Below are 144179 nucleotides of genomic sequence, written 5' to 3'. Positions count from 1 at the left end.
GAGCTGGGCATCCAGGTTCAGGGGTGAATCCAGGAGCACCCCCAAGCTGCAACCCTGTTCTTTCAATGGGATTGTAACCTCAGGCTGGATCTCTATTCCTTGATCTGCCTTTCAACTGACCAGGGGCACCTCTGTCGTCTCTGGATTAAGTTACAGTATATTCACCCTCATCCAGTCCATTACTGATACCACAGAAAGCTTATATACACAAAAGGGATGGAAATGCCCTCCTACTCCATCCTTTCTGTTATGTGGCACATTGGACAAATGATTATATATAAGATTTACAGGCAGTCAGGCAAATTAGTAAAAGGATTAAGCACTAATCACTTCATTTGTGAAGTTACAGCTTCATTCATAAAACCAAGGTAATCCCATACTTTTATATTTCAAGATGTTAGCTAGAAGTAACTTATTTGTATTTCAAGATGTTATTTGTATTTCAAGATGTTAGCTAGAAATGCCTTATTTCTGTAAGTGCACTATGTATGGACATCTGAATATTCTTGCTGGATTAGCACTATAACTCAGCCTTTATATAAGTGCATATTTCTGCATGTTTATATAAGTGTTAAAATTTGATATTTTAAATGTTTTTATGATGTTTGCTTTGCTGATGTTTTATTATGCATATAAGCTGCCCCGAGTAGACTTTGTCTGGGAGGGTGGGGTGGGATAAAAATCTAATAAAAGTAAAAAGTAAAGTTTTGTTTCTCATGGTAGGCAGCAAGACTTTCCTGAATGCTGATGATTTTCAAGCAATGTACACATATTATGACCATCATACATATTTGGATTTGTGTTCTGTATAATCTATAACAGGAATGGGCAAATTGCAGCCCTCCCAAGCTTATTAGACTACAAATCCTAGTGTTCTCACTGTGGAACCAGCATCCCTTGCCATCGTCCCAACTCAGGTTGACCACCTCAGTAAGAACAGCGAAGGCTGTCCAAAGCCATGCATTTATCATAAATATTTCTGTATCGCTTCTTGTAAGTCCCATACACTTCTCATATTTCTGCCCTGCTTGAAATATTCTCTTCCTTCATATCTTGTGGGGTTGTGATTTTGCTGCATTGTTTTGTTCTGTGAGAGTGTTGCAAACTGCTTCAGGATTTGTCCAAATGAGATAGTTGTAATAAATAATTTTGGATGCTGTCTTTATCCTTACAACACCCCTGTGAAGGAGGTTATTTCAAAAAGCAACCTGATCAACTTCATGGTCAATGAGGGGATCTGAAGATCTTCTCATGCCAAGTCCAACTTGTAGATGCCAGAACCACATGGCTGCAAAGAATTCAGGAGTTTAATCTAGTGCATAGCCTAAATTGTGCTCTGTTTTCAGGAGGCATGTTAAAGCTTGAATAAAGGCTAAGAATGGGCTGTTCTTTCCGAATTATGAAACTGCTTCAGACAAGATTCTCCATATACTTTTCCAAGTCAGATAGAAGAACAGGAAGAGCTTGGGTTTGAGTTTCTGCATGTTTTAACCATGAAAGGCACTCTTTGTGACAGTCACCTTGTTTCAAGGGATAATTTTTGAGTGTTCCCGAAAACTAAGATGAGGTGGATCATTTTACCCCAATATGCTATCCACTTAGGAGTGCTGACCAGCAGTTGAGCTTTGAGCAACTGAAGGCTTGAAAATGCACCATAATTTTGGTGCATTAGTTTCAGATTCTGCTGTCCTAGAAAGAGAATTCCATTGGATAAAAGGAGTTCCAATGAACAGATTCACCTTGAGTGAGACTTAGGGATAGAATAGAATAGAATAGAATAGAATAGAATAGAATAGAATAGAATCTGCACATGCAATGACCTCCTTCAGTCAAGATTTTATAATTTTAACAATTTCTGTCTTCCTACATATGAACTGATGGAATATTTTTGTCAGTTTTAGATAGTGTTTCGCAAACTCAGGTCCCCAGATGTTTTTGGATTATAACTCTCAGAAATTCTGGACAGCACAGTTAGTGGTGAAGGCTTCTGGGAGTTTTAGTCCAAAAATGTGTGAGGACCTAAGACTGGGAACCAGTGGAAGGGCTTGGTATAAATTTTCTTGCTTTCTTGCTTGCTAATAACTTAATAAAACTGCAGTATTCCTAGTAATAGATTCTGTTATTTTTTCCTACAGCAGAGATGACATAGCAATATTATGAAAAATGTAACTTTGGAGAGTACACTTCCATGCTGGCTAAGGAAATTCTAGGTACAGTACTGTAGTAAAAAACTAATATCTTTACCAAGCTCAGATAGTATGCATCTTAGCAGGCTTTCTGTCTGTCTGTCTGTCTGTCTGTCTCTCTCTCTTTCTCTCTCTCTCTCTCTCTCTCTCTCTCTAAGATTCTGTTCTTTGGCAAATCAAGGGAACTATTTAATTGGAACATCAGTGGAAATAAAATAGACCAAATGAAACAATTCAAGTAATTAGGAGTTCTATTCCCAACTAGTCTTTCCTGGACTGCACAGCATTGGGCAGTCAAGAATAATGCTAAGATCACAGCCCAAACCATTACATGTTTTTCTTCTACAGCAGAGGTAACCTATATGTCCTGGCAGCTCTTGAAGTTATAGAGATAAAATTATCCCCCTTGTTTTATATGGGGTTCCAATCTGGCTGAATACATGGGACTGTTCCTTGAAAGAGATCCAGGGATCTTTTTTACACCAAATTCTTAGTCTGCCAGGCTGTGTAGCATACATACGTGGTGCTTTATTTATTTGTTTGTTTGTTTGTTTGTTTATTTTGAGACAGGGCTACTCAGTGACTTGGTTAAGATCCTTTAAGTATTGGCTCAGAATTGTCTCTATATCTGACCATGACAGCCTGCTCTGTCTCCTTCTACAAGAAGCAGAGCCCTATAGGGAGATGTGTCTCTTTGAAAGGAAAATTAAAGCCATCAGTCTGGACCCAGATATCTTCAGCTCACTTAAACTGGAGCATGTGTACTATTTTATTAAACACAGACTTTTTGATATTGAACACCAAGGCCTGTTGAATGTTGCCAAGAAGTTCTGTTCACCTCTATACATGCAGCTTCCGGTCAGGTGTGGATATATGGCAGATTATTTTTATTTCTTAAAAACTCCTAATGCCCAGAGAGCCTTTTCCTTAGCCAGAAGTAATGCTGCAGGATCGCTTTGATCCCTGCTTTCCCCTCTGCTTGCTAAGTCCCATGGGACTTAACAAAAGGAGAGGGGAAGAATCAAAGCAATCCCATGGCTGTATAAGGGGGAGAGGGATCAAAATGACTGTACAGTTGTGGGATTGCTTTGATCCCTTTCCTTCTCCTTTTGCTAAGCCCCGCGGGGCTTAGCACGAAGGGAGAAAGCAGGGATCAAAGTGATCCTGCAGCACTTTGATCCCTTTCCCCCTACACTTCCTAAGTCTCACTTAAATTTCTTAATTTTGGGTTAGAAAAGTGGGGGCATCTTATACACGTAAAAAATCGGTCTTATTTTCAGGGAGACAGGGTATGTGAACTAGGCCACTCAGATGTGAAGAACTGAGATATGGCAACCCTAACAGTTATACCACAAAAGGGCAGGATGGGTTCATTTTCAAGTAAATAAGCTACTTGTAACCACCTACTTTCAATTTCTGCTTCGCATGTGTGAAGACTATTTACTAACTTTTAATAGAATTTCTCTTTTCCTCATCATAAAGGAGATGGTTCTTTGCCAAAATATAAGATTAATGTGCTTCAAAGGAGCAGATATGTGCCTCATGCCTTTGATCATCCTCTGTAACTACAGTGCTGTTAACAGAATTGTATTCATATAAATCCTCATGACATAAGGTCTTGTTCTGATGAGTGATAATGAAAGAAATATCTGCTTTGAATCCCATGTGTACAGCTCATGTATAGATAAGTCACCCTCAGTGCCTTATCTGCTGTAATGAGATCTGTTCAAGCATCTAGGCTAATCAGTTGATGGTTCCGACTACTTAAAATGCAGTGGAATCTACTCTACACAGTTTATCTATTTAGATTGAAGTGCTCATTAGTATGAGAGAGTTTTCATTATTAGTGAATTCATGGTTGAACATATCCCTGTGATGTATACAAATATGGCCTCTCTGTGTGTTAATCTGAATAACTTTCACATGTGAGCTGCTTTGAACATTAGGAGCAGTATTTAGACATCTGAAACCAGCAGGCATGGGGAAACATACATTTTTGGACTGCAAGCCCCTGAATATCCCAGCCAGCATGGAAAATGTAGTTAAAAAAAAACCCACCTACCCAGTTCCCATCTGTGGAAATGGAGCTGGAGGGACTGAACTTTCATGCCCACTTATTCCCATAGCAGGCTCTCCAGCACCTTGAAAGTGTTACACTTGCTGAATGGGGTGAGCCATTTGCGGAGCAAGGAGAATGAATCCTCAAAAACTGGATAGAGATTCCATAGTTGGAACCCTTTTATTTGTTTGTTTGTTTGTTTGTTTGTTTGTTTGTTCGTTCGTTCGTTCGTTCGTTCATGCGTTCGTTCGTGCGTTCGTTCGTTCGTTCATTTTATTTTATTTTATTTTATTTATATCCCGTCTATCTGGTCAATTACGACCACCACTCTAGGCGGCTTACAACATAAAATGCATGGATAAATATAAAAAGGATTATTACATAATTGACAAATTCAACAAGATGGAAAGCAAACAATAGGGGAAGAAAAGGAAAACAAAAGGAAGATTGTGCATGTAATCCTTTTCTTTTAAAATGCATCATAGTCTAAAAAGAAGCTTACATTCCCACCCCTTCCTGCAAGAACGGGTATTTTCCTGCCTAAAACAGAAATAAATGGTTCTCCCTCCCAAGGCCGACAGAGTTATTTCAAACTTGAGGCATAAAACCTCACAACACCTTTGTTCTTCTCACTGGTCAGAGAAATATTGGCTATTAATAAAGTAAGGAACAATTGTTATTTCACAACACTGGCTGAAGTCTTGTTACTTAGTGTAACGCATCACAACTAGAACAGGCCCATATGAATCAAAGGAGCTGGATCCTGGAACTTCAGGCTGAACCACGAGGTGAAGGCAGCTCAGGGAACAAGGCTGCCCCTGAAGCCCATGCAAAAAGTTGCAGGTTAAAGACATAAGCCCAGCTAGAATGCTGCAGGCAAAGTGCTAGATGTAAGGAGAGCATCCTCAGGGAAGAGGCTTCCTCATGAGCAGGGAATCTGCTTGAGAGAAAGATTTTACTCACCAAGAGACCAACAAAACAAATCCTGCAACTGAGGTGCCCCATCATTTGAACTAACGCCCGCAGCTGAGCCTAGCAGCTCAGCTATATAAACCTCAGCTTGGGACTCTGAATTTGCTAAAGCTAGTCTCTCTTGGTTTCTGATCTTGGCTGCTGTGTGCACTGACCCTATCAAGAGAAAAAAAAACAATGTGGAATTTTACAGTAAATACAACAATATTCATTTATCTTCTTTTTTAAATTTATGCAAGTTAATTTTAGGAGCTGCTAGGACAAGAGCCAAGAATGTTTAGCTCTCTGTGTGCACTTGTCCTGTGCCATGAGCAACCAAGAGGATTGCATTCTGGTGGGCTTCTTCGGGCAGTGATGTAATTGCAGGGTCTGTAGTGGCCATTGCCTCCTACTGGACAGCAGCCGTAAAAGGCTTCCAGTTTGTGCTGAAACACTGCCTGAGCACAGAAACACAGGAAACTACTTATCCCAAGTTAGACTGTTTGCCCACCTTGCCTGGTATTGACAGCAGCTCTCTGGGGTTACAGGCAGGATTATTTCCTAGCCATAACCAGAGATACCTAGTATTAGCTGGGGGTCTACCACACCCAAGCCTGCTTAGCTTCTGAAATCAGATGAAACAGAATATATGTTCAGGTTAGTACACCAGGAACACTAATTTTCCTGGATTTCTGGGCCACCTTGGCTTGTTCAGTTCATCTCTCTCTAATGCTTCCAATGACTCAACATGGACAGCTGTTTAGTGAGATGCTAGAGGAACTAGATATGGAATTAGATAAGCATGATCTACATTTACCACAAATCAATTAGGCTCAAAGCAGTGGTTCAAGGAATTCAGAATGTGTGAGGCTTTCATTTCACTCTGTTGCTTTAAAAAAAAGGAAGAATTGACCAAAACTCACAGATTTCTTCACATTCAGGGCACAAAGGACATGGTGATATTAACAAAGTTCAAGTGTGGGAGAACAGAAAGTTGACAGATGAATCCATCTAAGGTAGTGATTCCCAACCAGAGATATATACTGTATGGCCTCCGGGGGGGTACACACCAGGACGTTTAAGTGTATGTGGGAAAAAAAATGAATAATGGTGGAGAAAGGCATATACATAAACAATGTAAGACAAGATACAAATGAAAAGTTGTGAAATTACTTGAATGCTGTGATCAGTGACAAAGTAGGTTTTCTTCATTGTTTATTTAACCTTCAAGGAAGCCCAGTTCCCTCAATTTGTTATTTTGGCAAATGGTAGGGAGCCCCTCCCTAAACAATGTGTTGCGAACATGTCACTACAGCATGCATGCTCAGCTGTGTGCCCCTCGCAGGCTTAGCTTTCACTCTCCTCTGCTTTGCGAACATTAAAATGCTGTCATGCTGGTACCAGTGTATATATAAACAGACACCTCAGGCAGTTCGGTGAGCCATGTTCAATGAGTGTGTTCTTCCGGGTCTTCTCTATGTGTTTTACCTTTGTCATCATTTTAAATTTTAAATTCATTTTTCATTTCATGTGTCAGGCTATATATTTAGTTACAACATATAAATATTGAAATAACAGTAACCATATTAATTACATTTTGCTAGTATGAAGAGTACAATTTATGGAAATGGACCACCACAGGGTATGAGAGTGAAAAAGCTTTGGAACCACCCATCAAAGGCCAGGAGTTTGAGTGCTTAGCTTTTTAAAGCCTGATGCTGCACCTCCTGCGTATCCGATCTTGTTAACTACTCCTGTTTCCTAAAAGGTTAGTCTGATTAAAAACATCCTGATACCACATTCTCCCGTTCAATAACTGATTTCTGCATATGCGAAGATTTGCTTCTATAACATCTAACAATACGAAGAAAGAAAGAAAGAAAGAAAGAAAGAAAGAAAGAAAGAAAGAAAGAAAGAAAGAAAGAAAGAAAGAAAGAAAGAAAGAAAGAAAGAATCTACCCCCTCTGTGGCTGAAATCCTGTTGGTGCAGCTGTGTGCATGTAAGGCTGATGACATCATCAACTGTGACTTTTTATCACTAATTAAAAGTTTCAGCTCTCCCCCTCTCCCAAGTTCCAAGGCTCCCTAGGGATCTCTTTCGTCTTGAGGAGGTTTTCAGGGTCCTCAAGGTGGGGAAAATCTTTAGTGTCCAGAAGTTGTCACCGTTAGTCCTGGTCCTTGCCTTTCCTGTGCAGACGTGAGCCAACAGGATTCCAGATAATATAAGTGGTATTGTAAGTATAACTGGCTAAGTGCCCGTCTGCCCTTGTAGACTGACATTCCCAACATTTGTATAAAACCTCAGCTCTTTTTTTCTATTGCATTTCCAACAACGAGATCAAGTCACCAGAAATATTGCATTTGAAACTGCTAGTATGAGGGCTTACAGTGAATTGACTTTCGTGAAGGGCAATTTAGTGAACACAAAATGATCCTTCGCAGAGTTCGATGCCCTGTGCAGAGGGTGGTAAAGCTGCTCTCTGGGCTACCGCGGTCATAAGACATGCTGGGCGGTAGGTTTGGGGAAGCTCTAATCCAAAGAAAAATGTCTGTTCCAAGCTTTGAATTCTTGCTGTTTTGAGACTTGAGAAATGGCTTTGCACAGTTTTGTGGGCAAAACTTTAAATAAAAATAGTTACAGTGATCGTGATTTTTTTAAAATCAAGAACTTTGTAATTAGTTTGTTTAATTTTCCATCATTCCCCACGAGGGGGATAGAGAAAGATCCCTGTTTAATGATGCTTTTCATCAGAAACATGCTAGGCTATTGTTAGTCATAAAAACATCAACTCAAGGGAGCTGAAGTTCCCCTGTGTGCTTTTTTCCCCCTCAAAGTTATGAGCAGTTCTGGTTATGAAATGTTTGTGTTTCTCCCTTCTGTGGCCCCTGAGTATTTCTTTATTTCTGTCTCTTTCCTCTGAAGTATTTTATTTTCTTGAGTATAATCACACTGCAGATCTGACAGCAGAAAAGCACTGTTTCCTTTTGCTGCATTTGATAGGACATTTAAGGGAATCAAATATTGCAACCCAGCAGCCATTTTTTTCACAAATAGTGAAGTTGTTGTCTGTAAAAATAATATTTATAAGCTCTGTTAAGAGTCTCAAGAATTGGGGCCCACTTCCTAAACAGGAAGGTCATTGAAAAGTGAAGTTGGAAGGGGTTTACAAGGCCATCAAGTCCAACCCTCTGCTCAATGCAGGAATACAATCAAAGCATATCTGCCAGGTGATTATCTAAGTTTTTCTTGAATGCCTCCAGTGTTGGAGAACTCACCAACTCCCGAGGTAACTGGTTCCACTGTTGTACTGCTCTAACAGTTAGGAAGTTTTTCCTGATATTCAACCGAAATCTGGCTTCCTTTAACTGGAGCCCATTGTTGCATGCACTACACTCTGGGATGATCAACAATAGATTTTGCCCCTCCTCTGTACAACAGCCTTTCCAATACTTGACAAGTGCTATCATATAACCCCCAGTCTTCTTTTCTCAAGGCTAAACATGCCCAGTACTTTCAGCCTTTCCTCATAAAGCTTGGTTTCCAGCCCCCTGATCATCCTTGTCACCCTCCTCTGAACTTGTTCCAATTTGTTAGCATCCTTCTTGAAGTGTGGTGTCCAGAACTGGACACAGATGAAGTCTAACCAGTGCTGAATAAAGGGGGACTAGCACCTCACAGGATTTGGAAACTATACTTCTGTTAATGCAGCCTAAAATAGCATTAGCCTTTTTTGTAGTCACATCACACTGTTGGCTCATATTTAGCTTGTGACCTACAGCAATTCCAGGATCCTTCTCACTTGTAGTTTTGCTGAGCCAGGTATCCCCCATCTTGTAACTGTGCAATTGGTTTCTTTTTCTGAGGTGCAGTACTTTGCACTTATCCCTGATGAATTTCATTCTGTTGCTTTCGGCCCAGTTCTCCATCCTATCAAGGTCATTTTGAATTTTGTTTCTGTCTTCTACAGTATTAGCTATTCTGCCCAATTTTGTATCATCTGCAAATTTGACAAGCATTCCCTGCACTCCCTCATCCAAGTCATTAATAAAATTTTTGAAGAGCACCGGACCCAAGACTGAGCCTTGGGGTAACCCACTAATTGCCTCCTCCCAGTTAGAGAAGGACCCATTAATCATTACCCTCTGAGTATTATTCTGTAGGAAATTGTGTATCCACCTGACACTTGATCTATCCAGCCCACACCTAGTTAGCTTGCTAATCAGGATATCATGGGGTACTTTGTCAAAAGCTTTGCTGAAGTCAAAATATACTATGTCTACAGCATTCCCTCTATCAGGGAGGTGACCTGATCAAAAAACGAGATCGAATGAGTTTGGCAGGATTTGTTCTTGACAAATCCATGTTGGCTTCTAGTTATTACTGCGTTGTTTTCTAGGTGCTTACACAATGACCGCTTTATGATCTGTTCCAGAATTTTGCCTGGGATTGATGTCAGTCTGCTTGATGTCAGTCTGACTGGCCTTCCCAGGTTCCTCTTTTTTGCCCTTTTTGAAGATAGGGACAACATTGGCCCGCCTCCAGTCCTCTGGCACCTCACCCGTTTCCCATGATTTCAAGAAAAGAATGGATAGTTGTTCTGAGAGTTCTTCAGCCAGTTCCTTCAGTACACTTGGATGCAGTTCATCTGGCCATAGAGATATGAACTCCTTCAAGGTGGTAAGGTATTCCTTGGCTATTTGTTTATCTATCTCCGGCTGGAATTCTGTCCCCCCCCTACTTGCACTTCCAATTTGTTTGGAAGTTCATAGTTTGTCATGGGAAAAGACGGAACTAAAATAGGCATTGAGCACCTCTGCCTTTTCTTTGTCCTGTTATCATTTTTCCATCTCCATTGTGGAGCTGTGCCACTATATCTTTTATCTTTTGCTACTCACATACCTGAAGAATGCTTTTTTAAAAATTGCTTTTAGTGTCTCTAGCTAACCTCAGCTCATTCTCAGCTTTTGCCCTCCTAATGCCATCCTTGCTACATGTCTGTACTCTTCCTTGGTGGCCCGGCCTTCTTTCCATTTCCTGTACATCTCTCTTTTGGTTTTTAGGTCTTCTCTGAGCGTTTTATGAAGCTACACTGGCCTTTTTTCACCTCCCCCCTTTTTTCTTATTGGAATTGTTGTAGTCGTGCCTTTAGAATTTCTTTTTTAAGAAGCTCCCGCCCTTCTTTGACTCCTTTTCGTGTTAGGATCTCCTGCCATGGGACCTTACTTATCCTTGTTCTGAGATTATTAAAAGTGGCTTTTTAAAATCTAGCAGACCTGTGTGGCTACACTCTGCTTTGGTTTCCTATGAAATCAAGAATTCTAAAAGGACATGATCACTCTCACCTAGAGTTCCCCTTACTGCTGCTTTCCCCACCAAGTCATCTCTGTTGGTCAGAATCAAGTCAAGGATATCAAGTCCTCTAGTTTCTTTCTCCACTTTTTGTAGGAGAAAATGATCAGCCACACAAGCCAGGAATTTCTTGGAAGGGCCATACTTGGCAGAATTTGTCTCCCAATGTATATCTAGATAACTGAAATCTCCCATCACTACCACATTGTGTCTCTTTGAAAACCCTGCAATTTGTTTTTCAAGAGTTTCATCCACTTCCTCTCTTTGATTGGGCGGTCGGTAGTAGACTCCAGCTACCAAGTTCCTTTTGTTTTTTTGCCCCAACTAGATTGATCCAGATGCTCTCGGTGGGACAGCCACTCTCCTCCTCCTCTATTTCTGTGCAGGCATGTGTATTTTTTTAACATACCCCGTATTTTTCGCTCCATAAGACACACCTTTCCATAAGACGCACCAATTTTTTAGGAGAAGAAAACAGGAAAATATAATCTGTTTTCTTCACTCCATAAGATGCACAGACTTTCCACCCCCCTATTTTGTGGGGGGAAAGTGTGTCTTATGGTGCGAAAAATACGGTATATTGCAGCTCCACCTCCCTTTTTATTATCTCTGTTCTTTTGGATCAGGTTATATCCTTCAATTACAGTATTCCAGTCACGGGAGTCATCCCACCAAGTTTCAGTTTTTCTATCAAGTCATACTTACCCTCCTGAATTAAAATTTCCTGTTCTTCTTGTTTATTTCCCATACTCATGGCATTCATATACAGACACCAGAGGGTATGTGATTTGTGGCCTGTTTGTCTTTGTACATTTTTATGAATATTATGATTATTATTATGTTTATTATTCTGTTTATTATTGTGATTATTGTTGTTCATGTTATTATTGTTGCCCTTTTGATCAGTTTGGTCCTTTCCTCTTATTGTGTGTAAGGCTTCATCTACCCTTAACCCTGTTAAGGTCCTGTGATCAAAGTAAGAATCATTAGGCCCTCACATGCTAGTGACATAATCCTGTGGGTAGTGTTTGCCAACTACAACCTGCATGCCAGAAACTGCTGCCGGGTCAGCCCTGCAACCTCCCATTCCCTGAGATTTCCAAGCCAAAGTGGAGAGTCTTTGTGATGTCACACAAGGTGGGTCGTTTCTTTGCTGCCTTTTCTGCCTGCCACAGGAGGTAGGCCTTTGAGTAACAATTGCAAAAGTGTGTGGGTGCACATGTGTGCATGAGGAAGTCCAAGTGGATTCCCTGCAGTACTTCTTAAATAAATATTCTGTGTATCAGTCATAAAAATATCATTGTTTGAGCTATTGAGCCATAGCACCAATTTAGACTTGGGAGGAGTTGGATGCCACCACATAGATAGGGTGGCCAGGTCTCAGGGCATCAGCTGAATTCTCAGGAGATGGCTGTCTTTCCTGTTGTCCAGAAGGGGAGAGGAATCTCAGGGCAAGCAACAGTGAAGGAGGAAAACGTTTGCGTGTGAGGTGACTTTAAAGTCTGGGGTGAGAAGGCCACGGATAATAAGAATGACTTAAGTGAGATCCTTCCACCAGGTTCTTATGCTTTGATGTTTGATTCTGTTATCCTTTGCTGTGGTGCTTCCTGGGAGTCATAGTTCTTCATGAGACGCCCTCTATAGTATCTAAAGGACAGGAAGACTGCAGCTCCCAGAAAGCATCATGGTGGCAGCTGCTGCTTCTGCTTCTTTACATTAACAATAGGAAGCAAAGCCAGAGAAGGCCATACACACTTGAAGGTAGGCCTTTCTCCAGGTGAGTGAAATGTAGGTGTCTGTAGGTATGTGTTTGTGGGTTGAAACTCCTGATTTCCTGGAGAATTCGCAGAGCTGGAATCCCAACAACTGAAAGAGCATACTGCTATAAAGTACAAATTTACCATTCCCTACTTCTAGCAGGCACTCTGGGACTGTGCACAATAAGAGGAATGGACCAAACTGATCAAAAGGGCAACAAAGTTATACAGGCTGGCTCTTCCCATGGGAGGCACAGTGCAGAATCCAACATCCCAACCTCTGGCTCCACAGTCAGGTATTTAATTCACTGGGCTATCCAGCCAGTTGCACCTGTCCTTAGGGTGCCAAATAGTGTAGAAAGACCTGACATGCGATCGTTCAAGGAGCAAACAAACTACACAACCATTGCTATTAGTCAGCAGAAGGGGTGTAAGGTTTTTTTTCCCATGTTGCCGTTCTACTGCTTATGCTTTCTGCTTTTTCTGTCTCTTTAGCAAAGTTATGTATCTGTCTTTCATTGTTGTGTTCATTATCTCCAAATCCAAAAGAATCCCTTGTCAGCCTTGACAAGATGACCAGTGAGTCAGTATTTTGCCTTTCCTGCTTTCAGCACCGTAGCGTTTTTTTTCCCTTTAATTTATTGTGCCTTGTTCTGCATCCCCTGGATATACCCTCAAATCTAACCTAAAAAGCGGGGGGAGCTCTAGGGAATATTTGGAAGGATATAGGGAATGCAGGAGGGAGAACAATCTAAGTCCCATAAAGTGATTGGAAGTTCACCCAATAGATTCAGTCTATAATCTGCACACAAGATAAATGTTGATTTAATCTGTTTCCAGTCAGAAATGAATGATAGCCACTTTGTTTGCAAGTCAGGCTCACCCTTCAACCTCAGCGTCTTTTCTTAATAAGCAGTGCTGCTTTACTATAAAAAATGTTATAATCTGATAATGCATCTAATTACAAAGAGCTGGAATTCCTTCCAAAGGCCAGGTGTTGCCCTGACCCAAAAGGATGGCTAGAGGCACTGCTGGTGGCATACAGGTGGCAATGCATACCAATAGCAAAATCTCTGCCTTTCTACAAAGGTGTGGGAGGTGCACATGCAGAGAAAAGGCTGTGTGCGCATTGTGTCTGCGTGAGCAGACTTGCGCAAGGCTGCAAATTCTACTTGAAAGTAACGTAACAGCCAAAATCCTGCTATGTAATGCAGTGGATCCACACCTTGGGGTCCCAGATATTCTTGGACTGCAACTCCCAGAAGCCCTTGCCAGCACAGCTTGTAGTGAAGGATTCTGGGAGAAGAAGAATGTCTGGAGACTCAAGGCACCACAAGTATAACGTGAGCAATACTTACTGGTAAATAAAGAGCCCTCGTTACAATTCAAGGGCTTGTGCACACACACTGGCTGGGGGTCTGTGCCCCAAGGATCATGGTGGGAGCTCTTTATTTGGTGGTGAGGAACAGACAGAAATTTAAATCTTTGCTTATGTTATGCAGCAGGATTTTGGCCAGTGCCTAGCAGCATTGTTATATTTCTCTGCTTAAGGAATGCTATTTACTTGTTGCTTTGATTTTTTATGAGGGATCAAAATTTGGGGGGGACCACTTAAGGTGTTTTTAAATTTAAGTCACTTTCTTACTGTTTCATAAGGATTTTTTAAAAGAAAAGTGAAAAAAGTGAAAAAGCAAAAGGTGAAACAATAGAGTACATGTTATATAAATTGTAGCTAATAATGGCAACAAGTTACTTTCTAAAACTTCAAAGGGTAACTGTGGCAATTTCTTCTAAATAAAGCATACGTGATTTCATAGCTTTTCTGCCGCTGATTCCCATATTTCTTTTGTGAGCCCAGAGATCCCCACACACACACAAGTGATTAGAAAAAGTTGTAAATGTAAGCGTAAATGGAATACATCGCCCCATGGCCTTTCAGAGGTCTTTTCCATATGTCAAGCAACAGTGTAATCCTGTGTTTATTTACTTAGAATTAAATCCCACTGAGTTCAATAGGACATAAACTCAGGTAAGTGTGTATAGGACTGCAGTTTAAGCTTGCAGGTACTTTACTCACTTCCTTGTAGCCCATAGGAATGTAAATCCTTTTTCAATGTAATAATTAGATTGGATTTTTAATGTGCAGTTCCTGTTGAATGGAATTCAGAATGGATCCCATATTACTTTGTGGTTTTTGAATGTATTTTAATGTCACTTCTGAGTGCTTTCATCTCTTTATTTACAGGAAAAGAACATGAAAGAAAAGAGAACAAGAACAAAGAACCAACAGAATTCCATTGTTCAGTGAGCACAGCATACAAGTACTGTATGAGAAGTGAAGGTTGGGGGTTTGTAAGGGCGGATTTTTATTTTACCCAACGTTTTGTTCAGAATGCAAGCATATTTAAATGTGTGCCTTGAACTATAGTCAGATAATCTTTTTACTCAGCAATAACTATTTATTTACTTATGAAATATGTATTTTCATAGTCACAACATTTATTTGAATGATTCATGTAAGTTGACAATTGCCTGGGGCAGCTCGGTGGTTTAGCTATCTGACTGCAAAACCAATGGTTGGGAGTTTGATTCCCCACTGTGCCTCCTGGGAGAAGAGCCAGCCTATCTGGCCTCGGGCAAGTGGCACAGTCCCCAGGACACACATCCCCCCCCCCCCAGAAGAAGGGAAGGGTAAACCACTTCTATTGTCTACCTGGAAAGCCCTGAAAATGGTCAGCAGGAGTCAGAATTGATTTGACAGCACATGGTTATCATTATAGAGATAGGAACTTGTGGTCTAATTCAGTGGTTCTTAACATTTGTTACTCGGATGCTTTTGAACTGCAACTCCCAGAAACCCCAGTCAGCACAGCTGGTGGTGAAGGCTTCTGGGAGTTGCAGTCCAAAACTCCTGAGTAACCCAAGGTTAAGAACCAGTGGTCTAATTTAACCCAACAATCATGAGTGTGGTATTTCCCTGTTAAATCCCAAACCCCTCCATATCCTTGCCCCATGGAAGCAATTGAGCCATGATGTCAGCTGAGTACCTTTGCTGCTCCCTCACTTTCTACACCTATCACTGCTCTGATTGGTCACAGAATAAAACCTGCCCACCTGCTGCCCAGCAATGTTCTGAAACATACCTAGATGTTTCAGAAAGGCTGTGAAAAACAAACCCACTTTCCTTTGTAACTATGGATGTCATCAAGTTTTTATGTAGCATGGAGAACCACCACTTCCTCACTGAATTTCACAGACATTACACTGGGATAAAGTGTGATTCTTAATATGATGGAACATCTAGGGGTACATTCCTGTCTATTTCTCTACCAAGACTGTGATAAAACCTCATCTGGTTTTCCCCCCAAATTCTGGAGCACTGTGAAGCATACAAAATAGTTGCCTCTTACAGTTGTATTCTGCACGTACATACAATCTATATACATACATACACATCAAACCTTAATAAAAAGGAAATATATTTTATTCTCGGAGAAATTGTCCTCCCCCTAACTCAGGTCTTTGCAAAAGATTTCCAGTAAAATGGTTTCTCTTGCTAAATTAGTAAGCATTTTAAAACCACCTTTCAGTTCATGCAGATAAAATCCATCATTATCCCACCCGTATTGCCTGATGCAGGGCTGTGGCTCGGCAGTGAGGTTCATACCAGCCTTGTGAAACAACCCAATGCTGTTTGGTTGTGGGTAGCTGTAAGGTTCTATGGTACTATATCTACCGTATCATCTGTAAGAAATATTGAGATTTCTTGCTGTATTCACCTGAGGCTATGATGATTATTGCAGCACCCTGTTATAGAGCATCCTTCCATGTTTCCCAAATGAAAAGTGCTGCCGCCTCCCATTCCATGCACAGAAGCTAATGACTCTCACCCTTGAATCTCACTTGAATGGTATTAATGGAGCATTATCCCCCACCACATGTGTGATGGCCAGAAGGGAAGGCAAAGAGGAGATTTCCCTGCAGGCAACTTGAGTAACTGCTGAAACTCCCTCTGCTACACAAGTGTTCGAGGTGCAGGAAGGGGCCTGTCCTCTTTTGCGGGGGGGGGGAGTCCCCTAACCACACCTGAGATCAACAGGATAGTTTATAGCACTCTAGGGCAGGCCTTAGCATTTGCAGAGCTCTGCCCTCCACTGCCAGGCGGCTGCTCTCCACTCCACCAGCTACTGATGTCTGAGGTAGCTGCCTCACTCTGCTGACTGGTAGAGCCAGGCCTCTCTGCCTTCGGAATCAGTGTATCATTTGTTGTTTGTTGTTTAGTCGTTTAGTTGTGTCCGACTCCTCGTGACCCCATGGACCAGAGCACGCCAGGCCCTCCTGTCTTCCACTCTGCCTCCCAGAGTTGGGTTAAATTCATGTTGGTCGCTTCGAGGACACTGTATCATAAGCAAGCCTAATTAGAGGCAGCTTTACTCTTTTTAATTGATACTAACAGTAATCTGAAATTTGTCCAACTCTTTCCTTTGGCATACTGAGGTGAAAACCTACGGTCTCCCTCTCTCTCCTCTATGCAGAATTTGTAACATCACCACCGCTGACTGTTTTTCTCTGCAGCTTGTTCCCAATGCCAACAGCCTGGTGTGTTTTACTGGGTCTGTGGGTGGGGAGTGCATATTTCTCCACAAGGGGGCTCTTCAGATGGAACACAGGGACATGTCTCTGTGTGTGTGTGTGTGTGTGTGTGTGTGTGTGTGTGTGTGTGTGTGTTTTTCTCTGTGTGTGATCACCATCTGCTTACATCTGTTTGAAAGGAAATCAGGACAAAAAGAATCCTGTGGTAAAATTTCACAGCCATTAGCAACCCATTAAACTTGTGGTTGAATATGGATTTATTTGATTTTCCTCTGTAAGGGCGCTTCCTAGCATCTTGCTGGTTTCTAAATATATTTTGTCTTCACTGTAGAAAATTAGGCTCTTTGTTATTATCAGTCTTAATATAATGCCAAAGAGACTGCAGAAAAATTCAGAGGCTTCACCATCAAGGAGCCGATCTGCGAAATTAAATGGCTGTTTAGCTACGACGTGTTTGTCATCCTGTGTCCAAAGTCAGAGAGTCCTGGCAATTTATGTGTTAGAGTTGATATAATGCAGCTAGGGGATTCTGGGAACTGTAGTTTTTATCAGTAGTGTTCTCATACTGTAGTGAAACTCATACTGGGAGAAGTCAGCCATTTCCTCATAAATGTAACAGCTTGTCAACACTGGGATGGGTTTTTCATAAGCTTGATATCCAACAAAGTCCAAATTCATCAGGAGGGGGCAGAACTTTTGTAAAACAAGCAAACAAAAACAGTTCTGTTCCTGAACAATTTTAAACTACGGTAGCACAGAGATGGTCCTACACCAGCAAGAGGACATGGGATGTCTCTGAGTCTTAAAGCACAAACCAAGATAGCATGAGTAACCCCTGGATTAGCAATAGCACCCAAGAAAAGAATCTAGATCCAGGGTCCCATCTACAAAGCTCTTCTGTATACCACCAGCTAAACATCAGTCAACAATGGAGGGATGCTAGGCGGCATCAACCAAAAGTCTAATGTCCAAATCAAAGGAAGCTATGAGACCACTCCCTTCAGCTTTGTCATTTGAAATCCTGTGTCCAGTTTCAGGTAACACAGTTTAACAAGGATATTGACAGGCTCAAATTCATCCTCCTTCACTGGAGGTTTTCTAACAGAGTTTGGGTGGCCGCCTGTCAGGGATGTTGTAGCTGTGGATGAGTTTCATTGGCAGATGATTAGACTCAACAGCCCTTGGGGTCCCTTCCAGCTGTATAGTATAGTTCTATGATTCATGCTCAAGAAGCCTCTGAAGGCATAATTTAACTGCCAATAATGTTCCCGATGACAATAACAACATGCCTTCAAGTCAATTCCAACTTATGGTGGCCTTTTGCAGGGTTTTCCCAGGCACAGAGTGCTCAGAAGTAGTCTCTTCCTCTGGGGGTGCTCTGAGACTAAGCAGCTTGTCCAAGGCTACACAGGCTGGCTCTTGTTCTCCTACAAAGCACAACGGGAATTGAACTCCTGGCCTCTGGGCTCTGCAGGGCAGGGTGAACTACCAGCGAGGATGGTGGGTTCACCCCAACATAGGGCCTTCTGGAGTGGTCTGAATCCAGGGTCCCATCTGCTGGACACAAAGCTCTTCTGTATCTTTGACAGAAGTCCACATGGCACGCTATGTAATGGAATGGCTAGAACATTGAAGTAGGGCACGGGAGGTGGCGGTTCAGATCCCCTCTCCTCTCTCCCTCTCCCTTAGCCTGCCTTACCTCACAGGTAAGGTATTGTGATGATAAAATGAGGGGAAGAAAAGCATGTATGTTAAATTGTGGTCATTGGAAGAAAGGTGGGATATGAATGTAACAAATAGATACAAATAATTATTGGCAAGGTGCAGTACCTGCATACCTATATATACTTAACTCTAAAGGATACACCTTTCAGCTCTGCTATGATTTACCTTTGTATCAGTTTTACCTCACCACCAAATATGTAATATGTGGGTACTAACAGTCCTGCTCCACCTTTCCACCAATAATCCTACAGGGATTATCGACATGATATATAAATCCACAAGCACCAGCAAAACTTCAACAAAAAAGAGGAAAGTGTGAAGCTCAACAAAACTTGGCTCCCAGCTCTCAAAAATACAGCATGCAAAAAGTCAACTTCTCCACCCAGCCACAAGGACAGGGGATCACTACACAGAAAAGGCCAGCTAACAACACCCATCAACCACAGTAAAAGCCTATCCCACAGCCATAAATACTGCACTCCCAAGCCAACTACACCAGAGCACAGAGTGCTGTCCTCTGAAGATGCCAGTCACAGAGACTGGTGAAACGTTAGGAAGAACAACCTTCAGAACACGGCCAAAGAGCCCGAAAAACCCACAACAACCATCAGATCCCGGCCGTAAAAGCCTTCGTGAAGACATGATATATATTAGGTTATATGAGCAGTTAGTGCTTTTATATGTGTACATATAAAACAAGTGAGACTTGCTATAAAGTGTTTCAGAGTGGAGGTGTTGCCCTTTATTGCCCTGCTCTGTGATACTCCATTCCATCATGCACACCACAGCCAAATCAGACAGTAGTACATACTGAACAAGCCCAGTTCTTGTAGGACTGTATTGAGACAGTAGTTCAATTTTTATATAAAATGTTGTCTTAGTTTCTGAAAAATTTTGATGCACCCCCAAGCCTGCTTAAGCTCTCCCCCCATCCCATTTTTGTTGAAAGGTTGCATAAGCAATCATACTCATAACAACTGCAGATCAAAAATACCAGAGATAGTACTGATTAGTAAAACGGATGCTGTATATGAAGTCCAAATGAGATGTTTAATGCCAGAATCCAGTTAGATTCGTGCAGTATAACTTGGCCAATGTGTGAATGAGCCTACATGGACTGATGGCTGGCTCTGACATTCCTCCGCATTGCCTGGTCAGGAGAATGGTCAAGCACTTCCCTGCATTTTCAGCAGAACAGAAGGGAAAATCACCATCATTGCTCTTTTTCTTAAAAGGATTTTGACTAGAGATGGGTATGAAATATTTTGTGCCCCTTTGTCCTGGGCTACTGCATGTTCATTTCCCCCACCCCCTCACTGGCACCTCCACTCACCAGCTGGCACACACTGTTCCTTCCTTTCCCATCATGTGATCTTCCAGTCCAGGCAAGAGCCCAGACATCCCTTCTCTGCCTCCTACAGCAACTGGCCACTCAAGGGCAGCACTGCAGGAATCCCTACCCCGCCCCCTCATCAGAGTGGCCAACTGCTGGAGGAGGTGGAGAAGGGACGTCCAGGCTCCTGCCTGGATTGGAAGATTGTGTAATGGGGAGGGACCGAGCACCAGCTGGTGAGTGGAGGTACCAGCAAATGGGGGGGAGGAACACACTGCAGCTGTGCCAACAACTTCAAACGAAGGGGCATGAAGTTCTTCATGCCCATCTCTAATTTTGACATAAGAGGAAAGCATATTTCTTAAGTTCAGCCCATTTTTTCTCCCACAGTGGAATGTCCGCAAAGGTACATCATTCACTGATGAAAACACAGTGACGCAGTTTTAACATGGTGATATATTTTGAGATTTTCTTATCAATTGACGCCTGAATTTTTTTATTTTTCTGCCACTTTGGTGTGTATGCTGGCGTTTTGCTTGGTTTTGCTTTGGTCACAAGAACTAAGACAGGTAATTAGGGCTGTCATAAATAATTGCCCAGATAAGTTATGCACCACTGTCCTTTTGCTTTGATTCTTCCTTTTCTCCATGAGCTGCTAGAGATGTTGGCAGGTTTTCCCCTGACACAGTGTAAGTCCCATACTTTGTGCTGCTTGGAAGGGCATGTGAGGATTTTGCTCGATTTGCTTTTTCAGAGGAATTTATCGAAATCTGCAAATGTGTTTACAAATAGATGGAAAGAACTTGAGATTGGACTTCAAACAAAATGGAAAGGGGAGGGGGAATTGAGACACCTGCCCATCCACATGGAGGAGCTTAGTCTTAAAACTCTTGGTTTAAATACCCACCCACCCACCCCTGGTGTTTGGCCATTTTAGTGACGCTGAATTAAGATTTCTGCCTAATTCAGCACCAACTTTTTTTCTGAGTGGATTGCCATCTTTCATAATGACATGACAGGCAAGCAAAACATGGTCCTTTCCAAGCTGCACAGTTGCACCTGGTTTGATCCACGTGGATGAATAAGAGTATCTTTTTTAAAAAAAAATCTTACAAAATATATTTCAACAAGAAACAGAATCAAAATAAAAGCAAAAAAAAAAAGAGAGAGAAGATGATGATGTTGTGGCACTTTAAGGACTAACTGCTATATTTTAATGCAAACTTTTGTGGAACATTTTCCACTTCTTCAGATATATGAATTAGAATACAGGGGCTACATGGTAAAATACTCATGCCAGGCTCCAAGATATAGTGGTGTTTGGCTGCAATTTGTGTGATTTATGGTCCCTGTTCCCTATTTAGTTCCTCTGTAGTTTGGTTCTGTAAACAGCAGCATGATTAAAGGAAACAACAGAGGAAGAATTATATTGTTCTTCTAAACAAAGACTAATAAAAGTTTCTTTATCAATGGCACCAGTTTGGCTCTCTCTACAGATGTAAGCACAGCAGACATCTTTCGACGCCTTTTCCAAAATATCCCGTGCATGCAATCCTTGCCACTCTGTGAGCAACTTTGCTTCCACTTTGCTAAGCATTTATATCATAAAACCGACTTTAGAGCATAAGTTGTCTAAGAAACCCCCATGACAACTTCTGACAGAAAATGAAAAGGCACTGCCTCTCTCCAACCACCAGATGGCACCCTTTAGCAAACAATCACTGAGGGAGACCTGAAAGAGAAGATATTGTGTTTAGAGGGAAATGGAGTAGTAGTTGCATCTTTGCGTGTTGGTGAACCTGTTGTTGTCAAGCTGACACCCCAGTTTTAAAAAGAAACTCTCACTAGCAATTGTAATACCTCTTTGCCTTTTTGCTACTACCTCCCTTCACTATGTCCTCCCCCACCCTCGATCCATGCAGGCAGGCGTGCGTGCACACGCACACACACAAAATCACCAAAAAGGAAAGGAAAGGCTGTAATATAAAGCAGGAAATATTAACATCATTTGTGAGAGATAAAATCCTGCAGCCTGCTGTAAATAACCCCCACCTCTCCACAATTCTCAGGCTTAGCATTAAGCTCAGCAGGCAAACTCATCTTCATGGCAATCCCCACCCACTTCTGCCTACCATCTCCATGACAACATGTTCGGCTGCATAGAAAGGCAGAGTAGCTGAATTACATGAACGAATCAACGTGGATCAAAACCAACACATTGCAAGTGGCTTATTGTGGCTTATTGTGATGAGTTTAAGATACAGCTTTCAACCAACTGGCGACTATGCCCTTATTTCAACAAAGCAGAGCTGAGCTGACCGAGGGCCATGCTCTTCATACAACCCATATTGCCTTTGTTGTTGTTTTGCCTCCCCCTTAAGAACACAGGTGAAGCACGGGCAAATTCTTTAATTAGGTAATGATATGTGTGTGGAAGGGACGTGGTGGCGCTGCGGGCTAAACCGCAGAAGCCTTTGTGTGCTGCAGGGTCAGAAGACCAGCAGTCGTAAGATTGAATCCACGTGACGGAGTGAGCTCCCGTCGCTTTGTCTCAGCTCCTCGCCAACCTAGCAGTTCAAAAGCATGCAAATGCGAGTAGATAAATAGGTACCACCTCGGTGGGAAGGTAAACCGGCATTCCGTGTATAGCCGTGCTGGCCACGTGACAACGGAAACTGTCTTTGGACAAGCGCTGGCTCTATGGCTTGGAAACGGGGATGAGCACCGCCCCCTAGAGTCGGAGACGACTGACTAAAATGTCAAGGGGAGCCTTTACCTATATGTGTGGAAATATATGTGGTCTGGGAGCCTCTTGTCTCACCTTGGCAGAAATTTTAGCATCTCAGTGCTGAAAGACAGCAAAGAGGTTGGCAGCTTGGTGCCCTCCAGGCCGCAACTCGGAGATGGTTGGAGGCCATAGAGGACTGTAGAGAGGAAGGCACAATAGCCAATGTTGGGCAGAGCCAAGGTAAAATTGGGTGTTCAAGTATTCTCATATACACAGAGATTCCCTCTCTCTCTCTCTCTCTCTCTCTCTCTCTCTCTCTGTGTGTGTGTGTGTGTGTGTGTGTGTCTGTCTGTCTGTCTGTCTGTCTGTCTGTCTGTCTCTCTTCATACATGGCAGCAGCCAGAAATTTACGCAAGCAGAGCTGCTCCCCTTCTGGTAAGGAGGCAGGAAGGAGTGGGATGGCTACAGGTTACCAGAGGCAGAGGTACAGCAGTTCTCCACTTGCCATAATGGATGAACTAGCCCTGTTGCAATTGTTAAACATCCCAGTCAGAAGGGTCAGTGATAGGAACTGTCATCCAGAACATTTGGAAAGCAGCAAGCTACGTATTCTTGCCTTAGATTCCGATTTACATCTTTCTTTGCATCCTCTTGATAATATGCATCAAGGACAAGTGGGTTCCTTAATGGCAAACCCAGAATGCAACCTGAACAACAACCTTGAGGTAGCACGTGCTGATCTTCCAATTTGAGTTTAAATAATATAACATCTGTCACACCACCGCGCTTCATGTTTTTACGTTTTTCATACTTTTAATTGTAATTTATTGTATTTCTGTTTTCACTGCACTTTGTGATATTTGTTTTGCACCCCTTAATGTATTGATGTTGTTTTGTTGCTTTGTTGCTCTGTCTGTTTGTTGTAAACTGCCCAGAGTGGCCTTGGCTGCCAGATGGGTGGTATATCAATCAATCAATCAATCAATCAATCAATCAATCAATCAATCAATCAATCAATCAATCAATCAATCAATCCAATCAATCCAATCAATCCAATCAATCAATCAATCAATCAATCAATCAATCAATCAATCAATCAATCAATCAGAGTAGAACAGGCTTCAACTGGAGGTGTCAGTGTCTGAATTTGAAAGGCAGAATGGTGTCTGAGACAGGCCTAGCAAGGATTATTTTAATATCCTAAACATTTGGTCTACACGTCTCCTTTGAATTGCATGGCCCTGAGCAGCATGGTTTTGGTTATACACTGATTTTTTTTTCAATAAATAAATAAATATTCAATAAATACTATGTCCCCTGGCCGCCCAAAACCAAGAAATGAGTCCAACACCAAAGGCATCAAAGTGGTCCCCCAAACACAGCATCTCTAATTCAGCCTCTAGATTGGGGTCATAAGGATCTTTTAGGCTCCTTACTAGAGATGGGGACCAACCGCTGGTTCAGCAGTTCATGCTGGTTTGTCCTTTGGATGAACAGGTGTTTTGCACTTCCCAGCCCCACCTCCTCTGGCAGGGGCCCACTCGGAGGCAGTACCCAGAGGGGGCAGGGAAGGAAGGCCAGGGCACTGCCTCTGAGTGGGCACCTGCCAGAGGAGGTGAGACACCTCTCTCTCTCTCTCTCTCTCTCTCTCTCTCTCTCTCTGTGTGTGTGTGTGTGTGTGTGTGTGTGTGTGTGTTTGTGTGTGCATGTGTGTGTGTGCGTGTGCGTGTGCCTGTGAGTAAGTGAGTGAGTGAGTGAGAGAGAGAGAGAGAGAGAGCCAACTGTTCATGTTTTATAGTTATGATTTTGAGGGCATAAGGGCTATATACAGATTTTCAAATACACAGAGGTTCAGGCCCCTAACCCCAGCATTGTTGAAGTATATATCACTTTTTCATGTACAGTATACAGTGGGGTCTTGACTTGAAAACTTAATCCGTATTGGAAGGCGGTTCTCAAGTCAAAAAGTTCTCAGGTCAAATCTGCATTTCCCATAGGAATGCATTGAAAACCATTTGATCCGTATCTGCTCTTTTCTGTCCATAGAAACTAATGGGAAGCTGCTATTCTGCCTTCGACCACTAGAGGGGGATATTTTGTTTCTTTTTTTCTTAGGTCAAGAAAGGTTCAGGGAAGGCAGGGAAAAGACAGTCCAGGCTGTACAGTACCAGGCAGTCTGAAGACTGTCTCCCAATCCACTCTCTAAACCAGTGGTGTCGAACTGTGGCCCTCCAGATGTTCTTGGCCAGCAGAGGTGGTGGTGAAGGCTTCTGGGAGTTGAAGTCCAAGAACATCTGGAGGGCCACAGTTCGACACCACTGCTCTAAACACTGGGAGGAGTGAGGAAGCAGACAGGCACCCTTTTCACTGGCCAACAGTTAACTGAAAGTTCACATTTTGCACTTTCCCTGCCTCCCACGTGGTTTTTTTTTCAGTTCTTAACTCAAATCTAAGTATGTAAGTCAAGTCAATATTTTCCTATGAGAGCGGTTCTTAAGTCAAAATGTTCTTAACTCGAGCCGTTCTTAAGTCAAGACCCCACTGTATTATACTTTCTTTCCTAGCCCACTGTATAGGAAGGGCCAAAAAGATAGCAGGGAAATGATATGCACATAAGCCCTACTCTCCTATTCCTTCCCCATCTGGAAGTTCTTGATTCCAAAATATCCTCTCCCCGACACCCCTGCTCATTTCTTGCAAACTCAGGCCTGTGGGTTCCTTTAGGGAGTAAATCCATCTCATATTCAGTCTTTCTCTTTTCCTGCCACCTTCCACCTTTCCCAGCATTATTGTATTTTCCAGAGAAACCTGAGTTCGTATTGTTTAATGAAGAAGTCCCCAACCCCTGGTCCGTGGCCTGGTGCCGTTCCATGGCCTGAGCCAGACCGGACTACGGAGACAGACATCCCCCCCGCCCCTGCATGCATCCCTCTCCCGCACAGCCCCTTTGCACATGGGCTTGTGTCAACACCCTGAGGTGGGGGGGAAGCGCTCCACCACCCCCTCACGCATGTGCACAACTGCCCCCAAGTGCCATGCCGCCTTTTGTGCAAGCGCATGAGCGAGCACCTTCCCACTCCTTTGCACATGCGCATGAACGCGGAAGATCCCCAGCGGTCCTCGGGGTTAAAAAGGTTGAGGACCACTGTTTTAATGCACTCTGCCATGAACTAGAATGGAAAAAAGTAAGTATCTGGGTTACGCATTCCTCAATCACTTGGATACAAATATACAGGCAGGTTGTTTGGGTAGCTAACTACAGAAACAATCATTCAGTTATCCTTAAAGTTTGTTTCTTTTTCAGTTTCCAATTTGATGTCACTTATACAATGCAACTCGTTCTTCCTGTATGTGCCCTGGAATGGATGCGAAATGAACATGCAGCTGTTCAGCTGTGCACAAGCGCATTTGTCAAAGGTGTGTAACATACATCTGTTTCTGTCGGTATTTCCAAAAGCATGTGGCACTCAAACAGATAGAGATGCATAAGCCAATAGATGGTCTGTGAGCCAGGTATCAGTGAGAATGAGCAACAGACTTGGTGGAAGGGAAATCTGTATGAGAAATTGCTATATAATTAAGAGAAACAAACAGAACTAAGAAACTGAAAAATACCTGCTTATGTCTAAGTTACAGTGGTGGTGGTGGGGTTAATCTGGTGACACACACATTGGAACATAGCAAGGGACTGGGAGAACTGCAGTCCAAAAACATGTAGAGGATCACAGTTGCCCAAACCTATCACCAGTGGCTGAAAGCCAGTAACAAGTTGTAACTAGAGTAGGCCCATGGCCTCAATGGAACTTACAGAGGAGATGACTCACCAAACCCCCACTGATGTAGTGGGCCTATTCCAGCTACAACTTACTACTGGATTTCAGACAATGACTGGCAGCAGAGCGCCAGGGATTCAGACAGGGGTTCTTCTAAGCCCTATTGATGGGTGCCTTAAATTGAACCTGAGACCCTTTGCAGGCAAACCTTATGCTTTACCACTTAACCATAAATATTATAATGTTCTTTCACACACATACACCCAAAGAAATAAAAACTGCAGGTAGATAATTTGGAAGCAGATAGGAGTCTTCCCCCCCCCCCAAAACCAGCAAGTCACATTGGCAGATAGGAAAGGGGTAACAAGAAAAACTAATGCACAAACACACACCTTACTTTGTAATTGTCTAGCTAGTTTTGAAGTAATTGCCTAGCTAGCAGATAATCACTGTTTCTTCCCAGATAAGGAGAAACTCTTGTAGCCGCTTGCTGGGCTCTGTTGCCAGTAAACTGCCCTTCAACTTTTTATATTTGGTGATCACTTCTACAGTAATAAGCAGGAGACTTACTCCCCAGAAAATCAAAGACGGCGTGCTGGAATTATAATTGCTTATCATGCAAAAACTTGTAAAAGAAAAGAAAGCTGGAGCAAAGAAGAATGAATAATAATGCATTGTTCTGGAGATTATTGCAAATAGCGAATGACACCATGGGAGTGCTGAAGTGTTCAGAGATTTGTGTCTCTTTAAATTAATAAAGTTGCTTCCCTCCAAATTGTAATTTTAAATTATAGAACAAATTAGAAATAGTGAGTGTTCCAAAATAACAGAGGGCAACATGACAGTATGGAAATGCTGGAGTTCTAAAACATGTGTATTCAATAACCACATATTAATAAATACTGGCATGGAACTATCTGCGTCATAGGTTACTTCCATGTTTACACAGTATTTTTATAGTGGAGAAGAATTTGACTCTAATCTTGGTAAGCAGAGTAAAGAACGTTACTGCTGGAGCTCTGATTGAGAGCAGCCCAAGCATTGGGCAGAGGGAGGCTATTGTTTCAGGCAGGAGAATAATAGGAAGCAGCCTCATGAAATCCAGCCCCCTGAACTCTCCAGCTGTTCTCCTCTGTTAGAGGACAGAGTTGTCCATGCCACATAACCTGGATCTTCTAAACAAACTTGCTCCCTCAGCTGTGGTGGGGGACACTCTCCCACTGCAAATGTTGCAGTGAGCTTCAAGAGTCACTCCAGCCAGCATCTGTACACAGAAAGAGGAGGAGCGCCATCTTGTCTTTTATCTCAGGCAGCAAAAAGTCTTCCATCTGCCCTGTAATGACTCTACAGCTTGTCTCTCCTCCCAATCCCTATAGCTATTAAGGGAGCTGTTTTGGAAGCTTCTTCTCTTGTCCCAGCTTTTGGGAACCTTTCACATCCTTTTCATGCTCACAAAAAGGTCTATTAGAAATCCAGCATGTTGACCAATCAATGGACGGAGCAAAATCTAATTTTTACAAGTGTTAAGTGAATGCTTTCATCTGTCTACTTTTAAAACTGAATAATAAACTTGGTCTTGATCTTATTACTATATGCCCAGGTTTCTTTCCTCCCTTCCCTCCCCACTCCTTTCCATTTTATGTCATGACTTTTAAACTATAGGTCTGAAGACAGATGGCCCAACGACTCTTCTTCGTAAACAGTTGGAACCTTTGAAGGAAGTGGCATCTAAAAAGCACAGTGATTCTTCTTGAGGTAAACAGTAATGTCTATGTGTTGATTTGATGTGTTTTACTAATTTTTCAGGTAGCTTTTAATGTATTTATTTAAAAATAAGACTACTGTGCAGTTTTTAAAATATATAACAAACAAATACACTTAAGAAAGTACCTACACTATGTAGCCACTATAACAAAAATTGTTTTCTGATAACCTTAATGACTGATAAATTTATAGTGTGGCGTAAACTGATGTGGATTAGAGCTGACTTAATGAGATTTATAAAGTGAAAATAGTACCAAGGTCTTTGAAAGTTTATGTCATAATAGTAAGGACCAAGTCTGGTTTGATAATTCAGTGAATTAGCTATCTGAATGGGAGAAAGAGAAAGAGAAAGGCCAGCCTGTGTAGCCTTGAACAAACTGCACACAGTCCCAGGGCATTCCCCAGAAGAAAGGAAGAGTAAACTACTTCATTGTACTCAGTACCTAGAAAATCATAAAAAGGGTAGCTGTATGTTATTTTAAACACTTAGCATGTTACTGATGGTTTTATTTAAAAAACCAACAAACCAAAGTGCTGTGCTACACATCACTTATACATTGCCCATTATTTTATGAGTAATGGAATGTGATTGCAGCATTTAAAAATTATGTCTTTAAAAACTTTGAAAATAAGAAAATGGCTGATTCACACAGTAAACAATAAATATGTAATATTAACCCCGCAATAAGGTGCAAAAGTATTAACAACTGATATTAAAAACATGACCAAGCCATGTTCTTACCTCTAAAAGAAGATAAGATGTGCTAGAATCCTTATTCTGTTAGACAGTTCATATGGTGGACTGTAGTGTGAGAGATTTGACATTTTCACCACCTATATCATGAGGCATCGAGGATCTTGTTGTAGGAACCTCATGACACAGTGGTTAAACTGCAGTACTGCAGCAAAAACTCTGAATATGACTTGGGTTCAATCCCAGGTAGCCAGCTTGAGGGTCACTCAACCTTCCATCCTCTTGAGTTTGGTAAATTGAGTGCCTAGCTTGCTGGGGAGTGTGTGTGCAATGTGTAGCCTGCACAATTAAAAATTGTAAACTTCCCAGGGAGTGCTTTAAGCATGACGGGATGGTATATAGGCAGCTCACTTTGCTTTTCCTTTACAAGCAGAAGTGTCAAGGATAATTTCCACACTGAGGCAGAACAAGGCCTATGATAATCAGCAGCCATATTTGACAGGTGTGCAAAATGCTGAGTCATGCAGTATGTGTATTAAATGAAGTATATTAAATGAAGTAGTGTCTGGGGTGATGCAATGTCCTTACTGATTGGCTATATGTAAATGTGCATATGTATAACTGTGTGGACATGTGGAGAAGATGTAGGATCTCTTCTGATGAATGTCATTTTGCCAGTTTGTACTGCTAAAACTTCTCTATATATTGTAAATATACTTGGTGTTGGAAGAAGCTGTCTTTGTGTGATTCAACTGGACTGCTTGGATTGGGACAAAACTCTGCTAATTTACACCAAAAAGAAGGTATGTTGTTTTAATGACAGTTGCCACTTGCACAAAGGAAACAGCAGTGATCATATGTTATGATGCTGGTGGGGTGGTTTTTCATTCTATTAGCATGGCCTAGTATCTTGGCATAATGATTTTTCACCACACCAGAAGCCATGAGAGTGAAAATAGCAAAGGCTGGCCGTGGTAGACAAACAGCTAAAGGAAAAAGCTGCTGCCATGTTCCACTGGCTTCTGCCCTGGCTGGCCCCAGCCTGGTATGGTTCTGAGTATGGCATTGCTCCTGATCTCCTACCAAAGACCCTCCCCTTTCTGCACCATAGGATTGCTGTGTCAATCTGTTCATTTGTAAAATACAGCAAGTTTCTTTCTTTTCAGAGGTTTTATTCCCCTGCCCCCCTACCTTCAAAGGGCAGAGTTTTCCTTTCCCTTCCTCCATTGTCTATTTTTTTGCTATTCTAACTCTTTTTAAATAAAATCCATTTGCCAACAGCTTGCACTGTATTTTCTGTTCTATTCCACTGTTCTCAAAATGTTGCTAAATTGTGCCCAGCCATCTCTGGGAGAACATTTCCTGTCCTTCATGCTGCCAGTTTGTTGTGACTGAAGATTAAATATTATTCTGAGGGGCAAAAGATGCCTTCTGCTGGAGGTAGAGGACTGCAGGTGTGGTGAGCTTGGGTCCACAGGACGGGTGCACCTCCACATCCCACTGGCCCTCCATGAGTTCTTGGCAGAGATACATGGTGGCCGTGGGATGGATCCCTTCTCCAGGGTATTACCCCAACACATTATCTTCCCTGGCATCAGGAAACAAGATTGACTGTGAGGGCAGAAAGGAGAGAAAGGTGGGAGAAAACCTGGCAAGGAGTAAGGTAAAGGGAAAGATTCCCCTTGACAATTTTTGTCCAGTCGTGTTCGACTCTAGGGGGCGGTGCTCATCCCTGTTTCCAAGCCATAGAGCCAGCGTTTTGTCCGAAGACAATCTTCCGTGGTCACGTGGCCAGTGCGACTTAGACACAGAACGCCGTTACCTTCCCACCGAGGTGGTCGCTATTTATCTACTTGCATTTTGCATGCTTTCGAACCGCTAGGTTGGCGGGAGCTGGGACAAGCGACGGGCGCTCACTCCGTCACGTGGATTCGATCTTACGACTGCTGGTCTTCTGACCCTGCAGCACAGGCTTCTGCGGTTTAGCCCGCAGCGCCACCAGTATTTCCACCTAAAGGGGGTGGTTGCCTAGGCAGAGCAGGAGAGGACCTTGGAGCTGCTGGAGAAGAGGAGGAGAACAAGACAGGGGAGTGGGCTGTCATTCCAGAATGGAGTGGAGAGGAATCTGAGACTACTGTTTCCAGCGGCTTTGCTTCCCCAGAAGGCAGCCTTGCTTTGGGCTACAGTCTCCCGTACTCCTAACTTAAGGGACTAAGAACAGGTTCTAAGTGTGCATCTGGAGGATCACGGAGAAGTCATACCTGAAAGGAGGAGCCTAGACCCTGCAGTTGTGACCGAGCCTACCTCAACCCAAGTGCACCACCAGCACTGCCAGAGACAATTCAAGAGACTGTGGCAGATGGCTAAAGACACTAAGGAGGGAAGCCTAAACATCTGTAAGCCTCGACAGAAGGTTAGATTGCTCAGGTACTGGGCAAGGTGAAGGTGATCTCATAAGTAGCCTGTAAAGCTGGAGCTAATTTCCCCAAAGAAAATATCTTGACTTGAACATGACAGTGGAGATAAGGTACAAATAGTTCTGAATAAATGCTTCCTTGTTGAGTAGACAGCTTTCCAAGTTTCTTTCAAGGTGATGGAGGCCACTGGGAAGTCTTTTGTGGTGGCGCTGCAGGTTAAACCGCAGAAGCCTCTGTGCTGCAAGGTCAGAAGACCTGCAGTCGTAAGATCGAATCCATATGACGGAGTGAGCCCTCATTGCTTTTCCCAGCTCCCGCCAACCTAGCAGTTCAAAAGCATACAAAATGCAAAATGTGAGTGGATAAATAGGTACCACCACAGTGGGAAGGTAACAGCATTCCATGTCTAGTCGCTCTGGCCACGTGACCACAGAAGATTGTCTTCAGACAAAATGCTAGTTCTATGGGTTGGAAACAGAGATGAGCACTGCCCCCTAGAGTCAGACACTATGGACAAATTGTCAAGGGGAATCTTTACCTTTACCTATCCCTTCAGTTGAGGCATAGCCCTTCATGGGTGCATTCCTATACATGTCTATCCAGAAGTAAGTCCCATTTATCTGTTACTCTCAGGGAAATGAGTGTAAGGTTGCAACTGAAATCTCCTGACCTTGTTTAAAAATAGGCAGGAAGGAAAGAAGGAAGGAAGATGGCTGAATTTTCAGCCATATGCAGGATAACTGTGGAAATGCCAGTGCAGTAATGATGTATGCATATTTAGCCTCTTCTCTCTCCTGTGTGTAAATGCATCAGTTTTCCTAGTCAAGATTCCCTTCACTGTAATTTAGTGGAGAATCCAAGGAAGAGAAAGATCAGATTATTACACAGTCTGTAAAAAATTTGAGTTTAGCCGCCTTTAAATCCCAATACAGATGATAGTTCTTGTTATCACATACTGCATGGAAGCATTGTACGTGGGTTTTGAAGCTTGTTCTCTAAGGTTCTAAGAAAGTTTTCTTTACTTTTCTTTTCAGAATATAGGATTTTTCAGAATACAGAATACCAGAAAGTCCTCCCAGGATTGTGGCAGTTGTGGTACAAAAAGAACTTTTCCATGCCCTGGAATAAAATACATGATACACTGATTATGTATTATAATATGACCTTTAAGATTGCCTTCTTTCTCTCATTCTAGTAGGTGCATGCAGCCTTGACTTGGATCAGGCGCTTTACATGGGAAAGGGAGTCTTAAATCTCACCCAGCTGTTTTTCATCCCAAGATCCAAGAAATATCCCCACCCATGTGTCAGTGCTTTATCTCTGCACAGTTTAAGATTCCTTGCATTGCAGTCAGATGTAGACACTGGGCCCTGGTGACCTCATGGTTAGCTCACGTAGTGTGATTTCATTGACTGGATTAGTAAAATACTGATTAGTTTTGTAGCTAGTCTACAAGAAAATGTTAAATATAGTATCCATATAAACGTATTCATGGAGCAAACTCGTGAATGAATGCATAATTGACTGTTTGTAAAGGATCATTCAGAATAAAGTTACCATGGTGAAATTTCCAAATAGATAAGATACGTTTTGGCAGAGGAACTGGCTACATATATTGAAAACCCGAGAATTCTTTGCCAGAGGTATTGAAGTTAAGGGATGGTATATCCTGCATTTTCAATCCCATATTAGGCAGCAGGGTTGGATTACATGACCTCCATGATATCTTCTGAGACATTTAAGCAATGTTGCATGCACAATATTGTACCAGTTCACCCTTTTCCCCCCTTGAAATGTTTGTGACCATTTATGCTGCAGTCTTGGACATACTTACCTGAGAATAAGTCCCACTGAATATGATGCGGTTTACTTCTGAGTAGATTTGAAATGATTTCACTGCCAATTAACTTGACTTATTCTCTCTCCAAGTGGTCTCTCTCAAACCAATCTTGAGTTCCCAGGGAGATGCCATCATCTGATGTTGTATCATAAATTCCATCTCCATGGCTATTATTCTATTCTATCAGATCTGCTTTGATTTGTATTCCTGCACTGAGCAGGGAGTTGGACTCGATGGCCTTATAGGCCCCTCCCAACTCAATTATTCTATGATCCTAGTTCTAATAGGTACATCTTGGCATGAAAAAGGCACTCTATGTGTGTAAAATTCTCAGTTGCAAGAAAGCCTGATCTGTATAGTTTAGTATGACCCTTGAACTGATGGGATTACATACTTAATGGTTCCTCCTGATCATCTAAAATGTTATGCTAAATTCAGTCTGAAGCATCAGTTAGAGATTATTGTAAGAAATTGATCATCAGGTGGCACTCACAGGGAAGTGCGAGTTCCTCTCTCGATGCTCCAATGCACATCTCTTGATTAGATAAAAGGAGGTGTGGGACCAGATGCGATATTCTGATCACAGGCTTGTTGTTCACAAGGAAAGGGCCTAAGTGTAACTACATCTCCATGTAAGGCAAGCTTCATCAACCCAAAGTCTTCCCAATTGTTCAGATTACAAGTTCCATCATCCCTGGCCAGCATTGGTACTAGTTATGATGTCTGCACATGATGGAAGTTGTAGTTCAACAAGTTGGGAAAATAAAGGGCAAGGAAAATAAAGGGCCCTGGCCTACACCATTCAACAAAGGCTTATACAATCCTATATGTGAGGGGTGGGAAAAAACCCCAATGTTTTTGCTACAGTTCCCTTTACTATTTACCATTAGCCATACTGACTGAACCTTTTTGGAGCTGAAGTCCAAAACATCAGCTCTAGTGATAGAGCTAAACATTCTCACACTGCTGCAATATGGTGTTGTAGTCCAAGGATTCTGCATGTGGAAGACATTTTGAAAGACCATAAAAAAGAAAAGTGAAAAAAGACTAGAGAAAGAAAAGGGTCCCTTTCCTCCTGCCCCTGACTACACTTCCCAGAATTCTCTAGCCAGGATGAACAGTGGCTTGGCTGGTTGGGGGATTCTAGAAGCTGTAGTCTAAAAGGATTTGTCCATGCTCTGAGAAACCTAGTTTTGTAGTTACCAGCGCCTGGATCCTTGTGTCATTTGATTCCTGATTCGAATGCCTCGTATTACCTGTCCTGGGAAAGCAGATTAGTGGTTTGGGAGTACTCCTCGATTAATTGCAGTTACTGGAGGTCCAGGGCTTGCAGTGGCTTGATACACCTTTTACCAGCTTTATCTGCTTGCTGTGGCCACTACTTACAGCAGTACTGGCAATAATAACCTTGTTGACTGGATTGCATCAACAATCTTGGTATGATATTGCCCTTATGGCTGATCCAGAAGCTGCAACTAGAGCAGAATGTAGCAATTCAGCTGCTATTACGAGTTATTTAAAAGCCCATTAATACTTTGTTAAAAGAAACGGTATTGGCAACTTATTTGCTAACAGACCAGGTTTAAGTTCTTTGGCCAGAATCCTCTTGTCCAGTTCTGTGCTCACACAATGCTCTGTTAAGGCTTTTTCAGAGCATATGCAAGGAGCTTTCTGGTACCTCCTTGCACAAGTGTAAGCCCCATTAAAATCGAAGGGGGTGATCTCTGGCTTTTACTACAGATTCCAAAACTCCATGGACAAAACATTATGCTTCATGCACAATGCCAGAACATTCTGGTTTGTGTATTACTTTATAAAAGGGGTTCCCAACCTTGGGTCCCCAAATGTTCTTGGACTAAAACCCCCCAAAAGCCTTCACCACTAGCTGTGCTGGTCAAAATTTCTGGGAGTTGGAGCCCAAGACCATCTGAGGAATCCCAGGTTGGGAAACAGTGTTTTATATCATCGTTAACAGCTCTGAAACTATGTCTTCCTTATCAATCTGCCTGTCTCTGAGGTCTCAGCTGGAGATTCCATGTAAGGTTTCCCCAGAGACCACTTATAATAGATCTTAATATATCAGCTTCTACTCTACAGAATTTCCTACCAGCCAAAACAACTTTGCTTAAGACTTTCTTATGCAAACAATTTTCACTGACTAAATTGTCAGCTATGATTCTACTCACGTACTGTAATTGTTTTGATATATTAAATATTCATATATTTTTTTCTCAGCAGCCTGTTTCTGGTGTTTCAACTGTTTGTACAATGCTCAATATTATTCCTATCTCCCTCTCTCTCCTAAATACAGAGCAGTACCAAAATACAGTAAGTAGATGGGTGGATTTCTACACTTTCTAAAGACTCCTTTCAGACCTTAGGTAGAGGATCCCCTTGACAATTTGTCCAGTCATATCCAACTCTAGGGAGTGGTGCTCATCTCTTTTTCCAACCCATAGAGTTAGCGTTTTGTCTGAACACAATCTTCCGTGGTCACGTGGCCAGGGTGACTATACACGAAACGCCATTACCTTCCCACCATGGTGGTACCTATTTATGTACGTACTTGCATTTTTCATGCTTTCGAACTGCTAGTTGGCGGGAGCTGGGACAAGCGATGGGGGCTCACTCCATCGCGTGGATTCGATCTTACAACTGCAGGTCTTCTGACCTTGCAGCACAGAGGCTTCTGCAGTTTAACCCACAGCTCCACCACATCCCTTACTACTACTAATAAAGCTTACCTACTAATAATTCCCTCTTCCTGAACCCATCCCCTTAAAGGAACTCTCTAGTTGATTGCAGGTTAATTTTTCTGGTTTGAATCATGCTCCTGCCATGAAAATTGTTTATTTAGAAGCAAAATGTTTGAGGTCAGATTCCTGCTGAGCAAGTGTGAAAACAAGTATGGGATATACCTTTAAGATTATAATGTTTTTCCTTTGTAAATAAACTCAGACAGTGTCTAGGTTTACCATATTAAAAAAGATAATAAAATTTATACACATAGCAGGTTAGATCTAGACTTATTTGGAAAAGATCAATGGAGCCGCCTCTCTCACTCCATCTCAAGACATTGTGTACAAATAGCCCACCTGCTTTTTGTAATATTTTATTTCAGAAAGAGATCTAGATATCTCAAAAGGTTGTACAGATTTTTATACCTTTTTGGTTGGCCTACAGAATGTATTCAAGAACCAAGCTTCTCTGTGTCTTATAATGGTGATTGGAAATTTGGGTTTTTATATATAAAACATGGATGTGAAGGTTCCAGCATATCAAACCTTGCACAAGAGGAGAAATTCTGTTGTGTTACATGTTTCTGGAAGGGCACTGCCCTCCCAAACCTGGAATGAAGACGCAAGACAAAATAGTATGGGTTAAAACACAGGCCACACTTTATTGATTCAAATTTGCCATCCTTTGGCAAAGGGGGGGGCCTGGCGTAGTGCGGAAACAGGTAAATCGCAGAGGTCTCCAAATACCCCTTAATCAACAAATGGGCAAGTCCCTGGCCCCAGGTTCTGTTTCCCCGAAAATAAGACCTAACCTGAAAATAAGCCCTAGTACGATTTTTCAAGATACTTGTAATATAAGACCTACCCCCCAAATAAGCCTTAGTTAATGACATGACTGTAAAATAAAACATCCCCTGAAAATAAGCCCTAATGCTTTTTTTTTTTTTTTTGGCAGCAAAACTTAATATAAGACCCTGTCTTATTTTCAGGGAAACACGGTAGTGAGGTCCCCAACTATTTAGAGCTCAACAATAGTGTCTTGAACTTGGCTCAGAGGCACACTGGCAGCCAATGCAAATGTGGCAGGACTGGTGAAACAGAATTGTATTTTGATGTTCCTGATACAGGCATATGCGGAAATTTCGTGAACTGATATGCAGATTGCGCCAGGAACGGGGGTGGCACTAGAAACCTCCAGGCACAATGGGTCCTGGGGAAATGCTTTTGCACCGGGGGGGGGGGGGAATAAAAGAAAAAAATGTGAACTGAGGCATTATTTTCTATAGATTTTGGTTTGTAAACCAAAAATTACGTAAACCGATGCTTTAGTAAAACAAGGTACCGCTATACCAGCCTAGATACCAATTAAAGACTTGGCTCTTGTCGATTTAATTGTTGTTTTAACTGTTTTATGAATAATTTTATTGTTAGCCACCCTGAGTAGACATTGTCTAGAAGGGCAGGATAAAAATCAAATAAATAAATAAATAAATAAATAAATAAATAAATAAATAAATAAATAAATAAATAAATAAATAAATAAATAAAACCAGCATTATCTACTCTATGTCATGTTTGTTTAAGCTTTTAACATTAAAAGACTGTGAGATTTAAACTATAAATGCCTTTAACACACTCTGAATAGTACCAGAGAGAAGAAAATCCTTCTTCTTCTTCTTCTTCTTCTTCTTGTTTGTTGTTTGTTGTTGTTGTTGTTTTATTGGCAAAAGCCTTCCCTACCAGTAGATCTCAATCTGGGTAGCTAGAGTAGCATTTGCTTTTTGCCTACCAACTGATCATACAGTCTGTGAGGGAAACTGGATTAGGGCAGACAACTAGCAGCAAAGCTGACAGTGCATCCCTGGCTTAATATGATGCAGATTTTCAGAAAATTCCTAGTAGCTTGGTTCCAGGGCAGTTCAGCTAGTCTCTTGGGGAAGTCTTGCTCTGACCAAGCAGAAAATCTCTAGGTCTCAGTTCACTTGGAGGCAGAGTGAACTGGCTGTGACCTGTTACTGAAAGTATCATGATGTCCTGGTCTACCCTTGTTTGGCAATTATCCCTTGTTATAGTTCAGCAATATATCTTGTGATAAAGATTTACACCACTGCTTCTAATATTAAGATGTCTACTGGAGGAGTAACTAAGGAAGAATTGTCAGAAACCATGGTGCGAAGAAAATGCCACCAATATCGCTTTGGCCTAACAAGAAGACACTTATAGCTTGGCCGATCAGCTCCATGACAAACATAAGAATTCATATTCAATGAAAATGTATCAGTATACTTAAGCACTCACAGTGTGTGCCCCAAAGTCAGCTGCATACCACTTCTGGATATTTTGAGGGCTGGTGCTGAAATCAATATCAGTAGAATGGCACAGTGAAATGACTCTGCCATCAAAGCATGATCATCCCAAAGACAAGTGAGTAGAAATTTGCATTACCTCTTTTCTTCTTGGATCTTACTGAAATCAAAAAGGGTTTTACCTCAGACTACGCTGTATCTATTTGATCAGCTCTTCCCATCCTCACACAAAATGAAACTCCTTCCTCCACCAACTTGTGTCATATCCTCAAGCAGATAAATCTTTTCTCTTTAAAACATTGGTTAAATATTTAGTAGAAATTAGAACTGCTGAGAAAAGCAGAGATTCACACATCCTCATGCTGTGATCTACTCTTAGTAGTAAATCACAACAGATCACAACAGGTCCCGTGAGAAGTGCTTTAAGGAACAGGATCCCAAGCCTTATCCAGGTTTATGACCTTTGAAAGTACAATAGAAAATGGGTGTTCAAAGCCGGATAGGGAATGACACATGGCTGGTAAGGCAGGAACATGTGGCCTCAAGTGACATTGGACTGCAACTCCCATATTCCTTACTATTGGCTATGATATCTGGGGCCAATAAGAGTTGCAGTCAAACGTCTAGAGATTCTGATTTATCCCAGCACTGTGATAAAGGGTGTGATCTATAACTTACTTAAAACAAATGGCAACATTTCCTTAGATACTAGGATTTTGATACTCCCTAATACTCTGGCATGTATTTGAATTACAAAGTAGTGACTAACATAATATAACACCTACAGTCTTCATTTGCTAGTCCACTCCAAACAGAAGTCTAAAGTCAGAGGTTCAGTATTTTGCAAGAGAAGAAATCAAGCTACTCCTTTGATGGAATTGTATGTCAGTCTTAAAGCAAGGTCAGGCAAATGAGAAGTGCCACATCCCTGTACACAGGATGAGCTCCCAAAGTCCAGCCAACTACTACCCCATGGGGAACAAGTGGCAGAAGAGTAAAGTACTCTTCCATCCCATCACTAGAAGGCTAAAAGCTGACCAAGGATGTCTATTGCCTAGTCCCTCTATGCTAACAGACAGAAATGGAAATAATAATCCAACAAACCTCTCCAGCAGGAAAAGGACTACGTGCCAAGCAGAGCAAAGTCCTCCTCTGATCCAATTAACATGTTACCACATTGTCAAAATAAAATAATCCCAGAGGAACAACTCAGATGCTTACCAGTAGTCAGGATGCCTACGTAAAGTAACTTTCTGTCATCATGGTCCCCAGCCAACTAACTGGTGACATGGAATGTGTTTTTCACTGCAGGTTCCCAGCCAATAGACTGGGATTTATCTTATATCTCATCAGGACTTGCATATACAGATGTGTGTCCTAATCAGAGCATAAAGACAAATCACACAAATATTTTCCCACTCCAGCTACTCCTCTGTTTCATGGCTGATCATGCAGCTGGTTGTACTACTGGTTTCACAAGCAATGTCAGGCAACACATGCAAAGAGGAGCCTGCTACTTCGAGGGGATGATTTAAATGCCCGTCCACAATCATGTGATACGATGGAATTTCTCCTCTTGTGTAACATTTGACCTAGTGGGACCTTCACATATATATATTTCTAATCCCCATTATAGGATAGAGAAACTTGGGGAAACATGGTTCCTAGCATGCTCAGAATAGTATGTATGGCTTTTCTTTGCATGCATCCATTTACTCATTTTCCTAAATGGACGGCATATGAAGGAAATTATTTAAGAACATTATAACAGCTGTGCTAGAGCAATGACATTTCTCAGCCACCATTATGTTCCCACAGTGGCCTACCAACCTCCTATTAGGAACTCAAAAGCTGGACATAAAGCATAATAGCATCTTCCTTCATGTGTTCCTTAGCAACTGTTGTTCAGAAATATAAACAGCTTCTGATAATGATGGCACTAGATCGCTATCATGACAAGTCGCCTCATTCTCCTTTCAAAGTCATCCAGGTGGGAGGCCAGAAGAACAAGCTGTGGGAGCAAATCCCACTGGCAGTATTTCTTCTTTCGTTCCTTGTATTCCACGCTTTTAACTTATCTGGATGATCGCAGGTTTTAATATTAGGAACGACAGAAAAACCATATCCTTCTCCCACTTCCTTCACAGCAGGCAGAATCCAATACACCTCCATGTTCCTTCACTGTTTTCTTAGCCATGAAAAACAGAATCTTTCCTCGAGGAGGAGTTGTTCCAGCCCTTGATAATTCCAGTGGCCCCTTTCTACTCCTTTTTAAATTCTACAATAGATGTTCTCAGGTGCAGTAGCCAGAATGGTACAGAGCCTTTCAGTCGTTAAGTACACATTTCATATTTCTCTTCTTTGTTGAAATATACAAAACTGGGAGAGGCAGAGAAGGATAAGGTAAGTTGATCAGAAATTTATGAACCAACTTATGGAAGCTAACGCTAAGTAGCCCAAGTCACCTATTTTTCACATGGGGTTGCCACATCCAGCAGTGCACCGTGCAGGTTCTATATAGACACAAAACCTGTGTTTAGATCGCCATATGAGGTAAAATGGTGGGCATCTGTGCTGCAATGCAGAGGTTCTTTTGTAGAATATGGTTCTTTTGCAGAAAATGAACCGACTCCATGACTTCTGGAACACTCTGTAATTTAGTGTAGAGAACGGTTGCATTTGAATTCTCTGCAGCAAAAGAACCCTCTGGCCTGCTACTTTTGTCCTGCTCAACTGATTGCTGATTGCTATCATTGATTCCATCAGCAGGGCTAGACCTCTAAACCACCTGCACCCACAATGTGTCTGCTGGACCAAGAAAGGAAACCAGAGGAAAGTTTGTTTTACTGTTGGTTTGCTGGAGAGTCGGCATTTAATACTTGGAAGAAGAGAGAAAGAGACAGAAAAACAAGAGAAGGGAAGTTTTATAAGCTCCTACCTTGGACAGCACCTTCAGCTGCACTTCCCTCTTTCTCACTAAAGTGCAAAATGATGTTACAGTAGTCGCTGACATTCCTGGCATGGTTTAATATTTAACAGGTAAGATGAGCACGCTCAGAGACTCAGGTGGTGACTGAGGAGGGGGAGAAGGTCAGTAAGATACGATACCTCCTCTTTTCTAAATGGGGTCACCTGGTTTCCCCTTACTACTTTCAATTAACAGATGGTTTCTGAAACAAGAATGTCAGTCAACGGGTCGGCAAGGAATGTGCAGGAGGTGAAGACAAGGTAGCCCAGGAGACAGCATCATGGGATAAAGAAGGCCCACGTGGGAAAGGACAAAGGGAAAATGGAGAGATGATGGAAAGCACTGAACCATTGGTCTGAAATGCAAGGGAAGCAAGGAACGTGTAGTGGGCGGGGGGGAAGAGATATAATCTGTTGAAAGAAACATAGGAGCTTGGGAAAAGGGAGTGGGAAAAATATGAATGAGGGGATATGAGACTTTGAAGTGCGTGAGAAGTGGATGTTCAGGTGCTTACTTACTTGAGCTTCTCACTTGCCACTATCAATCGCCATTATTTTTAAATATAAACATCTTCTTGACACCATTTTTTTCATCTACTGTCATGGCTTTTAAGTAAAGCACTTTTGGGGGAACAGTAGGAGAACCTTAGCACCCTGTATCTTTGTTCTTCTGAAAGGAAAAGCAATAGAGTTAAGGCACAAAGTTCAGTCAAAGGAGGACTCAAATCAGAGCCCGTACTGACTTGAACCATGACACAGTTCTCACCTTCATTGTCCCTTGTGCCTGGCAGCAACGAAGGTTCAAAGGCAATCACTAACCTATGAAGGAGCAGGAGGTGCTCCTCTTGTTAGCTTTCAGGCATGGGGAAACCTTACCATAGTCGAGAGCGCTGACATCACAGCTTCCAACACATCCAAGGAAGAGAGAAAGGTGATTGTTCTTTCCCATTTCTATGTTGGTGGTGTTAAAACCATTTCCATAGTTTCCTCCTGTCAGCAGCCAAGCCAGCTTGTGGATACATACCTTGAAAACAGGAATAGTTAGTACAGCGTACATCTCCCTCTCTTCTTATTCTAGAGAAATAAGGACAGTCTTTGTCAAGGTGTCAATCATACAGAGTTGCAAATCTCAACAGAAGACAAATCCTAGTTCTAGCAGACCAAGGTGGATATGCAGGGAGCTATGGTTGCTCCATTACCTCCTGTAAGAACAAAGACAAGGTGTCTGATTTGTTCTCTCCAGTGAGAATCATGAAAGAAGGGAAATGCTATCAGCTGTGCTATGAATATCAGTGTAAGGTGAAAGAAGATCAGCACAGGTCAGAACAGGTAAAGATCAAACTAGGAAACCTGAGAAGGGTCGTTCCTTTCTGTCTATTCCTCCCTGTGCAAAAACAGACATCTTCTTTGGTCACTTCCAACACCCTATGTTGGGAAGAAAATGTGGGAACCACCAGGGTTTGGAATCCTGTGTTTTCAAAGCCTCTCATAATTTGCCCATCTCAAATGGAGGGGGCAATGCAGAGCCCTTACCTTGAGCACCTCATCAGGCCACCTCTCTGGGTGCCGGTGCCACCACCGCTGCTGGTGGTGTAGCCTCGTCCTCTCTGCGGCTGAGGTGAAGGAGGGGCCCCGCTCGCAACCTGGCCACGTGCATCTCCTTCCTCCCACCTGGCACTCCTCCGCTCCCTGCCCAGATGCGCCGTGGGAGGGGGTGATGCCCAGAGAACAGCCTTCTCACTTCCCTCCCCCCCCCCCCCGGTTTCTATTTGCAGCCTGCCACTGAGAGCTCATGCCCGTCCATCCATCGGACTTGATGGTCTGTTGCTCGTTCCCTCCTTCTCTCTTCCTTTCCTTTTCCTTTTGTGCTGCTGCTTGTTTGCCGGCGCCACCAGGGCCGAAGAGCCGTGAACGTTCTGTCCGAGAGAACAAAGAAGCCAGTAGCAGGCACGGCAGGCCCACCCGCCCACCAATGGGGAGCCACGAAAGCGCAACACACCCACCCATGAGTGTGACACACCCACCTGCGAGTGTGACACGCTCCTCTGCAAGTGCGACACACACCCGTTTGTGTGGGCAGGCGTGGAGATCCATGTCCGCAGCCCAGTTAAAGGAAGCCCATGGACTGGCACTGGGCCACGGACTGGGGTTTGGGGACCCCTGATCTAAACAAACCACACAGGGAGTGGTTTACACCTAAACCTGTGGAGAAAGTTCTACCCTTAATGGAGCTTCCAATGGGAAATAAATTAGTACTGGCCCATAGCCCATTCCCCACTGCTGATTTATTTAACTGGAAACAAGATCTTCCACCATATCGAGAGGCCCTTCAGAAGTACCTGGACTTGATCCAATGGATCATTACTACTCACCGCTCTTCTGAGCAGCCTCCTAAGTGAAGATGAGAAATGCCAGGCTCTTGCTAAGACCTACGCCTGGTATATTACTCATAAGGTTCAACAAATAGCTGATGGCAATGGAACAGTTTATTGGCCTGAAGCAGCAGCCCCCATAACCCGAGTTGTTGATCCCAAACCTAATAAGATTGCTGGGGCCTGCCTGACTTACAGCAAGAAATGCTGTAATTCATGGCCTCAAACTAGGAGTGCCAAAGGCTGTGAAACCTTCACAGAGTATATGAGATTGTTAAAAAAAAAACCATGGAATCCCCAAATGAATTCCTGATGAGGCTCAAGGATAGTTTTCACCGGTATACTCACCTTGATCTGGATTTGGAATCAACAGCCAGCTGTGCTACAGGTGCAGCTCCGAAAGCACCCAGCCATGTGTGACCTCAGCCACTGAACTGCCCGAGTCCTGCAGCTGGTCTGGTCAGACAGCTATGCATCACCTGTAGCACAGCTACACAAAAGCACTTTGCACATGTCTCTCTGCTGTCTGTCTACTCATTGTCTAAGATACAAGGGTGTTTCTGAGGAGAGATACCTGTTCAGTAAAATGCTATGTAGAACAACTCTGAGTCAAGTTTCTTTATTAGACAAGATAGCTCAGGGCCATGCTCCTAGGGAAAGATGTTGCAGGAAAAAGGGAGGGACACAAACCCTATTTTCATTGATAATGATGGGAAGGGTGGGAAGGAATGCATGGTTTGCCAGTCGTGAGCTGTGTGAATGGGATGACTCATGAGGCTGAGGGAGCTGGGAAGACACTGGCATGGATACAGGCTGGTGCCCTAATCATCAGTCAGGAGGTAGGGGGTGGGTAAGATTGATACAAGCTGGCCAAGAGGTGAGGGTGGGAGGGATTCAAATTGCCACCCAATCATGAACCAGGAGATAAGGGGCAGGTGGATCGACAGTGGTAACTATTCAAGCTGGCCCTCCAGTCATAAGCCACAAATTTAGTATTGTAGAAGGGACCCAAGCTGCCCAATCCTGAGTAGAAACAGAAGGGAGAGTCCAAGTGCAAACTCAACATTACCCAACCAGAAAGGAGGGCAGGAAGATGGACAGTGAAAGGGCCAGGACTTGAACTGTATAGCGTTGTGTAGAATTGTGTAGAGTTGTGTCAGATGGACAACAGACTATAGGATCCCTGGAAAGCAGAGCCTAAGAATTCTTGCCTGAAGTATAACTTTACACAGCTCTAGTCACTAACCTTGCCACTAATCATGAGCTAGAGGAGGGGGAAGAAGGAATAATGTGAGGCCATCCTAGATCAATAAACAGAAGTTTTCTTTGGCTGCCTCCTGTGGTTCTCTCAGACATTGGGGTGGGTGGACATTTAAATGAGAGAATGGCAGATGTCATGGGGGCACTCTGACTGCACCAGATGCACTAGGAGGGGCTTAGCCTTCTATGGCGCAAACTGGTGTTGCAATGGGTTTCATGGCAGCTGCAGAAAGGACTTGCATTTGGGGGAAATAGCACACTGTACCTTTAACAGGCATCTCCCTCTTAATTGTGAAAGTCTGGTTCAGCAAGCCTAAGGCCAACCTGGTTAGTTAGGATTGTTCCCTAAGTCAGGACAAGAAAAAGAAATAAAGATTTATTTTAGTGCTAACATTTTCTGAATTTGGACCAGGGTTCTGTGACATAAATAGTGCTTTGAATGGCAATTAGTTCTCCAACATCTTCTAATATTCCATTCTTGACTCTTGACCTAAAAAGGAGTAGGTAAATAGCTCCATGTCATTAAATAAGATAGTTCATAGATGCTCATTTGGAGATACTACTTATCATTTATGAGCTTATAAGAAAAACAAAAACAAAACAGCCCAACAGCAGCCCATGCAGAAGCATTTATGAGTCACAGGACAAGACTTTTATTTCACTTGCAGCCTGGTTGGGCTTAAGAGTCTGAGAGACATTTAAATAACTATTGACATACTGCTGAGGACATAATGAGAGATGGTGTCACATGACCTCTGAGGTCACATGATTGCTGGAGCAACAGTGCTCTAAGTTCTTGACAGTTGGTCTTTGCCCACTTGCTGCTTTCCTGCCTTAACAGCCATTGGGAGCAGAGTGAGTTAGAGAGACCTTGGCTTTTCAAAATTACTTACAAGTAAGTAAAAGTACTTACAAAATTACCTTTCGTCTGGGCTTAACAGTGGACTTTCTCAGCCATTCAGGTTCATAGTTTGTAGATATGTACAAGGGATGCTTCCTGCTTTGTCTATAGCTCCGGAAACTACATTAAGGCGTTGCCTGGGTAGTGTAGGTTTAAGGTGGTGAGGTCTGGGAGGGCAGTTGATGTGGTACTTTTGAGAGATTGCTGTTGTTTTTTAATGGAGATAAATGGGTTTGTTAGGGGCAGCCAGATGTAAACTGGATTTCAATAACAGACTTCCTACACAGATGGGAATTGGTGGGGATCCTTCACTGGGGGTGGCATGCCATAGTAGCCAGAATAGATAGCCAAACTTAGACATTGGTCTTTCATTGTTATATTTGCAGTTGTATTGCTTTTTGCTTATTTGATTTGGCTTTTTGCAATATATGCCAGTACTTGAAGCTCTGCATTTAATTTTGTTTAATGTATATGGCTTGATGCTGTAACAATAAAAGTTATGTAGCTGGGTGCCCCCTTTCTGATGGAGCCGTGGGTGTAGTTGTTGGAAATGAAACAGAAATGTTTCATTTTTGAAACATTTGCCCACTCTGCATAATTAATCTGTGTATTTCATTCCTAGCATTCATTAGATGGTATTCGGTTAATCTCCTTCCTTAGTAACCATAATTAGAAAAAAAGTTTTTGTTTATGTTGTTCAGAAATGAACAACAGACCTTTTATTGTTTCTAAGTCTGAAGGGTTCCAAAGATTATTGTGTCTGAAATCTTTACCCATTTAATATGTTAATATGCCAGGATCTATTGAATTGTTTAGCTTAATAGTTCTCTTTCTGGGTTGATTTCTCTTGTATTTATTTCCATATTCATAGTGTTAATTACTTGCTCAAAATTTAAAGAGATAGTGGTTTATAAATGTTAATACGTATCACAGAACTATCTTCTAGGTAAAACAACATACAGTGGTGCCTTGATTTACGAACGCCTTGACCTACGAACATTTTGATTTACGAACAGCTCCATTCACAAAATTTTGCTTTGACTTGTGAACAGAGCTTTCACTTACGAACAGAAAAAAGTATAGGTGGCAACGAGGCTGCTTCTTTGTAGCTCTTTTGCCCCAACAGTTAGAGAGTGTGCAATCTGAGGAGGCTGCCTGCTAAAGGTAAGGTGCTGCTTTATACAGTACTTTAAAAAAACTGTTCTGGGTATTTTTGCAGCGTGATTTTTGGCTGGGGGGGGTTGTTTCTGTGCTGTGATGGGTCTTGGGGGGCTGTTTCCCCCCCCCATTTCTGATGGGGGGTTGGTTCCTTTTTGGAGTGTTTTTCCCATTTCTGATGGGTCTTGGGGAATTTGTTTGGGTTTTTTTTCCCCCATTTCCGATGGGTCTTGGGAGATTTGGTTGCTTTTTGGGGGTTTTCCCCCATTTTCGATTAGTCTTGCATGCTTTTTGCTTCATTCTCGTTGCATTTCTAATCTGCTCCATTTGTTTTTGCAATGGTTCATGCATGCTTCCCTTGCTTTTTTGCTTTGTTCTCTTTGCATTTCTGATCTGTTCAGTTTTTGCAATGGTTCCTGCATGCTTCTCTTGCTTTTTTGCTTTATTCTCTTTGCATTTCTAATCTACTCCGTTTGTTTTTGTGCTTTTGCAATGGTTCCTGCATTCTTCTCTTGCAAATCAGAAAAGTTTTTGTAAGGGTCTGTGCTGGCTTGGTTTAAAATGTGTTGGTTTAGCATGTATTTTAGACTCCAAACTCTCTCCCTGCCCATTGCCTTCTCTCTCTCTGTCTCCCTCCTTTCCTGCCCTTTTCTTTTAACCTAAGTCATCTTAGGTTAAAAAAAATTCTCCCCCTAGTGGTAGAGGACGAATTAACTGGTTTTGCATTTGTTCCTATGGGAACGAATGCTTTGACTTACAAACTGTGCCTTGTCATAAGAACAAAAAACTGCTGGAACGGATTAATCGGGTTTCAGTGCATTCCTATGGGAAATGCTGCTTTGACTTACGAACATTTTGACTTATGAACACCATTCCATTACAGATTAAGTTCGTAAGTCAAGGCACCATTGTATCTTATGGTTAGGCACTGACCAGGAAAGGGATCAAAACTCAATTTAGATTTATTTATTTTTTACTACCTTCCTTTCTCATACATGCCAAGACACCAACCAGACAAGAGATCAAACCTAATTTTGGTTTATTTTTTCCATTTTTACCAATTCCCTCCTTATTCAGGCAAAGACATTGACCAGATAAGGAATCAAATCCAATTTCTGTTCATTTTTTATTTTTTAACTACCTTCCCTCCTTATTCGAGTAAAGACACTGACCAGGTAAGAGATCAAAACTAATTTTGGTTTATTTCTTCCTTTTTAACTGCCTTCCTTCCTTATACAGGCTGAGACACCAACCAAGTAAGAGATCAAAGGTAACTTTGGTTTTTTTTTTCCATTTTCACAACCTTGCCTCCTTATACAGGTCAAGACACCAGCCAGGTAAGATATCAAACCTAATTTTAGTTTATTTTTTTCCATTTATACCACCTTCTCTCCTTATGCAGGTGAAGACATTGACCAGGTAAGGAATCAAAAGCAATTTGTTTATTTTTTCCATTTTAACTGCCTTCCCTCCTTATTCAGGTAAAGACACTGAGAAGGTAAGAGATCAAAACTAATTTTGGTTTATTTATTCCTTTTTAACTGCCTTCCCTCCTTATATAGGCCAAGACACCAACAAGGTAAGAGATCAAAGCTAGCTTTGGTTTTTTTTTTTTTTTTTTTTCATTTTCACAACCTTGCCTCCTTATACAGCCCAAGACACTGACCAGGCAGCAGATCAAAATTGGTTTTGGTTTATTTTTTCCAGTTTTACTGCCTTCCCTCCTGTGCTGCGATTTTTTTTTTTTTGGTGTTTTGGTGTGGTTTTTCCCCCCAGCCCCATCATGTTCGGGCTGGCTGTGTCTATGTGGGGGTGTTTTTGTGTTTTTCCTCATCCCCATGGCATTCCACTGGGGCTGGCTGTGTGGGGAGGGAGGGTTGTGTTTTTTCCCAGCCCCATTGCATTCTGCTAGGGCTGGCTGTGTGTGTGGGGTTGTTTTTGAGTGTTTGTTCCCAGCCCCATAGCGTTCCGCTGAGGCTGGCTGTGTGTGTGGATTGTGTTTCTTCCCCCATCCCCATGGCATTCCGCTGGGGCTGGATGTGTTTGGGGGCATTGTGTTTTTCCTCCCAGCCCCATGGCATTCTAGTGGGGCTGGTTGTGGGGGGGATGAGTGTTTTTTCTCAGCCCCATAGCATTCTGCTGGGGCTGGCTGTGTGTGTGTGTGTGTGTGTGTTTGTTTGTTTGTTTGTTTGTTTTGGTGTGTTTGTTTTTTGGCCCCAGTGCATTCCTATGGGGTTTGCAGTGTTTTATTTTATTTTTTGTATTTTTTCCCATCTGGAATGGATTAATGGGGTTTCTATGTATTCCTATGGGAAATGGTGCTTTGACTTAATGACCATTTTGAGTTATGCACCTCTTCTAGAATGGATTATGGTCGTAAATTGAGGCACCACTGTAGTGTGCTTGCTGACCTTGAGCCAGATATCCTGGAGAGTGAAGTCAAGTGGGCCTTAGAAAGCATGGCTAACAACAAGGCCAGTGGAGGTGATGGCATTCCAATGGAACTATTTAAAATCTTAAAAGATGACGCACTTAAGGTGCTACACTCAATATGCCAGCAAGTTTGGAAAACTCAGCAGTGGCCAGAGGATTGGAAAATATCAGTGTACATCCCAATCCAAAAGAATGCTCCAACTACCGTACAATTGCACTAATTTCACACTCTATCAAGGTTATGCTCAAAATCCTCCAAGGTAGGCTTCAGCACTATGTGGACCGAGAACTCCCAGAAGTACAAGTTGTATTTCGAAGAGGCAGAGGAACTAGAGACCAAATTGCTAACATGCGCTGGATTATGGAGAAAGCCAAAGAGTTCCAGAAAAACATCTACAGTCATACCCCGCTGGACGATTACCCCATTTAACGACGAACCCACTCAACGATGCTGAGATTGGGTTTTTTCGCTTCATGTTGATCGGTTCCCTGTTTTGGGAACCAATTTTTCACTTTATGACGATCAGCAAGCAGCCGATCGTCGGGTTTCAAAATGGCCACTGGCTTTCAAAATGGCCCCCACTGTTTTCTAGGACGGATTCGTCGCTATACAGGCACCGAAAATGGCCGCTGTATGGAGGATCTTCGCTGGACGAGCAGGTATTCAGCCCATTGGAACGCACTGAACCAGTTTTCAATGCGTTTCAATGGGTTTTTGATTTCGCTTGACGATGTTTTCGCTCTACAGCGATTTCGCTGGAACGAATTAACATCGTCAAGTGAGGCACCACTGTATTTCTGCTTCATTGACTACGCAAAAGCCTTTGGCTGTGTGGACCACAACAAACTATGGCAAGTTCTTAAAGAAATGGGAGTGCCTGACCACCTTATCTATCTCTTAAGAAATCTATACGTGGGACAGGAAGCAAGAGTTAGAACTGGATATGGAACAACTGATTGGTTCAAAATTGGGAAAGGAGTATGACAAGGCTGTGTATTGCCTCATTGCTTATTTAACTTTCATGCAAAATACATCATGTGAAAGGCTGGATTGGATGAATCCCAAACTGGAATTAAGATTGCCATAAGAAATATCAACAACCTCTGATATGCAGATGATACAACTCTGATGGCAGAGAGGTGGAATTAAAGAACCTCTTAATGAGGGTGAAAGAAGAGAGCACCAAAAATGGTCTGAAGTGCAACATCAAAAAAACTAAGATCATGGCCACTGGTCCCATCACCTCCTGGCAAATAGAAGGGGAAGATATGGAGGCAATGACAGATTTTACTTTCTTGGGCTCCATGATCACTGCAGATAGTGACTGCAGCCACGAAATTAAAAGACACCTGCTTCTTGGGAGGAAAACGATGACAAAACTAGACAGCATCTTAAAAAGCAGAGACATCACCTTGCCAACATAAGTCTGCATCGTCAAAGCTATGGTTTTTCCAGTAGCGATGTATGGAAGTGAGAGCTGGACCATAAAGAAGGCTGACCACCGAAGAATTGATGCTTTTGAATTGTGGTGCTGGGAGACTCTTGAGCGTCCCCTGGACTGTAAGGAGAACAAACCTATCCATTCTGAAGGAAATCAATCCTGAGTGCTCACTGGAAAGACAGATCCTGAAGCTGAGTCTCCAGTACTTTGGCCATATCATGAGAAGAGAAGACTCCCTGGAAAAGACCCTGATGTTGGGAAAGTGAAAAGGCAAGAGAAGAAGGGGATGGCAGAAGACGAGATGGTTGGACAGTGTCATCGAAGCTACCAATTTGAATTTGACCCAACTCCAGGATGCAGTGGAAGACAGGAGGGCTTGGCGTGCTCTAGGGTCACAAAGAGTCGCACATGACTTAATGACTAAACAACAAAATAGGTTGTTGGCGGGAGAGATAAGTAAGTGTTTGGGAGGAACACAAGGTCCTATCCAGACCTGCTCTCTCCCATATATACTTCACACATTTCGACTCCATCTCACTCCTTAGCCAAATCTTCACCCCCCCACTCAGTCCCTAAATCTGAATTCATCCACTATCACATTGACCTGCCCTCACCACACCTCCCTCCCTCCAGCAACTGACAGAACATGTCTCTTCTCCTCCTACCCACATTCGCCCATCATTGCTCTTCATATGCACATATCCAGACATACTATTACTTTTTCAAAAAAAAACCATCACCTCTAGACCCACCCAACTCCCCTCCCATACTTATACACTCCACCTTCTTCCATATGGCTCCCCTACAGGAGATCCTCCCCTCCCAATCCCACACCATGCCACATGATGATTCCTCTGCCCCACATGGACAAAAAATATCCCACTATGCACTCCCCTCATCCCTTCCATGTCCCACATGCCTGACAGCCCTAACCAATCCCTCACACCATTTATAACATGCCCCACCCACAACCAACCCCTCAATAGAGGGGCTAAAATCAGTAACTACAACACTTGAATCCATCTCTGTATTTCTGGAGCTGAGCTTGGTGGGCAATGTATACCTCTGCCGGCGTGGATTCATATGCTGGCTTGGAACTATTTTTCCCATGTCTCCTGATCTGACATAGGCAGGTAAAGGCACCAATTGGCACTTCCCACAAGGCTGTGTTGGAGCTGCAATTATAAGATCCTTCTGCCCCCAGCCAGTCCTTTTTCCTTTGAGTTAACATGCCCATCCTGGGTCCAGTGTGGCTGAGGTGGTCGCTTCGGGGCTGGATAGGAATTTTGGGTCCGTCTCACCTGATTGGCATATAAAAGGTGGGCAGACGTATTTTTGCCTATCCCACACTGTTTACCCATGGGATTCTGAGGCCTATTCTAGGTTTGAGTCACATTTAAATAGGTCAAACTGTCAAGCAGTGCGGAAGAGAAGGTGAGTTTCAGTGAGCTCCCAAAAAGCACATGGGGTCCTACTGCACCCAGCATCACAGCAATCAGGATCTAGCGTTTCACTTGCTGGGATGAGGGGTGAATATGATATAGTCCCATCCATTGCATGTCTTAGTTCTAGACAATTGGATGGATGGCAGATAGGGAGGTTTTTCTTCCCAGTCTGTGGCCAGCTGGGTACAAGCTGTTCAGGGGACAGCTCTGACCAGGGCTTCGGACTCACCCGCTTAGGATTGGAGAGGGGTAAGAGATACCCCTAGAGCCTGCCCCAGGGATCCACATGACATCCAGGCCCCTCTGCAGGATGAGAATGATTGGAGGTTAAAAGCAATAAAGTGTGGCCCTAGTTAACTCCAACACCTGTGTCCATCTCTTTATTTCGGGAGTGGGTGGGCAGAGATTAAATAACAGTGGTGGAGGAAAATGTATTTGTGAAGGCTTTCACGGCTGGGATCTAATGGTTGTTGTGGGTTTTTCGGGCTCTTTGGCCGTGTTCTGAAGGTTGTTCTTCCTAACGTTTCACCAGTCTCTGTGGCCGGCATCTTCAGAGGATTTAATGTCATGAACTTTAAAATATCATGTGAATAACTCTACAGTGTTTTGGAAATTCATAGAATTACTGTATATTCCCAAGTGTCAATAGTCAACAAGGGACCACAGCAGAATATTTTCCGCAGCACGTCTGGGCAGGGAGCAGAGAAGTGCCAGGCAGGAGGAAGGAGAAGCACGCAGCCAGGTTGAGAGCGAGGCCCCTCCTTCACCTCAGCTGCATAGAGGACGAGGCGACAGCAGCAGCAGCTTCGCCAGGTGACCCAGAAAGAGCGGAGGTGGGGGGGTTAGACCTAAAAGCAGAAGCCCCAGTGGCACCAAACCCCAAGGGAGAAGACTGCCGGGCAGGAAGAGGGCTCCCCTTCTGGAGTTCCGTGTCCGCTGCTCAGATAAAGGAAGCCCATGGACCGGCGCCAGGCTACGAACCGGGGGCTGACGACCCCTGCCTTAATGTATTGTTATGATGTGTCATCAAGTCACATCTTATAGCAACTTTAATAGGGCTTTCAAAGTATATGAGATATTTAAGGAGTGGCTTTGCCATTGTCACTCACCAATAAATATCCATGAACAAGTGAGGATTTGAACCTGTGTGTCCTGAAGTCCTAGTCCCTTATTCTATCCACTACATTGCACTATGAGTTAATGTATGGATTTTTCCATACTTAAAAAAATTATCTGCATGGAAGCAATGAAAAAAAGATCCAGAGGAAGAAACCAGAGGATTCTATATAAATGGACTGGACAGATCTTCCCACCTACCCTCACTCCAACAAGTATTCTTTTTTTTTCTGTTTTTGCAAAGCTCTTCTGTTTGTTGTGATTTGGTTTGGTTTAATTTAGTTTCTCTCAAACTACAGACATGTTGTGACTCAAGAATATGGTTATAGGACCACCATTCTACGAAGGACGTTGATAGATACAACATAACTATCCGGAGCAATCAAACACAAAACCATACAGCCTAACATAACTAGAAGCACAACAAACCAGGCTACTGTTTTGAAAACAAACCATTCAGTTGAAAAGGATTATTCATCAAAAGAATATGTCAACATTCTCACAATCCTCTGAAAAGATGAAATGTATTTTTAAGATGTTCATTAAATTTTCAAATGTTTCAAAAGCTGGGGCACACGGGAGTGATAGAATTTCCTTTTCCTTATATGTACTCATCATAGGAACCCTATGATGTGGGTCACTTTGCATTTCATAGGTAAAATAAGGCTACAGAAGCATGAGCAGTCCTCAGTCGTTCAACAGGTCTCTGTCCTGTGGGTTAGGTCACAATCTCTTTCTTACAACTCATAAAGTTTTTTTAAAAAATTACAACTCACAAAATGCCCCAGCCAGCATCACTGGCCACATTGCTAGGGGATTCTATGAGTCACAAAAAGGAACTTTCCCCAACTCTGATCTTGCCAGTAGACCACCCACAAACAGTCAGTGATTAATCACTGATATGAGATCATCCCGTCCAGCAGAAGCTTAACATTTAGTTCTGTCTCGTTTGTTGTCTTTTTTTTTTTTTTTTTTTTTGGTGGTGGTGGGGAATGACAAAAAAGCAAGCACCACAACAAGAAACTAGAACAAGTCATCAAGGACTCTGCTTGCCTGTCATGATCCATAAAGCTTAAGTATTGCATGAAGTTATAGGTCCCTGTTCTGCAATAAGAAAACTGCTGACTTATCTTACAGAAGGATCTGTTTGCCTCTGGATACAACTGCTTCTCCCTTACAGCATTTGCAAGTGCTGCCACAGCTTACTGTCCTTCTTTCTGGACCTTCTTTCAGGGCCATCAGTAGGCAGAAGGTGGCAGGTGTCTTGGATAGCAGATGGTAGGTGGGAAGGAGCAGGTCAGTGATGCCAAAGGACAGAGCTGTCATTCCAAGCAGCTGGCCTATGAAAGTAGTGGGAGAATAATAATCTTAGACTCTTAGAACTGCAAAACTGGAAGGGACCCTATGGATCATCAGGTCCCAGACTCTGTCAAAGAGGCACAATGGGGAATCCCACCTTTGTTGTCCCAGTGCTAGTGTTAAAGTAAGAATCACCTGCCAACCCAACTGACATGTGTAGGTGGAAATGGAGGATCACCATCTTTTCTTTTGCCTCAGGCAGCAAAGTGTGTTGAGGGGGAAACCCTTCTGTTCCTCACATCACTTCTTGGAACTGTCAGCCTAAATGTCACCCAGTGAAAAAAGTAAACCAACTGAGAATTGTGGTTGCAGAATAGCAATAGCTTATCTCTAGTTCTCAGACATACTGTTCCGTGTGAAATCTGAAGGCCTACTATGACTGTGTGTAACTTTATGTTGCAAAAATAAAACACCGTGGGGTTTTCTAAACTTGGATTGAGAGACAATGTTAATGCAGAGGCTAAAGAACGTTGAGAAGGAGACTCTGTGGGTTGGAGGACGCCTCGGCCTCATTTCTTCCCTCCAAATGCACTTCCCGCATTTAGACTTGTCACTTGTCTCCCAAACAGGTTCAAAATCCTCTCATACTTGAAATACTGAGAGAGAGAGAAATGGATTCAAAGAAGGAGATTCTGCAAGGCAGAATCAAGAGGAATGGATGACTTAAGCAACTTTTTCTACCAGTTGACATTCTATAAATACATCCCTGCACCAGCATTTGTTTTGAATTTTTGAACATACATTTTCTGAAGTAACGTGTTATTCTACTTTGACATATATTGAAGCATAGATATTATTGATGGATATTTATCTAATTTATATCCCTATTCATACTGGACATTCCCCTTTCCTTTTTAATAACAGTCTTGTCCGTTCAATGTGAAAAGTCCCTCAGATTTCAAATCAATATCCTGTCTGGCTACCCTAGAATACACCTTAGCACAGGGAACAGCAACTTAAGCATTTCCCATTGGGTCTTCTGAATTGCAGAGATGGACTTACATGTACTGAATAGCATTGCAGCAACATTAGCTTGGCATTTTCTATATGAACACCAGAGCAGGATCAGCTGCCCCATTAGGGAATGATGGCTTCAGGAGACATATTCCAGGGGAGGAAGTGGTAGTCTCTCAGCCACTGCTCCTGTTTTTTTTAAAGCATTTCTCTCTTGTTGAGGACTAAGTTGTGTGGGCCAAACAGCCTGTCCTGTACTCTCTAAACTAGTTTGCTGCCCTCAAGTGGACTGGAGGACCCTATCCCATTGCCACAATCAAAATAAGATTCAATTGAGTCAGCTTCTGTACATGAGATTGTGGAAGGTGCCATCTTGTCCTTTTCCTGAGACGATAAAATGCTGTGGAATGGTCCTGCTGGAGGCTTACAATGGAAAAAGTAATTAAATATACTCAGGGCCATAAAGCAAGTGTTCTTGCTGCCCATTGAGGTGATGGTAATTGTCAGTGACACTCATCTCCACTATAACACTTAGTCCAGGACAAGCGGTTCTCCATTCAGCATGGTTCCCCCTGACTTTTTCTTACACATCCTACAACTTACATCTTACAACTGCCATACACAGAAAAAACACTTGCCTAAACAACAGGAATTGTTCTTTTTATAAAGGCAGAAATTTCATGGAAAGCAAACACAAAAGAGACACAATTATGACTTTCTACCACTTTCCTCAAGCAGACCAGGTCACAAAGGCCACTTTTTGTGATCAATGAATAATGCTTATTTGTGCACACCAATAAACAGGAGTAACAGTAACAAAGCTAATTTGTTGATACTATTGAAAATAAAAGTAATCATAATCCTTGCCCCCATCTTACCAGCTGTAATTTTCTTTGCTATCTCTCCCATCATTTCCAGCTAGCAAATACATTGGAAATGGAAGGCTTAGCCTGTTAAACTAATTCATTCTGTACAACAAGGTGAAGAGTGATTGTTTGAAAGTAGTGGTCTTGAAGAATTAGCTCTTCATTGTACAAAACAATGCACAAATTAATCAAGAAGACCATTATTAGGTTTCTACAGGGGTAGCTTTTTTTGTTATTTCAATTTTTTAATTGGTAGAAGAAAAAGGATATGTATTAGCACCATTTCTATTTCACTTTCAAAAACTCATCAAAAATGCACAAACTGGAACATATATCTGGAAGTTGAGTGATGGCAACTGGACTTCTTTCTCGTTAGGTTGAAACTTTTGCTACTAGAGTGAGGTTGAAACTCGTTAGGTTGAAACTTTTGTTACTAGAGCCGCCTAGAGTGGTCACATTGACTAGATAGGCGGGGTATAAATGAAATAAATAAATACTCATCCAAGTAGCTTCTTCAGTCTGAAGAAGCATGACTGAGGAAGCTGCTTGGATGAGTAGTGAAACCTTTCAGCCTAATAAGAAAGAAGTCCTGTTGCCATGACTCAACGTCCAGATAACCTCACCTGGATGACTGGGAATCTTCATAGATAAATTGGAACACAGGCTTAACTGAGGGTGCAATTGAATGACCAAAGTATTCCAGAATTCATTGTGCTAAACGGGGTCACTTTGAGGGGCATGTCATTTGGGGTGATCTTACATGCAAAGATCAACCACGCTGCACTTCAAGTAACCCTGTTTAGCACAATCAAAAACGATCTCCTTTCTCTTTAAAAGTGTGGGTGGGCTTTTTTCAGGGACACAGTAGTTCATGATGGCACATACATCATCCAGGAAAAGGAGTAAACCAGCCTGTTCTTACCCTGGACAAAACTGTGGGACAAATGCTTATCTGATTGCACCTTGATATGCTCTAAGTAGTTCCCAAACTTGAGTCCCTAGATGATGTTCTTGGACTAAAACTCCCAGAAGCTGTTTCCACTAGCTATGCTGGGATTTTTGGGAGTTGTAGTCCAAGAACATCTGAGGACCCAAGGCTGGGAACCGCTGCTCTTAACACATCTGGAGGGCATGGAACTGGGGGAAGCTGCTTTAGGCTGTACTTTTAAGCAGCTCTAGACGCATGTTACCCTGATGGGATACTACAGAGGCAGCAAATCCAGCTAGGAGTTTTCTTTCAGGAGCCACCACTTCTGATCACCAGTTCAGCAACACTCCAGCCTCTGATGAGAGTGTTCAACTGCTAAAGATGAGGGTTGCATTTATTTTGGAAGCAGTGTTTATGAGTCAGGGAACGTTCCGCTCCACCGGTCAATAATATGATATATTTGGATCTTAAAATTCTGATGCGTAAGGTGGAAAACATTAATGCTGAATTTCTAACATGTGACCCCCCCAAAAAAAGACTGACTCCAGCATTTTGTATTCATTGATTGCTGTAAAAATGTTTTAATTTTTTTTGTAAGCTCAGAGATTTCAGCATTCTAAGCACTCTTCTATTGTATCAACGTGAATACCATAAATCACCAACTCCTGCTTTTCACCATTCACTATCCCAACAAAGCATTTAAATGCCATCGTTTCTGCTTTTCCAAAACACCTTGTGTTTGAATGAGGCTGTAATAGAAAGCCACTGGCATGATAAGCAGTTTATCTGCTTAAAAACAAAAATGAATTCAGGTGCCCAGATGTTGACTCACAAATGGATGATCAGCAGGAGGGGGAAGGGGTGTTCTGTGTTCTGTGTGCTCAGCTGCAGACAGACAGAAAGGAGGGGGGATGTCGTATGTTAAGCAATGAGCATAAATTCTCAAATCTGGAGATGTTTTAAAGTAGAAAACAGCAAGAGAGATTCATTTTCCACTAGTTCAACTACAAAGCACAGAAGGGGAACAAATTAGTTAATTTACAACTTGTTGCATTTTTACTACCAGGAATAGGGAATGGTACCTGTTTAATTTTCTGTCCCTAGTGCCAAAATAACTTGACTGGTTTAGCATGCCATGTACCTTGACTTGGAATTTGGGTGTGGGCAGGTGCCATTTATTGCTCTGCCTCAGACAGCAAAATGTGTTAGGCCATCCCAGCTCCATTTTTGATGGTAAACAATAACAGAACATTGCATTGTACTTTTCCTTTTTAAATGGGTTTCAAGAATGCTATAAGAACATTTATTGCTACAAGAATGTAGAATTGCTTCCAAATGGGGATTCTGCTGTGCAATCACCCTCAAATGCAGACATTTATATGGAGGTCCAGAAAATGAGAGGTGCTTCAAAGCAATGGTCTCATCCTGTTTCAACTAAAAATCAATTGCACAGCAATTCCATCTCCCATCCATGCCCAACAAGACTTTTATTGACAAGGGAAAAAAATACAGAAGAAATAAGAGGAAAGGATATAAAAAAACACAGGAAGGGTGAAAACTGAACTTGCTGATAATTTATGGAAGTCTTTAAAATCCTATGAACAAGGCAGAATGCATGCACAATCGAAGACTTCTCTGGGGGCAACCAGTGTCTTCCATTTGCAAGTCTCCTGTATTTTGTTCACTGCTTCCCCCAATGTTCAACTCCTAGGACTGTCAGTCAGACAGCATTCTGCAAATACTCTTTCCCTCCTTTAACATATATTCTCCTGTTGTGAACCAAAGTTGGAGAAGCAATGAGAGGGGTACAAATATAAGATTGTGACACTGGGGCACATTCACACCACTGATCTGTGAAATTCTTTTTGTGAAGCACAAGCATTGCACAATGTTGAAAAACCCATCTGGAAGCAACTAAAAATCTGTTAAGGACGCAAAGATGTGATAGTTGCATTATATCTTTGAACTGAAAGTGCCAAGAGATGTCTACAGTTCAGGAATATGGAATACAAAAATCCTAAAGAGAACCACCAGTGGAATCCCATGCCTACCAACTCAAACATATATCCTATTGGTGGAAATCCTGTTGCTTAACAACATTTACAGAGAGTTGACTCAGCAGTTCCGCACTGATTCAGTGAGACTACTCTCGTTGCAACATACTATGAAAAGCAATATGATTTCAGCCATGGAGTTCAAGGGAAAATACTCTTAGCATTATAAGTAAGAGGGTTTTTTCCCCAACTCTGTCCAAACATGGAGGAGAGAAGATGTTATTCATGTCCAGAAGGCACACTTAGTCTTTCCGCTCAGCTAGAGCAAGAAAAGGCAAATCTAGTACCATCCAAGAGTAACACACTTTTGCTTTATAGAAGAATTAGCAGGGAGACCATTCCACTAATGCTCAAAATCATTCTTAGGTGCCATTGCAGCCCAGTGATGCTATAACACAAATGAACAATGACAACAAAGTCCTCCTACAATGAGAATGATCACAAAGCAAGAAGCTCATTGTGCCATATGTTTTGTGTGATTTTCTTTCCACAAGCAGAGGAACCTTTTTCCTGAAACTAGCACTCTCTATATGTGTGTTGAAGTACAATTCCTACCATCCCAACCACCATTGTTTTCTTTGGACTAGAAATGATGGGAGTTGTCATCAACCACATTTGCAGGGTGCCAGAGTGAGGAATGTTGTGTGAGACTGTTGGTATGTTCTTTCTGGAGCAATCTTAGTCATTCCATTCATCAGCCACTTGCTCTGCTATTGACTCATCCTGATGTTGAGGTCACAAAGATTTGCTTCACAAACTTTTAGTCCTACTTTTTTTTCAACAGAAACCCATACAAAGATAGTGCATCACTGCAAAACTTGATCTAACTTCATAAGAGGATGTGACTGATGGCATTAGCTCAATAGAATCACAACCATAACAGAGCTATGGAAGGCATGTCAAATCGTTACCAGTGGGTTGACAATGGGTTTTTTTTAATAATATCTATAGACAAAAACATCAAGGATTGTAGACCTCATGATATCCTTGGTATCATTTTGGAAAACTTTTGCTATGACAGGCAAAATGAAATACGTACTTCAGAAACATCAGTTTGTAATCCATACCTCTGGCAAGTACTCAAATATTAAATGAAATATCTTTATAAACTGTTGTTGTAATTTGTTCTGTTTGTTACTTTCAGGATCAATATTTTAATAGGACTGGAAGATTTTTTTGTAAGTGGACTGTTAACTCTGTATCTGTTGTGGCTACTATTTGTTTGCTGACTACAGATACGTATATATTTGTGTTCTCCGTTGCCCAACATCATCTTGATGATGTCATTCTGACATGTATAGAGATATATCTTACCTGTGACCTATGTTGTGGACAGGAAGCTACTGTTATGACAGAATATAGAGAGAGCTAAAATGATTTTCTATAGGCAAAAGTGTCAGACAAGTGCATTTTATCCCCTTCTCTGTTCAATCTGTGGGCAGAACATATCATACAGAAAGCCAGACTAGATTCGGATAAAGGAAGAGTGAAAATTAGTGGAAGAAATATATGATATACAGATGCCACCATCTTGCTGGCAGAAAGCAGCAATGGCTTGAAACAATTTTTAATGAATGTGAAGGAAGCAAGTGCCAAAGCAGCACTATGGCTGAACGTTAAGAAGAGAAAAAATTATGACTACAGAAGTACACAACCTTAATGTCAACAATGAAGAAAGTGAAATAGTGAAAGATTTTGTATTCAACTTTGTATTCAAGATTTTGGTTCAATCATCAATCCAAATGGGGACTGTAGTCAAGAAATCAGAAGACTGAGACTCAGAAGGGCAGCAATGAAGAGACTAGAAAAGATAATCAAGTATAAGAATATAACTGGAGACCAAGACCAGAATCATCCACACTTTTGTATTCCTGATCACCCTATATTGGTGTGAAACCTGGACAGAAAAAAAGCTGACAGGGAAAAATATTTGTTTGAAATATGGTGCTGGAGGAGATTTTTGAGAATCCTCTGGACTGCGAGAAAGACAAATAACAGCAAATCAAGCCTGATCTCTGAAGGCAAAAAAGATGAAACAGAGACTGTTCTCCTTTAGACACATTGAGAGAAGGCAAGATTGTCTGGGGGTGGGGGAACAATAATGCTGGGGAAGGTTGATGGCAGCAGGAAAAGAGGAAGATCAAATATGAGATGGATTGACTCCTTAAAATAAGTCACAGGCTTAAGTTTGCAAATGCTGAGCAGGCTGTTCAGGATATTTTGGAGGTCTCTCATTCTTAGGGTCACTGTAAGTCAGGCAACTGGATAGCACGTGACAACAGCATGTCTTACTCAGCCGGTGTTCTGCTTGGTCTCTGATGAGTTTTTGACTCAAATGCAACCTGTGCTAATATTTGCATTGCCCCAAACTATCTATTAAAATGTTATAATGTAAAAAGCAACCATAACAGGAATCTAATGTTAATATCTTATTTAGTTCATGCATTGTTTTATGTATGAGCGGAGCTTGGGAATCATTTTTCATATTCTGAAAAATGACTCAGATCTCAAACGGACACAAGACCAGTTATTTCACAGTATGATTTCCCCAGATCACTCGCAGCATTCAGTTTCTTTGAAAGCAGTTTTAAGATGTATCATAGACCATACATCACAGAAAGCCTGTTCCTGCAGAGAACTTAGAAGGTATGTATTCAGGAACACTCTGATTCATGCGTTGATGATTTCACAATTGGATTATTGTGATGTGCTGTACTTGGGCCGCTCCTTCACCCTGGTGCAGAGGCTGCAGTCAGGGCAGAACTTAACCAGCCAGGTTACTGAGCAGAGCACCAAGCTCTACACACCTTATACCTCCGTTGAAACGTGAGCCATGCCCACGTTTTTGTTGTTCAGGTACAAAACCCTTCATGCCAGGAGACCCAGGAAATAACCTCCCCTTGAGCTGCTGCAATAAAAACATTTTTCCCCTAACCCAGAGACGTAACCAGCAAAAAGACAGAAAATATAAATATTTTTCAAAAATATTTTTCACAAGCTCAGTATATAAGATATGATAAAATGGAACACAACTGAGTATTAGGCCAGAATCCTGTTGGCAATTTCTCCACCATAAATGCAAGCAGGCCTACATAAACTGCTGCCTGTCCGTTGCAGTTTTCCATTTCCTTGAGACGGGAGCGATCGTGCACCCACTCCTTTGTTTGGTCGTACAATTGATGGCAGGCACAGAGCATAAAAATCCTGCTCCTTTGCCTTTATGCGCATGTTTTTCTCCCTACAGGATTTTGGCTCTAGTGAGTTTAAATAACGGAGAGAACAAAAATGGCTTTGCACAGTGTTGAAAAGAATCAGCAAGGCATGTGACAGGCAACTGTTCCTAAGGAGAGGGTTCTCCGTAATGGGAGGGGCTGCCATTGAAAAGGCTCTCTCATGACCAGTCACCTCCTGCATCCCAGTATGCGAGGGTACTTGGTGCTCCGGTTATGATATTGGGGTGCAGGGATATTTCTGCGAAGAGGCAGTCTTAGCAGATATGGAAAGTGCCCAGGATGATCTGATCACAGGTGTTCTACTGAACATGAAATAAGGAATCACTCAGAAAAGAAACTAAGAATGAGCTTCCCCTGTGGACAGCCATTCATTTTTCCTCTCCAAATATTGGACCATCTTTTGGGTCCAGGATCAAGCCACAACTGGAAAGTCGTGAGTCATCACCTTTCTCAGTCTGGAAATGATCTTGAACAAGTGAATAAGAGGAGAAAAGATTTCAATAAAGTGGACATTCTAGTAAGGAAAGGATCACACCATTGAATGCCAACCAGACAGTATTTGGCTGTCTGAGAGGGGTTTTAAAATGGATTGTTGTGCCTTGTTGCTTTGAAATGTATTAATTTTATTTACCATTTTTAATATAATATTTCTGTTGTAAACTGTTCACAACAGAGAGACTTAAAAATCCTACAATCATTGACTCTCTTCCTCAGGAGATACGCAAATGCTTTGGCCTTCTCAAGGATATGGCGGAAGTGGAAGGCTTCTGGAACAATCTTAGAGATATCACCACAGAACGTGTTCAACATGACAATGGGAGAGATCATGGTTAACAGAAAGAATACTGTGTTGAGATTTTGATCTCAAAATGTATTAAATATAAATGTTGTATAGTGAAAGTAAAATGGATGATTTTACTGCATATACTAAGTGGATTCAGGTGTGGGTACCAAGGTTGAAGACTTGATGTTGTACAGCTGGAGAAAATGATGTAACTTTATGTAAGTGGGAAATGAAGTAATGTATTTTCTCATTGGTCCCAAGAATGTATAAAATCATGTGTAAATGGAACATCTTATTTGCTGTAAGTCAGATCACCTATTTCTATGCTATGTGTTGTATCATATGTTATGCTGCCAGATGAATGTCTATGTTCTCTGTATATTTGTAAATAGACTAAGTTGAATTTTAGTCTCTCAATGTTATAGTGTCTTTGCAACTTGATTCGTATCTCCTAACTCTGCTTATGTCCTGAGAATACATTAACCAAATTCTCAACATAGTGGATCCAAGATAGACCATGGAAGCTGGTTGACAAAAGGAAAGCTATAAAATTAAAATGGGATCAAGCCAAAGAAGTGGAAGAAATGAGCAGAAGATCGACTGGTTGGTGAAGAAAAACTGCAGGAAGGACACGAAGGAATGGCTGAAAAGGAAAGGCACTGAAGCACAAGAAGTGTACGATCAAAATTATTCCAAAACCTTTTACTGTACCATTAGAGAACTGACTGGAATGAGGAAGACAAAGACAAGAACAGGAAGCTCCTGGTCACCCAAGAAGAACAGAATAAGATGGATCAAATATTTTCAGGAAACCCTCAACTAGCCAGACCTAACCAGTACATACAACCTCAATGCAGAGAATGCTCAACAAGAGCTCCAGGTAAACACCAGTGATGTCGCTATTAAAGAAGTTAAGAGTGTAAGTGGAAGCCTTAAAAACAAGGCAGCAGGCTTGGATGAGATATCTGCAGAGATCTTAAAGTATGGTGGCCAGGCCATGACAGAAGAGCTGATGAAGCCATTTAACAAGTGTTGATGAAGTGGTGTAGTCCCAGAGGACTGGCAAAGAGGTCCCATTGAAAACATCCCCAGGAAAGTAACATCTCCGAATGACCCATTGGCGGGGCATCACTCTTCTCTCAGTGCCTAGGAAGGCATTTTGTGTAGTCCTCCTTAGGCGGCTGTGAAGTGTTTTTGACCAACACCTGAGAGATGAACAAGCCGGATTCTGCTATGGAAGATCCTGCAGTGAGCAAATATTTACCTTAAGAAACATCATAGGACAGTGCATCAAGTATTGGCACCCATTAGCCATCAACTTTGTTGACTTAAAAAAAACTTTTAAAAGTGTTCATCAAGAGTCCCTTTGGCAGATTCTGCATCTGTACAGCATACCAGCAGTATTTGTTACCATCTTCAAGAATTTGCATCAACAATCAGGCTGTGTTAAGATCGTGAATGGTCATACAAACTTCTTCAAAATTACCACCAGGGTCAGACAAGGCTATATCTTGTTCCCACTCCTTTTCCTTGTGGCCCTTGACTATGTCATGCGGCAAACTGTACTATGCACTGGGAAAGGCATCCACTAGACCGACTAAGGTTGTCTTGGCAGTCTGGATTTTACTGATGCTATTGCCTTGCTTGAGGAAGATGAACTGAAACTACAGCATGCCACAACTATCCTGGATGAAGAGGCAAATAAAAATGGCCTCAGGATAAGTGCCAAGAAATTGAAAATCATGCACGTGAGCTCCATGGTTCCAACACAGGGAAATTTACTCAGACAGCAGAGGAAGTGGAGAAGTTCACTAATCTTGGTAGTATGACTGCACAGAATGGAGATGCAGAAGTGGACGTTAAGTACTGTATTGGGAAGGTGATAGCTATCTTCTGGAAGATGAACAAGTTCTGGACCTCATTATCCATATAATTGAAGACCAAGTTCCGTCTGTTTGCCTCTATCATGATCCTGACAACTATCTGCATCAGTGGGACTTGGAAGGCATCAGCAAATATCAGCAAGAGGCCTGGCATCTTCCAGCAGAGGTGTCTCCACCGAATCCTGAAGATCCGATATTTGAACCACATTATCAACAAGGAGGTACTCTGAAGGAGCAGCTTGTGTAAATTTTATAACATTGTTACATGCAGAAGACTTCAACTGGCTGGCCATATTCTCAGTATGTTGATTCCCAAGGTAGTGATGAGTTGGACACACATAGACACGACTCCAAACAACAATGAGGCCACCCTTGAATAACATGGCAAAGGATACTGACACAAGACCTAAAAGCACAACATTAAATGGAAGACACTGAAACACTCACACAAGACAATGATCTGGAGAACCCTTGCTGCCCAATATGCATGGAAGTGGATCATCATCATCAATATATTTGTTTAATTATTTTAAAAATATTTGTACACTTAATGTATTTGCTTTTAATATTGTCCTTTCAATGTATGCTTTTAAAGGAGAAAGTCAAGGTAAAAATCCATCCATTCGTCCGTCCATCATCCGTCCATCCATCCATCCACCCGTCCATCCATCCATCTTTCCAGCTTTGTACTTCCTGAGGCAGAACACAACTGGAACAAGTGCCTTGCAATTCCTGTTCTCCATTAAGAAAATAAGTGGACTGCAAGTTGCATTTCACTTCAACACTTGTGTCCCTCAACCTCCACCACGCCTTGGGCAATAGTCTAAATTTGGACATGCAGGGCAGATCATGTGGTCCATGTCCAGCTCTGCCCTTGAAGAGAAGGCAGTAGCTGGAGGCTTAGCATGAATGCCCAGGGGTTGCCACAGTGAGTACGTTCTTTGACTTGGGGAGGCTCATACATGTACTGCACAGTTCTAATAGTTTGACACTGCTTGACATTCTGTGCTGTAGTGCAGGAGAAAGCACTAGACGTCTACAGCAGACACTCCTAAGTGTCTCACAGAGATCCCAACATGCCACAGGAATGGAGTCAGGTCAGCCACAGAGGCACCAAACTGCTGTAAACTGTTTAGTGCAGATACATTTCCAGTGTGAGCACATACTCCTGGAGTTTGCTCCATCACCTCCACTCCCAAATCCCTTTATTTACATGCAACGGTTGCTTTAAAACATTGACCTACATATGCAGAGAGTAGGAGGAAGGGGTGCCAGAGGACACTGTGTAGAGCAAAAGAGAAATTACAGAACAAAGTAGAAATAACCACTTAGTGCAACTGAAAACTTGAACACACATTTCACCTTTCTGGTACTCCCAGGAGATCTCCAGGCTGCATTCTACATTTGTCCCCTCCAGTGGAACCCCTTCTGCTCGGTAGAATTCCGCAACAGATCTATGTGTTGAGTGGATCAAAGCAAAGATTTCTTTCCAGGGGTAGAGGGAGAGAAGGCAAAGGAAGCTGCCAAAAGCAAAAGTCAGCATTAATAATTAACAATAGCCTCCCCTGAATTCTACTCACAAAATCCATTTTCATCTCTCATTCCAGGTTATGCTACTGCTTTTCCAACCTATTTACAGGGACACTTGTTCTGGGAACTAGCTGCAACTCTTTGCTCGCAAATTTGAAGGCATTTAAAGTGAATGCTTTTAAAAGCTAATGGAAAACTCCCCCCCCCTTTGAAATGATTTCTTCTATTTTAAAATCAAATATCCTAATTTTACATACTATGGGTTTCAGTAGCTGTGGAATGAATGACTCCTTTGGTCGTGGGCTGCGAAGTAAGTATTTGTTCTCTATCCAGCTGGGATCCAATCAACTTTGCAGGAGTCATATGTACATTTCTAAACTGAGATAAAATGGAAAGAAAAATCAGCTCAAAGGCTGTTTCTACACAGCAAGCTTTGACTCCCACAATGCAGCTCTTCTGTACTCTGTGAGAGGATTATAATATTAACGTGATAAAGTTGGATACTAAGACTTCTGTCAGTATTCCAAGAAACCTGTTATTCTCAACCTTTTTTTAGGCCACAGCCGTGAACACAATATAAAAGAAACATGGGCCAAATCAGGATTGTATAAGTTGCATAATGAACTTTATTAGGTAGTGTGTGAAGAATGGTTTCCAGTCTGTGGCCCCCTTCAGGTGGGCTAGGGGGCCCCAGGGGACCATATGGCTCCTATTGAGAATGACTAGTCTAAAGAACACATTCCATGCTATCAGAGGGATGAAGGCGCTTCTGAAAATGGCAGCAGGCTCCCTCCCGCAGCTGCCTCTCGAGCTTTAGACATATGGCAGTATTCATGTCATGTAAAGGTCTCCCATCCCTACTATTCACAATTAGTAACAGGGTACCAAATTGCTGGGGTGTGTGTGGTGATAACGCTACTGTGGCATTCGCCCCTCATGCCCCCTTGCTTGACCATCAAGACTCAGAGCACACGAAGGCAAACAATCCCCTCCTTTGCACTGCTGCCACCAGGTGATCACTAAATCACCATTACTTCAGGAAGATGAAGATTCAGTTCCACACTTCAAAGTCTTTTAAATATAACTTTTTTTTACTGATTACAGAAATTGATAGTGATTCATGAATATCTTCTTTAGGTAAATTTATTATTAACAACAATCTTCTATTTGATAACACACTCCTAACTCTAATCACCTCTCAGATTTCCCCAAACTCCACACTCTATCTCCTTCGCCACTCTCTCATGCTACTCATACTCTCTCTGACTGACTCTTGCTCAGGCTCCACCTCTTATGACATCTCTCTCGGCTCCGCCTCTCAGCAACATGAATATGCATGAACAATTAACATAACAAAACATGAACCATTGTCATAATAAAGGGGAACGCTACGGCTACATAGGTAATTGTGGCTAAATTTTATCGAAAAGGAGTGCTTTGGCTCACGTGTCAAATGTATCATGTTTTTTTGCCCCAAATTTCCATTTTTGTACATTGTACATAGCTCAAATTTTGTACATTGCACATACCTCAAATTGACCCAGGGAATCTAGGGGGGGAATCTTGTCATGATCAACACCACAAGACAATCTGGTGAAGATTTTCCAATCTCCAGCATTAGAACAGAATATGTGTTGTTTTTTTGTGGGGTAGGCATCCACATTTTGTGGGAAATCTCTCTCGACAAAACTAGTGTCTTTTCCCTACCTTTGGCTGAGCCCGTACACAGCAACCAAAAAGGATGAAACACTTAATTTCAAAAAACAGAAGCAAACTATCCAATGCTCCAGTGTTTGTTAGTTTGTGCAAGAAGGTAACACTGGCCACAGTTTCCAAAAATGCACACTTTACAGAAATGTGCAAAGAAGTCTAAAAAATGTGCAAAGTTTCTCAGACAACAGACACACAAACAGAACTTACTATCTTGCACAAAAATGTGGGATGGTGTGTTGTCAGGTTTTATGACAGGTTGTTGTTATTGTTTAGTTGTTCAATTGTGTCCAACCCTTCGTGACCCCATGGACCACAGCACGCCAGGCCCTCCTGTCTTCCACTGCCTCCCAGAGATGTGTCAAATTCATGTTGGTAGCTTCGATGACACTGTCCAACCATCTCATCCTCTGTCGTCCCCTTCTCCTCTTGCCTTCACACTTTCCCAACATCAGGGTCTTTTCCAGGGACTCTTCTCTTCTCATGAGATGGCCAAAGTATTGGAGCCTCAGCTTCAGGCTCCAATCTGTCCTTCCAGTGAGCACTCAGGGTTGATTTCCTTTAAAATGGATAGGTTTGTTCTCCTTGCAGTCCAGGGGACTCTCAAGAGTCTCCTCCAGCACCACAATTCAAAAGCATCAATTCTTCGGCAGTCAGCCTTCCTTGTGGTCCAGGTCTCAATTCCATACATTGCTATTGGAAAAACCATAGCTTTGACTATGCAGACCGTTGTTGGTAAGGTGATGTCTCTGCTTTTTCAGATGCTGTCTTAAATGACAGGAGGATGAACCAAATAATGATTTATGTTCCCACTCCACAGCTGGGGGCATCTATGGAAAAGCATATCCTTCCTGTGAGCCCTTTTGCACTGCTGATTCTTAGGCAGCATCAACCAATCCTTATGTCTTGCCTGGTAAACCAATATCTAATATAGTCCAATCGCCATTCGGGATTCACTGTTTATGCAACAAAAGTCATGTTATTTCGAAACTTTGTGGTGGGGGAAGAAAGTCTATTATTATTTTTTTTAAATCATGTTATGTGCTGAATTGACTTAATTTCTGGAGCAATAAGCACAAATCTGATATGGTGAATAAGAGCTGCTTTTGTTAGAGTGCCAGAAATTTTTTTAAACAATTAGAAAATGTGCCCATAATTTTTGTTAAAACTTTAAAAGAAGAAGACATATTCCTGCACAGAACATACTGTGGGCTTTCCAACCTCACCCTAAAAATATCATATGTGTCTTCAAGTAGCAGAAAAGATTGAGGTGAAATGAATATCTGATAGAAGTTGGTGTCTCTGTTGGCTTCTGGTTATAGAAGACGTCTCTGGATTGCATGGGTTAGGTATAATAGCAATGATGCAATGCAGCAAGGAGAAAAATACAAATTGTGAATGATCGTTTAGCAAGAGAGTGCCAAGCATCTATTTGGTTGGACTTCCTTGGAAGAACTGTGCTCAATATTTATTCACCAGTGATGGGATTCTGTGAAAATTTCCCAACTACCATCCTTCACAGATAGAAAGATGTAAGGTAGTGGTGATTTAAGATGGTAAGTTTTTTACTGATTTGTCTTTTAAGAATATGTGAGCTTGGATCCTGTAACTGGGAGAAAGACAGCATAGAAATATGCATATCTATCTAACTATCCATCTATCTATCTATCTGGCTTTCTATCCATCCATCTATCCATCTAACTGTGTGTAACTGAGAACAGCTGGCTTCTTGAGTATCTTACTACAAACCTATTGTTTTTTTAAGTAAAGCTAATGTTTTGTCCACCCCACATCTGCTTCATTGGAACAGTAGCAGTAATAGCAATAGTAATACATTGAGCTAGCAAATAATTAAAGTGGGCTATTCATTGACACAGTAAAGGCCACTGATTTAATCAACTTTTCTGAGCCTCAGATTTCTTAGCCTTAACAACCAACGTCAGAGGGCAAAATGACCATGAAGATACTTGCTGGAGTGGGGGGAAAAGTTTTAGAGGGAATGATTGAAGCCAATAGAAGGCTTACATTGGAGAAGACTGAGGAGAGACAACAATAGTCCGCAAATACTTGAAGTCTTGTCCTATGGAAGGCATTTTCTATGCTGTCCCAGACTGCAGGAGTAGATTTAATGGTATAGGAGAAGAGTTGTCAGGTGAACGCTTCAACAGCAGAGTCAGCTACCTAAAGGAGGGTCAGGGAACTATGAGCTGTCCATACATCATTGCCTACAGCTCCCATATACTCCATCCAGCTCCTATAGGCTCCATCCAGCCAATGATAGCACCCAGTGAGCGTTGTAGGCCAAAGCATCATCTGGAGGGCCAAAGGTTATCCATCACTGGTCTAGGGAGTGATGGGTTCTTCCTCATCAAAAGCCATCTAGAATAAAATAGGCAAACACTTCCCGTGGATGGTCCAACTCCAGAATTTTTTTGAATCAGCTAAAGGGTAGGACTAGCTGGTCTCTAAGGCTAGCTCCTTGACTCCATGACATACTAGGTGCTGGCAAAGGGCCTTTTGCATTCATATCTTGTTTATGCATTCTCCCCACTGGCAGCTGTTGGAACTGAATGCCAAACTATATGGATCTTTGATTTGATACAGCACAGGACTTCATATGTTCTGACTATGCCATTGGAATGATTGGTAAGCAAATGTATGTGAACAGCATATTTTAAATGTGCTTAGTAATTGTTAAGTATTATTGCATGAAAAAGCCAAGCTGCTTCTTTGCATTACCATATGAAAGACAGCCGTCTCATTAAAGCTATAGCTATTAATTTTAAAGAGAGAAACAAACATGTGAGCACACATACAGAAACAGCACTTCAGCACCATTTCCATTAACTTCAATGGCAACTTTGTCAAAACTTCCGGTTCTGCCCCACGATATTATTCTCCCAAAATAACTCATTTCTCCATGGAAACAATTGCTCATGGTAAAGTCAGCTTCCTTCAGGATCCTGGCAGGAATGATGCAGGATTGCTTGGTACACCACTCAATGTGAGTCATTTGAACAACTCTTGGCTCCTTTCTCAGTTAAACTAGACTTATCTCCATTAACTGCAACCGAGAACTTTTTCCATTGCAAAAAGGCCAGTAAAGTCTGGGCCCACCCACCCCTTTTTTTGAGCAACAAGTTAAAGTTGGAAAAGTCAGTGTGTCCAATGCACAGTCACAGTGGTGTACATGGGTACATATAAATAAGATCACCAAGTTTGAACCTAGTGGTTCATATTGAATCTTCATATTCATTGATTCATTTTTTGTACTTTTGCTTCTCACCACTCACCACAAGACAACAACTTGCAATGCCACTTTGAATACAACCTTTTGAATGTATTTGAAGTATAATCCAGTACTAAGAAATCAACTACACTGAGTTTAATGGAATTTATTCGTATGTGGGAATGGGCCGGATTTTAGTACTTTAATTAAAATCAGTACTTAAAACCATCAAGAAAGAAAATAAAAGGCAGAAAAATCAGTATCAGGGTAAAAACTTCAGGATCAATTTAATGGCTAATAATGTTCCTAAAATGAAACATCTCTTCTTAAGAAAAATCTCATGAGCTTGATTGACTTCCATGGGCAGGAAGATTTATAGGGGAAATGAATAACACTTTTTAGTGTTGCTAACAAATAGAAGGCAACATGGGGTTTGAAGAAAAAAATTGGAGAAAAAGTGAAAGAAAATAGAATAATTTTGATGTAGTTGGGGAAAAATTGGTATGAAACTCCTTACAGCTTTGAGTTGTGTTTGTTTGTTACACATATGTCTTTACACAAACCTATGCAGCTGTTGGAATTGGAATATTGTGCCCACTGCATGTGAGTAAATCCAAGATTGTGGTACACCACGGTACTGGTTGCTGGTACCTGTTATGCTAGACAGTCTTCTAAGGGAGAGGTTTGCCCCCTGCCAACCCTACAGCAGAAGAGAGGAGCAGCTCTCTGTCCCTAGGATTGTTCCCACCATCTTTAAACTGCAGCAACAGTAAAGCTATGCAGTAATTTAAAACATTTGCCACCTAGTGATTGAAGGTGGTACTGCAAGCTCTGAAAAGGGGTATGTATTATAATTAAGTTATTATAAAAAGCTGCATTACCTTGTGATGCATACTCCTACAGTTCTCCCAGCATGAACACTAATTATTTGTTTCATGATTTTTGTGCTACATCTCTCAGACAGACATATCTTTTATTATTACAGATATAGGAAACTTTTGATTATTTGGCATTATCAAAGATAACAATGCATACATGTAGAGGATATCTTCCCATTAACTGTGTGTTTTTACCTCCCCCTCCCCAAAATCTTTCTTCTAACTGGACCTAATATGAGGCAGAGAGGGACTGTCAGGGAAATGGAAGCTATGACTGCAGGATGTAATTTACCACTGGGTAAGGAAACAGAAATTAACTGCCATCCCCTTTGTTTTGTGGCATCAGAATAACCCTTCCACGTTAACATTCTCGCAGCTAGTTGCTTCAGACAATTGCTACCATTATTTTTTGTGAGACAGAAAGCAAGTAAGAGACACACAAGGCCATGAGAAAAAAAAGTATTTATTACTGTATATCCATGGTGAAGTCCACATTTCACCCTGAAGCATCAGGCAGGCAGTTCTGTCTACAGAGCACACAGCTGGATTTGTTAGGATCTTGGCCCTTTTTCTAAGTCATTAAAGATTAGGTGAATTGTTAGCAGAAACTTTTTCTGTAAGTTACAGATTCTTCTCCATGGTCTTCACAAGGCAGTTGGTTGTTGGGGTTGCTCTGGCCTAAGCAAATGAAGAGTCTCTGCTTCCCACAAAAACAGAGGCCACCAATCCTACTTGGGATGAAAGGAATGTATTTATACATATTATTGGCAGTGTGTGGAAATTGCTGGCTAAAAACCTCCAAAGGAGAAAATATACAGACAGGTACCTAGAGATCATATTATAATTACAAGTCCCTATTGTATAGTTAGTTTTTAGTCAGATTTACATCAACTGGCAATATAGTCTCAAAACAGTCAGTCAGAGGAGATTCTGGTGTTGAGAAAGAATACAAAATGTTTCTCTTTTACTCACAAAGGATTCATACATGTCTCAGTAACAAACAAAATATATTCACTTGTTACATAGTATGAGTTTAACTGTTTAATTCCACTATTTTGACAAACTGGTTACATAAACACTTCACCCAGATCTATTTGCTGACTCCATTGTTGTCTAACTCATAAAATACACGCAAGGACACTGATGTTGCTAACTGAACTTAACCTAGCTTTATCTTCATAATACCCCTTTTGAGGTGCATCAGGCTGAGACACTATGACTGACTCAAGATAACCCCTAAGCTGAAGGGTGGGTGAACCTGGATCCCAGCACTCTAACCACTGCAACACACTGACTGTCATAAGAAAATTTGCTAGAAGGCCATCAGGACAGACCAACTGGCAAACAGAAAGGGGATTTCCATGGCTATGACTTCCTATGAAAACTGCAGATATAGGATCACATGCTATGTGCTTTGCCTATTCTTTAGTTGTTTTCTGACAACCATTACACCTGGGAGAGGAGGAGGAAGTTCTTTTCATTTTACAGTATTAAGAACTGAATAAACTATCCAACAAATCTCAGAAGGAAAAGGCTATCACGGGTTCAGTTAGCACTAGTTGCTGGGCCCCACACCTTTTGCCTCAGATGACTTTTGTGGAAGCTGCTGTCTCAGACTGGTGTGACATCTGGAACAAACAAGCAGGAAACGCTACCTGAATAATCTTGCTTCCATAAGGACATGGTGTAATTTTACAGCTTTTAGAGTGATTCCATCTTAAGAAGATGCCCTATAGAGCTATATAGGGGAAATGTGTGAGTGTAAAAACACTCTTCGTTTAGTTGTTTAGTCGTGTCCGACTCCTCGTGACCCCATGGACCAGAACACGCCAGGCCCTCCTATCTTCCACTGCCTCCCGGAGTTGTGTTAAATTTATGTTGGTTGCTTCAATGACACTGTCCAACCATCTCTTCTCTTGCCTTCACATTTTCCTAACATCAAGGTCTTTTCCAAGGAGTCTTCTCTTCTCATGAGATGGTCAAAGTATTGGAGCCTCAGCTTCAGGATCTGTCCTTCCAGTGAGCACTCAGGGTTGATTTGCTTTAAAATGGATAGGTTTGTTCTCCTTGCAGTCCAGGGGACTCTCAAGAGCCTCCTCCAGCACCACAATTCAAAAACACTCTTATCCCTCCTTTATTCCAAGACTAACCCACAAATAGGTGGCTAGATTTCATACTTTACAAAAGACAGTAGTTTGTTTGAAGGCAATATCAGGAGACTGCAGAGAAGTGAGGCACCTCTTCCTCAGTTGGAAAGCATCTTCTTTTTAAAGCACTGTCCTAACTAACTCTGGTTTACAGTAAAGGGCCATAAAAGGCAAGAGAAGGGGTCTTCAGAAGGTTGCCTAGCATGAAGGAGTACATGCCACCTGGCTATGGTTATCTCCACTATGTGAAGTTTCTATACAACTTAATAGTAATTTTGTCTACATTTGCATCTATTATTACATATTACAGTCTGACACTCTTCTTTTTTTGTCCATTTTCTGAGTTGGGGAGGGGATCTGCAATTCTCTCTCTCTCTCTCTCTCTCTCTCTCTCCCCTCCCCAAGGTATAAGTAGCGACCCTGTTCCCAAGGCCTGAAAGACTGCATATACATTTATTATACAACATGGCAAAAACCTAAGTTGATGTGGTTTGTACCGGTGGTAGAATTCATGCCTTTTGCATGCAAAAGTGCAGAGGCTCTTTGGCATGTCCAGGTTGGCCTGTGAAAGGCCTCTGCCTGAAAAGCGGAAAGCCATTGCTAATCAGTGTGCACAATATCTGAGCCAATGGGACAAATAGCCTTCCTCTGTATCAAACAGCTTCTCGACCTCCAGCAAGAGAAAACACTAGGGATTTCTGTGATGATATCTTTATATGAAAATGGGCAGACTGGGGATTCTTTATCACTTACAGCTTTAGCTGTTATTATTACTGTGACAGTACTGCTGCTACTTTCATACAGAAGTACAATAGAATACCATGTGGTGCCTCTCAGTGGCAGTCCTCTGACAGCATCCTTCCCTTCTGATCCTGCTGATGATGATATGGGTCCCTTCATACATGTGGTCTCCTTTATAGTACAACTTGCCTCCAATAGAGATAACTGCATTATCTACATATATGTGTATTGGAAGTTAAAAGTGTTGGACTGGGGCCTGAAAGATCTCAGTTCAAGCCATGAAACTCACTGGGTAGTCCTGCCTGGCCATTCTCTTTTAGTTTGATCCTGCCTCACAAGATTTTGGTAAGCAGAAGAAAAGCTATGTATGCTACTGTGGGTGGACTGGCTGATATGTATGCCACCTCACCTTGGAAAATGTACTTTGTTGCATGACTGCTACCACTATTTTGGAATTCAACTCTCAGTAGCCACGTCAGCTGTGGGGATTCTGGCAATCATGGTCCAAAACTAAGACTTTTCTGAGCTCTGGTTTGTAATTAGTAAAGAGGAAACCAAGAATAAATCACCTACCAGTGTTATTTCAGCACTATTGTTTTGAATAATTTTTACTCCTGGAAAAAAACAAGAGGCAACATTTTAATGTATTAGTTAATAGTATAATTTTATTCTGTCTTGGTACACAACTGCTATAAATTAATTTTTTCCTTTTTTAATTGCACATACAAATTGTCATTGTATAGAAACTAATAGTACTGTAAAGCAAACGCAGAAATGTGCACATAAAAATAAACACAGGAAAAAGAAAAATGTTGACATAAGCACCAAAGCTGAGCTACCTGCACAAGATAATAGATATGGTGTAGAGACACCTGGATGAGATCAAGATTCTTCTTAGGGTGTAACTAGATGGGGAAATACGAAGTAATCCATGTTACATTTAAAAGGATCTTATCTTCTGTGCAATCTAATTTATCTTGCACATGAGCAATCCTTCCATTCACACAGGAGATATTTCTTCTGTGAGAAAGATCCATATAGTACTACAGATTATTATAGTTTGTTTCCCTTTTAATTATTGACACCCCATCCCTTTCCCCACTGTTTGTCACAGCTCTCATTTCATGGACCACAGCAACTTCCCTCCTTTTTTGTTTAATTTAGTAAGTGGCACAGCACTACAGGAATACATCAGCCTAGCATAGATACTCCCTTATAGCTGAAAGTGCTATATTACTTAGAAGATTTAAAAAAAAAAAACTATCCCATCCCCTTCTTTTTCTTCTATAAAGTTTCTTGGATGGTCTGGTTTTAGGGTCTAAATTGCTATCTCCCTCCCTATGTTGCAGAATAACCTTGAATCTCTTCAAGAAGAAAGCCTCAAAACCTTCTTACTTCCAACAACCTATCTGTGCCACATTCTTCTGAAATAGTACAGTATCTTGATTTAAAATTGCTACAATATTAACTATCAATACAACTTATGTTAACTCTGAATAGCTGGATGGAAAATTCCAACCACAGTTTTAGCAGGGGTGAAGCATTATACATCCCCCAAACCCTGGTGGTAACTAGCTTTACTCAGATTAAGAAACATGCCTGGCAAACGTCACCCATGAATTTTGGGGTTATTCATTTATAATTTTTTGTGCTGGATTTTAACTCATGAAAGCTCACATTGATTATTCAATATATATTTTTAGTGGTTTAATATTAGCATCACCATCTTAGAACTAAAACTATCACCTCCTGCATTTGTATTTTGTAAGAACTACACTGATCCCTTTGTTTGTGTTTTTATAACTTATTCTTCTTCGACCCTTCAATATTTTTAAGGATTTTGAGTAGAGATGGGCATGAATCAGAAAAATTGTGGATTGTTTTTATTCATGATTCATCAGGTCAATGAATCACAAATTACATTTTTTTTCTGATGAATTGACAAACCAATTCATCAATTCAAATTTTCACTTTTAAATTTTATAAAATGCCCTCCCAGCACCAAGAGAAACCAAGTTTGCAGGGAAGCTTCCCCTGACTCTCCTCTACAAGCCATGTAAGTTTAGTAAAGCTTGGGTTCAGATGTCCACGTTATATACCAACAAGTTGCTCCCCCAGAAAAGTCCCCCCAGGCATCTAGAGACACCAAAATCACAGAGAAGCTTTCGTTGACTCTCCTGTACAATCCCTTCAAGTTTTGTAAAGATTGGGTTTCAGACATCTAAGTTATACACCTACAAAGTAGGTCTCCCCAGGAAAGTACCCCTTAGCAGCTGGCTTGGGAAACCCAATTGTCACCAAACTTGGCGGGATTGTAGAGGAGAGTCAACAGAAGCTTCCCTGTGATTCTGGTATCTCTAGATGCCTGGGGGGACTTTCCTGGGAGGAGGCCCTACTTGTGCATGTATAACTCGGAAATCTAAAACCCAGTCTTCACCAATCCTGGAGGGTTTGTAGAGGAGAGCCAGGGGAAGCTTCTCTGCAATATTGGTGTCCCTTGGGGGGCATTTTATAACCAAACAAATCAACAAATCAAAAATTCATTGATTTGTATTCGTTGGAGGCATTGATTTGTACAAATACAAATCAACAAATTAGTTATTTTTTTTAACAAATTTGGTGATTTATTTTTTAATTCATGCCCATCTCTAATTGTGACTGAAGGTAAATTTTAAACACTAGTCCTTCTACATTGCATCAGGTAATAAGGATGCGACTGCTTCCGAACATGCTCAAATTCCTCAGCAACCTGAGTACATGTCACAGGAAGCCCTAAGTCCTGACATTCTTTTCTACCAGAATGCTTTGTTTACTACAGAGACTGCACTCAAAAGGCATGGATAATACACACATGTCCAATGTCTGACTCCAATGGAAAAGCACAATATTGGAGATGGCATGAAGAGCTGTTGTGACTGTCCTGTTCTGCCTGCACAAGATACAAGATATGGTGTAGTGGCTCGACTTGAACTCTAGAAGCCGGAGCCCATTCCTCACTTGGCCATGGAAACTCACTGGTATGACCTTGGTCCAGTCGCACACTCTCAACTAGACCTTACTCTTGCTGGTATTGTGAGGCTGAAGGCAGGACCGTAATGGGCAAAAAGAGAAGAAAACTAAAAAAAAAAAAAATGAAAAAGAATATTGCAGGAAGAAAACACTGTGACACCTTAAAGACTAACTGCTATATGTTAAGTAGACCTTTGGTCTAGATGGGTGGGATAGAAATCCAAATAAATAAATAAATAAATAAATAAATAAATAAATAAATAAATAAATAAATAAATAAATAAATAAATAAATAAATAAATAAATAAATAAATGCAAGCTTTCGTGGACAAGTTCACTTCCTCAGGCTGCTTTTTTTTTAAAAAAAAAAACTACTAAAGTGAGGAAGAGGATAGCCACCTACTCTGCTTTGAGCTCATCAGGAGAAAGGAAGAAATCATCTTAGAACTGCAGAACTGGAAGGGACCCTATGGATCATTTGAGTGCAGCCCCCTGTCAAGGTGGCCCGACTCTGACCTGAAGCCCTGAGCTATGCAACAAGCACGCAAAAATTAAATAATTACTCTTCGTATGTTACAGCTTCACACTGTAGCCATGAAGGCCTCTCCCCCCCCCACCTCCCGTGACCAAACATGTTAAATCCCCGGAGCCAGGCCAAGTAGACCGAAGACCCTCCGTGCCGCTGGCTGCTGAACGGCATCTAATTCGCGCGCTGGCCCGAGTCTGCCTCGGCGCCTTCGTTATCCACCTGTTACGTTCGGGGCGTGAGTTGTGCACGTCGCGGGGGGGGCGTACCCCAAGAAATGTAACGTGTGAAACGGCCCTTATTCCCCCCTCCTCCCACCCAAACCCCGGCGATCGACGTTTTATGGCTCCTCCTGTCTTCCCTCCCTCCCCCCCTTCCGCCGCCCCTCCTGAATCTTCCCCAGAACGGCATTAGGCAGCAGAGGCGAAGGGGTTAAAGTGACACCGACTCTGCCTCGCTTTTCTCTGGGGCCGCCGCCGCCGCCTCGCCTTCGTCCTCCGACGCTCCACCATGTAGACCAACGGGGCCCCCTTTCTCCTTTTCTGCATGGAGCGGGTTCCTTGACGTCAGATCTATGAATATTGCACGAAGAAGCCGGATTGCGAGAGCGACGGCGGCTCGATGTAGGCAAGGGGTCTATGCCGGAGGGGATCGCGGCGGCGGCGGCGGCGGCGGCGGCGTGGTGGGGCCAGAAGAGGCACTGATCGCCGCCGCTTTGGAGAAAGAGGAGAGCCGGCGCCTGGCGGCCGAGAGCGGGAGAGGAGGAGGAGGAGGCGGCGGCGGCGGCGGCGGGGGAGGGGGCGGCGTGGGGGGAGGCGGCGGCGGCGGCGGGAGCGGGAGCCGGCCGGGGAGCGCCCGTCAGGGGGGCTTCTTGCTCCTGCTGCCGCCGCCGCGCGAGGAGGAGGTCGTGGGCTGCGCTCTCCTGCCCCACCGCGAGGTGGCCCCGGGGGAATGTGACCTCGGCGCCCGGCAGTGGGGCAGCGGGCGGGGAGGCAGGCTGCCCGGCAGCGCCTGTGCCGCGGCCGCCGCCACCATGGCCAATGCGCTGCCTCCCGCTCCCCGCCTTCTGCCGGCGGCGGCGGCGGCGGCGGCGGCATCCAGCATGTCGTCGGCGAAAGAGAGGCCGAAGAGCAAAGCCGCCACCAAGGAGAGCGTCACCCTCTTGCCCTGCTTTTATTTTGTGGAGGTGAGTGGGGCCCGGAGGAATGGGGCTCTGTGGGGGGGTGGCGGGAGGGGGGGAGCACGCCCCCGGGGACCGGTCCTCCGCGCCAGGTGCCGCCCGGCCGCCCGCCCTTCTTCTCCTCCTCCTGGGATGGCCGGAGCTTCTCTCCTGGGGCTCCGACGCTTCTTGGCCGGTCTGGGGAGCAGCCCGCCGCCTGCACGCGACCGGAGCGTGCGCGAGTGTTTGTGGGGGAGAGGCAGGACCAGGCAAAACGGAGCCGGAGTGTGTGTGTGTGTGTGGGGGGGGGGGGTGCCTGGCAACATCGGTGGAGGCTTTAAATAGGGCGAGAGGGAGCTCGTTCCCAAATGCCCTGAACGTATTCCTGTCGAAAAAAAGGGGGGGGGTGGCTCCAGATCTCATCTTTAATTGGTGGTGGCGGAGGAGGGAGGGAGGGAATCCCTTCGTCCCTTCGTCCCTTTCGATCTCCTCAAAATTAATACGCGTGTTTGTCTTGAAAAATTAGGACGATAAGTCGAAGAGCAAACGTGCCATGAAAAACCAACCGCAGTCTTCTTCTTTCTAGGTTTTTTTTTGTGGTGGTGGGGGGAGGGGAAGGAATCATTTTAAAAAAAAATTGAAGGAAATTTTGCAAATGGAGGGGAAGGCTTGGTGAGATCATATCACGTGCCCTGGATCATCCCAATTTTATTTCAGAAGAAAGGGGGTTTATTCTGTTTGTGAAGGTGTTGGGTTTTCATGGTGAGATGAGAAATTAAAAACATTGGTCGGTTAAGACAGGGACTAGAGTCAATATTTGTTTGCTGACTTTCTTGGCTTTTTTTTTTTAATTCCTAATAAATGACAAATGCCCATGAATGGATTGTTCTCGGATGGATGCTGCTGCTTCCATTGGTGACCTAAGCTATGCTGTGTATCTTTCGGAAAGCAAGGAAATTTTTGTGAATGTGGGTCCCCAGCCGTTAAAAGGCTGTTGGAAGGGTCATGCCTTGTTAGCACCCCTACAGACACTCCCTTTGTCTCTTTCTGGTGAGGGTGAAGTACAGGTGTTTACATGGGTGTTTCCTAACAGCTGAGGACTGAAAAAGGATGTATGTCTGTTGACAGCTCAGTAAGTGAGCAGGGCTCCAGAGGCAAGAAGTGTTGGAGCAAGTCAAGCTGTTTTGCTGGAGGGGCGATTCGCAAGAGAAGGGGCCATGATGTTGTAGCAATCAGCAGGCTGTCATTTCAACTCGTCCCATCATGGCCCCTGCAGAGGGCTTCTGCACTGACCTACGAGGACAGCGTTGACCATGAGTGTCAATCAATGAGCATTTCCAGAGATGGGGAAAGTTACTGTGGAGATTAACTAAGACTCCTGAGATAGCTCTGGGCATGTGGGCAGAGACATTTGGAGAGTTGTGGTTCAAAAGCAACTATCCCCATTCCTGGCTATTTCACAAACCTATGATTGCTCTGTGTCACTTCTCAGTTCTAATGATCATATTCCACAGCCTCCTCAAAGCTGGTGCCCTCAAGAAATATTGGATAGCTCCATCCAGAATAGTTACCGTCATGTTTGCTAGTGGTGGTCGAAACACAAGATCCTTGGAAATCAGTGTTCTAGTAAAAGTAGTTAGCTAGTTTCAAGCAAGGACTGTATTAATGATGGTAAAAAATAATGGTAAGATTTTGAAAAAATGATGATTTTACAACAGTGTTTAGACAGTGACATTATGTCTCATGATGTTCAGAAAAGTTACAACGCTTGCTGTAACAGCTACAGCAGCAACAATAGCAAAGCCAAATTATGTACTGAAGCATAGAGATGTCAATGGAAGAAACTTCCAAGAGTTCCAAAGAGGGAGCAGGAGATATGTTTGCAGGGCCAAATCTGCATTAAGCAACAGCTTCAGGTGGCAGATGATGGAGGTCAGCAACAGAACTGTTGTTCTTGAGCTTCCTGGCTATTCGCTTCTGTTGAACTGTATGCCACATAACCCGCCCTAGCTGTTAGGTTCCTGGTACCTCTTGATATATGGGGGTTGAGAAACAGTGCTAGCTATAATGATGGACCAAGACACAGGAAAGTACAAATGACCACTCAGTAGTGGAGATTCATGGGGTGGGATAGCAATAGTGAACCCACGCCTTGAGCATCTCAGTTACTTCAAAAACCCTATTAGGGTTAACCTAAGCCAAAAATCAAGTGGTTTATATGCCATGGAGGAAGGGAGCCATATTGTTTGCCTCAGAAATCCTAATATCCTAGTCAGCCTTGAATCAATTAGTCAACACAAATAAGGAAAGTTTTAATGAAAAATGTTCAGTCCCTCTCCTAAATCTATTGACTCTTCATGAGCAAGATCAATTTTGGCTTCTTTTTCTTTAAAATGGCAAAGAAGCAATAGACTACCTAAGCATGGACATGATGCTATTAATCCGCCATCAGTAGATGCTGTAAAAAAAAAGATCAAAGAAAGTGCCACTTCCTTTTTGAATGATCACATCCATTGTTTGATCTTCCTTCACGTGGCTGACCCTTGCAGTCTCTTGTTATAAACCCAAAATGGCACTGTCAGAGACATGTTCTGAGACATGAGGTGCTTTCCTAGGAGAAAATGCTCAGTTATTTCATATCAGTGTTGCTTAGCCAAGTGCAATTGTTTGATGTTTTTAGAATAACTTGCAGAACATGCACATAAGGCATGATAGAAGAATTATGGGCTGCAGATTTATCAATCAGTACTGCTTGAAGATAAAACTTGGTGGTATAGGATGTAGAGAATGGTCCATGATATCATGATGCTTCGAGTTTTTATGTTCCCACAAACGACAGCAGGGAAGCTCATAGTGTGATGAAGCCAGTTTCTGTTTTTTCTTTCTCCAAGCATTGCAGGGGAGGAGAAGAAACAGACCTAGGCATTTTGATATTGTGGTATCAGAGTGAATGTGGAGGTCTCCATCATCCTGCTGGAGCTGACACAGAATCACTTAAAGATGGCTTTTGACAACCCTGATTCCATGAACCACTCCAGGAAGGATTCTTGAAATTGTGCCTGAAGAAACCAAATATGCAAACTTTCCTACACTGCATGGTGAAAGATACAAAACATACTGCTGTCTGTTATTTTAAGAGAGCAGGAGAAGGCAGCTGGCCAGAGGGAATTGGAAAGTGGGAAATAAAGAAATGTCAAAGTATACATTTTTGATAGCATGAGGCCAGGAATGAATGGGATGGAAAATAAGATAATTTAGAATCATGTATAATGAGGAAAAATGTTTTCTCAGGTGAAATATTTCAGAAGGGTCATATTATTGAGTTATTTTGGAAAGTAAACTGTTTCCTTTAATAGGGCTTCTCTTATTTGGATTTTTGGAGGGCCTGACTGTATAGTACTTGGATTTTCATAGTGTGGAAAGGTGGGGTGTCAAGTGCAATGATAAGGGGAGGAGGGCAACTACAACAGCAACAAGGTATGGATGACTCATAAGCTGCTGGATACTTCAGTGGCTTAAGCATTAGGCTGAAGAGTCAGAGATTGGAAGTTCGTTTCTCCACTGTGCCTCCTTGACAGGAGCTGGACTCACTGATCCATAGGGTCCCTTTCCAGCTCTCCAGGTGTAAGACTGTTGAACTGCTGGATAGCTCAGTGGTTTAGGAATCTGGCTGCAGAGCCAGGAGTTGTGAGTTTGATTCCCCACTATGCGTCTTTGACAGTGGCTGGACTCTATCATCCTTTCAGCGCTGTACTTCTAAGTTTAATATTATCAAATGCATATCATTCTTGGGCTGGTTTCTAACTACATTTGTGAGTAAGACTGCTGAATCAGGATTCTTGCATGATGGTGCAGCCATTCATGGATAGACTTCTCTCATTATACTACTGACTATGAGGACACCAGGGGGCATAGAGAGTACTGTGGTGGAGCTAGCCATGCAACCACTATCTCCTCCTTCATGTGTTCCTTGTACACATAGAGGAGACTGTTTGCACAAGCCAGGGACAGCCCAAGACATTTTGCTACCTGAAGGAGAGTAGCAAACACACCCTCTCAATGCCATGATAATACATAATCTCCAAGGCCAACCGAGTTACTTTGGTAGAAAATATCTATAGGAAGAAAATCACACAACCCATGACAGTAAAAAGCATAATAGTAAGCAACTAATAATCAACAATTTGCTGAGTTTTTATGATATGGCCTGTGGCAGCCAGCTAACTCTCCTTAATGATAGGACCAACCCTAGAACAGACCTTAAGCTGGTCATATTTTACTCAGGGATTAATTCTGCTGCTACAACATACCTTCACACATTTTTCTTTGCATGACAGTCTCCTAAAGAACCTATAGACAGAGGAGTGTGAGCAAACCTCAGTATATGTAGATCTTATTTAATTCAGGTGTCTTCAAAAAGTGCTGCCAAACTATAATGTGTAATAGCAAATATACTGTGTTTTAATTAGAAGCAAGGCTTTTGTGGATATGTCAGGGCAAACAAAGAGGCGCTAGACAGCTAAGATTAAGAAAACACATCATTTCAACTGTAGAAAAAAGGGGGAAGGATGATCATTTGCCCGTGTGCTTGAAATCTGTGTGCAGAAGCAACCATCTAGGGAGGTGAGGCCCACAAAGAGGCATTGCCTGCAGTAGCACATGCGTTCACACTCAGTGAGAATGCGGACTAAATTCTGTGCGTTGAACAGGAGGCTGGGCTTCCCATCTAAAAGGTAACATAAATCTTTCTTGGAAAGCAGGAGTGTGGTTTCCCTCCAGCCTGCAAAAGGTTGTTACAGTGAGAGTGGGCCATAGACAGCCAAAAACTTTGAAAAAAATTGGAAATGTAGAAGTAAAAAAGCATGGTGGGCTAAAAGCAGCTAGGATCTCTAATTTGGAGAGATGCCTACAGGTGGGTTGGTGTTGTAGTGAGGGCAGTAGTTAAACTGTTAAGAGATTAGTAACAGACTTGAGTGTGACAAACAGAAAGTTCCCAAGCAAACAGATGTCTTGAGGTTTGGACAAGGGGAATTCCTGAATTTTCATGAAAGCTCCTTCTTGCTCTCCCCTTCTTTGTGGAATCTGTGGACTTAGTGGCACTGATCATTCTCCCTACTGTTGCTCCATGCCATGCTAATTCATTATTAGTGCCTAGATCAGACCTGGAATGCTTTTGCCATTTTCCTTCACTGTATATTCAAGATCTGGAAAATCTAAAGATCTGTGCTTCCAGGCTGTGGCCTTTTGAGATCTTGATTCTCTGCTATTGTTTTTGCAAATCCAATGACAGCGGACAAGAGTTGGCTAATGAGTTATTTGTGGGTGAACTCCATTCAGCTCTATTTAACGTTTATATGCCAAAGTTGTGCTTGAAAGGGAAATTAAATGCTAAGGAACTTGCTGGCATAATTATCCAGTTTCACCTCCCATGTGGGCCAGACATCAGGGCTGACAAAGTTCATAGGAAAGGCAAAGGCAATGTGGAAATAATTTGTTTTATAATTGTAAACAAAGAACAGCATAAACAGCCTGGAAGACACACTACCGCAGACTCTATGCAAAGTTTACAATTGAGACAGTTACAGAATTAACACACAAGCAAAAAACACTTGTGACTCAAACCTAATTGTAGATGTATTTCTCTAACATTGTAGTATTCTGCAGCTACTATACTTTCAGACTCGGGAGAGCCTATAGCTGGTTGGATATCTCAGTGAGTTCAGTAAATGGCTGTGGAGCCAAAGGTTAGAAGTTCAATTCCCCTAACCTCCTGAGAGTAGAGCAAGCTTGCGTAGCCTTGGGCAAACTGCACAGTCCAAAGGGGCCAGCAGAAGAAAGGAAAGGTACTGTAAACCAATTCTGAGTACTCTCTACATAGAAAACCCTGAAAAAGGTTGCCATAAGTCAGAACTGACTTGGTGCCATGCAATTTTTAGATACAATATAAATGTCAACACAGATACAGATCTAGATGCACATACACACATACTCCTATATCTATATATGTGAGCAGGCTTGCAAAATATGTAGTAGTGTGTAAACCAGTCTGAAAGAACTGTGGAAATCTATTGCCTTGATTTCTGACTATCCTGTATTTTTTGTTAGGGTTCCCTGAAGCAAGTTGGTTTCCAATAGTATCCCCATCTATTCTGCCTTTAGAATTCAGAGCAAAATCAAGCTGAGCTCTGCTACCATCTTTCTTTCATCTTACATACTGTATGTTATATCCAAAATTCCCTAATTAATTTTTGAAAACATTCCCAGTTGAATCAACACAGGTGTAAAGTACAGCTAACTGTATGAAATAAGTTATTTCTTGGTTGAAATAAGAGATTTTACAGCTTAGATGCAAAAACTCTCACTTGAAAGGTTAAAGAGTGCCTCTTCTCACTTGAATCAGGTTTAAGAGCAGGTATAGTGAGTGAGTATTGCTGTAGTATTGGCTACCTTGACTAGGATTTATGAGAGTTGCAGTTTGGCAACACAGAGAGGACCACACATTTCCTACTCATGCTGCCAGGCATATCTGCACTAAAAGCATGTATTGGTTGATGCTATTACTGTCATTAAAAATATTGTAAGTGTCTATCACCCTCATGGATTGATTCTGTCTCTCACTTAAGTAGTATCACTGGTGTTTCCTTTTGTCAAAACCAAAACCTCATTCTGTGGGAGCCCGTAGCCCTGTCCAAGCACAATGTTAGTCAGCCTTCCAGATAGATCCCCTCAGACTGTGCTTTTTCCTTCCTTTAATTCTGAGGGCATTAACTGATCCCTACAGTCACCAGCTGCCTTGGAATCTCCTGGCCAGAACCTTTGACCTATCATCTTCCTTGGAAGACTTCTAATTGCCCCTCACCTTTGTTTACCTACATTCTCTACCAATCCAAACAAAGTTGGCTTCTTCCCATCATTGCCAGTTGTTTTAAAAATCAGTATGAGGCCACCCATCGCAGCAACTGGTAGTCAAATCTATCACAACTGGCTTAAAAGCAGCAGTAGAGTGTGGAAAAAGTCAGGCTGTGGACTTGTGTGTGGAAAAAGAATGGTTGTTTAACAGTAAGACCACAAGAAGAAGCCTCTTGTAACAGACCAGACCTTGGAACCATTACTTTCAATGGCAATGCACTACTCATTAAGTGGCATTATTTTTTTATGAGTACCATGTTGTTTGTTACTTACAAATAATATACGGTTGACTACATGGGCATTTCACTTGCTTTTTTGTCCGCTACAGGGACAGGCTGGTTCGCTCCTAAAGATGGCGAACAGGCAATATCTTTGCGGGAGTGAGCCAGCCCATCCCCAGAATGGTCCTATCCACACCTTTCTGGCCCTTGTCAAGGGACTTCTACTTATTTGTTGTAGGTTCGTTTGCAGTGCCTGTGATCACTGAAAGTGAACCAAAAGCAAACCTTCCTGTTTGAATTGCCAACATCATGAAATGGCTGAAGAAGAGAGCCTCTTCAGGATATTGCCAAATTAAACACCACCTCAACTCCATGGAGTGGCTGAAACATTGGGTGGGAGTGTATTAAGGCAGCACGTATGCACTACAACATGTTAAAAAGAGCCAAATGGAAACTTATTTCTGGAAATGTGAAGAGAAACGAAGAAGCAATGAGAGGGATTTTTATTTTTATTTTTTGCTTTTTTTTGACCAGCTCTCAACTGGACCTTTTTATGCATCATCCTTATACATTAAAAAAAAAGTCACTACCTCAACTTCTCCACAGAGCCAAGGAAGTGTTTAATTTGCCAATATCCTGAAGTGGCTCTCTTCTCAAGCCACTTTGCAATATTGGCAAATCAACAGCGGGCTGGCCAAATAAGGTTGCTTGAGATCCATATGGAAGCAAAGAGTGCACCAAATGGCACGCCATTGCTCTCTCAACAGCTGCCATCCAGAAGCAACTGCCTTTGCTCTTGGACACAGCATATAACTACATAACCATTGGGAGCCTTATTCTCCAGTAATGTATAGAACTGCTTCAAAAGCTAACATAGTGTGGACAGTGCTTTGGCATGCACGTTTTCCTTAGCAAAACAAAAACACCAGCACCGAAACGTAACGTAACTGCTTTATTTCAGAATGTCTGCATGACCATATAGCAGTAAGGAAACACATCCCATTTGAATTATTCATAGGCTTGTGAAAAACAAGTGGATGGTATTTTTTCTCATTATTGTATTATGCCATATTAGAACAGTGGGGAGGGGGTATGGCTGAATTATGCAGAAGTCTCTCTCTTTTTTCCCCCTCCAGATGGAGTGGGATTTAGACTTCCTATGTAGCAGGGAAAGTTGCAAGGCCACAGATTATTTACTAAGATATAAGGGGTGGGGAGGGGAGGAAATTTAACTCTTGCATTGCCAGGATCAGCTCTGAGTACTCCTCTATGCTGGGGACCGTAGGGCACAGAAGAATTTCAGAAACAAATGTGCAAGTTGTGGTTGTCGTGGCCCCTGAGGAAATTCTTCTTGTGAGATTTTATTGCAGGCATTTGATTGTGTTTTAAAGCTTTTCAAGTTACTTTGAAAAGGTGTATCTAACACCCTCTGCCAAAACTTAGCTAACTAAGAAGACCTGACATTTTTGGGCCATCTGCCTGTGAGCACGCAAAAAAATGAGCTTCATTTCCAAGATTCACTGTATTCATAGTAGGCCATCCAAGCAATAGTTTAACTAAATCAGATATAATTGAAATAAACACAGATTCTTTCTGTATGTTCTTGCCTCTGCTTCCCTCACTCTGTACTCTCACTCTACCTGAGCTTCTTCGTAAAATGGGGGCTGGGCTTCTGTACTCTTCAAATTGTGGTACCCCTTGATGGTAGCCTATAAACCAAGGTGGGAAACCATATATACTCACTAAGGTTACTCTGCTACTCTCCCCTCAACCTATGTTGCCTAAATTCAACAGTATTTTGCATGCTTTAAAACAGGGGTCCCCAACCCCTGGTCCGCAGCCTGGTGCCGGTCCCTGGCCTGGGCCAGACTGGGCTATAGAGACAGATCTCCCACACCCCCCACATGCACTCGCGCCCCCACACAGCCCATTTGCGCATGCACATGAGTGCGTGTGCGCATGTGCTCCCCACCCCTTCGTGAGTGTCCCCCAAACACCCCCCGCCCTTCTCACCTGTGTACAAGCAAGTGCCCACTTGCACGACGCCCACCCATTCCTTCGCACATGTGCGTGCCCAAGCAAGTGCGCATCTGCTCGTTCGCTCATTCGCGTGAGCACGGGGGGAGTGCCCTGCCTTCCCAACCGGTCTGTGGACTTAAAAGGATTGGGGACCACTGCTTTAAAAGGATGTTCTGGGTTTGCTGCAAAAGATCAGCAGCAAACCAGGAATAATCTTTAAGACAATAGTTTACTTTTTCTGAACCGCTACTGAACATTAGCAGTGCGCCAGCAGGAAAGGTGGCATTGGCCCTACAACTTGCCAAAGTTTCTGAACTGTGCTGTAAATAATCAATAATAAAGTATCCTCTGGATATGAATGGGTTGTAGATAAAGAAATATTGGATTCCCAGTATGGTGTAGTGGACAGAGTAACAGACTAGGACTCTGGAGAACAGGGTTCAAATCCCCACTCAGCCATGGAAACTCACTGGGGGAGTGGAACTGGTAAACCACACCTTAAATACATTGAAAGCCCTGTTAGGGTCACTACAAGTTGGTTCCAACTTGATAGCACATAACAACAACAAGAGGCTGCTGGCTGGGGTCTGCAGATCACAGGGCTTTCACCAGTCTCTGGAATGTGTCTCATCAAAGACCCTTGCATAGGATATAATTTCCTCATCCATGTCTTAACCAGGTAAGCTTCTAGTCTTCTCAACTCACACTGAGAACACAGATCAAGACTGTATTATGCCACTACACTCCAGAGCTATAAACGCCAAGCAATGCCTCTCCCTGGCATCTTCATGTACAATTGACATCATGCTAAAGGAATGGATGCCATAGGAGACCATATTCAGCACACAACTTTCTCAGCATCGCCCCACTCGCGTAGCAATAACATGTGAGTGAAATGCCTGAATAGGGCTATAATCTATTTGTGACTGTCTTCACCCTCACAGTGGCTGCCCTAGCTGGGCAGATATTAAAGCTGTAGTCCAAGAAGGTAACTTTTCAAAGCTCAGATTATGAGTTGCATTTAGTGACAGAAAGAAAGCTCATATGAGCTCCCTGGACAGGAGAGCCATAACAGATCCATGCAGTGTAATGGATCATTCACCTTCCCTGCAGGTGTGGCAATGTGTATGATCTTGTGCCAGCCTGCATGGCCCTACTACCACTTCCAGTGTTCTTTCAATGCATAAAAGTGTTAGTGCCTTCTGCATAGCCCATGGTTTAGAATATGTGGGTATTCCTTTGGGGCACCAGAAATTCTGAACTAACTGCCTGATTCTATAGACTGAATAGTTGTTGCTTTATTATAAACAGTTCTCTGAGCCAGCTGTGCAAGCCAAAGGAACAAATTCTGTTGCTCAAGGGTGGGTGTGTTGAAGATGCATTCATGTGTGATGGTAATCTTGCTGTACTTATTACAGGGGAAAGTGCTTACGTAATCACTACATAATCCATGAAGAGCTTTCTCATTTGTAGCTTTTAACAATGAATAAATTTAAACCTTCCTGACTGCTATAACATTGGCATTAGATTGCCCTCTTTCTCTTGTAAGGCTTCACTTGGTCTGTAAATTGTTCAATGAAATAGGGTCTACAAAAAGATTCTGTTTTAGGAGGAGTGCCATGAGGTTTGTACCACCCTGACATTCCTGTTGTGATTTCCCACAGATATTATATTCCTACAGTTTTGCCCACTGGCATGTTCTCTTGTAACTTCAGTATTATATACTATTCAGGAGGCTAATGAAAGCAAGTTGGAGGAAAACAGCAGAAGATGGGAAGGACAGGGTGGAAGCTGCAAGATTCAAGCCTGCATACTCTTACATAGGAGTAAATCCTTTTCAGTGCCATGAGGTTTATCTCCAGCTATTTCAGTGAGACTTATTTCTGAGTAAAAAAGAACTCAGTGGAACTAATTTCCAAATAACAAGGGATTGGTCTGATAAATTTTGATTTGCATGGTGATGAATGAGAGTGAATCAACACTATTGATTTTGTTATATTTTCTTTCCACCTGCATTCTTTCTTCATTTCTTCTTCATAGCAGATTACTTCCATGAGGAAAAATGCAGACATTTTCATACACATTTTTCCTAAGCTATGCACTTTTCCCGTTGACTGAAATTAATCAGTTTATATATTTCAACTGCACACATTTTAATTGTGTTTGCATCCTAAATACATACTTAAGGTTTTGCAAGTATTTTATTTCTCCAAAAAACAAGTTGGCTAAAATCACATTAGTAACACCTTCCGACAGAATGTAGGTGCCATAAATTATCGTGGCACGTTGCTATGAGTTAAAAGTGTCGGCATTTGCTGTCAAATGCAGTATTAATATAACTCAGTGCAAATGCCAACACTAACTTTTTAACATTTGTGCTGATTGCATTGCACCAGCATAAGCACACCATTGGATTTTAGCAATTGAAAACCTTGAAAATGAGGAGGTAAGGTGTATTTTGTCTCAGAGTGAGTCTCAGGAGGTATGAAATGGTTGTTCTCAATGAGGGTCTTGACTGCAATGAAATTCTTTCCATCCATTGTTCAAAGGAATGCTTGACCTTTCATGCTCAGGAATGATAGTGTTAAACTGTCAAATACAAATCTGCTACAGTGATGTCGTGATTTCCAAAAATGATAGCATTGCCATTGAAGATGCGTGTATTTCAGGATGTGGGTAGAGATGGGCATGAACCAGTGATTAAGCGGTTTGTGGCATTTCGTTTACTCAGAGCCAGTGGCCAGAGAAGGTAGGGTAGGGAAGCTGGGGTGCAGCCTTTGAGTGGGTGTCCACCAGAGGAGGCGGGGCTGGGAAGCAATGAACACCTGTTCAGCTAGTAAACACAATGGCACAAACAGCCAAACTGAGGATTTGTGCCCATCTCTACATGTGTGTTTTTACACTGAAAGAATTCCACTACAAATACCCATTTCTGCTGGAGAAAGACTTCATTGTATCTTACTGCATGTGAATTTTTTATTGGGAAAACATTATAAGACTGAGAAAAGCCCATGAGATATTTCCTTGAATTTTTCATTTCATCATTTATTTATCATTGTAGACATTAAAGCGATGAATGCTTTGTATATAACCCAAAGAGCCCCTCTTGACCCATGAAAAGGTCAGTCAGTGTTCCTGCTGTAAGTACATTCACTAATAGATGAACAGAATGATCATCAATAGATTGATAATTACCAAGATCGTAGAATAAAATTATTTCCTTTCAAAATGGGATTACAATGACCAGACTTTCACCTATTAGTTCAGAATCCACTACAGTATAACTGCAGGAAATCATTTCTAAAACTCAATGGCTGAAATGTGGTTGCTTCACATAGTAAGTCACAACTAAAGGATTTGAACTAGTGGGGATTTGGTGAGTCAGCTTCTCGCTAAGTTCCACTGGTTCAATAGGCCTACTCCAGCTGCAACTTACTACAGTACACTAAACAACAACAGCATTTCAGCTAGTGTGTCTTCACTTATCAAGGATAATTTTGAGCTAAGCTGTAAATATGTTTCAATTTATATGGTGTGTGAATCACTGAAATTATGTTTTCAATACATTTTCCTTAAAATCTGCAGACAAAAGGTTTGAGGGAACCAGTGAAACATTTTATATTGCCTATTTAAGCGACTCTTCTATTGCTGAATAATACTGTTCATTATTTCTACTGCAATTCTCGTACTAATTGCTGTTGACTTTTCTTTTCCAAGTAACTTGGGAAAAAATTCTATGAAAATGTTCATGGTTAAATACCTCCCATTTTAGCAGTCATTTCTTCATACAATTGTATTTCATAAAGCTTTCAACCGAATGCTGGTTAAAACTGTACCCTTGGATCCAGAAATGTTCTCAACAGATCATCAGTTGCAAATGCATTATCTTTTAATGGGACAAGAGAAAGGTTGGTCCTTTGCTCTGACATTGCACTGGACACCAGTCAATCAGAAAGCACCAAAACTTTATTTGATGCTTTGTAAGTGTCCCCAAAGTTCATCACTGTCAGGTCGCATTAAAATCAAAAGAATGGACCACCAGTCAGGTCATATGGTCAGCAGATGAACCATAGGTATAAGGCTGTGTCTGGGACAGGGTGGTGGTAGTGGCACCTGGAAAAGTTAATTTTCTGAACTACAGCCCCCATTAGCCAGAGCCAGGGCCAGACTGGGACCAAAAATCGGCCCTGGCATTTAGAGCACACAGGCCCACCGGCTGTGGGGACACAGGCCCACCTGTTGTGGGCTCCATTCACGATATTGTGGCGCGCTGAAAGGGTGTTGCTGGTATAGTGGTATTGGTACATGCTTACGAGTTCTCCCTATCCCAATCATTGCCCTGGTTGTATAAATAACAAGGAGCATCAGGAAATCTAAACCTATAAAATCATCACGTTTAACAAAAAGTGTAATTAAAATTTAATGTTTAAATTTGTCAATGCTAGTGCTCTCTAAACAAAAAACACCAACAGTACAATGTGAGATCTTATAGCTATTTTAATGTATTGAAACATTAGATCATTAAACATAACTGCAACAAAACGTTCAATGTGAACAAGCCATAAGTAGCAGATCCTCCTACATCAACACTTCCACCAAGAACTAAAGGCTCGGCTCCAGAACTTTCTACCTCGTTTATGATTTGAACATTTTAAATTTGAACCCTACTAATACTGGAAAGACTTAGGAATGATACGTTATCAAGGAATAAGAAGACTTTGCAGGGCTTCACTACTCTCTGCAACTCTGTTGATGATGGCATCCACATCAAGACTCATGAGGATTTCTTTTTCTGTAGCCATTAACATGAATGAATCCAAATGGTCCTGGGATACAGTATTCCTCAGTCGATTCTTGATGAACCTCAAGGTGGAGAAGCTTCTCTCACAAGCAACTTGAGTAAATGATAGAGTCAGTAGGAATTTGTAGGCTAGACCTATCACATTATAGGCATCTGTTAATAAATTGTAGCGCCGTAGAATTTGATAGCAACAAATGGCACAGTTCTTACATGTTGCACATGGCTTATTTAACAGCTCCATTTCATCAGATTGTTGACTTAGATCTTCCATGGGCGTTTCTCTTGACACCCTTACAGTGTATTCTTCTAGCGCTGATGTCTTCAATTTGTCCCAATGCAAAGCTAGACTAGTTAATTCACACCGCAAATTTTCAGCTGTGGCATTCTCATTAAATTTGATCAAGACTTTACTTAAATCTTCCATTGCAGATATATGAAGCCCTTGTTCTCTTATATTTGAAAAGTTCCTAGGGTCTAGGCATGCATAGTCGGCATACAGTGTTTCACTAGCAAGAAAACGTCGAGTTATGCTCTCCGTGATTACATCAAGGATCACATTGTGTACTTGTATCTTATATGCCATGATGGCATCAGATATTACTTCATCTTGAGAACATTCACCAGCCATGCTTTTCTTCTTTCTTAACCTTTTATGAGGCAAGGTGGCCTGTACTTCAAGTTCACAATCTTCAGGTTCTTATAGTTTGTCATTTGCCCATCTTATAAAATCATCTGCACTGTTCTTGACCCCTTCAAAATCTCTGGCAAGCTTTTTGAGATTTTCCTGTGTCCCTGTGACCATGTGATGAGCTTGTAATACATCTAAGCCACTTGTTTGTAGATATTTTGACAACGGGGATGTCAGCTCAAACATCCGAAGAAATATATGTGCTGTGAGAACGGTCTCATATTTAAGCAGTGATTCTACGTAAGTTTTTGCCTTTATTCGTACTTCTGGCTTAGATCTTGAGTTTTCTTCAATCTTTGCCAATGTTACAATAAGGTCAACATATAAAGCCGAATCAGGTTGGGAAAATGATCCAAATATTTTTCTAAGTGCTGCATCTTTGGACCACCAGCGTGTTTCCCCAATCACAGAGAGTCTTTGATGGTGTGGGTCCTGACTGACATTTAGCCATACATTCATTCGTTGATAAGACTCACAAATAAAAACTCCAACATCATTTATTAGATTAAATAACGATGCACTTGGAATTACAACCTTTGTGGTGTCAGCCAGTACTAAATTGAGTACATGTGCATAACACCAAACATGAATTTGGCCTGGAGATTCTCTGGACAACCATGTAGAGAAGCCTCTATACTGTCCTTGCATGTTAGCTGCTCCATCGGTAGAACTACCAGTGCAATTTTTTATGTCAATTTTACAAAAATAACGCTGGTCGGCTTGCAACTGCCTTGAGACTGTACATTATGTTCCAGTGTTCTGATGTTCAACCAGAAGATATGCAGGTATTTCGTGAGTTATAAAGGGGCCACGTGTCATTTGCAATGTTTTTAATGTAAACATAGAAATGTTATACTGCAAATCAATAAAATCTTACGTGGGTGGTTTATGTATTAATTTGTTTACTATTCAAAGTAGTGGCTCCACTAGATGTGTGGGATATAAATGTAATAAGTAAATTAATTCCCAAGGAGATTTTAAAAACATATCGGATTAAAAGCAAAACATTGTGATTGAACCTGTAACTCTCTCACAAAGAGAGAACACACAACTCAAGTGATGTACCTGTTTTGTACTTTAACTTCCTCCCCAAGTCAACATTGCAGTACAATCCCTTGCTTCCTATGTAGTGGTTGAAACCCTGTTGTTTTGCATAAGAAAATCCATAACTTTCCAGCCATTCCTAATTGGCAAATAAAAGGTCCTTTCTGCAGTTTCTGAGAAGGGGGCACATGCACCCTTGAGAATCATGGTGGGAAGTCTTCATTTGCTGGCTCTGAATGGACAAAACATTACACATTTTCTCTTTCACTAGCAGTGCGGAAGAGCTGAAACTAAAGGCTAGCTTTGCCAATGGATTTGCAAGCAGACATTCAAAGTTACATCATTTTTATTTGTAAAGTCCACTTGAGCCATACTTGGGGGAAGAAAGTCTCATTGTGTTTAACAGATTCGAACTAGATAATGAGTGGGAAGGAAAGAGTGGACAGGAAGAGAGCCACACAGGCAGACTTGAGCTGGCTTAGAGGAAGAGTCAGCTGTCAAGGTATTTGCTAAGTGCACTGAATGAATATGAGATCAAAAAGAGGGAAGAGATGTCCTGGGATGTAGAATTGACTTAATGGAGCCGGTTACAGACTGAATAAACAGAGAAAGAGTTAATAAGAGTTCAATAAACACAGAAGGCTGATGGGAAGAAACGTGTCAGGCATTTTACACTGAAGAATATCATCTGTGTCTTGAGATGGCTGGTACCTCTTTTTGACCTAAGATTTCAGTGAGTGTACCACTTCCTTTCGTTATGAATTAATATATAACCACACTTAGTTCTACAAAACCTCCGATCGTATATCCACAACGTGCTGCTTTGGCTAGGCCTGTGGACACCATCCATTTACACCGCTTTGATACCGTTCGACCTGTCATGGTTCAATCCTGTGGGATGCTAGGATTGTTGAGATGGGTTGCCTTCTCTGCTAGATGGCTCTAATGCAGTCCCCGGGCCATAGCGGTTATTAAAGCTTTGGGCCAAGATTGGCCCTATGGATCCCTGAAATGCACCAGGGGGATTTTGAGTGAGGTTCTCTTGCCATCAGCTTGGCCTACCTCACAGGGCTGTAGGGAGGAGGATAAAACTTGGGAGGGAGCCGAGGATATGAACGAAACGAATAAACAGAACCTCCCTGTGCAAGAGGAGTGTATCTTTTCTGCCGCAGCGCATCCTAAGGAGCAGGAAGGCAACTCGTATCTAAAGCGGGGTTGTGACATTCTCAGGGGATGGTGAAACAAAGACAGCGTAGCCCAGCTCTGATGAGGAAATTTTCACTTAAAAAAAAAACTGGCCAGGAAAGTTGATCTTCCCGGGACCGGGTCAGGATCCCTCCGGTTGAGGCTGGGCTTGCCGACGAAACTTCAGCCCAGCCTCGTCAGAGGGGCTTTCCTGGGAGACAGCGTGGCCACCCCTGCCCGGGAGGAGAGGCTTTCTCGGCTTCCAGTTTCCGATCGGCCCTCCTCACCTCTTCCAGTCCCCCCCTCCGCTCTTTGCCCCGTCCTTGCCCCCTTCCTCCTCCTCCTCCCCTCTCTGGGGGCCCCCCGGCTTTCCCTCCTCGCCTGCCCACCCGGGGAAGGCCAGCCGAGGCGCCCGCTCCCTCTCCCGTCCCCCAGCAGCGCGCTTCCCTTTGGAGAGGCCAAGGGCGCCCGGCAAAGGCGACGCGCCCGGGCACCGTGCGCTCTCAGCCACCTGGGCGCCCGGGCAGTGGGCCTGGCCGGGGCGGGCGGGCGGAGGATCTGAGGCAAGGCTGCCTCCTCCTCCTCCTCCTCCTGCCACCGCTCCCGCTCCGCCCTCCGGCCCTCTCCGGCCCCGGCGCACCAGGGCGAGGAAGCGAGCGAGCGAGCAGGGCGGGTGATGCGCCGGCGAGACCCTCCGGCCGGCCACCAGCACCAGCCGTGGCCCGAGAGCAGCCGGCGGGCAGGCAGGGCCGGGAAGCTGTGGCGTCTCAGCTGCCCGCGCTAGCCTCGAAAAAAGCGTGCCACCGCCGCTGGCTCTGCAGGCGCGGGAGGGAGGCGGAGCGGCCTCCGCCACCCGGAGCCCGCCTTCGCCACTGCGCTAGGAGCCGGGCCTCGGCGTTGCCCCCCCCCTCAGGTGCGGGTGCGCTCTTGGGCCGGGCGGGGAGGTTGGGGGCGGACACCCCAGCTGGAGGGGGCGGGAGGAGGAGGAAGGAGGAGGAAGAGGAGGAGGCAAGGCAAGGCAAGGGGGTGGGGAGGGAAGGCTCCCTTTCGCTCGCTCGCTCGCTCTCTTTTGGGGAGGGGGGCTCAGCCTGGCCCTGCGCTGAGGCAGGAACCGGCCGTTCTGACCATCGGCCGTTCTGGCATTTGCCAGAAATGCCAGATGGCCAGTCCGGCCCTGGCCAGAGCCATGCTAGTTGGGGGATTACAGGAATTATCATCCAATAAATTAACTTCTTCCCAGCTCTGGATGGTGGCAGACTGTGAGAACAGTAAGCCAGTTGAAGAGACTAGAAGTAATGTGTTAAAATAATGCATTTCCACACTTTTTTTGTAATGAAGTGTGATGGAGTTGCAGCATTAATATTTTATTATTTTAAAGGAGCATTTTTTTTAGAGACCTTTTAGAGATAGGAATTTTCCAAGTTTTATGCAGCAACCTACAATAAAGGGTGATTGAATAGCATGCACATTGCTGGAAGTGGGTGACAGCCTCTGAGAAAATTTCCACATTTTCAAGGCTCCTTTTTTGCACATTTCTGTCAAATGTGCATTATCAGGAAATGCAAGGAGTGTGGTCTTCATGCATGAGTTAGCAAGTGAGTGGCAGTGGATCAGTTGTTTGTGCCTTTTCAATGGCTCGGTACTTTTGCACTTGCTGCATGAGTATAAGACTTAGAGGGAAGTCACTAGTTTTGTGCTGCTGCATTTTGAGCAAATTGCAGAAGACACAATGGAAAAAATGTGATTAGTATGCAGATTCAACCCTGGGGGTGAGAAATCCTGCTGGCCTCCACATGGGCTCCCATTTCAAGACAGCCATGTTCTGACCCAAATCAAGACAATGATGATATATATGCCACATTCCTAGGCTCAGATGTATTTATGCCTTACATAAGAGAAAGTATAGTATAGTGTTTTGAGTGTGCTGGCATGTGACCTGGGAGATCTAGGTTCACATCTTTACTAAGACATGAAACTTACTGGACAGTCTTGTGCCAGTCACTGTCTAACCCATCTCAGAGGTAATTGTGAGGGAGAAAAGCATATACAGTACGTACTGCACTGACTTCTTGAAAGAGAGATGGAATTGAATTAGAGGAAATAAATGTGTGAATAAATTACAAGCTCCGTATCAAGGAAAAAATCCCATCTGATCCTGTTCTGCACATAAAGAAGGGAACCATTATTGATTGCATAGTGACTGTCAGAAGCATCTATAACGTCCCCCGCCCTGCCCCCCCGATATGATGTCAGAAAGGAGACTTTCAGGGAAGACTTTCTACTTCACAAATACCTCAGAAACTACATTCTTCATGACCTTTTCTCCTTTGGCAGAGGGATAAGATTAGAGAAACAGGTTACAGGAAGAGAAAAACTCAAGTCTGGTGTTTGGCCAGAAGCTCATAATGGACACTGTACATTTGACTGATGGAGGGTCATGATTCTGATGTCATAGATGTGGTGAATTTGCTCTGAGTTTTAGTACAAATTTAAAAGTCACTATCCAACATGGTGAATCTGTTTTGTAGCATAGTTCAGTACTTTGGAATTATGCATGAAGGTATCTGTACAAATTGGAGGAATCTGTGTGGACTTAGTATACTGGACAGTGTTTATCTACTTTTTTTGCACTTGAAACAAACTATATGCAAAACCATATCAAGAATTCATAATTTGACCACAACTATGAAATATACTTGGTGCTTCTGTCTAGGGACTAGCTCTGTGCTTTTAAAGCTAATATCTCATTAAAGATGTAGACTTGGAAAGTACATTTTAAAGCTATTCTTCCTACAGCAAGCTCAGTGCAAATGTCTCTTTCTGTTTATCCATTTCCTACTGACTACTAGATACCTCCCAAAACTGGTATTTAAGAGGAGGCTTCTGCGCCATCTTATCCTGAAACTGTCAAGCCAATGACATTTCTGTGAAAGGAAACAGAAATAGTATTCCATGGGCATCAAACTGCTTTTTCATCCCATGTGTAGTACAGCTGAATTGCCAATTTGAGAAAGGCTTGTACGGTTTTTTGGTTGTTGTTTTTTAAATAACAGCTAAAAGGCCCTTTCCACTCGCAACAGAATGAGGGGGTAATATTTCTGTTCACGTTGTTAAAAGGCCTACATTACTTTGTACTTTTATTGGAGAATCCTGCCTTATCCAAAACCACAATTGTATCTGGAAACAGAAAAAGGTGCCTAGGGGAGACCCCTGAAAACTTTATTCCTGTTACTAGTTACTTGGACAGAGGGTATTGTGTTGTGTTGTGCTTTTTACCTGAATGAGTACTAAGGAATGGTACCACTGCTTGCAGTTACATCTATGGTGACGGTTTTAGAAGAGGCAGTTCTGTTAGTCTGTGCTAGCACATCGGGCAAGCGCAAAGGAAAAATTAAGAAGACAAACACGTTGCGTCACCTTGAAGAATAACTGCTAAACTGCAGAAGCCTGTGCTGCAGGGTCAGAAGATCAAGCAGTCGTAAGATCGAATCCATGCGATGGAGTGAGCTCCCGCCAACTTAGCAGTTCAGAAGCATGCAAATGCAAGTAGATAAATAGGGACCACCTTGGTGGGAAGGTAACAGCGTTCCGTGTCTAAGTCGCACTGGCCACGTGACCACGGAAACTTTCTTCGGACAAACGCTGGCTCTATGGCTTGGAAACGGGGATGAGCACCGCCCCCTAGAGTCGAACACGACTGGACAAAAAAAATTGTCAAGGGGAACCTTTACCTTTACCCACAAAAAAATATAGCAGTTAGCCTTTAAGGTGACAGTTTTTTGTCATTTGTGGTGTCGTTGACTGTACCATCTCAGGAAGCTCTATATAATTTGAAGGTATTTAAAAACCGTGCCTTTCCCAGTCCCTCAATGCAATTCATGGGCACGGAGCCCATATTCAGGATGCCTCGGATGTCTCGGTACAAGTGTATGTTCCGCTACTCATGGTAGACTCTAAAGAGTTTGACTCATGAATGCCATGTCCATATTTTAAGGGTTCTTTGGCAAGATGCCCTTTGAGACCCTGACCTCAGTCCCTCACAGTCACTGCTGCCCCGTTTGCTTGGCCGTTCTCTCTGGGCTCAGTCAGCACCAGTGCCTAATGGGGGGAGGGGCCAGTTTAGTGAAAGGGTATGTTAATATTTTTGCTCTTAACTGTAAAAGAGGGAAGAGGCAGGAACAGACATGGTGCCTTGGGGGCTGGTAATTCAAGAAGAAAAAACCCAGTGATGGTGGTGATACCTGACACCAGCCTTGTGCAGAGCTTGAGAAGTTGTTGTTGCTTTTTAAAAAGTTTGATAAATGTGACCAGCCCAACCTGGCTTATCATCTTTAAACTGCCCGTTCCTTTCCCTGGACTTGCCTTAAGCCCAACTCATAAGAGCTGAGCGGTTTTTAACTTGAAACATAAAATTAATTTGTTTATTTAAAATGCGTAACGGTTACAAGGCACATTCTTAAGCTTGAAGTTAGATGTATTGTAAGAATCAGCTTTCCCAAGTAATTACATTTTACATCTCCCTAGAAAACCCAAACTTATGTCCTTAGATACAATCTAACTCCTTTTCCTCCTCTCTTGTCTTCCTGTCTACTTCTTATAGTACCCCTTCTTATAGCACCCCCTGGCATCACTTGATTGGCTCTCCTTTCCAAAATACCCTGTCCCAAGGTACTCATTACTTCTGAGTAATGTTTTTATTACATTTAGCATTATTAGACAAGGACATAAACATGAAGAATTCTGCTCGGCTTCTAACAATGCCTTCAAAACATCATTTAGAAAGTAACATAGAACTAGGCATGTACACTGTATTTAGGCAAATGCATAGACATGAATCGGATAAGGGGTGTCTGTGCATTTCTGGGGCAACCACAGGGTGGAGCAAAGAGCCTCTGGTCACCCACAGGGCAGAACACCACCACCACGGATCTCTCGGGTTAAGTCCAGCTTTCATGCACCATGATTAGAAGTAGGGAAAGAGAAGAGGAAGATGATGGCGATGTGATATACTCTTTGCCTTAGGAAATGAACTTTCCTTGCCTTTCCTGGTGGAAAAAAAATCTTTGATTAGATCATTATTCTGGTGGCTGTAGTGCTACTAATTTAAGATCCCATGAACCAGAAGAGCGAGGGCAGAGAGAGAAAGGACGAAAAGTGTAGAAGGCATCCTGCATTTCCCTGTTAAGAAGCCATCAAAGTAACTTATGCCCATTGCCTTTTGAAAATCACTCAGTCAGTCCCTTTGGAAGCCAGCTGCAACTTTCTCCTGGTGGTTGGAGAGAGAAAAAGGGACAACGAAAGAGAGCACACAGGTCTACAGACTTGCACCCTTTTGTTCTGCTTTTACCAGTCTCTTTACAACCTGATCTTGCTGATTTTGTTTCCCCATTGACAGGAACTGCAGGTGTCCAGATACAGTCATGGACTCAAGCCAAGGGTTAGAGAGTCACTTCAAGAGCACAGAATGGGGCAACCCCAATCTATATGCCCTTTATTCAGGCACAGAACAGCTGGGGGTAGGGGCTCTGCATATACCAACCTAAAAATAACAGCAAAACCTTACTTGTTAAACCAAAATATGTAGAATCAGAGCGAGAGAGAGAGAGAGACAGTGGTAGGTACATTGCAGTTTCCCACTCACTGTGAACATTCTAAACTATAACGTTATTATGCTGTCCCCACACCACCCCGTTATCAAAAGTAACAATTTTTTTTTTTACTTGCTAATTCCAGGCTTTCTCCTTCTGCCAGCTGGATGTATTCCTTTTCCTGAGGGGGAAGTGAGCAAGCATTTTGATACAGTATTTCCCTCAGTAGAAGTACCTCACTGTTCTTTTAAGTTGTTTCATAAATGTATCCAAATGGTGATAATCAGTACTCTAGCTATGCTCATTTAAATATCACTGTTTACTTCTAAATGTATCAAATGCCTTTCTCCCAACAGTCAAGGTAGGCAGTGTACAATTTCCATTGTTCACATCAACATAAAAACTCAAGGTAATAAAAACAATAGTGAAAATAGTACTTGTTTCTAGAAGATTAGACTATAGAAGAGAAAGGGACACTGCAAATTAGAATGAAAAAGGAAAAAAAAACTTCACATTATGACATCTATGCTACCTTTATAGTGTAAGGACTATGTCCAAATAGCATTAGTTTTTAATTGTCAAAATTTCCCACATTCTTCTGTTATGGCTCACATCAGAATTGGTTTAAGTACTGAAAATACGATGGAATTACATATACAGAAATCTACGTGTCCATGGGGTCACGAAGAGTCGGACATGACTAAACAACTAAACAACAACATATGCGTGTAGCTTTGTAGAGTGCAGTCATATGTTTACTCAGAAGTAATCCTACTCTGTTCACTCCATGGCACTTACTACCATAACAGGTATGTGTCCCCAGTGCTTAGGTTCAAAAATTCATCAGTTAAAGCTGAACAGTATCAAATGGGGGGGGGGGGTTTCCCTCATTACTATTACTGTTAACATTTGATTTGTTAAATTAACATCAGTAATGCATTAACTGGACATTAGTAGTTATGCCCTCTGCAGAAGGCATATATCAGTTTCACTCTTCTCTCTAAAATGAATGAACCGTATGCCTCCCTTTTAAGATTACATTTACCTAGCTTACATACTGGGTCACTGAACTGTGTCCTGTAAATGCACTTGATTACAATATCCAGACCAAGACTAAGAATCTGTGGTGCTTCCCAAGGCTTCTAGGAATTAGCCATGAAGACTTCTAAAGTTGGGAGCCGATCACATATCAAGAACCCACTTCCAGTTATACTTCTTTGGCACAACAATGTAAGGAGCAAAACCACAGCCATGCAGCCTCTGTGAAATGATTAATGAACAGGCAGAAAAAGCATGAAAAAAACCACTTAGTATTTAATTCTTAATGTTTAATTACCTTTAAAGGTTTAGCTCTTAACTCTGCTGATCTATAATTTAATTCATTTGCCGAAATCCATTTGTGTAAAGGTATGCCACGTTGTTGTTGTGTGTTGTCAAGTCACCCCCCAAATTATGGTGACCCTGTGAATGATGAGTGATCTCCAAAATGGCCTGTCCTCAACAGCCCTCTTCAGCTCTTGCAAACTCAAGATTGTGAGATTAGGGAGTCAATCCATCTCGTGTTTGGTCTACCTCTTTTCCTGCTGCCTCCCACCTTTGCCAGCATTATTGTCTTTTCTAAAGAATCCTGCCTTCTCATGATATTCCCAAAGTAGGGCAGCCTTGTTTTTGACATTTTTGGCTTCTGGCTTGATTTGTTCTAAGACCCACTTGTTTGTCTTCTGGCAGTCCAGGATGTCTGCAAAGCTCTTCTCCAGCACCACATTTCAAACAGATAGTTTTTTTCCCTTTTAGCTTTCTAAGCCTGATGATGTCAGCCACAGCTGTTTTCAGCCCCCCCTCCCCTAATCAGATTCCAAAGTTCCCTTGAGATATCTTTTGTACTGGGGAAGACTCAGGGGGCTACAAGACTGGGGGAATAATAACTTCCCAAAGTTGCCATACTCAGGGGCCCAAACTAGTTTTGATCTGAGTGCTTTTTTTTTGTTTCCCTTGCCTCACTTTGGATTGCTTTGGAATACTCCCAGCTTGCTTCAGAATCTGAATAACTTCCAACCCCAAAATAGATGCCCAATAAGAAAATATTGTTTATTGTAGTAGGTAAAGGAGCATACTGTTCATTTTCACCCATATTCATTGGTGAGGAAGGGCTACTGGCCAGATTCCTTGTGGTTAGTTATCCTGGCAAAAGTGCACTGGCATAAATTGCAGCAGCAATTGTTGTGTGTTTTCATGCTTTTAACCCTTGCTGCGCACCAGCTTACACTGTGAAACATGACTTTTTTTGAAATGAAAAGTCTCCGGTTATTCTAGATGGCAGTAAGAATTCATGAATAATTTCTTTTATTTTTCTTATATTTTTCTCTGTTTACACTGGTATGTAACAAGGGGTACAAATTGTGACATTAACTAGCAGCAAATTGCCAGTGCAGGTTACATCATTGCACTTACTTTGAAGGTAACTAACCAATATGTTTCTGAACACTGTTTTTCATTTAATATAGTTCTTGAAAATGAATTTTATGATAATATGCTGCTTGTCTTTCCCAAATATATTAAAAAGCTAATTAGGGGCTTGCCCATTATCCCATCAGGCTGAAAGTCCATCATTTTTCAGTGACACATTTCAAACTGGAGCAAGGATTAATGGTTAAACCATTTGGTTGTTGTGGGTTTTTTGGGCTCTTTGGCCGTGTTCTGAAGGTTGTTCTTCCTAACGTTTCACCAGTCTCTGTGGCCGGCATCTTCAGAGTACAGCAAACTGTGCTCTGGTGTAGTTTGCTTGGGAGTGGGGTATTTATGGCTGTGAGATAGGCTTTTGTCCTATTCAGGGGATGGGTGATTAGTGTGTCTTGTTGTGGGTGTATTGTTGTGATAAGGAGGAGAGATTATCTGTCACTGTGATTGATGGGTGTCATTAGCCGGTCTTTTGTGTGTAATGATCCCCGGTCCTTGTGGCTGGGTAGAGGTCATTGACCTTTTCCACGCTGTATTTTTCAGAGCTGGAAGCCAAGTTTTGTTGACTTTCAAACTTCCCTCTCTTTTTTTGAAGTTCTGCTGGTGCTTGTGGATTTCACACAACCCACAAAAAAACCCTGCAACAGTATATTATTCCTGTAAAACTTTATTTTTGCCCTTGCTCTTCTGAGAATTGGGGCTAAACTACAAGGAAACAGGGGAGACTGAAACAGTGGCAGATGATGTTATAATCCCCTCTCCTTGAAAAGTCCCAAGGCTCAAACTCTACAAGCTCTGGCTCAAATACACCATTGTCTGTAACTCCATGTTATCTATATTGCTACTGTTACTCAACACCTGATTGCTAACTAGTAATTTACATGACTGTGATTGAGGCCCACAGTGTAGGCATTGCCTTTTAACCGCTTCTTGTCATTCTTCCTTCCCAGTTGCCGATACTGGCATCTTCTGTCGTTAGCCTCTATTTCCTTGAGCTGACAGACGTCTTCAAGCCGGTTCACTCTGGATTCAGCTGCTATGACAGAAGTCTGAGTATGCCATACATTGAGCCTTCACAAGAGGCTGTTCCTTTCCTGATGTTGCTCAGCTTGGCTTTTGCCGCACCTGCCATCACGGTGAGCAATACATCCCTGTCTCCTTATCCTTTGCTGTTCTTTCTTTCAAAATCATGTCAGCATGTCAACAGAAAGCCAGGTTCCGGATTAGGGTTGTGCACTTGTACCAAAATCCAGAGTTGGGATTATAGCCCTTTGGATTCAGATTTTTAAAAATTCAGAATTCCCAGATATCCGGAACTCCATTACAGTCAATATGAACATGATATAGTTGTTATATTCCCCTTGAAAATGCAAAATATTTTAAAAGGATTTCCCAGTGACACATTCCCAGTGATTGTGACAAAACAAAACAGCCAGCAGATCCCAAGTACTGTATTAGGAGATGACTATGATGGCTGGCTGTACTGATTGACCCTGGGATAGTGGGAGTGGCAGCAGGAAATGCAAGCAGCATTAGGGAAGCAGAGGACAAGTCACACTGGAGAGTAATCAAATGCCAGTAGACAGCCTGTGGTGGGTGGGAACTGTGCTAACAGCATGGAGCACGGCGCAGCTGAGTGAGTCAGCCAGTGGAAGTAGGAAAGAAGTGGGATGGGGGGGTGGCAGGCTGAAGCACTGCATATCTAGTCCTGTGAGCAGAGGATGCTGTTCTATCTTATTTAAAGGGAACTTCAGGGAAGTCCAGCAATGGTAGGTTGACCTTAAGGGAAATGAGTTTTTCTACAGATTCTGGTTCCAGGCATGTAGACTGACACTGTCCCCTGCCTGAAAGAATATTCTCCTTCCCACTGGGCATGTGAGTGGCTGGGCAAAATAACAGTCCCACTGCCACCTTGGCCAGACCTCCTCAAACAGACTCCTCAGCCCAATAAAACAAGGGATTGGTCTCTTTTGACTTGCAGGGGTCCTGCATGTATGCCTCTGCCATGTCCTTTCTCTTGGGTAGATTCTCTGGAAGACAGGCCTTTGCCATGTTTGTCAAGACAGTGTCCCAGAAAGCTTATCCTGTTGCTTCATGGGCTAAGCCTTATTTAATATTTCCCTGTTGATTTATAACATATTAATCTATAAATCTACTAATTCTAAATCTTAATTCCTAACTGTATTAAGTAGATAATATATAATGAGATGTAGAGAATATAAATATAAGTTGAGGGTTCAGAAAAGGACACAGAGAAAACTGCTGCAGTGCAGGCTTGCACCAGAGCATATCGTAATAGCAAATGCTCAGGGGATTTATAAGCAGTGATGCCCACTTTTCAGTTGGAAAGAATACGTATGGAAAAATACTTTCCAGTGTTTCTAGATTTCATTGGTGCAGACAGAAATCATTTATGGGTTTTGTTAAATTGTAGTATGCATAGTTTGTGCATCAATGTGTTGCAGAATGCAGATTTCCACTCAATAACTACCTATTCATTGAAAATTAAGACATTTATATTCTCAAACTCTGTATTTAAAATTGTGTGTTATACATATATATTCACATATACATAAGTTCCAAAACCTTTGTCCTACCACTCTAAAAAGGGAGTAGGGATATAAAGAGCTGTGCTGAAAGGTTAGCTTAGTTCCCATTAGCCTTCACATGGTTCTATGAAACACTATAAGTGCACTAAAGTGTGAAAGGGAGAGCCCCCCCAGTTGGCACACTGTTTTCCAGTGTTGTGCTACAGCCAGTTACCTGCCTTATCCCACTAAAGGAAAATAGGGTGAACTGGCTGATTTCCATTGCAGGTGGAAGACCCTGTCTTCCAGTGCAGGATTGTAACTCCTTCCCTCTGTGGCTGTAAATTTGCAGCTGCAGAAGAAGAAGTAAAGGAAAAAAAACGTACTTGTTTACACAAATATTTTCAGTTCCAATGCCACACACCTGAATTTAAGAACATTATAACACTGTACAAATGGTTTAATCATGGGGAGATGGAGACAGCAAGTAAAGATATAATGAAAATTCTTTGGAAGACAAGAAAACCAAAATATGTGGCATGCCTGTCTGAAAACAATAAGTTTGCTCATCCTCTCTTGAGAAAGAATTACATAGCTGAGGTGCAGCCACCAAGATGGCCCTGCATTGTGTTGCTGCTGGAAGCATCTCTTTTGAGATGGAGCCAGGCCTCCTATGTTGCTTGTACGTAACTGAAAGAAGAGAATATATTTAATTATAGTTGTGGTTCTTCCAGAACTGCCACCTATCTCCCACCATAATTTCCCCCTGACTTGTGAGCTCAGTAATATTTCTTCTCATCCCTAGTGGAAATAGCAGTTTATTGTGCAAATGTCAAGAAGAGTTTTCTTTGTTGCTATTTCATGTATTTGAAATGTGAGCCTGGGCATTTAAAATAGGCTCTATGTGTTTTTGCTTAAATTAAGCTTTCAGACCACACACATTTGGTTTCATCCCAAATTTCAAAATCAGTAAAGGATAAACTGCCAGAAATAGTCCATCGGAGGGAGAAAATGGTTGCCTCCTCTTTTGGTCCATGTTTCCTCAATAGGCTTCAGTGCCTACTCGTGAGGCCTGGTGAAAGAGGAAGTCTTTGGAGGCATTTGAGCAAGAATGGCCCCCAGTATGGCCTGCAGTAAGAAAACTCTGTCTAATTCTGAACGTTTCATTGTATAATCTGATCATTCTCAAGGGACGCATTGGCTGTCCAGATGTTTTAGACATCAACTCCCAGAATCCCTAGCAAGTATGGCCAGTAATAGCGGATTATGTGAGCTATGGTCCAGAATACCTGGAGGTCCAAAGGTCCCTTAGCGCTGCTGCAGAGCAAGTCCCACCAACATGGGTCCATCTAGATATTCTACACTACAATCCCTATCGTCCATGGTCATTACTTGTGCTGGCTGAGGCTGTTGGAAATTGTAGTCCCAAACACTTTGGAGTCAAAGTGTTGAGGAAAGTTATTTTAGACTGCCCCATTACAGGGTTGCAAAATCTGAGGCCCCTGTGCAGCCGTGAATTGCTCCTTGTGTGGCTCTCACCCACTTTTCCTACTGATCTGAACACTTTTTGGAAGGAAAAAAAACTGCCTGTTACTGGTCAGTTCAAAGATTGCTTTCTTTCCCTACGTCCAATAGTAATGAAGAGGAAACAGCAGTGTCAGTGGTGATGAACATCAGGTTGGGGAGGCTCTCAACTGCTATCTCCTCCTTCATGATTCTAGATTTCAATGAGCAGGAAGGAGAGAGTTAAACCTACCCATCCCAGAATGCTGACGTACATGGGAGAGGAAGAAAGACCATTTGTGGATGTGTGAATATGCAAATATGTTTGTTGCACTCTCCCCTTACAAACGTCCAGTGCAGCCCTCTAGGCCAAAAAGGTACACTTACATCCCACACAGTACTGTTCCTCAGTGTGGTTCTTCTCTGGCTGGGTACAGTCAACATGACAGAGCACGCTACAAAAATCAAAACGTTGATTTCTATCAAAGTCACATCATAATAATGGTTGTACTGAGGCAGATTATATTGTTAGAGGCTATCTTTGAGAGTTGCTCTTAGCTTATAGAATCCCCTAAGCTCCTCTTATGGTCTGCATTCCTGTGGAATTATACAATCTTCACTGCCCTTATTTTGCTGTTGGGGAAATAAGAAATGTCCATTAGGATACATGATACAGTTGCTCAGCGGCTGTTGGTCAGACTGCTGTACTCTCAGTTATTTTGCTGTACTGACCATTTTTAACAGCTTCCAGAATTAGACGCTTAATGCAGTTTTTTTTTTAAAAAAAACAAAAATCTCTTGCCTTACAGACTTAAAATACTTGGGAACCAGCCCAGATTACGTGACTTTTTTAAAAATATATATATTTCTACCCTGTCTTTCCAACAAAGAATAGCACTCAAGGTGTCTTATGAATATCATAAAGCAAAATAAAAGCAATGTAAATGAAATCATTGCAGAAAGCCATGTTGACACTTAGGTAAAGCCCACTGATTTAGTGGGTCTGCCCTAGTGAGGACTAGCAATTGGGTTCAAGCCTTTAATACCTATCATGCCAGTGATATAGAAGTGTGGGAGCTGTGCCCCAAAACATTGGGCTAGAGTACTAGGTCTTTCTTTGCTTGTGTCAGAAGCACCACAGTATAGTTAATAAGTGTATCAGATAATTTCCACTCAATAATGGGCTATATCAAGAGTGTCTGGAGCAGCTAGCATCAGGACTTCCAGACTTCCACAGTGTATGTTGAGGAGCTTTACACTGATGTGGGTCTGTTATCTGCATTCAGTGCAAAAGCTCCTTTTTCTTTGGTTTCCCTTGGTTCTCCCACCTCCAGTCCATAGCCTATTAAGCAATTTCCAGGTAATTCCGTTCTCTGTTTGACGAGAGGCTTATGCTTTCCTAGGGTTCAGTCAGTTTTAAGAGGTTTTTCTTTCCATATTATAGTCCTGGCAGTCTCTGCCATTCCCTTGAGATTCACTTAATGAAATAAAAAACAAAAATGATGAGGCACCTAAAAGACTGTTATACTTCAATGTGAACTTTTGTGGATACATCCATTTATTCCAACGCAACAGATCTTTTCCAATGTTCTAAAATAATTGTTTCTTGATTTTAGACCACGAGTTACGGATTGTAGCAACAACAAAAAAGTGCATTTCATGTAAATGATTTGAGTCTTTTTCTACTAGCTTCTATCTCTCTGAGTATGTCATTGGGTGTAATGCCTGCTAGGTAATTAACTTTGTCAATAAGAATTGGCTTCAAGCATCCAGTAACAGCTTTCAATGAGCAATATGTCTATGTCTTTTCATGAGCTAAACTAACACACACTAGACTAGCATGTTAACCTGCATAATACCAAAAAGTCAAGACTCTAGTGTTGTTTGTGTTTGTCCTTGTGTGCCTCAACTGTTTCCCAATAGCTTTTTAAGAATATTGTTCCTTATGGAGATCTTTTGCTTTGTGTTTTGGTCATGTTTCTTATAGTTAGCATACAATCCAAAGTAGCACCAAGGTATTGGGAGCAAAACAATGATCTAGGTCAGTGGTTTCCAGTCTTAATTTCTCAGATGTTCATGGACTACAGCTTTCAGAAATTGTGGCCAGCACAGCTAGTGGTGAAGGCTTCTGGCAGTTTTAGTCCAAGAACATCTGGGGACCCAAAGTTACTGGTCTAGGTAAGATGATGTTTCTGAGATGACTGTTTATTTCGCCAACAAAAGGCACCTATTTGAATCTTGGCTGGGTTGGATTTAAGTTGGTTTCTATCATAAGATATGAAATGTTCTACTTCACCTATTATGATGTGTTCTACTGTTTAAAAACTGTGAGCACAGATTAAATATTTGGTTCCTTGGGGAAAAGACTGATCATTGTTGTAGTTAAACAAAATAGGAGCCAGCACCTTGTCCTGAGGAGTTAGAAGAAGCCTCCCTGAAGAATGAGAGAAATGTGAACACGTTTGGATGTTCCCAGGGCAACAACAGTGCCCTGTTAGCCAATTCTTCTCCTCCAGAAGTACCATTAAATGAGATTATTAGGTTTAGAAGTGGCAAAAAATGGGTTCAGATCTCCACAGAACTACACAATTGACTTACTACATTTGGACATGTCACTATCTCTTAACGCTGATGATCACAGAAGACTGTTGTAAGATGGATGAGATGGATGCCTTTTTGCAGATGGAACATTTCGTTTCCCTCTATTTCATGCTCGCTAGTACCATAGAGGGCCTGAGGAGTACAGAAGATCTTACCATGGCTTCTATCCACATCAATCTTAAAAGTCCATTTCCCATCTCCTTTAGAAATCAGCTCCTAGAAACTGTTTCAAGAATTTTGAGGAAATGCTTTAAAAGTGGTCTTCTGTGCTGGATTTTTCTTGTTGTTGCTTTAGTAGATAAGTGATAAATTAAAACCTTCCAGTAGAAGCTCCTGGCAGTGGACATCCACTGCTAATCCATTTTGGAAATCTGTCCTTAAAACAAGAGTCTCAAAATTCATTTAGGAAATTATCTTCTCATTTGGATTTTCAGTATTGTTTATATTTAGCAGATTAATGCTAAAAATGAAAGTTTATGACCCAAGAAGCTCTTGCCACCTGAACTTCATCCCAATAAAAAGTGATGCAAATAGGAGACAAACACTTATCAGGAGGTGATTATAGTAGATGTGAAAAGTTAGGGGTTTTTAGTGGCAATTTAAGTCTTTTATTATCTAGATTAGACAGAAGAAAAAAATCCGTATTATCAGAATCAGGTTCGATACAGGGAGCAAACACTCTGTCTGGAGCAGCCTTAAAATACAATTCCAAGGGCCCTTTCTCAGAGGGAAAGAATGTACATGTGCCTGCAAAAGGACATAGATATTTGCTCTATTGTTTGTTTCCATTTATTAAAATGTTTATGTGCTGCTGCTCATGTCATGCTCTTCATCCTAAAGAACATGGCAAATGTCAGAGAGGTGGAACAGATCTTTAATGATTTACTCTCTAAGATTTACAGACGAGCATGTCTCTTTTGGAGATGGTGGGGGAAGAGAAGATATTTTCACAATAATGAAAATACAGTAAAGGTGGTGCTTTACTGTACATGCTTTCTTCCCCTCCATCATTCAAGAAAACTGAATTAATCTGTGTCTATGAAACTATGGGAAGAACACACACTTTATTAGATGAAGTGGGTTCACCTCTGACAAAGTGCGAGTCTTTCAAATAAAATCTTGCCCTGCTCAGTGATTTTGAGCCCTTCTGTTCTCTTTGTAGATCATGGTGGGTGAAGGCATTCTCTACTGCTGCCTTTCAAAACGCCGGAATGGAATCGGAGCCGAGCCCAATATCAACGCAGGGGGCTGCAACTTCAACTCTTTCCTCAGGAGAGCTGTCCGGTTTGTTGGTGGGTTGGAGCTAATTTTTCATGAGAAGTCATCCCTTGCTTTGATTGTGTCATTACCTAGGGTTCCTGAGAATATTGGAGGGCCTGCTAAATTTCAGATTATGAAGTAGAACCATGAGGAGTTGGTTTAGAGATTATCTCCACTCTGAGGATGTCATTCAAAATGGCTATCAAGTGTTCAGTTAGTCCTTCTGCTTCTCTTGATATTTCAAAGTAGCCATCATGTATATTGAACCTCCCCAGAGCAGTCATGCTTCCACACTGCTTTTCCTTCGGCCAAGGTCGTACCTCAGTTCAGAAGTTTGTGCCAGTTTGTACATGCGGCACTACAGGTGCTATACGTTCCGTTCTTCTGCCTCCCCAGATGGGTCCCCCACTCACCAGCTGGCGTGCGCTTCTCTCCTCCTTGTCTTTGGCTGTTCAACCAGTCTCTGGCAGGAGTACCGGTTACTAGTTAAAGTGGTCTTGATTCTGTAACATCCTTTAACTACAATTCCCCGTCAAGGCTCCCCCACACCTCAGGGAAAGTTCCTGGTGCTTGTCCTTTGGCAGCAGGCAGTTCAGGACCGACCTCAGTTCTCATCACTGAGGCCAGTGAAGCCTTGGTAATATATAAGCCTAGTTTGAGACCACGCTTGGAGTCTTTTAATGAGGATTGGCAGAGATGTCTGTCTGTAAATGATAGTTGTCCCCTCACTCTTTGTTATTGCCTCCTCCTTCTTTCCCACTGGTGCTTTCACCCCCAGCACCTCAGCTGTGTAGGAATGGGCTCTGCAGGTCCCATCAGGCATCTCAAACATCAGGGAGCTCTGGGTGCAGGAGTTGGACCTGATGCTGGTGTGAGTGCCACCCCCTTTCCCAGCTCCACCTGTTGACCCTGGCATACTGGGCTCTGGAGCTGGATTGGATACAGTCCCTCATCCCCGGCCTCTGTCTCTGAATCCTGGGAAACTGCCTGAAGTCTCCTGCCAAAGATCATCCTTCCGCTCCCAGGTCAACTCCACCCTAGCACACAGAATAGGCTCTAGTTCCTCCGATACTGAGCCCCAGGTCTCCCCCTCCTCTGCTGACACTTTGCTGGGCTGCCCTGGTTTCAAAGAAGAACCCCAGCCTTCCTCCTTGCCCTCCTTTAACCCCCTTTTCCTCAACCACCTCTTGAGCTGTCAGGTGCTGCTCATCACCTCCCTCATTATAGATACCTGTGTTTTCCTCCTTCTCATCTCCTTCAGACTGCGAAGCAACTGCTCTGACCAATCTTTGGTGGGGGGAGGTTTAATGGAGTTTGGGCAGATGGCCTGCCTGACACATTGACAGTGACACACACCCCCCATGACAAAGTGTCTACCAAGTACCTTTTCTCAGCACATCTTGTCATACCGATGCTTAAACTGCTGAGTATAGTGGTTAGAAGGTTCGATTAGGAATTAAGAGACTTTCCATTTGGGGGCTTCAGAACTCCACTTGCCCATAGAGCTCACTGGATAACCTTGGGACCCTCATCTTCTTTCACTCTAACCTTCCTCATAGGATTATAGCACCAGAAGAGACAGGCTATAAATGCAAATGTAATTAATTGGAAGTATGACCAGGAGTACCAGTGGGAAATCATCTAACAGCAGGCATGGAACAGTTGTGGAATTGCATAGCTGAGGTATTGCCAAAAATAAAAAATCCAGAAACCACCCCAACAAACATTAACATGTGGAATAATGTTTCCTATCCAGATCCATTCTCTTTTTAAAAATGTCATCAAGTCAGTTTGAACTGATAGTGATTCTTGCCAGGGTTTCTTAGGTGTAAATTACTTTGCATTAGTTTACCAGTCCCTTCTTCTAGAGGTGCTATGGGGTTGTGCAGCTTGCCCAAGGTGACATAGTCTAGTTCTCCTAGGAGGCATGGTGGAGAATTAGGTCTCCAGCCCCTGACTCCACAGCCAGGAGCTCCAACTCACTGAGCTATCCAGTCAGCAGCACAGTGCTTAGTTTAAAAGATGGCAGGGCCACGACTCATGTCTCCTTAGCTGCTGAGGGTGGTCTTAAGAATTTGCCAATTTTCATCCCTGGACAAAAATCTAGTACCGCTCTCTATTCTACCAAAGAATTAATCATTTCTTTTTCATGGCTTCTAGGGGTCCATATATTTGGTCTTTGTGCCACAGCTCTCATCACTGATATCATACAGCTATCAACTGGGTACCAAACACCATATTTCCTGACCGTATGCAAGCCTAACTATACATCCCTCAACATATCCTGTTCAGAAAATTCTTATGTTGTGGAGGATATTTGCTCAGGACCTGATCCGATGATCATCAATGATGGAAGGTGAGATACAAATCAATGCTTTAAAAAAAAAGTCTTTTCATTGAGATAGTTATTAAAAATGTATTGTACATCAAGAATATGTTGCCATTAATCATTTAATTTCTGTACATAAATCTCTTGATGCCATTGGTGGGCTTTTGTAAGACTGGAACATGCATGCATTACCATTTCATGATAGATGTATCCACTATTATTCTGCATTTAAAGCATGTATACCTCTATTAGCCGGCTGGATAACTCAGTGGCTTAGGTATCTGGCTCCAGACCCAGAGGTTGGGAGTTTGATTCCCCACTGCAATTCTTGCAAGTAGAGCCAGCCTGTGTAGCCTTGAGCAAGCTGTACAGTCCTAGGGCATCCCCAGAAAAAGGGAATGGTAAACTATTTGTGAATGTTCTCTACCTGGAAAAAAACCCTGAAAAGGATCAGCATAAATCAGAATAGACCTGATAGGACATATTATTAGTATTATTATTAGCTTCATTATTATTATTCCCCCATTCTCTAGCCAGAAGAATTCCCAAAGTGACTTAAGATACAAGTAGTAAGGCAGTCCATATCTTCACATTTACTATTTGCCAGACACAACGAACAGCGGGAAAAGGTAGAGACAAAAGACAAATCATGCTAAGGAAAGCCAATTGGCAGAACTGCTGGATAGCTCAGAGGTTTAGGTTTCTGGCTGCGGAGCCAGAAGTCATGTGTTCAATTCCCCACTGTGTCGCCTTGACAGGAGCTGGACTTGATCCACAGAGTCTCTTCCAGCTCTGCAGTTTGATGATGATGAAGAAGAAATGAAAGAAATGAAAGAAAGGTCTGCTCCTCCTCTCTCCCACTGCTGTACAACTTGAGAATGGCTGCCAGCTGAGGGATACCTGAGGGATGCTCAGATGACCAGAGGTGAAGGAGTTTGGTCCTGTACCATATCTAAAAATAAACACAAAATGCCTGAACAGTTTAATGGTTTCATATGGTACAGAGTAAGCAGGCTGCAGTTGGCAAGACTGATGAGGTGCAATGAAGGAGCAAAATCTGCTCCTTCACAACCTCTCAGTAGCAATGTGGACCCAAGAAAGGACAACAGGGTCTATAGTCTATCCCTTTAAAAATCCTTTATCAAAACCTGCTGTGTGTGAACAATGTTTGGTAGCATTTGAGAAGAATAGTTGATTGATTGATTGATTGATTGATTGATTGATTGATTGACTGACTGACTGATTGATTGATTGATTGATTGATTGATTGATTGATTGATTGATTGATTGATTGATTGATTGATTGATTGATTGATTGATTGATTGATTGATTGATTGATTGATTGAACTCATACACCACCCACACTACCCAAACGTCTCTGGGAGGTGATGTACATGCCTCTTTGCCAACTAGTTAAAATTGTGCCCTGGCTTCCATTAAAAAACCTAGTGACTTCTCAGTGTGCATTCAGATGAGAGAATTTGCCATGAGCAGGCTGAAATTTCAGGCAGAGGTTTTGTGAATTATTCAGAGAAGACTAACACAGAGAGATAACCTTAGAAATGTAGTTTAGTGTTTGTTTCTAATTTAAAAAAACAAACACACCCTGAAGAACATATGTAAAATACCCCAGAGCAGAACAGAGCCCTACCTTTAAGATTGCCTTGACGCCTTGATTGCCAGATGTATTCTCTAAAAGAGCATACATCTGCATGGTGGGATGCCACCTGTTTTTGTGTAGTATATATTTTTCCACAGATTAATTACAAATCTTGGTGCTTGTCCACACACCATGTGTTGCTGCTGTACAGCCTTCTTTGAAGGGCCTTCTCTTTTTCCCTAACCAGGCAGCAGTTCCTAAATCTTATTCTCTTGGAATTTTTTTTAACACTTTGCTTTTGGCATGCTTTGTAGAGAAAATAATATTAAAACATTGCTGCAAGTGACAAGAAGTCAAGCAAATGAAAAGAGTGGTGAGCGAGAGAAAAATTAAGCACTCTTCCACATCCTGAAAATCGTCTGATAATTCCACGGTTGTTGTCTTCACCCGTATCGGAGTTCCCAGGACCCTTATGTGCTGCCAAACACCTATTGCCAACCTCACCCACATCGTGAATGAAGCTCCACGGTCTTTGTTTCAGCCATGGTTTCTGACTTCTGGACAGCTTAGTTGTTCTTGGGTCTTAATTAGATAGATAGTGCAAGAAAATGTTACAAAATTTTATACTGCTTACGGTGTCAAATAAACCAACAGTGGCCCTCCAGTCAGTGATAAACTACAGCCCCTATTATGTCTCACCACAGGTCAGAGTGGCAGGGGCTGATGGGAACTGGAGTCCAACCAAAGCTACCTGTTCCCTAGACCTTCAGTAATTCTACGTGACTGGCCAGCTTTCAGAACAGTGACGGGTCTTCACTGTTCATCGAATTCTGTCTACACCAACTTAGTTGTTTTAGTTCAGCCTTCCTATTTTATATTTATTGACTCACACATGCTTGCTTGCTTGCTTGCTTATTTATTTATTTATTTGCTACCTTTCTCCCAAAAGATCCGAGGTGCATACACTGTTTAAAATAAGCAAAGTTAAAAGCCAAATCATGAATTATTACAATATTTTAAAAACGTTAAACAGTGATCAGATTAAAACTCATAGTAAGAACAATGTTAAAAACACAAGCAAAACATGTAACAGAATGCTCCCTTTAAAAAAATCCTCTTGGTCAACCAGCCATTTAAAGAAAGCCCTGCCCGAAGAGAAAGGTCTTTGCCTGCTTGCGGAAGGATAGCAAAGATGGGGCCAGATTAGCCTCCTGTGGGAGGGAGTTCCAAAGTCTGGCAGCAACAACAGAGAAGGCCCTTTCCCATGTCCCCACAAAATGCATCTGTGAGGGTGGTGGGGCTGAGAGAAATGTCTCCCCTGATGATCTCTGTGGCATCTTTTTGTCTATGTATCTGAAACGGCCATTACATGCAAAACCGTCATATTCACTCAAATCATTTCATATACTGTACAGCTATTCTCAGTGACACCCGTTCACACACTCCCCTTTGAATCATCCAGTACAGAGTAATTAAGCATGCAGAAACTATGTGATACTTAGGCATGTGTGAACCACCTAGGCCCTAAATGTGGAGGAATACCCTTTGCATCTCCCTGTGGTCCTTTGCCCTTCTTCATACCAATGGTGTTCCCTGCTGTGGAAAACAATTATAAAGCCCTTGGGTAAACGGAGCAATATGTGTGCACTGTGCACATTAATCAGAAGGACTGCAGCTATCATCTCCCTTTCCCTCCCCAAACTGACCAGCAAGAGTGCCCTGGAAAATCACACCAGAGTGTCCTGGAGCGGTGCGTTCCTGCCTATTTTCTCATATTGGGTTCAACATTTAACAATTAAATTTATAGGTGGATGATTTCTTCCATTCTCTGCTGATCTAAGTGGCTTCAAGTAGCTAGATCATTCATTTTGCCATGCCGTCTCTTTTGTGTAGCTGAAGGATTTTTTCATTCTCCCCCCCCCAAAGAAAAGTCAAATTATTGGAGATCAGAAGTTTAATCAGTGCCACTGTTTTAGAATTATTTGTTAATAATTGTTAATGTGAAATTTAAGAGCCATTCTGTCCAAGACAATATACTGAGAGGTTGAGGTTTTGGGTCTTTTTTTAGTCATCAGTAACATAATTATTATTTCCCTGATTGCAGCTTCGAAGTTGAAACTTGATTGCTGTGCTGGGCCACCCAGCCTGTAGGTTATTTTTAAACCAGCTCTAGCAGAATGTATTTTGGAGTGAGAAATTTAATTTGAGTGTCCTTCCTTTGCAGGAAGTCCTTCCCTTCTCAACACGCCACCCTGGCAGCCTTCGCAGCAGTGTACGTCTCGGTGAGTAATTTGATCTGTTCTTCACAATCGGAAGAGTCAGAATGTCATTGTGTGTCTGCTGTAGAGTAGGCGGGGCAAGTAGTGGAGTCACTCCCAGTACCCTGGGCCCTCTAACACTTGTGGCCTCACATTCATGGAGTATCCTGCCCAAGGAGGTAAGTGTCCTCTGTTGGGATTTCTCACCCTTCTTTTCTTGTTTTGATTCTGTGTTGCAAAGGGCTTCTCTGTTAAATAGCCGTCATTTTCTTAACTATTTTTATATACAGTGGTGCCTTGCTTTACGAGAGCTCCGTTTGACGAAGAAATCGCATGGCGTTGATGTTTCGCGATCGCAAAAGCGATCGCAAAACGATGTTCCCTATGAGGGAATTTCACTTTGCAATGATCGGTTCCCTGCTTTGGGAACCGATCATCGCAAAGCGATGATTTTCGCACAGCTGATTGGCGGTTTCAAAATGGCCGCCGGGTGAAAAACATGGCCGCCCGCTGTTTTCTGGGATGGATTCCTTGCTGCACGGGGCAGCAAAAATGGCCGTGCTATGGAGGATCTTCGCTGGACGGTGAGTTTGAAGCCCATAGGAACGCATTAATTGGGTTTTAATGCGTTTCTATGGGCTTTTTAAAATCGCATGACGATGTTTTCGTTCGACAGCGATTTTGCTGGAATGAATTAACGTCGTCATACGAGGCACCACTGTATAATGCTGGCATCGGTAAGGATGGAGGGCAGCAGTAACATGTTTGAATAAACAGACCCAGGGAAAATAATAATAATGAAAAAGAACTCATCCAGCCCCCCCGTACACCCAAGAACTGTGATTTTAAAAAAGTAGAAATTAGAAGAGAAATGGATAGAATGGAAGGCCAAACCCTACCATTTAAGTAAAGTGAAGGCTTGGGGCAGCATATTTGGAGCATCATGATAGGACAACAAATGTTTAATTATTTTGTGTGTTCCTGTAGTATTTTTATAGTTGGTGGGAAGATTTTCTCATAGGAGACCCTTGTAGAACTTTCTTCCTCAGGTTCCAAAATAACTTTGTCGGCTTTGAATACAATGGACAGAACCCTGTTTATTTATGTAAGGTTTGCATAACTTGCCATGGCTAATTGCAACTATCGACAAAGTGCCAGGATGCATCTCAGTCATGTACTTGGTCATGCATCTGATCAACAACCAAGAGGTAGCCCTTCCATCTCAACAATTAGTTGCAATGAGCTATAGCAAATTACACAAACATACTGTGAACACCAGTAGGATCCCTTAACTTTGTTTCTTGACTGGTGGAGGTGGGGGGGGGCATCACTTGCTGTTTCAACTCAAGCAACAAAATATTTTACTTTACTTTTATTAGATTTTTACCCCGCCCCCCCCCAGACAAAGTCTACTCAGGGTGGCCTACATACATAATAAAAACAACACAATAACAACATCATAAAATATTTATAAAACATTTATAACATGCTTTAGATTGCCCACTGTGGAAAATACTGTATACTTGTTATAAAATATTGCTCCCTTCACAATGAATGGAGTACTTTTGAAAAGCAGCATACAGATATATAATCAATTCCCATGAACTGAGATCTTCTTAGATGCCTCCAGCTTCTCTGTCAAATGAAAGAAACCATATTTGAATATTTATAAGCTCAGTGTGGGTAAAAACTGATGTAAAAAGATTTGAGAATATTATTTTCAGTGTTTTTTTCTGAAGCCTCTGAAGCTCAAGGTGCAAATTCAGAATGAGGAGCTGTAGATCTTTGAAAGCATGATTCCCATAGGTTCCTATAGTTCCTTTGGGTTCAAGAACTGAATTTTTTCCTTTAAGCAGAAAGTTTTGCCCTCAATGGCAAATGCTATTGTGGTGGCTTAGATCACTGGTTCTTAACCTTGGGTTACTCAGGAGTTTTGGACTGCAACTCCCAGAAGCCTTCCCCACCAGCTGTCCTGACTGGGGTTTCTGGGAGTTGCAGTTCAAAAGCATCCAAGTAACAAAGGTTAAGAACCACTGGCTTAGATCACAAATGGGTGACTCCTCATACTCCAAGTGGGATTTAAATGCAACTCCCAGCAACTTCAGCCAGTGATGAGGGTCATGGGAGTTGCAGTCCAATAACATCTGAATAGCCACAAGTTGCCCATTCTTGAGGTAAGAATTCTGTGGGGCTTCCTCCTAGGTAAGTGAGTGTGAGATTGGACCACAACCTCAGATCCAAATTAGAGAAATAAGCTTGATTAAAGATAAAAACTGGGCTATTTTCATCCCCCTTTATTTACTGAGATGGATATGTCTACCAAACAAGCATAACTAATTTTGTTTATCCACAGTGGCTGTGACATTGGTTGTGTGTGATAATTAAAATGTCATTAAACTCTTCAGCAGTAGCTGAATATTCAGATGCATTGCTGCCCCTTAAAAAACATTTGCTGGCATGTTTTGTCTTCTGAGCCTTTTCTCTTAAAAAAAAACTAGTCCCTTCTGTTTATGGATAACAACATTGACCTCCATGTGTTATTTCCAAGCCCACCTAGTTTTATTCTCCTTTTGCATTCTGCAAAGCTGATTATTTCTGTTTTGAATTCTGAGAGGAAGGCCTTTTCCTCACAGTCAACAGAATCAGGAGGGGTTTGCTTATCACCACCACATTCCAGAAGGATGGTCATAAATCCTACCATACAGAGGAGAGCCTTCTGTTTGAAGGTTGGGGGGTCTTGGTCATGGAATCAGGCACATAACCACATACATGATTGAGATGCACCTTGACACTGTGTCAGTAGTCACAATTAGTCATGGCAAGTTACACAAACCTTACATAAATGATGGAACTCTGAAGGCACCCAATACAGTGGTGCCTCGCTTAACGGGTGCCCCGTTTAACGACAAAATCGCATTGCGATGTTTTAAATGGGCAAAAATCGCTTTGCGATGATCGGTACCCTGTTTCACTTACCGATCATCGCAAAGCGATGATTTTTTAACAGCTGATCCACGGTTCCAAAATGGCCGCCAGGTTAAAAAATGGTCGCCCGCTGTTTTCTGGGACGGATTCCTCGCTTACCGGGCAGCGAAAATGGCCGCCGTATGGAGGATTTTCATTTAAAGGTGAGTCTGAAGCCCATAGGAACGCATTGAAGGGGTTTCAGTGCATTCCTATGGGCTTTTTTAAAATCTCATAGCGACAAAATCGCTTTGCAGGTATTTTTGCTGCACCGATTATCGTCGCTATGCGAGGCACCACTGTATCTGAAAATCTATATACTCCAAGTCCTGTTGAAAATGGGAGTGGTGGTGATAGCAAGGGACGGCAGAGGTTTTCAAGTTGCTCATAAGCAGAACTGCTGATTGCAGCTCTCATAACCTCTCACCAGTGGCTATGCTGGCTTGGACTGATGCAGTTATAGGCCAAAAACATCTGGAGGGCCAGAGTTGCCAAACCCTGATTCAAACTATAGTCTTTGTTTCTGATGAATATCTCGCAGCATACATTGACATTGGCAAACTTTTTTCCTTTTCTAGTGATGCATTTTTTCCTTATTCTTTGTGATATGTAAATAAGTCAACTGAAGACCCTCACTCTGAGTGTGAATGATCTGGAGGAGCCACCACTGCTACTCTTCAACCGAGTGCCAAGCTCACTCTCTTCACCAGCTTCAGCTGATGATTTAAATTCCTTACTTCCACTGGTACAAGGCTGTTCCTGAAGCTTCTCTCCTATCATGGAAGGCCTCACTGATATTTGTTATCTAGAACCAATTGACCCTTAAGAGAAAAGGATACCTGTTCATTTCAACATTAGTTTGTCTCAGACCACATTTGGCAAATTAACCCACTTTTCTTTTGCAGCTGTTCAGTAGCATGGCTTTGCATGTCTAATGTCCTGTATGCATAACACCGAAAGATTTGTGTAACTGGAAGGATGACTGTGTGAGAGAAGGAAATTCCCATTTACCTTAATGTGCTAGTTAGTTTATACAGCACAAACTGTTCTCCAAACAGATATTACTACCCAGAACATGAAAAAGCTATTTTTTTGGACTGCAACTCCCAAAATCTCCAGGTAGTGTAGTTAATGCCCACAAGTTTCCCCACCCCTCCTTACTGTCTCATTAAGGAAACATGAGAGAGAAGGGACTCATTATTCTGAGAAATGACACAAAACTGTTACAATGTCTTTCTTTTAAAGATGTACTTCAATTCCACGTTAACCGACTCCTCTAAGCTTCTGAAACCACTTCTGGTATTTGCATTCATCATCTGTGGGATTATTTGTGGACTGACCCGCATCACTCAATACAAAAACCATCCAGTTGATGTTTATTGTGGCTTTTTAATTGGGAGTGGAATTGCCCTTTACCTGGTAAGTACAGTGCAGTTGTTCTGATAACTAACTACCTTAGAACTGAGGAATCTTACATTTAGATTTGCTAGAATCTTATTCATGTTCAAGCCTTTGCATAACCTTCCATGGCTAAGTGTGGCAAATTGACAAGATGCCAGGGTGTATCTCAGCTGCACTGTTGTGCATGGGACAAGGCACATGACTAGAAGTGTCCTAGCACCTTGTCAATTAGTCACAGCAAGTTACACAAACTTTACGGAAATGCCAATAGGATGGTGGCCATTACATTTTTGTGACTTTCTAAAACAAGTATGGGTCATGTAGAATTCATGGAGAAGTTGACTCATTAAAACCCTATGGAATTCAATGGACCTACTCTAGTGCAGTTTACTACACTAAGCAATAGGATTTGGCCCATTCTATGCTACATTGATATGTTATTTGTTTTATATTGTGTTGTATGAGCCACAATATATTGTTGTCTGGAGAAATTCCATAATGTAATTAAGTAAATAAATAAATATGACTGAATGTGTGGCAAGATGTAAAATGAGCACCATGAACACCTTCAGTCTCACTCTATGCTCCACTGACAGTCAAAACAAAATATCTGAACTAGAAATGTCTAGATTTGTGCTTTGGGGCTACAATTACCAGAATTCCCCAGATAGCTATATTGCATGGGAAATTCGGGAAGTTATCGTCAAAAAATAAAAAAAAATAAAAACAATTTGCACAGTTATATTCCAAGCAGTGGTAATGTTCAGGTTTAAAAGGTGAGCTATAGACTTCTCAATTTATGCATGATGAACCTGAAAAATGCCTTGATATTTTTTATGGTCAGCCTCCATTCCCCAAAAGTGCAGTGCATTGTTATTTTTAATGGACTGCTGGCTGTATAAATAGAATAAAGCTCAAATCCCTGCTGAGGGTCTACACAAATTGCTTTGAAACTGATGGATTTGTCTCTTACCGGCATATTACATTACATGGATCTTAAGCAACCAGAAGGGCATAACCTTTGAACAGAAAATTAATCAAGTTGAGAGACAGATCAGTAAATCAGTAAATAGCTGAAAATTAATTGCAGAGGGTGGAAAATACATGGAGACAAAGGCCAAAATTAAGGGAAATGCATGTATTTACATTCAAAATGTTTGGTTTATGTTTGGTTGCATTGATCAATTCTCTTGTACTTATTCTGTTGTAACATGTTTATTGGTGAAGTGTATGGAGAGTCCATAGTCTGAGTGCTTAATGTAATAGCAGACTCTATAATTTTAGTAAATTTATGTTCTTAAGGTTCTGAACATTCATGGCATAAAAGTAAGGTTGTCATATTCTAATTATCCAGATCTGGTAAACTAATGTGCATATTCTGGATGATGTATTCCAAAAAGAAAATTGTAAAACTGAAACAATTTATTTTTGGGACTACATAATCCAGAATCCCCCTAGTCAGAATAGTCTCTACTTATGTTAGCGGGAGGATTCTGAGTAATAAAGTTCAAGAAAGTAAATGTTTCTTCTTCCGAAGGTGAACAGATACACCAGTCTTTTATGCACATATATTGAAATGTAAGACTTAGCAGGACATGTATCCGTGTAAGCAGATTAAAGAGCCATACCAAGACAAATGTTAAGAAAGGTGCGTGTAGAATTACGTTGAAAAAGACATTATAATTTCTTACCGTTAGCATCTCCAGAAATTTAAGATATATAACAACCATATATAACAACTAAGCTTGACCATCATCATAAGTGCAAGCTTCTAAGAATTTATACTGCCTCTTAGCCTCCTCTCAGCTTTCCCATCTCTTCACTTTGTCAGGGTAGCACCCAGCGAAGCTCAGCTTTCAGCCAGGTTCACAGGAGCTTGTAAGAGATAAAGTACAACTTTTTTTAAAAAATGGAAGTCCAATAAAATACATAGTACTGGAGCCTGGGAAATTCTGTTTTTGAACTACAGCTCCCATAGTCCCCAGAGTGTTCCTGTGGTTTCGTTGCTCTGTGCGCACTATTTGCAAGCAGCCTGAGGTCGGTTTTTGCAAACCAGCTTTGCAACAAAGCTTTCCCACAATTGCAACGTTTACCAATGACAAAACGAGTCTTTAATTTATACATTATGTGACACCATGGATGGCTTTGCTCATTGGTGAATGACACTGCATTGGCCAAAACGGTAGTTGTATGTTTTTTTCTTACATCTCTAGTTCAGCAAGGATCACAGCCTTTTTAAAAATAAAAAAGAACTGTTCTAAGCAGGCACTGAATTGTCTAACTGAAAACAAGGCAAAACTTTGTTAACTGGATAGTACAGCAACCCTGGCAGTAAGACAGTTTTAAGCCCTTTGATACACACGACACAGAATTTCTACCAGGGATGGGGACACAAGTTGCAGGACTCAGTGTCAAGTCAGACTTAAGTTGCACCAGTGACTTAACTCAGATTTTTTTTCCCAATGACTTGGACTCAACTCACAACTTGGAACCCGGTGGGGGGGGGGGACTTGTTTTTAATAGGGACTTGGACTTGGGACTTGGTACCAAAGACTCAGACTTGGGACTTGGACCCAAAGAATTCCCATCCCTTGCTTCTGCTATGGCCAAGATACTACTATTTACCATAGAATTGTTGATGCACCCAATAGGAGCTCATGGCATGTGTTTCCTTATATAAACCCAATCCTCCCAGTTGCTTGAAGGAAAATATGTTTTTGCTCAGCAACGCAGTTGCTTTGTGTTGTAAATCACACTAGACTTGAGCCCATTGAATCAACAGAAATTCCATAAGTTCTATTTATTCAAATGGACATACTCCAAATGCAACCTGTGTATGCTAAACTTGCAGTTAGAGTAGGCTCACCTAAATCAATGGAGGAACTGACTCATCCACTCAGCATAGATTCAGTGGGCCTATTCTAGTACAACTTACTGTGTTAAGCAACAGTATGTTGGCTGTTGCAAGCTGTCCTTGCTGTAATGCTTTGGGTGGCTTAGTCCTGAACGAACAATTAGAACTCATTAGTTTGATGAAACAAGATGAAACACCTGTTCCTAATGAAGATGAAAACTATTAGAACTGGTTTGTTGATACAGACTAACACAGCTGCCAGCATTTGAGATGGGACTATGGGGACTGTCATGCTGAGTGCCTGCTATACAAAATTTACCACTGGAGGGTTTTTATGATACTTTCAGCTCTGTTGTCATCTAATGACTGCCATGTTCTCCATGTCTGTGTGCACATGGAAGCAAGTTTTATGAATTCTTAGATATTAATAGCTACCCAGTAAGAATCTGTTGTTGAAAACAAGGTGTACCAATCATAAACATGATTTGCATGTTCCTTTCTTAATGAGGAAATGCAGCCAAATCAGCAGCTGAGTGTGGGCAAGAAAGAAAAGCCATTGGTTCCCTCTTCCCTTTTCTAATATTCCAATAGTAGGATGAACATTTCACACCAACACAGTCACCATTCTCCATCTTTTTAAAAGCAACTATTCTTTACTTATGCCAGTGGCAATTGCTCTTCATTTTGGCTTAAGACAAAGACAACTAAGCCAAAGCCAGTGCAACACCACTCCTTTAAAACAGGTTAGGTTAGCTGCCCTCAGGATGGATCAAAAACTTGCCAGCTTCTTCAGGGTAAAAGAAGATTCCACTTTGGGATGGGCCTCAAGAGTTGCATTCAGAGTGTGTAGAGATAAAAGCACAGCCATAGCCACACTGACATAAGTAATCCATTATAGATTTTACCAGTTCTTAGCAGCACAACACCTCTCAGCCATGCCATACCTTCCCAAGCATCAAAAGAGAGGGCTTGTTCCATTCAAAACCTTCCCAGATGAAAACCGAAGCCTCTGTGCCATGCAAAACTGTCTCAGGCTGAAAACCAGAGCTCCTGTCCCATAGAAACAAGAGCAGAAGTTCTTCAGGTGAGGTGTAAAACAGTTGTGGAATGGGTTACAGACCACCCTTCCCCACGCCACTTTTCTGTAGAAAGTGTTGGAATTATTTTCAGCCTTGTATGTTGCATTTAAGAGGTTTGGCTGGGAGCGACCTTTCTAGTTTGGAATGATTGTCAATCAGTCCAGCAGTAACCATTTGTTCCCCCTCTGCTTCTGATTTTGAAGAGAGTCATGCCTACTTGAGAGTTCTACACACACACACACACACACACACACACACACACACACACACACACACACACACACACACACACACACACACACACACACACACACACACACACACACACACACACACACACACACACACACACACTTTCTTTTTTTTCAGTCAGTATTCATCTAGTGCTATTTACGTAGGTCTACTGTTATTATGCAGTCATTTAGCTGGTTAAGGCCTGTTTGTGTAACCATTTTCCCCCTACAAAATGCAATTTTGATTGGTTCAGAACTATGAGTAAATAGAAGCCTTTTATCCTTTCTCTTATCAATATCTCAGAGTGAGTTACTGAGACAGTAAGTGACAGATGAAGACAACCAATAAGTAGTAGCCTACCCTAGAGAGACTTGAAGCTGATTCTGTTCTGTAGGTCCCTGCACTATCTGCTGTGTAACTAGAGGTTTTTTAGCCAAAACTTTCAGTCTGCCAAGAGAAAGATGGGGAAATGCCCGGGATATAAGTTGATCATGAAAGTGTCTTTGACATTCTCTGCTTATTGTGGCTGCTGGTGAGTCCATTTTTGGGGGGACCTTGCAATAGGCAGAGATGGATTCAGAGACCATTAACTAGAGTTATCACTCAGGCCACAAAACAGGGGTGGAGAAAATGTGGCTCTCGAGATGTTGTTGGACGACAATTCTTATCATCTGTGATCTTATGGTGTGCTGGCAAGGGCTAACGAGAGCTGAATTCAAACAATATCTGGAGCATCACTCGCTCTGCATCCCTGTGGTGAAAGGTACATCATAATTATAGATATATTTACAGATTTGTTAGACCACACCATATCTGCAGCACAGCATAATAGGCTAGCTACCCACAGTTACAGCAGCTAAAAATGTTGTTTTCCATAATGGGATCCTGTTTTTTCCCCTCCCAATTCTAGGGCCTGTATGCTGTGGGGAACTTTCTACCAAGTGAAGATATGTTTAATCAGAATACACAGAGGGAACCATTAAGATCTTTGACTGACATGAGCCAAGATGCCAACAGAATCCTACCAGGAAAAAATGGCGGCAGCAGTGACACCATCTCCACCCACCCTGCGGAGAGTATGTTGAACAGGAACCACAGAGACATGGGCTCCCTGACTAATCTCAAGCGAGCCAATGCTGATGTGGAGATTATAACACCACGAAGCCCAATGGGAAAGGAAAACATGGTCACATTTAGCAACACTTTGCCAAGAACCAACACGCCAGCAGTGGAAGAATCAGCCCGACGGAATGCTACTATTCACGCGTCTATGGATTCAGCCCGCTCGAAGCAGCTCCTTTCCCAGTGGAAGAACAAGAATGAAAGCCGGAAGTTGTCCCTGCAGGTGATAGAGACAGATTCTGGACAGTCACCACCTAGAGCAATTGAAATGAGGTCCAGTTCTGAGCCATCCAGAGTGGGTGTTAATGGTGATCACCACGGCCCTAGCAATCAATACCTAAAAATTCAGCCTGGTAGTATGCCAGGCTGTAACAACGCTGGCCTTTCTGGTGGGCCGAGGGTTTCTATTCAGTCACGTCCAGGTTCTTCACAGCTTGTGCACATTCCTGAAGAGACGCAAGAGAATGTGAGCACATCTCCAAAAACAAGCTCAGCCCGAGCCAAGTGGTTAAAAGCTGCAGAGAAGTCGGTCGGGTGCAGAAGCAACAGCCAGCCAAGAATCATGCAGGTCATTGCCATGTCAAAGCAACAAGGGGTCCTTCAGGGCAGCCCAAAGAGTTCCGACGGCAGCACAGTCACCTGCACGGGCTCCATCCGCTACAAGACCTTAACGGACCACGAACCGAGCAGCATCGTCAGAGTCGAGGCCCACCCGGAGAACAACAGGCCCATCATTCAGATGCCCTCGGAAGGGGAAGGGAGCGGCTCGTGGAAATGGAAAGCACCCGAGAAAGGAAGCCTTCGTCAAACATATGAGCTCAATGATCTCAACAGAGACTCGGAGAGCTGTGAATCCTTGAAAGACAGTTATGGATCTGGGGACAGGAAAAGAAGTAACATCGACAATGCCGAGCACCACCATCATGGAATCACGACGATAAGAGTCACACCAGTGGAAGGCAGTGAGATTGGTTCAGAGACCCTATCCATTTCCTCCAGCCGTGATTCTACCCTTCGAAGAAAAGGTAATATCATTCTTATCCCTGAAAGAGGTAGCAGCCCAGAGAACACCAGGAACATCTTCTATAAAGGAACATCTCCTACAAGAGCGTACAAAGAATGAGAGCTGGTGCTTCAGCTGAGCCATGCCACAAATGATCGATATCATAGGTTACAAGCTTTGTGCTCTCTTTCTTATAATTTTCATTTTACTGAGCTGAGGCTGAAATATTCTTGATGTGCCAAAATATTGACCATCAGCCTGACTGTTTATGGATGTTGCTGATGTGTAGTGATTGTGCATGAATTTGTGGATTTCATGTTGCGGGGGGGAAAAGCACAATGCAAGAACCTAATGAATGAGAAATTTCCTAACATGCTTTTTTTTTCCAGACTCAAAATGTTTCTCCAATAGGAACTATGTCATCAGAAACAGCAATCTTAAAGGCAGACACCTTAATCCCTGAATGTGCCAACTTTTTGATTGATGTATATTCAAGGACAAAAGAGAGAATTTTTTTAAATGCAAAAGCTGTACCAGTGTTGTACTTCATCTTTGCGGGTTTTGCACCAAAATTTAATGCAAAGTCGGTGCTGATTCTAACTTTATGTTTTTAGAAAACTTCACCTATCAGTCCAGCTCTACAGACACATGATGTTTTGATGTATAATTCCTTTCCAAGTAATATTGCTGAAAATATGGTGTTGGCTGCATCCATTTAGAGTAGAAAAAATATTGACAGCTTTGTTATAGTGGAACGTTCACATTAAAAGATTGCAAAGGTTTTGTGTAGTTCTTTGAAATGTTTACTAGAACAAAAACTGATGTGAATGATGTTCCATGAAAGTGGAATCATGTTCTCTCCTAGTTTTTTGTTTTGTTTTGTTTTTGCTTCTCTCCAAAATGTGTTTAGTTACAGGTGCTACAAACCAAGAGGTCACTTCTTAGTAAGCTAACTGGGGACTAGTTTAAATATTGTGGTAGTATTTTTTTTATAAGAAATTCTTATGCACTAAGTTACATTCTTCTAATTTAGTAGTTTCTTGGTTTGTCTCATTGCTGATCTTTCCTCTTTTCATTCATCACTGAGTAACTAGAGCTTTACACTAATTATTGCAACTGTGCTGTAAAGATGAAAATAACAACAGGCTGCCTAAATGATTAGCAAGGCTGGAATTAGGTACAGGAACATTCTTGACAAGCCTGCATGTGTGCACACCCTACATTGCTATCCTTCCAGAAGCTGAGCTACAGCCTCTTGCTTCTTGAATGTGCCCTGAACCGGATGTGGAAATATAACTAGAGAATGTATTGCATTTGTAACCTGCTTACCAGGTCTTCCTTTGGGCCTGTAAAACGATCAGTGAAGATGGGGCTGAAAGGCAGCACAATGAGTGCAGCCACTTGGGTGTTCCAAGTCGCCATGCCCTACATTAGATGAGTTTTTAACATGTGAAACGCTCAAAACAAGGTGGCACTAAGCAAGCATAATGCTGTTTTCCTTACTTATCTGCCTTACTGTGGATCATATGCCCTCCTCGGAGTTCTTCATATCCCACGTAACATTTGGCAGTTCTAATGAGGTATCAGCAGTAACTGAGATGTCTAGTAACTGAGATGAAAGCTTGATCTCTTGGGATTTTTTTTCCCATTTCTGGTTGATGGGCTGGTCCTGTCATTTGTAATCCAAAGTGAACTATGGATGAAACTGAGGGTGATGCTCCAGCTTGTGCCCAGATATGGTTGCCATTTCTGCTTTGCATGTCCTAATTCTTAAACAGTGTATAGTTGGGCTATGAAGTCTTTGGAATGGCTTCTAGAGCCAAATGAATATACAAATGCTGCACTGTACTACAAATGAGACTACAGTCTCTTTAAGCGTAAGTTTCATTTAGGGTTATGAAAAGTTTTTGCCTGTTTTGAACTTGTAAAGATGAGATCCACTGAAACAGGTTTCTCAGGTGAAAACTGTTCTAGTCTGGAACGATTATGATGTATAAACCACAGCATGAAAAAGACAAAAGATTCTATAGGATCAGATTTAGTAGCAGTACTACCTAGGGATGAGTGGATGAGACTCTTTTCCCATCCATATCTCTTTCTTCAGTCACTGGTGTATTCTGTTGCATTTTCGTAGTAATCTGTGAATTTTTGATTCAACAAAAATATGCATTTGATACAGACTTCCTCACAGAACACAGATTTTATAACTTTTTGAAACTGCTTTGAAAGCTAAGGACTGCAGCAAAACATTCAGGAACAACAACATTAATTAGACAATTTATGTCCCAACATGGACATTGGTCCAGGACGTGCAGTTCAGGCCAATACATTTCTGGAGGTGATTCTCCAAGGATCCTTAGTTGTAAGTAGCTTGAAAGGTTGAGAATCCTAAGAAGGTGTATTACTTGGGATATTTATAGTCCTAGTCACAGTTCAGCGTATTCAGAAATACTTGGGTACTAACCATTTCCTAAATGGGGAAAAATCCACATTATTATTTTGTTATATTTGTTTCTTTCCAAAATGCTCAGAATGGCACTTTATCCTGACAAATATCCTGTGAAGTGGGGAGATAGTGATTTGCCTATGATCACAGATATTTTTTTTCAGAGCAGAGGATGAAATTCAACCTCGTGTCGTGTAGCAGATCAAGTGACAAATTAGGACTTGCATAGGCCTGGATTCAAATCTCTGTTTAGTCATGGAAACTCGTTGGGGAGGTAAAATACTCCTTAAATATCTCACATAGCTTGAAAACCCTATTAGGGTCACTATAGGTTAGGTGCAATTAGATGCTTCCTAACACAACATCTTCCTAACATTCCAGAAATGTCATTCTGGCACACCTTCATGACTGAAGCACTCATACTTGCAAATGAAACCTGTGCTACCCTTACAAGGTCCAATCACAAAATAGAGCAAGCTGATCTGTAAACTCTGGGAGGTGAGAAGAAACTCCTGCTGTGACAATCAGACAATTCAGTGCTTAAGAATTCCCTCTTCTAATGATGGGTTATCTGTAAAGTATAGTTTGACCCTTAGTCCTGCCAGATAGTGATGGTTGTCTAAGAAAGAGGTTCTTCCCACATATCCCACATATGATCTATGATCTAGCTGTGGAAACTTGGTTTCATAAGTGCAAAAAAGTTGTTCTACAAATGAATTTTTAAAAATAAAAGACCCAGTATTAGTCACATGTCACAAATGCTTGCAAGCTTATGATCCATGGTAAGCTAAAGTGCCACATAGGGACCCCAGAGAGTGGTCTGAAGCCAGCATGTCTTAGCTGCATTTGATGCAAACATAACCTAGATCTACACTCTTTAGCGCTAACAAGGGCTGTGTGTTGGGATAAGTATCTAGATGTTTATCCACATCCCAATTACCCACATACCAAGCTTGTATTGGTCATCAGACATGCAGCTCCCAGACCAGCTCAGGAACAAAGCACACAATTTACTGGATGCAGGCATCCAACCAACAGATCTTCATGTCCAGCATTTTCTTGTACCTAAAGGTCCTGACCCTGCATTAAAATCCCCTAACTGGATTGGGGTGATTATTTTCCATTTATAATATTTATAAACACTGTGGAATTTTTTGTTGTTTTAAAATGAACATAAACCAGACTTCATATCTCCAAATGTCTTGTGTTTATCTTTTTCCCCACATTTTTAATAATTTCAGACACTTTGATGAATGAATTAGTTCAGTTTGTTTAGTTCCGCCAAATAAGAAAGTCTTTGAACAAATAAGTAGGACAAAATCACAGCTGCCCTAGAATTATAATGAGAGAGCATAGTGGTGTTAATAAGTCAGTAATGTAATGCAAGAAAACGACAATTAACCGCACAATCCTAGCCATATCTACTCAGAAGTAAGTTCTATTGAGTTCAGTGGGACTTACTTCCAAGTAAGTTGGGTGTGTAGGGTGGTAGTCTAAGTATCTGCAATAATATAAGGACTAGAAAATTGCCCTTCTGGAAAAGCAACTAATTATGTCAACAGCATGTGATTCTTATCTTAGTGGGAGTGATTACTTCTTCCATTTTATTTCACTTTCTTTTGTTTTTCCTTTACTTTCCTTATTTCTTTTTTGGCTTTACTTTAGTTATCCTAGCAGATATAAAAGTTTCATGCATTGCTTTTCAGACTCAGAAGGTCACTGCATTCTTTCCAGTGCAGTATGATATTTTTCCTAGCTGAACTTTTTTCCTACTTACTAATAAACAATTTTAAAGTACTTGCAGAATCATTGTAATTGCATTCTTTACATAAAATATTGAAAATACTCTTTTTTTACTTGGAAGTGCCAAAGGCTACTCTTTTTAATAATGGCTTCTCAGAAACCTAATTATATTCAAGAACAAAAAAAAGTAATAAAGATATACCTTAGAATTCTCACTTCTTTGTGTATATCATTTATGAAGCCTTTTGTAAAACTAATCTTTGTTTACATTCCACTGATACCTTAATTTCAGACAAATCAAATAAATTGACAGGTGGCACCTTCTAGGAATTTTTTTTTCTTACTTGCTAAAACGGGCACCAGTTTCTTTGTTAGGCTGTGCTTTACTAAGAAAAAAATTGAGTAAAATACAAAATATGTTTTTAAATGAAAATTCTATATAAATATTGTGTTCTATTAAAAATGTTATGCACTGTTTTAAAATAAAAACAAAAAAACTATTTGTAAAAATGCTATAAATGTATTTTGTTAAATAAGGACAGAATCAATGCTACTGTGTGAATTTACTGTGCTAACATCGTTAAAAATAAAGATTAAATTCCTCGTTGAAGTAGAAAGGTTTCATCTGTGTCTCAATGTTTCATTTTTCATTGTGCCCCTTTTTTCACTTAACTGGAAAGTGCATGTGCGTATGTTTATGAGGAGGAAGAGAAATAACAAGTGGATTGAATCTACAATTAAATGTGCAGAATTTGCAGTTCAGAGAAGCTCAGCTTTACTCGCTTCATTCCGTGAACTCACAAATGGTTCAAGTATAGCCCGGTACAGTCATGCCTATAAGAAAAATTAGAATCACCCTGTGATAAATATCCAAGAAGGAAAAGCACAACAACCTACAAAGCCAGCAAGAAGTATTTAACATACTGTTAACCATGCCAGACATGCAAAACTAATACTGAATATTAAAAATGAATGTCCCTTTTGTGGATCACGTTAAGATGTTCCATGTACAGTATTTTTTGCAGGAATCCCACCCATATCAGTTGTTTCCTGTTGCTACCTCCAGGCTTCCCATAACCTTAATTATTAAAAGCTAAACTTCAGTACTGTACTTGTTTAGAAGAGGAAATGTAGATTATTATGGAGCTACACCTGATAACATTTCATATTCATCAATTAAAGGTAGAGGAGCCCTGTCCACTTTCTCACATGGCCCTGTCCACTTTCTCACATGGCCACCCATGTGGAAAAAAGCCTGAGGTAAACAGAACACCTGTAATTTTAATAGTTGTATAAAAGAGGACATTTCATACACTTTGCTGAGCTATCTTTTTCCACACAATTCTTAAAAATACACAAGTCAGACCTTTTTTCTCATATAGCAACACAAACAGACACCAGTGAGGAAGGAAATTTGCTGTTAAACCTCAAGCAGCCAAATGTTTAGAGCTGACCCTCATCCCAGCAGTCATATGTTGACCATCCCTATCTTAGCTCGTTAGTTCAGTTTGCAACAGAAAAGAAATGTTTTCAGGCTTCTGTAATATTGAGTCAAAGTGGTGTAGTGGATATAGTGAAGGACTAGGACTCGGGAGAGCTGCATTTGGCTCCCTGCTCAGCCATGGACCCTCAGGGGAGGAGGGGGTGTGACAACAATAAAACTACTCCTTAAATTTTCCGATTACCTCAGAAACCTATTAGGGTCATTGTAAGTCAAAAGCAACTTAACACTACCAAAGAAGAACAATTGGAATCTAATAATTTCTGACTGAAGTCTCAGGTTCTTTAAAGAGAGTGAACATACAGTCCTGATGCTGTTCCACTGTCTACTCCACTTCTTTTACTTAGGGTGGCCCTATGAGAGAGAAATCTCCAAAATGGCATGGCCTCAACAGCCCTGCTCAGCTCTTGCAAACTTAAGCCTGTGGGTTCCTTCAGGGAGTCAACTCCTCTTGAATTTCATCTTCCTCTCTTCCTATTGCCTTCAACCTTCCCCAGCATTATTGTTATAGGTACCCAAACTGATTGCCAAAGTGATCCAATATCTGTTGCTAGAACCAGGAGGCAAGAACCCTGTTGCCATGGAAACACACCAGCATTATGGTGGCCTGCTGCACAGCAAGCAGCCTGGCCATTGTTGTACCAGCACAACTCTGTTTATTTCGGTAGCTTTTTTGTCAGCAAGTCAGAATGCAAAACCTCAGAGTAGTTGTTTAGAGAGCCTGCTTTGTACACTGGGTTATTGTATTCGTTGTTTAGCTCTCCCAATTTTATAGACCAGAATCCCAAATTTCCCTGCAAATTAGAAATACAACAAACAGCACTGCAAATGGTGCAGTGTTCTTTCTAGTTACACTGGATAATTTCCTTGGATTCTCAACATATGCAGTCCTCAATCCAGACTAGGCTTGGAAACTACTTGAGATGCCTACAGTTATGGGTGGTTTCAAATGAAAGACTGTAACCTCAGATTGAATAGGAGAGAACTCTTCTGGATTCTTCATTCGATTCATACACTCAAAAACATTTCTTGTTTCTATAGCAACTAATTCAGTTTTCTGCTTATAAATAGCCCTTTCTATTGCAGCTTTACAGAAATTCAAATTTAATCATCTTTATATATTAACAAGGAAAAGGAATACTGGAATGAAAAGAAAAGAGACATATCCTTCATGGGAGTTTGGACAATTAAAGGGCTGGACTTGCAAAAGTCCTCATTAGCATGGGCACATACCTGGAAAAATTGCCAGGAGAAATTCTTGGGTTTTTGATCACAGATAAAATATACATGGGTTTTTTAATTAAAAAATCATAAGCCCTGCTTTTGCTGCCTTTAACAACCAAATAGTGAAGCAGGAAGGAGTTCTCATACGTCCTTGTTCCATCCGCAACACCTTCAGTTAGGTAAGGAAAGAATTCTACCTAAGGTAGAAAGGTGAGCTGCTGCCTTTCGTTGCCAACAATGCTAGGCTGGATAGAACTGGCGACATTCAGGCAGCAGTTTACATTGCCAGGAATTGAGGTTTGACACATTTAGAAGAAACATGGTTAGAAAAGGCTTTTACAACCTTTTGCTCCCTCACTCAGAAGAGCCATTTCATATAAACACCACTTCTTGTAGGTAAGTCCCAATGGGTTCTGTGTGGCAACCACACAATAACTTTTTTTCACATATCCAGAGGAACCAAAGATTATTTAACAAAGAGCTCTCGCCTTGCTGCAATTCCCAAGATACGTCAAGGGAAGCCATAAAGGTTAAACTTAAATAAAAGTATTTCATAATACAGTATATGAATTACTCAGAAGCCTCTATGTGAGATACTTATTCAGCTCTCTGCTTCGAAATTACCAGAGGGGTTAAAAAAAAATCCCAGCTTCCAAATGTAGCTTATTCTACTGCCCCTCTACAGGGAGCTTTCGTGTAAGATGTGACCTAAATTTGTATACTGAAAATTACCCAGGAAATTAACAAAGAAATCAGGTGGCTCTGAGGTAAACTCAAACATAAATCTTTGCAACCTTTCTGCAGTCACAGCACATTACTGGTTCTATTAAAGAGTTTTAAATAGAAACATGACAAAGATAGCATTGCCAAGTCAATCAACAAGGTCAATAGGAGTCCAGTTTAATAAACGAAGACAGAAAATGAGATCAGTGGGGAGCCCACTTTAATAAGCAAAGGCGCCAGATAACTGTAAATTAGTGAGGAAGAGTTTGGCCTACTGCATGAGAGAACAGCACAGGTGATAGAATTGTGAAGCTTGTCAAAATATATCTTCACCACTGGAAATTTCCTTTTCCCTCCCTCCCTGTTGACTGTCACCAGGGAGAATGAATTAGTAATTTCAGTCATCAGATGGTAGGAGAAAGCAAGTGAACTGGCGAATGTGCATATTTGTCCTGTAAAGCAGTGGTCCCCAACTTTGGGCCTCCAGATGTTCTTGGACTTCAACTCCCAGAAATCCTGGCCAGCAGAGGTAGTGGTGAAGACTTCTGGGAGTTGTAGGCCAAGAACATCTGGAGGCCCAAGGTTGAGGACCACTGCTGCAAAGGATACCGATGCCAGTGCTAAAGTGAAATTTAGCTGCTGTTCCGGTTGGCTTTTTCCCAGAGAGGCAGAAAGTATCCTCTTGCACATTGCCTCAGGCAGCAAAATTTCTTGGACTAGTCCTGAAACATTTTGAAAGTTTAACCATCTTAACCTTAAATATTTTCATATTTGCACTGTCATTGATTTCACACACCCCATATATACTTTCTCCATGAAGAATGGGACTCAAACATATAACCTGAACACTATTGTTTTATTGTGGTGGTGGTGGTATACTGCCATTTGGATTCTGACTTAGAGCAACTCTAATAGGGCTTTCAAGGTACATAAGATATTCAAAGAGTGGCTTACTGTCACCAATCCCCAGCAAGTTGCCATGGATGGGATTGAAGTTGAACCCAGGTTTTCCCAGTTCTCGTCCAATGCTTGATCCATCAACCCAAGTTCCTTTTTGGATGACATGTTGGCTGGAGGATTCTGAGAGCTACCTTCTGAGTTTTCCAAGTTCTGTGTTAGAGGGAAGGTGGTGGGGGAAAAGTTGCAGACATTGAAGAGGGAAAATGCCTGGACACATGGTTTTTCCCCTTGCATAATGCACACTAAACAAAGCAGTCATGTGTCCTTTAAGGTACTGCAAGCACATGGAATATTTTGCTTTGCTCAGTTTGGGGGCTTTGATTTCCTTAGTACTGAAACAATTCACAGTGTGCTGATTTGTTAGGGTCTGTGGGCAATGACCTTTTCTCCCCATGCTCCCATCTAAGCCTACTTTTAACTACAAAGAGGTCATGCTTATTTCATCAAAGAACAAAGGAGCAGAAGAAGAGCTGCAGCTGTCAACATCTATATACTTAAGCACTGCCCCGAATTTGGAGAACTCTCAGTTTGATCTATGGATAAATCCTATTTATCTATTGTTTTGTTTTAGGAACAAGACAATGCTTTCTGCTAAATATGCCTCCTTCACTAAAGATACTTCAGTAGAAGCTGAATGGCCTTCTGACAGGGATGGTGTTGTTGCAAACTTCCTTCACCTTGCTACCCAGATGGTCTTGGGGCTCCGTGTGTGAGGAACTGAGTGTGGCCTTAATAATTAAATAAAATAAATTTCCTCCTAATTATGCAGAGAATAAAATGTTTCAGTCAGTAATCTACAGAGCAGATTAAGCTACAAGTCTCCCTCAGTGGACCATGCCTTATATGTTAGTTTCCCTCAACTAGTATTTATTGTTTCAATCATCCACTCAAAGACTCTGGTCATGAAAAAGACTAAAATATTTCCATTATAGATAAAAACAATCATATTGGGTAAAAATATTAATTTGTTCCATTGCTGAGTTGAATTGGTTAAGTACCTTCATTACTGACAAACTAGCCGGTTACATAGCTGACAGAACACTTTACTCTAGCTGTCCACTTCTGACAGACAAAAGGCAGGAAGAAGAATTTGAGGTAGACAAGGCAATATTGGCTGTTCCTGAGTTGACTGACATTCACTGTAGCTCCCTCCCATTCAAAACCTCTTTAAAGCATCATATGTAGGTTGCAATATATGATCCAACCGTTGGTGGACCAGAGGACCTCTTGTGGGTGACATAGAAGGAACCTCTCCAAAAAATATGAGGACTGTGAGAACTTATTTGGGAGACCCTTGGACAATGACAGCAGTTTCTTGGCTCTTCCTTCTACAGGATTGCTTCTGACATGAAAGGAGATGACAACTTCACTTCCAGTCCTAAAGTTGTGATTTTAGTAATAAGGATAAAAATTGCTTATCCTAAATTTGGGGAGTTACTGTGGGCTGCCATTTTTCCATTTAAATCTGACTAAATAAATTATTCAGATACTACTTTTAGCCTCTGCCAATTGTGCTTTGAAGAAAATGTTACTGTGTAAATACTGAGAGGTATCGCATAGATGAGAAATTGTCCTGCATAAGGGCAATTGAAGTGAATAAGAGCTGGACAAAAATCACGGGCATCAGCGGCTATTTCGAACATCATCATCATTACTATTCTGTCTCAGCACCGCTGGTACAAGTGAGGTGGGCCAAAGCGTCAAGTCTTAAAAAAATATGCAGGTAAGATGGCTTATTTGCAAAATCACTGATCTTTGAATTTCAGGAAGCAAATTAACAGCTACTGGTTTTGGAAAAACTTCTGTCCCTGAAATTAATGTATGGAGGAAGGTGACCCGATCTTATTTTCATGTTATTTTAATTTATTGTTTTAATGTTTAGTACTTCGCAATTTTTATATTTTCTTTACTTTTGAGGTCACTTGATAGAACTCCAACTTCTAAAAGGCATGTTTTTCCTTGTTGCTTATCCAGAAAATATAATATCCAGCTTGTTTAAATCAACTATTTTATTTGTGATAATTTGCTTGTTCCTGTACAGTATTGCAATTTCATTTTCTAAAACTCGAGGTGGGTAGAATTTATAATATAGAGGACAAGATTTGAATAATCCATAAGATTTAGCCAACTGCTGACAAATTCTCTTTGCAACTTGGTTATGCTTTCACATCGAACCCATTGACGCTAGCTTATGAATTGTTTCTTTAGAGTCATGACAACATTTCCATATACTGTATCACTTACACCTTGGTTCTTAATTATTTTCTGATAGTATCTAGTACAGATAACTTGCTTTTGGTTTGAACATATGAATACCTCAGTTTCATCCTGAAGACAGCCTAATTTTATACACCAGTTGAATGGTTGCTTATTGACATTATCATCCAGGAAGCAACGGGGTGGTGCCCATGTAATGGTTTCTCAAGACAGGTATTCCTGCACTGTTGGACTTTTGTTGCTGTAGGTTGGTGCCTCTGAAAGCTATAATACTGTTGGTCCTTTATTATTCTCTATTATTGTCTGATTATTATTTTTATGGTTATGGTTCATGTGTTAGAATAACAGACAACCATGAGGCAAGTTTACCACTACTTCTATATATTGTTTGTACTTAGGAGAGAAAAATAAATGAAAAGACTTTGTGATGCAGTCTTGTACACACCAGAACTCAATTGCATATGATATTTCAAAAAGCCTCTTCTCTCCAATCATTGATCAGATATAATAATGAAAGAGATATTCCTGTTCCACTGTATAGGTACCATCCTATAAAGCAGTTTGTTTATATGCTGCCATTTATTGCAGTGAAGTTGTACCAAAGAACATTCCTGCTACAGAAGGACTGAGGCGCCCATTCTGATTACAGTATTATCTTCCACAATGGGATTTTGAAGTAATGTTCCACATGCTGCTTGGATCAAACTGCTGAAAATATTCTGAAAGTAAAAGTGAATACACAAAAAGAATTTGTTTCTCTCTGTGTATCTCCCAAAACAGGAAGCTGCCCAGGGTGCATTAGCACAGTTTGCCTGTGTAGGAAGTGTGGGAGGCCCTTCATCATCACCTCCCTTTGTGCAGATCTCTCAGGAAGATGTTTTAATGGTTCAGGGTGAGCAAAGAACACAGAGGCACTTCCTCTCATTTCAAAGCATGAACTGACCTTATCACAGCTCTCACAAACTGCAGCTTGTCTCCTCTGCATTAATGAAAAGGCCTTCTGTCTTTCTCAAACATGAAGATTCAATTACATTAAAGAGCGATTAATTCAGAAGTTCAGCTATTTACTGGGTCTGCAGAGCCTCACTGCTGCCAAGGATGCCAGAGCTATTTCTGCACACATCTTGTCTCTTTCTATGAACCTCTGATCAGTCATGCACCCAAACCAAAGAGAGGCTTCAGCCAATTGCAACATTTTGTCCTGGGACAGAAAGAAAACAAAATCAAGAGTTTGGTTTTTTATTCTTCCAGTTGTGGGCAGAACCGGAAAAAAAATGTTAGTAGATTATCTTCTCTCTTTGAAGAACAAAACACTAGTACTATTTTTTCTTTAATCTATTCATTTCTCAAAGGCAGTCTTCTGACACTTTGATTTTTCTTCTTGAAGTCTAAGAGTAAAGGGTACTAGAATGTGTTCTAGATATAACATATACTTACCTTGAAGGGATTAATAGAAACGACACTAGATCATATGATATGAGATTGCTCTTGTCATGAGCCAAATTCATTCCATAAACACACTTCTCTGAGGCAGGGCTGGCCCTATTTTCAGGCAAAGTGAGATAACCATTTCAGGTATCAAATGCTAGAAGGCAACTATGGTTGCTGCTAAATTCTCCAGATGTTCACCTCTGTTACAGTGCAGAGAGAGGTATGCTATGGCCCTGTCAAAAGCCCCATAAAGAATAAGGCTACCTTAGCTGTGGTGGAGGATGTCATCCTATCAACTACCACTCCAGTCAGCTTCGAAGGGAAGTCATCTTATCCATGGCATCTAGCAGCCAAATGCACTGAGAGTCACATCTTGTGAAGATTTTAACAAGATTCTGCTGTTGTCTCTCATAAGTGAACAATTGCCCAGGAAGTGGAAGGGGGGAAAGTGCTTGATGCCTGAAGCACCACAGCACACTACAGTAAAGTTTTCCCCTTCCTCATTTATTCTCAGGCAACAATGATGACAAACATCAATTTATTAGGCAAATACAGTATTATCATTATGGGTAGAAAGGAATATAAAACAGTAAGCTTGTTGGTGCATCTAACAGAGAATCTGATAATTTTCATCTCACCTCTAGGAAGAAGTAGGCCATGCCAAAGATTTAAAACCAGAAAGATGTTCACTGAACTGTGAAATCTGGAGAATTCACTTTCCTTAGCAACTTGGATAAAATAAGTCAGAGTGCAAGTAATCTATTAATGGACAGATGCTGACCTGAATTCAAACCACTTCAAAAAAAAACAAAAAAACACTGAGGTCAGTATTAGCAAAGATTTATGTCTACAATCCCATTCAGCCCTAAAAGGGGGGGGGGAACGATGACGACACTCTGCTAAACTATGACCAGGGCCAAAATTCATTTCATATTTTCTGGAGCTGTGCAAAACGTCTCAGAAAATATTTTGCTGAGAAAGCATCTATGATTTTTCTTTTCTCACTGCCCCCCAAAAAACTAAAGCCTTTTTACAGTAAGTTCCACCATTTTTCTGGTACTGCTGACTGACTGACTGACTGACTGACTGACTGACTGACTTAATTACTCTTGCTCAGTTTTATCATAATTGACCAGGAGCAGTCCTCCATAGTTTCAGGCAAAATTATCTCCTACTCCTCTCTGGAGATGCTGGAAATTGAAACCTGTGTCTGTGCCCTCCTATATTCCCTAATGGTGTCCCATCTGAGTCTTTGAGTTTGATTGTGTTTAGCCTTGAGTTTCATGTTGGAATAGAGTAAGGGTTCATGTTGGGGTAGGATTGGCATTAGAGTGATGTTGAGGACAAGGGCAGAGATAAAGCTAGAAATGGATAGCACTTCCTTGGGCAGGAGCACCCAGAAAATTGCCTTTTTATTACCTCTGTCATCAGATGCCATGTGTGTGTTATATGCTGTTAAGTCACATTTGACTCAGTGACAATACTAATAGGGTTTTCAAGGTATGTAAGATATTTAAAGAGTGATCTTACCAGTGACATCCCTGCAAGTTACCATGAGTGGGGATTGAACCCAGGTCTGCTACTTCCACTCTTTGGGAACCATAAAAGAGACTAACATAAAATGTTCTCCATGGCAGTCCAAAAGTCCATATTCAGTGTACCAGTTTTTACTATACGAGAGGGGAGGAGGTTAAATATTCTCATCTGCAGCCTGGAAATGTGGCTTTCACTTCATTAATCCATTAGAAGCCATCTGCTCCAAAAAGCTACAGTTACATCAGATCAAGTTATTGCCTTCGGCGTCTGCCAACTCCCTCTTTTAAAATGTGCACTAAAAAAATAATGCTCTGTTAACTTCAATCATTCTGATGGTCTTGGCTTTTGTCACTTTTGATCCTGTGGGTAGCATTTGTTTTAGTCATGTTTTTTCCCACATAGGGAGAAAGAAAAATTAAAAAAGAGAGAAAGAGAACAGCTAGATTTGAAA

General features: G+C 41.9%; 1 protein-coding gene and 1 long non-coding RNA gene across 2 annotated transcripts; one reads left to right on the top strand and one right to left on the bottom strand.

Moving 5' to 3' along the window:
- Positions 1 to 53881: 53881 nt before the first annotated feature.
- LOC144588635 (uncharacterized) lies at positions 53882 to 66889 on the bottom strand. Its single transcript, XR_013544269.1, has 2 exons — positions 66732 to 66889; positions 53882 to 54648 (listed from the first exon to the last, which is right to left on the bottom strand). It is a non-coding gene; the product is annotated as an uncharacterized LOC144588635 (long non-coding RNA).
- Positions 66890 to 79595: 12706 nt separating this feature from the next.
- PLPPR4 (phospholipid phosphatase related 4) lies at positions 79596 to 134753 on the top strand. Its single transcript, XM_072997948.2, has 7 exons — positions 79596 to 80325; positions 106161 to 106346; positions 113005 to 113134; positions 115263 to 115458; positions 119257 to 119314; positions 123500 to 123673; positions 128733 to 134753. Exons 1-7 carry the CDS (start codon positions 79714 to 79716, stop codon positions 130065 to 130067), a joined length of 2691 nt encoding a protein of 896 aa, XP_072854049.2. The 5' UTR covers positions 79596 to 79713; the 3' UTR covers positions 130068 to 134753.
- The last annotated feature ends 9426 nt before the right edge of the window (positions 134754 to 144179 follow it).

This window comes from Pogona vitticeps, chromosome 4 (genome assembly GCF_051106095.1).
Source record: "Pogona vitticeps strain Pit_001003342236 chromosome 4, PviZW2.1, whole genome shotgun sequence".
In the NCBI taxonomy this organism is placed as follows: Eukaryota; Metazoa; Chordata; class Lepidosauria; order Squamata; family Agamidae; genus Pogona; species Pogona vitticeps.
Note: the sequence above shows the minus strand (reverse complement) of the source record. Positions and strands in the feature narration are given on the sequence as shown.

Coding starts and splice junctions, on each gene's coding strand:
- PLPPR4 (XM_072997948.2), top strand. CDS start 79,714: ATGAATATTGCACGAAGAAGCCGGATTGCGAGAGCGACGGCGGCTCGA. Junction 80,326..106,160: donor CCTGCTTTTATTTTGTGGAG/GTGAGTGGGGCC, acceptor CTTCCTTCCCAG/TTGCCGATACTGGCATCTTC. Junction 119,315..123,499: donor TCGCAGCAGTGTACGTCTCG/GTGAGTAATTTG, acceptor TTTCTTTTAAAG/ATGTACTTCAATTCCACGTT.